Raw genomic sequence first — 128,881 nt, forward strand, 5'->3', positions numbered from 1 at the left:
CTTTAATAAATAAAATCATAATTCTGTAATATACTTCGTTGTCAACAAAGGTCAAAGGTCGATTTTCATTTTGTTTCAATTCAACAATAAATACATGTCACGATAGGCCTAATCACGGATTAGTTAGTAAGTGTATCCTTGTTTCATTTTATTTCATTGTAATTGTTTTATTATCTGCTTTTGTTTTTTGCTTCTGTAATTGTTTTATTATTTGATTTGATATCTGCTTTTTACATTTTTACATTTACATGTTGGTGTTTTCCTTTGAGCACGGTCTTACTGAAAAACAACTTTTAGTTGAGTTAAGTATCCGTGATTAAATAAAGCTTATTATTATTATTAACTAAAATATAATTTATAAAAAAAAGTATAGAGAATGCACTTTTAAGTAAGACTTCAAAATCTATATTCTAATCTAGCAAGATGTCTGGACAAATATGGTCCCTTGCGTTACAACTGCATTCCATTATCTTCTGCACCTCTACTTGTTTAGATAGATTTCCGGGGCAGACCAGATCGACGACTTCGGTGCTAAACCGGACCGGTTCGCATAGTGGACATTCTTTCTCAGTACTTGGAACCCCGTCTGTGTAGCCTGTGATTTTGTACGACGACTCGCATTTACCCAGACAAGAGGTTGAGGATGTGTTGCCAATACAGGTACCGTCTCGTACTTCTATCGGGTCAGATTCAATAACAATACATCCAATAGGCTCAACTATGAATATAAAAAAAGTAAATGTAAACGATATGAAATGAATTCCAAAAAAAAAAATATATAAAAAGTTGCTGTTGTGCTTAGGCGCGCCTATTTAAATCCATATTTTTCCATAGAGAGCATCACAGAAAGGAATTCAATTTACCAAAATCACACGCAAAATTAAACAATAAATAAATTTAGAGTTTTAGCTCGGACATTTAAAGATGTTTAAAATACACAGAGTTAAATACAACTTCTGTTGAAAACGTCATCATAAAGGTAAATTGATACATACTACCACTCCCTTCTTGTTGGTCTCGCTTGTAGTTATTTTTTTATACATTATACTATATGGCGCGCCTAGGCTAGCTAGCTAGCTAGGCTTCTTAGATGGTGACCAGGCACCACCTAAAACTAACTGTAAATATCGAAGTCGCATCTGGATATTCGAAATTGTTAACATAATTACATTAACGGTAGCTGATTCATAAATGTTTATGTACACAAATATTAACGAAGGCTTATTATTATTCGAAGGCTCGCACTTGTTTTTTCCGTTGAATTACCGTCGAGGATTGCATGCATTGCGTGGATTGCGTGCCTCCTTGACGCGCACTTTGGCAACACACAACTTGAGGTGTACCGTAGACATACCAAAAGCATAGAAACGTACGCACTCACATGAAAATAAAATCAACTGGTCGAAGACAGTTTTAAACAGCAAAAACGAATTATATCCATCCTTTATTGTTAAAAGTTGATATAAGTAAAGCAAGTACTAATTTAGTAACTATAGGCCTATTGTAGATTGAATAGATTTATATCAATAGTAAGCTAGACGACAGAATTGGAGACAAGCATAGTTGCCATTTCTGGCATTATGATGCTTTTTGGCATTATTTAGAGGCCCACGGCGTCTGGCAAAATGCCGCGGCATTATTTAGCCGTTTTTAGTATAATCTGGCATAATTTTGTATTTTTTGAACAACTAAAAAAATAATATACCACAGAACAAGAATAATATTTTGTTTAATCTTGCAATTTCGTACATATCACCTTACACAATATCATATCGTACAAAACAGGTCTGTCAGTTTTTATCGTACAATAGTGCATCCATCCTTTTGTTTCGGATTCGATCGACTCTAAGGATAGGAAGGCTGCTCACAAACTACCGTGTGTGCGATAGGCAGCACAACGAAACCGACGATTGACCAATTATGTTGCTAAGTATTTCAGAGCTCATGCAGGTTATTGGATCCCCAGATGTAGAGAAAATTAAACGAAAACATTATGAAGGGTTTTGTTTTTTTCATTTCATAATTATAAGCGGCGTAACCGCTACCCCAACCCTTAAAAGGGAAAATTTCCCGTAACTTAGCAGCTCTAATTAAAACTAGATTTGAACTCGTCACTTTGACGAGTTCGGGTTATCCGCGCAAACGCAACATGCACATACGTTAAAATATCAACGCCGACAATTATTATGCCATCCTATGACATGAATTAAATATATTTACAGTGCTGAATTGTACCTATCATGAAATTACGAGACCCACATTTTAATATAATTTTTAACATGTCATGTCATCAAAATGAAGCACGTAGATAGCAATTTTGGAAGGGAATTATCTGAGCAACCGCATATTGACGTGTTGAAGAAATTTGGATACTTAGAATATGGATGCGCTGCGTGCACTTTTAAATGACTATGACGCAAAATATGAAAGTATGACGTTTATAATTCAACTGGCCATATGACGTCACAGCATCCGATGCGCAAAATTTGTACCTGAATTCGTATCTAAAATTCAATAGATTCCAGAAAACGTTTTAATCATGAGTATCACTTTTTATTCTGAGGAGCTATAACATATTGAAATTGATTGGAATGATGAAAATACGTGACCAAAGCTATTCACACTTTTGCACATGATGGCCTCATAGCAATAACAAGGCCAACAGCCATAAGTCGCGTGCTCTCAGAAAAAATGAACTTTCAAAAAGTAATGTACTTTAAAACTTGTCTGTACATCAAAACAGTTCAAAAAGTACAGAAAAGCGATAAAACGCATAGTGATACCGGACCGACAGACAGACCGACCGACCGACATAGTGAACTATTGAGTCGCGTCCACGCGACTAAAAACGGTAAATCATGTGAAAGATAATTGATTGACCTAAACAATATCAAAATATGGGGTGGGGGGGGGGGGGGGGGAATGGAATACGGATAAGTCGAGATGCGCTCTATCAAATGTGATGAGCTATGACGAAAGAGACAAAAATCTACTAGAGAATTTTCTTTCCATATTTCAAATTCTGTTTTGCATCGTTTAGCAGTCCTATTTTTAGTCTTTTCTTATTCTTTCCACGAATTTTGTTGCGCGTGTATCTCTAAATCTTCTCAACATAACATTGTACAACTATATTTTCGGTGCTGTCCAAGTTGCGCAGTTGAGCACGCGACTGCAGCCATGTATGGCCTTGTTCCAAATGTTCTTATCTCAGCCCCAGTGACCATGGTGGGCCGAGGTCCTAGAGACTCTTATATTTCCGGCCATCGAGCAGCTCTATTTTTCCAAATTTTCTTACCTCAGCCCCAACCATGGTGGGGCAGAGGTCCTGGAGACACTAATATACATTTTTATTTCCTATTTTAAATTATAAGTGCCATTTTCGGACCATGGTTTGCTAAGATCCTGAAGGCACTAATAAATATATTTTAATTTCATATTTGAAAATAAGTGCCATTTCCGGCCAACGAGCAGCTCTATTTTTTCAAAATTTTCCAATTTTCCAACCATGGTGGGCTGGGGTCTTGAAGACATTTAATATATTTTTATGATATTTCCAAACTTATTTCAGCTAAACAATTTAAAGTTTCCGTAGCTGTAGCAGGTTTTAAATTTGGTGGCGGGCTGGTGGTGTTTGATGACATTGGCAATTACCATTTTCGCACCCCAGATATTGGGAATTATATTAGTTATTACACACAAAACTAAAAATATAAATTTGTAACGACATGGGATAAAATGTTTGGCCCACTTTGTGTCAGTTGGGGTTTTACAGACGTTTTTTAAACATGCAACCGTTGGTGGCTCTAATTAGGGCCACATTTTGGGGATTTGGCATTATTTTTCCCAATCTGGCATTATTTGAGACAGGCTACGGCATAATTTAAATTTTATCGCTGGCAACGCTGGAGACACGTCTCCTGGAGAGGCCACATAGCAACATTAACATTAAGGCTAGTGCTGGCGGTTTCCCGCTTACATAATCACAAATAAAAAAGTCTTATACATCTTTAAAAGTACAACACATTCCCTTTGCGGTTTTTGAATTATTAAAGAAAATACTGATGAGAAGAATGAGTAATCCTTAATTTTCACATAGCCTATACAGACAGCCGATGGGATGTAGATGGGGAAATGACAAGAAAAGACCATGCTGGTACGCATGGTTGAACATTTCTAGGCCGTTAAAGTACCGTAAATAAAGTATGGTGGTAATATATTTCTTTTCAGAAGTAAATGTGCATTAGATATTTAATCTAAGATAAATACGTTTATATGATTGCCAATAAATATGAACATTATGATAGTAAAGTATACGGCTACGTTTTTGTACCTCTTGCTAAGCCAACGTGGCTATTATGTTTTTTCGGGCCTCTTTACAAGAAAGGAGGAGCGAATGATTTGCGTATTTTTGCAAAGCATAGCGCCCTCAATTTGCGTATTTGGGCATGATTTGTGTATTTTGGCAAAGTAGATTTGCGTATTTTGGCATGATTTGTGTATTTTGGCAAAGCATAGCACCCTCAATTTGCGTATTGGCAAAGCAGATTTGTGTATTTTGGCATGATTTGCGTATTTTGGCAAATCATAGCGCCCTCAATTTGCGTATTTTGCATGATTTGCGTATTTTGGCAAGCGGCAGATTTGTGTATTTTGGCATGATTTGCGTATTTTGGCAAATCATAGCACCCTCAATTTGCGTATTTTGCATGATTTGCGTATTTTGGCAAAGCAGATTTGTGCTTTCCGGCATGATTTGTGTATTTTGGCAAAGCATAGCGCCCTCAAATTGCGTATTTTGGCATGATTTGCGTATTTTTGCAAAGCAGATTTGCGTATTTTGGCATGATTTGTGTATTTTGGCAAAGCATAGCGCCCTCAGTTTGCGTATTTTGGCATTATTTGCGTATTTTGGCATGATTTGCATATTTTTGCAAAGCAGATTTGTGTATTTTGGCAAAGCATAGCGCCCTCAATTTGCGTATTTTGGCATGATTTGCGTATTTTGGCAAAGCAGATTTGCGTATTTTGGCAAAGCATAGCGCCCTCAATTTGCGTATTTTGGCATGATTTGCGTATTTTGGCAAAGCGAGTTTGTGTATTTTGGCAAAGCATAGCGCCCTCAATTTGCGTATTTTTGCATAATTTGCGTATTTGGGCAAGGCTGATTTGCGTATTTTGGCATGATTTGTGTATTTTGGCAAAGCATAGCGCCCTCAATTTGCGTATTTTGGCATGATTTGTGTATTTTGGCAAAGCATAGCGCCCTCAATTTGCGTATTTTGGCAAAATTCTTGCGTATTTTGGCAGGGTACTCACCAACCCTAATGCGTCTGTGTAAAGTGGCTTTTAAGGCACATGGTGGTGGTGTATTTAAAAAAGCAGAAACGCTCGGGAAAATTGTTTCACTGATCATTTGATATTACAACGTTTGGCTGTGTAATTATTCAAATAATGCTTACCTTCAGGACAAGGATTTGTTGTTGGTGGTGGTGTTGTTGGTGGTGGAGTAACTGAACATATATAACGGTTATAATTAGACATTATAGTTCATAGTTCATTATGTTCATTATTTTGTTAATTCTACATCGAATTGAATATTAATTAGAGTAATCCAGACACAATCACAATCTTAGTGTTATTATGCTGTTTAGTATTATTTGACTGGTCTGTGAACAATGAGTACCCAGCTTACTACGTAATTTATATCGTTATGCATTACGTAATAATTCTAGAAATTATTCATGCATAACGGATAGTAACTAGCGTCATCACATCGTTTGTTAGAACAGTAGATAAATATGCAAAATAATACCTTCACAGGGAATACAGGTCATATTACTTGGATGAGTTCCATCGGGAACGGTACCTTCAGGACAAAAACAGCCAGCTACCGGATCAAGAGGACAGTCAAATTCTTCCCAGGATGAGCAGCTATCGACCTCAGGTATTGGACAGTTGCATTGACGGTACACTAGGCCATCTGGACATGTTTCAGCTAAAAAGGAAAAGACCATATAAATTAAATAATGTTCTGTTGAAGAATGACTGTAGGAAATGTACATATGCAAGGGAAAAGAATTAGAAGTCGTTTCCTATAATGTTTATCAAGTAGAAGATAAATCAACTTACGACAAAAATCGTCTGATCGCCAAGGAATACACACTTTCAACCCACTACATTCCTCAGCATAACTTTCAAAGGCCCAGCAATTTCCTGGAAATCCTTCTGCGCAATTGTCTCTAATACAGGTCTTGAAGTATTCTCGTGGATCCACGTATGGATGACATGATTGGAACACGGTTGAATTCATGTTACCACACCAATCGATAATCTCCTGGCTGGGGATACATTGAGTTGGTTTCACTTGTGGAATGCAGTGGGCTTCATCACCGTTTACAGGCTCAAGCCATTCGTAACCGAACTCAAACGGATCAGAAATCACTTTGCCTTCACGTGAGATGAAATCATCCTCTGTTTTATTATTACATAGACCTGATAAAGAATATTATTTATTTAGAATAATTCATATTATAAACAGAAAATACAGTAGGTGACATAGAAAAAGAATAGAGATAGAATAGACTCAGTCGATAAAGGACATGATTAATGTTCCATCATCACAATACCCAAACACCAGGATCAGGAAACCAAGATCCCGGAGAAGATTCGCCAGACATCTGCTGTTGGGCTTCATTTAAGATTAAGAAACACAATAAAATAATGAATAATTATTATTTTATTGTTGAAAATGTAAGCACTTTTTTTCCAAGTGTGGAAAGAAACAAGTTAGGGTGTAGGACGTGGACAAGGACTGCAGCCTACACCGGAAAACCGTAGGGGACAGAAGTAAGTGCCCTATTCTTTAAATTGAGGGCAGAAGGAATTGATGTATTTCTTACCGCATAATCCTTCTGTGTTATTCCAAAACAATTGAGCAGAAACAACTACACGAAAATATCGAGGAGACGGTGGTTCAAATCGAACCTCTAAACCAATTGCAGCAACAATTACCATCATTTTGAGACCATTTTGACGCAACTCAATTCCATCGAAATATGCAGGAGCATACACTACATTTCCACTAACGTTAAACTAACAGAAGTATAAAAATGATGATTAAGAGAATGTGTTGCAGTTTTTGCTAAATTGTAATATTGGTTATCCCTTCCATTCCCAGACTTATCTGAAATGCATTTTATTACCTGTAGAGCAATTGTCTTGTCTAAAAAAGACATTTTTATAGATTGTTTAAAGATTTTTAATGATCGGTTGCGGCTTTCATTTAGTTAACCGTTTGAAATCTGCTCGTATATTTTTTGTTTGTTTTGAGACCAAATAAATTAAGTGAAATTAGGAAAAACATATAGTTTTATCTTTGCTTGCTGTGATAGGTCTGTACTGCGAGCCAAAATAATAATTAAAAAAAAAAGGAAAATTACCTCTAAGTTATGTTGCATAACAATCGTATAATTTTTGTAAAGAACTGTCATCGATTCGGGACAAGTGGTACCTGGGAAATTTGCGCACTCTTCGTTGTGAATGTATACAGTGTACTGGTGTTCTGGTGACGCATCACGTGAAAGGATATATGTGCAGTTGCCCTGGTGATCATATGATTTACCATCGAAAGTAAAGTAATGCGGGTCACCATATCCATTGCATTCACCTTTAAAGACATTTAATGAATTTATAAAACTTTGACAGTTTTCTTACTATTGTAATTTGTGTAGCCTAGGCCATATTATGGGGCTATTGGTTTCGATCGACAGTCAAAAGAAAAAATTATAATTTAAGTTTGACTTACAGGTCCTATCTGGTATTGGTAATGACGTCACTATGGGCTGAGTTGTCACAACGGTAGTAGTGGTTGGTTCGGTTGTAAGATGAGTTGTACTTGATTCAGTTGTTGGTTGAACAACTGTCGTTGATTCTGGGGTTGTTGGTTCTTCAGATGTTTCATGAGGTGTCGTTTGTTTCCTTGTTGTTACTGTAGGTGTCGTTGATTCTGGGGTTGTTGGTTCTTCAGATGTTTCGTGCGGTGTTGTTTTTCGAGGAGTTGTGGGAGTTGTAGTTGGTGTGTTTGTTGTTGATTCGATAGTGGTTGGTTCTAATGTTGTTGATTCAACGGCAGTACTTGAATCGTACGTTACAACAACTGTTCCTGTTGTTGACCTTTCTGTTGATGATTCAGCTGTGGTGTGATCAGCTTCAGTGGTTGACTCACGTGGTGGTGTAAATACGCGAACGGTAGTAGTACGATCATCATGTTTTACATCGGTTGTACGTCCCTTTTCTGTTGTGGATTCAGCTGTTGTTTGAACAGTTGTACTTTCTTTTGTTGTTTTTGGAGCTGTTGTTGACTCTGGGGTTGTTGGCTCTTCAGAAGTCTCGTGAGGCGTAGTTTGTTTTCTTGTTGTTACTGAAGGTGTCGTTGATTCTGGGGTTGTTGGTTCTTCAGTTGTTTCGTGTGGTGTTGTTGTCTTTCGGGGAGTTGTGGGAGGTTCAGTTGGTGAATTTGTGGTTGATTCAAGCGTGGTTGGTTCTAATGTTGTTGTTGACTCAGCGGCTGTACTTGACTCGTACGTTACAACAACTGTTCCCGTTGTTGACTCTTCTGTTGTGGATTCAGCTGTTGTTTGTTCCAATTCAGTCGTTGGTTGAACGGTTGTACTTTCTTTTGTAGTTTTTGGAGCAGTTGTTGACTCTGGGGTTGTTGGTTCTTCTGAAGTCTCGTGTGGTGTTGTTGTCTTTCGAGGAGTTGTGGGAGGTGTATTTGTTGTTGATTCAAGCGTGGTTGGTTTTAATGTGGTTGTTGACTCTTCTGTTGACGATTCAGCTGTTGTTTGTTCCAATTCAGTCGTTGGTTGAACGGTTGTACTTTCTTTTGTAGTTTTTGGAGCAGTTGTTGACTCTGGGGTTGTCGGTTCTTCAGAAGTCTCATGAGGTGTTGTTTGTTTACTTGTTGTTACTGAAGGTGTCGTCGATTCTGGGGTTGTTGGCTCTTCAGTTGTTTCGTGTGGTGTTGTTGTTTGTCGAGGGGTTGTGGGAGTTGTAGTTGGTGTATTTGTGGTTGATTCAAGCGTGGTTGGTTCTAATGTTGTTGTTGACTCAGCGGCTGTACTTGACTCGTACGTTACAACAACTGTTCCCGTTGTTGACTCTTCTGTTGTAGATTCAGCTGTTGTTTGTTTCAATTCAGTCGTTGGTTGAACGGTTGTACTTTCTTTTGTAGTTTTTGGAGCAGTTGTGGGAGGTGTATTTGTTGTTGATTCAAGCGTGGTTGGTTTTAATGTGGTTGTTGACTCTTCTGTTGACGATTCAGCTGTTGTTTGTTCCAATTCAGTCGTTGGTTGAACGGTTGTACTTTCTTTTGTAGTTTTTGGAGCAGTTGTTGACTCTGGGGTTGTCGGTTCTTCAGAAGTCTCATGAGGTGTTGTTTGTTTACTTGTTGTTACTGAAGGTGTCGTCGATTCTGGGGTTGTTGGCTCTTCAGTTGTTTCGTGTGGTGTTGTTGTTTTTCGAGGAGTTGTGGGAGGTTCAGTTGGTGTATTTGTGGTTGATTCAAGCGTGGTTGGTTCTAATGTTGTTGTTGACTCAGCGGCTGTACTTGACTCGTACGTTACAACAACTGTTCCCGTTGTTGACTCTTCTGTTGTAGATTCAGCTGTTGTTTGTTTCAATTCAGTCGTTGGTTGAACGGTTGTACTTTCTTTTGTAGTTTTTGGAGCAGTTGTGGGAGGTGTATTTGTTGTTGATTTAAGCGTGGTTGGTTTTAATGTGGTTGTTGACTCTTCTGTTGACGATTCAGCTGTTGTTTGTTCCAATTCAGTCGTTGGTTGAACGGTTGTACTTTCTTTTGTAGTTTTTGGAGCAGTTGTTGACTCTGGGGTTGTCGGTTCTTCAGAAGTCTCATGAGGTGTTGTTTGTTTACTTGTTGTTACTGAAGGTGTCGTCGATTCTGGGGTTGTTGGTTCTTCAGAAGTCTCGTGAGGTGTAGTTTGTTTACTTGTTGTTACTTTAAGCGTAGTTGACTCTGGGGTTGTTGGTTCTTCAGTTGTTTCGTGTGGTGTTGTTGTTTGTCGAGGGGTTGTGGGAGTTGTAGTTGGTGTATTTGTTGTTGATTCAAGCGTGGTTAGTTCTAATGTTGTGGTTGACTCAGCGGCTGTACTTGACTCGTACGTTACAACAACTGTTCCTGTTGTTGACCTTTCTGTTGATGACTCAGCTGTTGTGTGATCAACTTCAGTGGTTGATTCACGTGGTGGTGTAAATACGCGAACGGTAGTAGTACGATCATCATGTTTTACATCGGTTGTTGTTATTTTTTGTGTCGTTGAACTTACAGTTGTAGGGTTTTCAGTTGTAGGGTTTTCAGTTGTAGGGTTTTCAGTAGTTGGCGTTGCTGTTGTTGAACATATTGGGAATGGTTGGTCTTCACATTCACATCTAACCCTTATTTCATAATCATAGCAAGGTCCATCTGAAGAATGATAACATGTTAGCCCAGTTTCTAAAGTACATTCGACTTCCTGTCCCGTGCGGTAATAAGGCCAGTACGGATCTGATGCAAGGCGACATTCTATAGCAGAAGGATTGTCACAGAATTGATAATCGTTATGAAGTTCATCAAGAAGCTCAAATTCTCCAAGAGCAGAGTCCGGTACTTTATTGCCATTTTCATCGTTCATCCAGTCGGACCAGCATTCTGTAACAAATCAGAATATATGTTCAATTCAATTCAATTCAATTTATTTTCATAAGATACATCATTGTAAAATAATATTACAGTGTGTTTTTTCTTTTAAATTAGAATGCACTTATTCTGGAGAAACATAAATAAGCCCAGAGGGCTTTAAGGCTAGTTCCACCTGAAAAAAATAATTCAAAAAGTATATATAACTAGAGGGTACTCCGAGAGTACAAACCTCCGCCTACTGTAAAATTCCCCTACATAAAATTCCCCCCGAAAATGTTTTTTGACATTTTTTATTAGTTCTAAGTGCAAATAGGCTAACTGCACACTACAAAGTTGTGGATGAGAGTTTGGTGTAATGGTTATGTATCCAGCCTCTCACAGTTGAGATCGCTGGTTCAAGTCCCACTGAGGTTTTTTTTTTTTTTTATTTATTTATTTATTTTTGTTTTGTTTTTTGTGGACCTTGATCTTTGACCCTGACCACAATTATATGATGAGTCATTGATAATTGTGGCTAAGTTTGGTGAGAATGGGATAAAAACTGTGGTCTCTAGGCAGTAATATAGTATAGTTGTGACCTTGACCTATGACCTTTCCCCCTCAAATTCGAACTCCTCCGAGCTTTTGAGGCATAGATCATTGTGTCTAAATTTGGTTAGAATCGGATAAAAACTGTGGCCTCCAGGCTGTTCACAGACACACACACACACAAACACACAAACTCACAAACACACAAACATACAGGGGTGAAAATATAACCTCCTTGGCGGAGGTAATAAATGTTTCAAAAGTAGTCAATAAATAAATAAATGAAAATAAAATATGAATAAATAAATAACAAGAATAAAGAAAAAATAATAAAAAATTTAAGCTACATACACAAGCACAACAAGACACAGGACAAAAACACGTGACAGAACGAGGACAGAAGGGACGAAGACGCTGGACAAGAGTTAAAAAAACTGGGTTAGAGGATAACGACTGAATTCTTAGGGGAGATCGATTGAATACTTTGATACCAACGATGATTTGTAGCTAAAGTTGAAGGATTCGAAAGAGCGGTTAGTTAGGGAGGTGTGAAAAGAATTCCATAAAATAGGGCCAGTGGATTTAATTGAGTTTCTTGCTGTGGAATGGTTATTGATTGGGATATATTTATTAGAGTTGCGGGTGTTATAATTGTGAACTTCGTTGTTTTTTGTAAAGAATCGGTTAAATGTGATAGGAAGTTTCTGATTACTAAATTTGTGCATGAACAAAGCAGTCTGTAAATTATTTATGTCAAAGATGTTAAGAGTTTTTACTTTGTAGAAAAGGGGTTTGGAATGAGTGAGATGTTGGGAATGGGTACAGATGCGGATCGCCTTTTTTTGTAGTTTAAAAATTTTGTCAAGTCTTCTGCTGGGTGGGTCTAACTCACCTTCGTTGTTGATGTTAGTGACAGGCTTAGTAGAATCACTCACGTTTTGGTTTATTTGCCGACGATCTGGTAGTAGTAGACATGTTGTCTTGGACGATTAATTGTTTATTTTTTTGCCAGTGGTTAAGCTGATTATATGCAAATATTGAGTTTATTCAGCGAAACTTTTATGCACGTCAGCTCATTGTCGTACCCGGACTATTATGTAATAACAGCACTAACCCAAAACGTATTATACCTACACTAAACCGCATGTCCAAAACACACCGTTTGAGATGGGTCATCTTTTAATTTATTTTTTTTAATGTATTCTTTAGACCAATTTCACTATCAAATAACAGAGAGGTCATCATGAATTTAGATGGTGCCAATCCATTGGACGGGAAACCTCTGATTAAGAAGCTCTCTATTCCATGTATATACACACTCAAGATATGCACACTCAAGGAATGTCATATCGCCCACATTTTATTTCAGTTTTTAGAAAGAAAAATAACAGACGACCTACCGATTGGTGTTTCAATACACTGTGTTGTGTGCTCCTTTGTTGTCGGAACGATTGTCGTTGGTACAGACGTTGTCGGTTCCGTCACAGTGGAATGGTCTGGTTCGCATATAGGTGGCTGATCGGGGCACGGACAAGAAAAACGTACTCGATAATCGTAACACACTTGAATCGGAAAATCATTCAAGCACGTTAATCCAAGATCAGCTCTGCATTCTACAACTTGACCCGAATCTGATGACGGGAAGTAAGGCTCGTATGCAAACGTACATTCGATGTCGGCTGGGTTTTCACAGATTGGGTATACCTTACGCAAGTCGGCAAGAAGCTCAAATTCCCCTTCATCGAATGGTGTAATTTTATCTCCTGGTCCCTCATCATTAAACCAATCAGTCCAACACACTAAATATTTAATTGAACACAATACAGGTTATGTCAATAGTCACAATAAAAATATAATCTTTACCAAACTGAAACACAACATGGATGAATATTGCATGCATTAGAGTAGGACGTATAAGTTACCATAAAATACCATAAAACAAAATAATTAAACCTACTCTTTGTTGGCTGCGGAACACATTTTGTGGTTACTGTGGTTGTCTCCGTTGTAGTCGGTTTAGTCGTAACAGTGGTAGTTGACTCGGCTGTTGTCACCGATGTCGTTGGTTCAGCCGTTGTCACCGATGTCGTTGGCTTAGCCGTTGTCACTGATGTTGTTGGCTCAGCCGTTGTCGTTGGCTCAGCCGTTGTCGTTGATTCAGTCGTTGTCACCGACGTCGTTGGTTTGGTTGTTGTCGATTCTGCAGTGGTCGGTGGCTCAGAAGTTGTGACTTTAGCAGTAGTCGGCTCTAAGGTCGTACTATGTCGGGGAGGAGGCTTAGATGAAGTAGTTGAGGCCTCTGTCGAGACATCCGGGTAAGTAACAGTGACAAATCCTGTTGTTGATTCAGTGGTTGTCGAAATCACAGTACTTGGTGGTTCTGCAGTTGTTGATCTTGTGGTTGTTTGATCTACGATTGTCGATTGTGTAGTTGTTGGTTCTGCAGTTGTTGGTTGCGTGGTTGTTGGTTCCATGGTGGTCGATTCTTTTGTGGTCGATTCTTTTGTAGTCGTTGGTATGGTGGTGGTGGTTATCGTTGTTGTTGGCAAAGTAGTAGGCTCTGGACAAGTCTTCACACATTCCCCATCATCAAAGTATTCGCCATCTGGGCATTTACAACCCTCTACACATGTGTCTTCACAATGGCCATCTCTATCAAGGTTATCGGTATATCCACAACTATCACAAATTGACACACATGGGTCATAGGTGAAACAACCTTCACATTGAATTGCTGTAGAGAGAAATGTACAGGTTGTTATACAGATAGCATAGTAAGCTCAGTATTTAAATGTGATGTTCTAAAACACCAGAAACACGATGTGCAATAAAGTGACATTTTGTGACTATTTGATTCCGAATCTGTCAATAACATACAATAAAAATACTCACGACATAGTTCTTGGGAGCGCCATTTTATTGGTACATCCTGCTCGTTACAAGCCTGTGCATAGGCCGCAATGGCGATACAAAGACACTCACAGTCACCGCCACTATCACATCCACATGCGTCGTACATACACTTTGTGTAATATTCTTCGTACGGTACAAGGTTGTGACATTCTTTAAATGTATTTGATTTAATAATGCTACATTTGCGCTGAGACCATGGTTTACGGTGAGGATTATCTTCGCAGGGGTCGCCGACATCTGGAGCGTCACCACAAGATTCGGATGTCTGTATAAAACAAAAAAGGCGGGAAAATTGTATTTCAAGTAAAATCGAAACCAGGCAATTCCACTATTCAATAGCAAGCTAGCAATTATCTTGTGTCAGGACAGCAAAGCGCACAAGTGGAAGTAGTTGCATTACATTAACCATGGTTTAAATGAAAACTGTAAATACATTGGTGGATACAACATGTAAAACAATCAACCTCAACGTAATGCTCGTAAGCAATTTCATATTGAGAACAAACGTTGCTATATGATCCCAACAGTTTAGTAATAGTATCCTAGCTTTTGTAAATAGAATCGTCTAAAAATAAAACCAATGTTTCATAAGTTAACCAAAGCACAATATAAGGTAGTAGGCCTATATGCCAAAGTCTAGGCTAGTAATAGAATAATAAAACAAATACACTCATGATAACTAACCTTCCAGCTGTTTGCAAACTCCTTTGCAGACACCACGGGGAAACCACCATTGGATTTTGTAAAGTCATCCTCTTGGTTGCCATTGTATGTTCCACATAATCCGCCAAGCTACAAGTAAGATATATGTAATCTATATATTTCGTCACATCATTTTATAAGGATATAATGTAATTTATTTTATTTATTTTTTATATGTTTAGGCAAAGTGCCAAGGAAAAACATAAGCGAATTCATTCACTATCCTTCGTAATGGTGGTAATCCTGTTCAAAAGACAAACAAATACACAAGATGCTTTACATAAACACAGTCTAATTACAAGTCTTTAGGAGTGGGGTTGTAATTTGTCATTAGACAAAATCCTGACATATGACAGGACTTGAACCTAGGACCATTGGATTTGTAGTAAAGCATCATAACCACCAAGTCACAAACTCCACTTCATTCTCAACATGGCGATGTTTACAGCACACTTTTTCAATTATATAAAAAATAATGTGCGAAATCAGTAATGATCTTACCGTGTTTTTATGAAAAGGTTCGACTTTGATGTCAATTCTTGTTTTTTTATCCCATACCAACGTCACACCAATGTCGGTATGAACAAAAACAGATAAGCCTACTTCGGTGACGTCGAACGTTTTACTTGAGGCGGGAACTTCTGAATATCGATCTAGTACTATCGTCTGTTTATTCCGACCCGATCCTTCAATAAAAACACAATTGCATTTTAATATATAATTTCTATATACAGTATATAAATATATTAGCATACTCTACAAACATGACGGAATCGCTTAACATTTTCTCAACTCAATGAAATACACAAGAGGTGACTAAAAGTGAACTCAAATTAATAATATCTATCATTTATAACGCTCTCTTTACTCACAGCGCAACATGAAAAGTATAACGATTGAAATATGTGTTTTTTTAGGAGAGATTTGAATTAAAATGGGGATGGAGTGTAACGGATGGAAGTTCATATCGCTGGTTCCTGAGCAAAGAAGCCCTTAAGCACGGATTTAAGGTTGGTTCTAGGTGGTGTTAACATAGAGGATTGGTTTCTGAACCTTTGCGTAGTCGGACATGGTTTAATAAGTTTGTTAAGATAATGTGGAGCAGTGCCATAAAGACAAAGAGGAAAAGGTTGCAATTTTTTACTTTATACGCTCGTTAACAGGCAACCAGTGAAGGTGTGAAAGCAAAGGAGAGATGGACATGATCAAAATTGACACAAGCTTTTAGTGAGGTCTGAACAACCAGCAACTAAAACTAAAACAACTAAATTAAATGAAAACTTACCAACAGTGAGAGTGACTACTTTTGTGCATGTGGCTTGTGACGTTCCACACGGCTCGTTGGCTGCGGTGATTTGAAAGTCCGAGTTGGAGTGTGTGTACAGGTAATTGGTCACCAATATATATTCACAAGCTCCTTGGAAACCGTACTTCTTACCATCGAATGTTTCATAATGTGGGTCTCCCCAGGCGACACAGGTAACTGTAAATAAAACAACATATGGTAGAAACGTTCACATTACAAAATATCTGCACATAAGGCTCGGTTCTTACTAGAGCCGCAACGTAAGGAAATAGACGCAACGCAAGCGAGTTGACCAATGACAAGCGACTATTCGAATAATCCATTGTTGGTCAATCACTTCCGTTGCGTTACGTCCTTGTGTTGTGTCTCTAGTGGGAAATAAGCTTTAAAAACGTAACTTTATCCCGCATTGTACGACCACACTCGAATGGATCTATCTGGACGAGGTGTGAACGTAGGTTTAGTAGTCATCTTTCTAAAGTTGTCTCTACACGTCACGTACTACTGTATCCGATTCTCACCAATCACGAGACGTCTCGGAACAATACAGCCATCATAATATTTCTCATCGCACATTGGCATTGCAGCAAAGAGCATTTATATATTTCTTTACCTGTAGTTAACATTTTCTGTTGATTTTGGATGTGTAAAGTTACATAAATATTTCGTTGAATACGAGGAAATTTCTAAATCATGTATTTACCTGGACAGTCATGGTCGGTTAGAGGAAGCCAGGACGTTCCGTTACATTGTCTATAAGGAAGAAGAGTTACATTGGAAATAAAGTGGAAAAAAAAGATATTTTTTAAGTCGTGAGGTAATTTCCCGCATGATCGTAATCAAAACGATAATGGGTTTGGTCTACTAGCGTTCCTGCTCCCAACTAGTCATCCATTCATAGAAGCGTTGATGAAGAAAGCCTACCTGGTGATGACTATAGAATGGTCCCGAGATAACGACTTCGGCTTTAGTTGATAGAAGATTGAAATGTTTTCGCAACTTCCAAAATGAGGTAATAATGACGTCAGGAAATCACGAAGTAGAAGCGTGGCAAGTTTTGTGTCACTATAGCAAAATGTTAATGTCCCACAAAATGCCTAATCTACAGAACCTAATCGCACTGAGTATATTCGCACTATATTCTATTAGATAACTGTTTACATTGTAAGATATTGCTGAAAACATACACCCGGTCAAATAATAAAGTTATAAATATATCAAAATATTAATATCGTTTTCATCAGAATTTTAATGCGATCGGTACAAAAAAAATCAAATCGTAGGTCAGCAGTTAGTCTGAGTTCCAGACGGAGTTTTGACTTAATATTAGTAAAAAGATAAATATTTTGGCACAAATGGCGTTTCATACGTATACAACTTGAACTTGTAAACTACAGACTTGGGGCAAGTCTATTCAGCAGTTTAACACTAAGAAAGAAGTATACAACTAATTTAATTTCATTAACGATATTTTGGTTTAAATTGATGAAACCGTATTCCAGAGAAAGATCAAGATATTCCAGAAAACAAAACTTCCAGAACTTAGATATTTTGAATACACTATAGATATTTTCACATCAGTTTACGTTTAATTAAATAACATTATTGTAAATTAAAATATTATTTAGGTTGAGCTAAACATATTGAACCGTTGTTTATGGCCTTGATTATATTGGCGGTTCTTGATAGATTAGAATGGTGCTTAATGACCATTTATCTCATCACAATCAACACATAAATCGACTGATAAAACAAATAGTTGTGTCTGCTTAGGTCTTTCAACAAACACTACAAACGCCTACCTAAGCTAACAAAACCTTAACGTACGAATAACAACATAATTTAGACTCCGAGATAATCTCACAACCTCACAGAGTAAAGCGTGGTTCCCACTAGAACGTAACGCAGTGACGTATCGACGCCAAGTGTTGTATTGCGTAATCACAATTGGGAACCGACGACGCAATAGTGCTGCAAATTGGTTTGATTTCACGCGGGAGGCGGGGGCAAACACAATTATTGGAAGGGTATTTTCTTACGTTGCGTAGCTTGCGTTACGTCGCGTCGCTAGTGGGAACAAATCTTGACATTTTATTTTTGGGAGCAGGAACGCTAGTAGACCAAAACCAGTACCGGTTTGATTTCGATCATTCGGTAAATGTCCTTATGACATTCTAAGCTAAACCAGCATTTTATTCTTACTTTCATTGTAAAAATAGAGATATGAGAGTTAAAAGATATATTGTCCCCTAAAAAATAATTTTTTTTTAATATGCCATTTTAATGTCACGTAATAGTTATTCACCAAAAACTGGATCGAAAAAAAAGTTATTTTCCTGAAAAATGTAATTTAAAGCAAAATATACTTAATTATCTGTCAGACAATGGTTTTTGGTTAAAATTAACCGTTTCTTTTGTCTCTTTATAACTGAACTAATTATTTTTGTTGATTTTTTTTCTACAGAAGAGAACTTTATTAAAACTGCAAAATGGCCTATTTAAAATCTGATTTTATCAATTTTTATTTGTCATGTTTTTGGGAGACAATACATCTTTAATTAATATTTGTAATATGGATCGTGTAATTTTTGACAAACAGTTTCTACGTAAATATGGAGATTTGATATAATACTGAGTTACTTACAATTTATTACATTCAATCTTGATGACGTCATTAGGCATGTAGCTTTTCCCTGCATGATGACATGGACATTGGCTGGGTAGAATACACATGGAGCCATCCCAGACGTAGCCATCCTTACATTTACAACCCTCCAGACATTGCGCCGATGAACAGTCTTCAAACTCGTGCATGTTGCCACATGTTTTGACACACTCAGGTACGCATTGAGTTGTTTCTTCGTTGTCGCCACAAGAAAGAGGGCATTGTATGTCTGAGCACACGAACGAACCTCCAAAACAAGTGCTGAAATCAGATTATTATTTGGAACATTGTCAGTGTCACTAATCTTCTTTTATTGAAATAAAACCAAAGATACATAACTAATTAAAAAATAGAAATGTTATTTTTTTACTTTTGTGTTGAACCAAACGTTTCGTCGAATACCTTCTTCTTAAAAGTACTGTATTTTAAACAATTGTGTTACTTTTGTTCAACAAAAACGTAAAAAAATAACATTGTTTGAATAAAATGAATTTATACTGGCAAAGTACTACTGCGTTTACGTTTTGTGCAATATACATTCCTGACATTTTGCCTTCTATTGACCAAACGTCCTAAAGATTTAATGATTTCGCAGTATTTAAATTCCAAGAATTGAAACAACCATATTAGCACATGCGTTTTATTTCTTGGGCAATTAAACGCCAACTCCGACTTCCTCCAACAAATCGTCGCCACGGAGATCAGTCCTTTCATGTTGCTGGCCCCGTATGTGAAACATGTTTCCACAGCGTCATCGTGAGGTATCAAATATCATTAGGTTAAAGCATACTCCTAACATCACACTTTTCTCATAACATTGCTTAACATAACATTTAGTTTTAATATCTGTAATACGCATGGCAATTGTTTGATAAGGCGCAATATATTACATATCACTTTATAGTCAAAATGTAAAATAATAATAATAATAATGACATTGCTCAACTTATTTGACAAAAAGACCAAATAAAACGTTTCGCTTGTCTGGATTTGGCCTTGTAAATGAAATATACAGTAATTATTTAAATAGTCTATGTATGTAAATTAAGATTAAAATTACCATTCTCCACATCCTTTCTTGACAACATCACCAGTTTGATACACGGATCCATCCATCTGACAGCTACACAACTCTGGAGTGACGCATTTCCTATTTCTGTCAAGAACCATTCCGTCAGGACAGGAGCAGCCCTGTACGCATTGTTCGGTGCAGTTGAAAGTACTTTCTAATGAAGCACAGGATGAATAGCAAGAAGCTCCACACTCTCGGTAAACCAACTCTTCATTCGAACACTCAATTTCTATTGGTTTTAAGGAAATTGTGGGAAATTAATGATTTTAAGTAAGTTTTCAACAGAGGCCAAAAAAATATTACTAACTATTAAGTCTTGTTTACACTATCAAACTTTATGTGACAAAAAATGTGATATGCCCATATATGGAAATGTCACATATAGTGATGTCCTATCACTACCATATTTGGGCACATCACACTTTTTTTTAGTTACTTCTTCTACATTGATTCAGGTGGTTCGCTTAATTTTCTATTTCATTTTCATTTTCAGAGCATCGTAACTAAAATATTGAAAGGTAGGTAGAAATAGAAATAAAAGACGATAATTATTATTTCTTACTGCATTCGTCTATTTGATCTCTCCAGTTTAAGACGACACCTTTGTGTGCGCAGTCAAGAGAGTACTGCGCAAACACGTCACATTCACATAATCCTCCTGATTTACAATTGCATACGTCATACAAACAGTTATCGTAATATGGAGCCGGATCAACGACATCATGACACGCTGTGAGCAGACAATAGTAAACATAATAAGTCACATTTATAATGTTTAACCAAACAAAGACAAAAAAAATATCAGCTAATTGTAATGATATCATCTATATCCTGAAACTTGTCATTTAATATCACACGTAGGCGCGCATGGAGCCGGGTCAATGACATCATGACACGCTGTGAGCAGACAATAGTAAACATAATAAGTCACATTTATAATGTTTAACCAAACAAAAAGACAGTCAAAATATCAGCTAAGTGTAATTATATCATCTATATCCTGAAACTTGTCTTTTAATATCACACGTAAGGCGCGCATATACAATCTCACAATCTTCTTCATTATTTACTAGCAAATATACATTACAATTTATTATTTACGAATATTAATTGATGGGTCAAAAATAAAAATCAATTGTAATTATACTATCTAGATCCGGGAACTTGTCGTTTAATATCACACTAGGCGCGCATATACAAACAATAAACTTCACAATCTTCTTCATTATTTACTAGCAAATATACATTATACTAAAAAATATAGGATGTAACTTTACAATTGATTATTTACGAATATTAATTAAGGCGGCAGCGAGATTCATAGGTGATGGGGAATTGATGGGCCAGAAAAAAAAATCAATTAAAACTAAAACTAAAATATTTATAAAGACCAAATTGGAAGTGTGTGCTTAGAGAAATTGAAATGGTAACTTTCTTTGAATAAATATTTTTAGGTACCTTTAAAAGCGTCATCTTTCTTTAACTTTTGACATTGTATTGTGGCTGCTGGTGCCCTTTGAGAAAACAGATCACAGGGATGAACTGGAGGAGTTATAGGCAGGTCTGGACATGTCCCATACACTTTCCACTTGTTTCCAAATGAGATTGGATTCGTCTCAATATCACCTGAAATATAATATACACCATTAAGCTCTGTATACACTATAAAACTTTATGTGACAAAAAAATGATAAGTGACCATATATGGACATGATGATGACATATCACTACCATATTTGGGCATATCACTACCATATTTGGGCATATCACTACCATATTTGGGAATATAACATTTTTTGTCAAACTAGTTTAATGGTGTAGACTTTAGAATAATCTATATTATATAAGTATTTTTATTATGTAAGACTTAAAATAAAATGATTTATCTCACCAGCTCGTGTGTAGAAATCATCGTTCTGTTTGTTGGTGTACGTTCCACATAATCCACACGTCTTGTTGTACTGTTCAGCAGGTACAGATACCTCAACACGTTTCATGCCATCCCAAAATACTTCGATGTTGTTTTCCAACGTTACCTATAGTATGAAATGAACATGTTTGAAGATATCCATTTTACTTTTCAAAAGAAAAATGAACGGACCAAAATACTAAAACTCTGTCTACACTATCAAACTTAATGTGACAAAAAAATTGCAAATAATGGACATGATGATGTCATATCACTACCATTTTAAGCATATCACTACCACATTTGGGAACATCACATCTTTTGTCACATAAAGTTTGATAGTGTAGACGGAGCTTTAGAATTGTGAGCGGTCTTGTGAGCGGTGCAGCTCTTACTGTATCAGTACTTTTACAGTATAACTTTTCTTTTTTCACGAATTCTACATTCTATTTATATATTAATTTTAAATGCTTTTAATACCTTTACTTTAACTTTCAGTTAGATAGAAGAATATGCCTATATGTATGATTTTACGATACCTTGATCATTTCCTCTGAAGGCATCTCTACGTACAAATGGTGGTTGCCAAACGGTAGGCTATCACCTGGCTTCCCGTCAAATGTCCAAGCAAAATCTTGCTCAAGAACAACTTCAGAACCTCCCATCTTGATGGTTATCGATTTAGTACAGGTGATTCCAGGGGCTCTACATGGTACGTTTTCAGTGTGGATGGCGTAATCATTAGAGTAATCCCAGCAGTCCTGTACCATGACGTAAGAACAGGCCCCTTGGAAGTCATAGCGCTTATTGTCAAACGTACGGTAATGAGGATCTCCAGAAGCCCAGCATTTTGCTGTAAATTGATAAGAGATTATAATAATTATATAGATAAAAGACTTGGCTGGTTAGCCTTACTCCTCAAATAGAACAAGCTGTATAGGCCTAGGTATGCTATCACCTGACTTCCCGTCAAATGTCCAAGCATGCAAAATCAACTTCAGAACCTCAGAAGACTTGGCTGGTTAGCCTTACTCCTCAAATAGAACAAGTTGTATAGGCCTAGGTATGCTATCACCTGACTTCCCGTCAAATGTCCAAGCATGCAAAATCAACTTCAGAACCTCAGAAGACTTGGCTGGTTAGCCTTACTTCTCAAATAGAACAGGCTGCATAGGCCTACTTAAAAGATGTGATGCCTATGCTATATATCCATCCATCTCCATCTCCAAAAAAACAAACTTACCTCCACATATGTTATCCGTGCAGTCAGTCCACAAACCACCTTTACAAGTACTGAAATATAGTAAAGTAAAACAAATATAAGCTTACTTTTTCCCAAAAACATTGAATGCTCAGAAATTGAGTGAAAAACTTAGTACAGTACAGACAGAGGGCGTGCTATTTAGTATTTCGACGTATTGAAGATACAGATAACTCGAGATTGTAATTTTGATGCCATTAGCAATATTTTGACAATCAATTGTCATGGCCGCCCTGTTTGTGGTACATGACTATATTTTTATTACGATAATATAAACATTGTTGACGTTATTGTGCAAAGAAACAAATTTTCATATGTTTACGGCCTTCCTAATTACACAAGGAGCCACGTACATATATTTCTGAGCATGCGCAGAATTACATTTTTTACAAGACAGCTGCGTAGTGAAGTGGCGCCTCATGAAAAATAAGGATCTCGAATCGTGGTCAAGTACGGTTGCGAAAAGCTATATAGCATTGTGAAATGTATTGCCAAAGGTCAAGTCATGTTTGGAAAACTTTTGTTAAAGTGACGTCACAAATATTTTGTCACATACCAAGAGTTGCATCCTTGACGTAGAACATGGCCGGATGGATATTCCTTATTGTTATATTCACATGGACATCCAGTTGAATCGATGCACTGACCATTCTCGAGCAGCTGGCCTTCTGGACAGTGACATCCATCCAAACAGTAATCTTTGGAACATGTTCTTTGACGATTTTCACAAGTAGCCGGACAAGAACCACCACATGAGTCATACACTGTTCCGTTTGTACAAACGAGAGCTAGAGGAGAAGATTTACAATATATACAACAGAGCATTAAAAATACATACAATTATACATTCTGAACATACAAATACGACATACTAAAACCAGAGCCCCTTGGGTACGGATGTTCACATGCTTTCCTTTTTCTAGATCAACACAGCAGAACAGCATACATTTACAAACATGTTGAATATTAATCCTTTAACTAGAAATGAAACCTATTTTCAATTTGTTGGTACAAAAAGGCATGGGGTGTAGGCTACTTACGACAAAGGTCGTCACTTCTCCACGATAATACTACGCCATTTCTGGAACATTCCAGAGCATATGCTTCAAATTGACCACACGGACAGTCGTCTCTGTTAGGGCTACACGAGCAAAGATCTTCTTCACAAGCGTATACGTAAGGATTAACATCAACAACCTGTAGAATATGATTGAATAGGGGTAAAGAATCAGCCTTTATCCAAGTTGTCTTTTGAACTTTACCTACATAACTTGCTTTAGAGAATTTCGGTGATTAAGCAGAAAGAAAAAATATAAAAGGGAATCTTACCGAGTGGCAGGAGTTAAATGACGCGCTCATTAACTGGTTGCAGGTTACCCTCGCAAAGTTAGCCGTGTCAATCAAGTGTTTATAGGCCGGATTGTCGTAAAAATATGACGGAAACTGGGCCTCAGTACACCTGGCTGCAGGCGGTGGCGGTGCAACGGTACAGGCACCTAAAAACGAACGAACTTTTGTAAACTCTATTTCCAGTGTAACATTTTTATGATATTAAATAGATTGATGATAAGATTTTGACTAGAGCTCTATGACATGAAATTGATGGTACTTCTATAGTAGTCAGATATATTGTAGAATGTGTAGTGATTTGTTTAGGAGCAGCAATTAAACACACCAAATAATGCTTTAGAAATTGTTTAAGCTGTTCCGTTAAAGCATAATACTTACTAGAAAACCCACAGAATCTAAATATTCCAATACTATTTGTAGCCGTACTGTATCCAAGATACCGAATACTTAACGGATTATCATCTGTCCAAAACATAAATGGGTATTTGTCATCTCCAACTGATATTCGTCCGTTCTCAAATTTTATCCAGAATTTCGTAAAAGTTTGCATGTTGACAAATCCATTCGACCTGGCAGATACTGCCAACGCCGGACATTGTTTACAGCGTTTGATCTCAGAGCGCGTGTCGTTGGTTCCACCTATCACAATCTCATACATAGGATCAACATCACTTTTTGCAGACGAAAGTGAGATGTATACGTCACTGTACGCGCGCACTTCAAACTCCAGTAAAGTGACGTCACTTTGAATCTCGGGAAGGTTATAACGATATCGGTATGTTGTGTCGGTTGTGTCGGTGAAGCAATCTATTTAAAGCGATATAATTCTAATGTTTTTATACTATTCTAAAAGTTAGTTTAGAGAATCTTTGTTATAAAACCAACAATTGATTTAGTCACTATCAACGTACAAGAACGTCTTCAAATATAATTTGTAAATAATTGTATTTTTGTTTTGATTTACACACCATTTCGGTTTGGTGATGAGTTGCTTTTTGTAACTAATGGTTTCATAACAAAGTTTCTTTTTTGTGCATAATGAATCTAGTGTGCAAGTAATACGTCTATAATCTAATTTTAGATCATGTTGATTATCAACTGTGGCATTAAAAGACTACCAAACAATCATTGGACGCAGCGTGCGCCCCATGCTTGATATGACAATCTGCGCGCGTTCTGATACACATACAGAATGGGGCATAACACATATAAGCGGTGTGCAAGCATGCGCAGTGATTGCTTATATGACCTATTTAGGCTTATTCTATACCCGGATAAATGATGAGCTGATTTGGCTAATGAACCCAACTTATCTGGATAACTATTAGTCTGTGATGCCACGTCGTTCAACCGAATTGTTATAGATTAATGTTTGTTTAAACAATTAGTAATATTAATCAGAATGTATGAGATACTATTATTTAGTAAGTCTATATGATGGGAAATGATTAATAATTAATGATTACCTGGTTCCGTGTTTTGCCAAGACTGTCCAAAGTCGTACGGGTCGTCTTTTACCTCACCCAATGGAGTTGAGAAATCGTCCGTTGGATCGTCATTGTATATACCACAAAGACCGCACGTGTTATCTTTCAAACTTGAGGACGTAACGTGGACATCGATGTACTCGGCTCCATCCCAAACAAGATTAAATCCAAGACCGCTTCTAACCACAATATACGAGGCTATTTCTTCTACTATCATTCCATCAATTGATGCTGGTAAAGTTAGTTCTATCCCTTTGTAGGTAACCAGCGAACCACCATCCCTGGGTGATAGCTCAAGTAGGCTAGATGGAGCGCCGTTTTCGATTGTCACCCACCGTCTACACGGCGCGATACCTGTGCATACGCCGGCTGCTTCATTACGCACGTAAATGTGGAAAGAGAAGTCCAGACAATCGGAAACTAGGATGTATTCGCAGTAACCGGGAAACGTGTATATTTGCCCGTCGAACGTATTGTAATGCGATTGACCCCACGTTGAACATGTGCCTGTTGCTGCAACGGCTGAAATAAAATACAATCGATTTAGTTGCTGGTGTTTCGCCACCTGTTATGTTATGCAAATGAAGCACTCTATGCTACTCACACGTCTTATAGAACAGTGTGTAGTTATGGCTTTAAACATCGGGAGTCATTGGATAGTTATTTTGCCGAGTCTTCTAAGTTTAATATGTATATGTATACACTCATATATTATATGAGTGTTTTGTACAAATAAAACATATCTGAAGGAAGTTACGGTGAAATTGTTTAGATGATGTACTTACGTGGTGAGCCGGTTGCGGGAAGCGGAGGCAGCCTCGGAATCGGTTGGGCAGCACGTTTCTGAATATGAAGATCTGAAAACCAATTATAATCAAGAATATAATTTCATTGTTTTTTCCATTCTTGTTAATCCTTCCTCATTGCATTCTGAATGACAGATAATTGTAGCCTAATATAGTTTTTAATTTATTTTACAATTTCTACATTTTTAATTCATGCTTTTTTCTCTCTCTCTCTCTCTAATCTCTAATATATTAAAACATTATTTTTTCTGACAGTATAATAATAATAATATTATAATTTCAATTTGTATAGCACCAGAATCAACTAAACCGAAGTAAAAATCAAAGGCGCTTATATTTTAAAAAGATGCGTTTTAAGTTCTTTTTTAAAAACAGCAATAGAAGTTGATTTAGTAAAATGACGAGGGAGAGAATTCCAAAGAGAAGCGGCAGAGAACATAAAAGACCTTTGTCCATAAGATTTGGTGTTAATTCTAGGAACAAGTAGTAGGTTTTGATCAGCCGAACGAAGACAAGCAAGAGGGGTGTAGGAGGGAAGAAGATCAAGGAGATAAGTAGGTGGTTTAAGAAGTAGCGCTTTAAATGTTAGTAAAAGGATCTTATATTTTATACGGGAGTCAATAGGTAGCCAATGGAGGTTATATATAACAATGGAGTTTGTACACTTTTATTGGCCTTTCCCATTAATATTACAATGTCTACATTCTTAATCCACGCTTTTTTCTCTCTATAATCTCTAATAGGTTAAAACATTATCCTTTCTGATATTATACAGCCTAATACTGTATTCGTTTTTATTTTCTTTCTACTTTCTTACGGAGTAAAATAATGTTAATATTTAATAGAAATAAATAAACATTGAATAGGCCTACAAAGGTAGGTCTGATCCTACATCATAATGAGTCTTATATATAACACAACTTTTTTTTAAAGATAAACAAAACGCTAGACTATGAAACGCCAATTGAGAATGAAACCTGTCAGGTTTCGAAACGTTCTGTAAGTTCGCTTATAATTTGTTGGTTTTTACAAAAAGAAAATTTTGTTATACCTATTGTGAAACCAGATAAAATATTTCCAAACATCAGAGTCTTATATAAACTGACTAAGATATATCGGACTAAAATAATAATAAGTAATTGGCTCAAATAGCAGTTTTAGGTCTAATTATGTGCGTAAAAACCTAATATTATTCATCTAGAAATTATCAATAAAAATATTCTAAAGTTTGGAAATCGATGAACAGGGTCAAGCAAGATGTGTGTGTGTGTTTACTCTGTAGCTTTACAGTATCTAAACGTAGGCGTAAGTATCTATTTTGACAACCCACGTATTCATCCGCACCGATCATAAAACGTACGATTCGGCACGACCATTTTGTTCTATTTTGGAAGGACTTGTTATCAATTATCGCAGCAGACCCTCCACACCCTTCCCCCATAATTATTATGACAGTTATAAATAAGGACATATTTGCGTCATAGTTCCAGTATAATTGACATCTACACAATACCTGTTTTCAAAATGTTTTCAGTTAATGTATGATGAGACAAGCACCATTATTTCCACTTGTTTGTGGACGAAATAAATTTATCTTATTTTATCTTAAAAAGACACAATGGTAGTAGGTCTAAACTACTAGTTTCTTACTTTCACTCGAGTCATTATTTTTTTTTTAATAGGCATAATCTAATTTGTATTATAGTTTTCATCACAAAGACACAATAGATCGGATTTAACAGTAATTTTAAAATGACGCTATTTTGTTTTTAAAATTATTTTTGGGTCCTGTTAAACTTCATTTTGACAATGTTGCCATTGATTTCCATAAACCAATTATTGTACAGTAACGTTTTCGTGTTTCCCTAATTAAATTATTTGTTATTTATAACTTTTAATCTTTCATAATACATTACAAGAACTAAATGGAAACAACCGAAAAACAACTATTAAAAACAAAAGTTCTCGAGTCATTATCATTAGTTGTAACCTACATAGGATTTGTCATGTTGAAACAAAACATATTGTAATGAGTATATTAATTGGCACTGTATTAGTTATCAACGTTTTCTATATACGATACTTGCTTCATTCATAAACGAATTGTTAGAAAATGTTCATACAACAAAAAATCCTTCTATTTGGAATGTTAAATAACAAACCCAAGAGATGAATAAGTAGCGCTAAACGTACAGATTTATCTGTAACCTAATGAATTACATATTATATATGCAACCTTAATATTTGGAATGTTAAATGACATTACAAGACCCCAACTGATAAAAACATACTAATCAAATACAACGTTATCATATAATGTGTTATTTGTCAACCATGGTCTTATCAAAGTTTTATTAACCACAAACGACAATCTGATATTATTAGAAATCACAATAGGCACTGAGACCGTGGGTGGAATAGGGTATCTTCGGTTTGACGTCATCACGCCAACGTCCTGTTTGTCTCTTAACTTTATGCAAACATTTAAGGTAAACATTTTGCAACGAAATTATTTTAATTGTATCTTTTTTTACATCATTTATTCCCCATTTCGATTACGACATTAAGAGTAAAACTTAAAGCATTACACAATTACAGATTGGCTCTAATGTACTCTATTTTTTAGTGAAAGAACAAAAAATTTTTTAAAAAAAACACACAACACACACGTAAATGTTCTTTAACAAAATAAGACTGTATTAAAAAAAGAAAATATCATCTTTAACAAAATAAGACTGTATTAAGAAAACAAACAAAAAAAGAAAACATCATCATGTAAAATATCATTTAAGCTGGCTGCATCTACCATTAGTTTCATATTATTATAACCAGGAATAAGCAAGACTAGATAGCCTTGGAAAGACTGAGAGTACTCTCATTCTTTCCAAGTAAAAACTGAGTGAGAAAGACAACGCTTTACAGTATCTTAAAATATAGTAGACTTATCTATTTGTGCTATGCCTATTTATGTAAATATTCTATACCTTTTCTGATGACAGATTATTATTGCAGAAAGCAGGTATCGTAACAGGTATCGTTACAATAAAATATGTGTTATTACCAAGAAAATGTGTGTATCCTAAATGTAACATTGCTATTATTAGGTCTATCAAGCTCATTCAATTCAAAATTGTGAAACTTTGTCATGTACATCAAATAGTCTAGTAAGGCGTGGCAGCTCCAACGTTGTACCAATTCCAATCCGACAGTGTGCAATTTTGATGTCTTTTAAGACTCACTGAAATGTTTTTCTTTTTCAGCAAGTTTTCCATTTATCTAGACCCTAACAATTGTTCCCTTTCCTATGTTTTACTTCAATGTACAGCGCTTTGAGAGCCTGCTTATACGCTATTTATATCATTACTATTATGTATTATTTGGCCTAGGCCTGATAAGTTAAGCCACTAATAAAGATGTGAAAACAAAGAAAATGAAAATGAATCTTACCATTGAAATCTCGGTAAGCATTTAAAGACTGATCGGCACTGTATTTTCCTACATATCTATAAAAACAAAAAATTATTTCATAGGATTTCAGTTTAGCAATAGTAAAACAAATTATCGTTGAGGTAAATCAAGTAAACACCTTGATAAGAAACTCAACCAGAAGTAACTACAGTATCATGCTAATTACTTCCTCATTTACATACAACATGTCCTATATAAATACTCTCCTGTATATAAGTACTCTAGGCGTTGTTTTCTGTTCTGATGATGAGAATATAGTTTCTCGAAACATGTCAAGATATTTTAAGCAGTTTGAATATTTATTAAATGCCTCACAATTGTGATTTTAATTCGAAAGTTTGGTGGAATCATACACAGTAACAACTGTCATTAGGATCTACAGTACTTCGTAGAATGATTTTACTACAGCTGCTCAGTGAAGAGGTGGAACCACTCTATGCTACTTGACTGGTTTCAGACATGAATTCACACGATTCCCAGTGCTGTATCTCAGATTAACATTATTTTGAATATGTACACTAACATGTATTAATTTAAAGTATATACGTTCAGATTAAGTTGCCTAATTCCACAGAAAAATGATATGTACTGTACTAGTATTTATTGTAGAAAAAGTGGAAATCGTGTTGATAAAATTACTCAAATTTCATTTCAGTAAGGTAGAAATAAAATTATCTTTAGTATTTTTTTTATAACATAAAAAAAGATGCCGCTTAAGAAAATCTGACTTTTAAAAATATGACTAAAAAGTATTATTATGGACGGAAATAATAATTTTTAAATAAAAAAAACAGCATAAATTTTCTACAATTCAGAATTCGATACAAAGTCAAAAAACATGAAAGTATGGATCTAACGTGTCAGGAATATTCAATTAAAGCAACAATGAATATTGATAATAATTAAAATACCCGACAATAGATAAATAATCTTTTAGATACTACTATTCCTTAAGAGAGTAACCAAAATAATTCTTGAAAGTTTAAATTGAAAATAAATTATATTTCATACCTTGAAGTTTCACCAATGGACGCGCAATAAATAATGGCGAAGATGAATGTGACTGATTTGATGATGGAGGCCATTATGGCTCTAGAACCCTAAGCTCAACACCGGATCTTCTCTTTCACAAGTTTTCCACTCTGTACAAGTACTCATATATACACTGTATATCACGCAAAACTGAGTACGTTCCTGTCTCTCGTCTAGTTTTACAATGTGGAAAATCGGGATTACACCTTTTAGTGTATACGACGGGTAACACAAGGGTCAACTACATATCCTCCCCATAAATCAGAAAAGATTACGATTATCTTGTTCATACAGACATTGGTTTGTTTGATGTGAGATAATGACAGACTAGAGGTACATGCCTAACCTGAACCTCTCCATACAATACAAACAACTCAACGTATCGACCCAATATCAGACGTTTCCATGTTAAAATATCACAAGCTTCCATAGTATCAAGGCCCAGAGAAACATTTCTGAAAAAGCAACACTAGATAGCAGGCATTGGATCTAAGAATTTTTAAAGCAAAGATGTAGAAATGCGAAGCTTTCTAGAAAAACTCTATTGTATGCCTGCTGCTGTATTATTTTGTTATTTAACATTAATGAGTAGTTTGGAAGAATATTAAAATTACGTCAGAAGTAAGGTGTAGACTTTTTCTGATTTGCTAACCCCAAACATTTTTTGTTCTGGAAACTATGAAACTTAAAATATAAGTAAAATACCACTTTCTTTAAGATGACATTTGATTCTTATTGACAGATGCTGCAGTCCTATAAAGCCATCATCCTTCATTAAAAATTTCAAATTCATTTCAATTCGCTTTAACTGTATTCTGTGTCTTGTATGTGTAAACTGACTTTGGGTCAACCGGCTCCACTACAGTGATTATTAAATGAAATGATGAATTCACAATTTGACTAAAATGGATTTCTATAAAAGTAACATATTAAACCTTGCTGAAATTCGCCAATCTTGGTTAAATTGGTGTTAAAAATATTGTTAAATTAAGACATATAATATGCCTACTAATGTCAAAATGTAGTTAATTTCTAAAAGTTAACATTCGATAGTGATGTTTGGTTGACGTTTCTTTTAGGCTGTGTTCTTTGAAACTTTTGGAATCAAAGAAACCTGAAAAATATGCGCAATTGCAAAACAACAAGCTTATCGGTTGTTACTAAGCCAACAATCAAAACACGGAAAGTAAACATACACCGCAATTAATTAGGTTTTTAGAGCCGGTGATGATATCAGAGACCCAACCCACACACTATTCTAGCTCTTATAAGCTCAATATAACTGAAAGTTCTATCAACCACAAACAGTATATTAAACATTGTGAAAACGAACAAGTTTAGTTCAACTTCTGAATCTGATAAATCTATTATCCATGATCTTGTTTTTTTAATAAATGTAATGAAACTAAGAAAACAACCATTAAAAAACAAAACAGTTTTTAAAAAGGTTCCACATTTATTTTAACTTAATAAAACACACAATTATTATTGGACTTTTTTTTTAGTAAATCAACACACATTATCTCATTATCAATCTTATAATTGAACCTATGATTTAACAGAGGAGACAAACATTTTAGAAACGTCAGTAAGCAATATTTAACAGCAAAAACAGCGTGCTTAATAACTAGTATGCCTATGTTCACATAATCATAACGTTAGACATTGTCTCAATCTTGTACAGCCTCAATAAATAATAGCCAAACTTTCGTTTTTGTTGTTAAACTTTGGGTTCACTTTCTCAATATCAGTTAACTTTAATGTATGCCCTATGATGGCGAAATAGGAAAAAATGAGAAATAAGAGAGCAGTGTTTTTATGTAACAAATTATTTCTTCATCATAAATCATTTAAAATGATATATACACAGAAAACAAACATAACAGACAATTTTTGTAATTATAGCACATTTAAAAATAAAATTACAAAACATTGCCAAATTCAGATCCCTTCGGGAATCTATGGTTTCTATCTAAAATAATTGCTGAAGTTGATTAATTATTTCTGAGTTTTTAATCTTGAAATGAACAATCCCGGTTTTGTTCACAAACACAACTATCGAACACTTCAACATTGATTTCCTTGACAGCACCACTAGCGTCGCATTGAACAGGAATCATTTTTCTAACGGGTTCAAACGGTCTACAACATCCGCATGTTTGTGAACGCGATGCCATCATGTTTTCGACCATTCCATTTGTTGCTGATCGTGACGCGCATTTACCGCTGCATTCATCAACAGAAAATGTTGCATTGCACACTGATCCATCATCAAACTGTACGTTGTGTACTTTCTCAACTCGACGGTGGCGACAATTTCCTGAAAAAAGGATTAAATATCTGGTAAACGTAGGCCTACATTACAAAGATTAAATTACATTATTAAGATGAACAGAAGTTTGTTTTCATGTGTAATAATTGAATATCCTTGGTTGAGATGTTAAAAAAGGCATTATACATTGCAATACTATTGAATGATGTACTATTGAATGTAATATTACATGGTGTAATATTACATGATGCACTATTGCATCATGCACTATTGCATCATGTACTATTGCATCATGTACTATTTGATGATGTACTATTGGATGATGTACTAGAAAGAATCTAGCACCAGCTTAATACAAAAACTAACCTGCGGTTGATGCTGGTACAACATTCATGCTACCATCATAATGTTCTGCAAAATGCAAAAGAAATACACAACATGACAATGTTTGCATAATGCATTGAGTGTACTTCGAGGGTGTACTTTAATATTGATGTTTTGATTACACAATATGGTACATATATTTGCAAATGCATACAATAACTGGACTGTTTTTGGGATTCTATCTGTCAACATTGTATACTGTTATGAGAGATATATGCAGTATGACATATGGTATGAAGGTTTGCTGTCAAAAGACAGGATACTGCATGCTGTTTATTTTGATTTGACTTGGGTGTCCAGACAATTGTAGTTAGTCTACTTATGAGATGTTTTTAGAATTAGCTTTAAAAGAATTTATTGTATGTTGTATGTTGCAAAGATACCTAAGACAAGAATTCAGGAATTTCTGTAGATATTAAACCAAGCATTGTTTACTGCAAGAAAGTAAAATAGAGCTTACCACAAGATTCACATGCACCGTTTTTGAAATAGAATCCTTTGCCGCACCCACATCCGGAGCGTCTCTGCCATGGTTCACACACGTCACTAACACTACACACAGAGTTGACGCATCCACATTCCTTGAATTCAAGACCAGCGGAGCAAGATGTATCTAGAAAACACAGTGAACAAATTTAATTAATTTAAAGATAAATTGGTTTAAAGATGTATTGTCCCTCAAAAATATGAAAAATGAAGATTAATTAAATCAAACTTTGAATAGGTTATTTTGTAGTTTTAATAAAGTGAAAACAGAAAAAAATAATGTTTCACTTATAAAATAACATGATAAATGGTTAAATTCAACCAAAAATCCATTGGCTGGCAGCCAATTTGACCATTTTTTGCTTTAAATTCCAGTTTTTTCAGGTAAATAAATTTTTTTCGATCCAATTTTTGGTCAAAGTCAATAATTATTATGTGACATTAAAATGGCATATTCAACAACAAAAATTTAAAAAAATTATTTTTCAGGGGGACAATACATCTTAAAAAATGGTTACTCTAAAATGATTTTACACAGATTCACTATATATACAGTACTATGAAATCCAGAATGACAAACAATTACGAACAATAAGTACAAGATATCTTATAATAGCGCCATTACAGAATAATTATAAAACTTCAAGAAAACATAAATAATTACTTACCGCATCCTACTTCTTTCCTCCAACTCAAACATCTAGATGATTTTTGTTCATATTCTGTTACCATGGCACTAATGACGGAGCAGGCGAAAAACTGATTGCACGCATTACCTGCCATACACATGACGTAGTATTTAGAGACATCTACGACATCACGGGTAACATCAAAGACTGGCATACTCAATGCATCACACAAACTTGTTGTACAAGAAACTGTATTAAAAAACAAACAAATGGATACAATCATGTATTGTTCCTCACCAAGTACAATATTCATCACAATAAAAAGAGAAAGAGCAAAACACTAACCTGCTACTAAAACTGTGCCTGCAGTTGGCAATGTTTCAGGACCACTAATTCCACCGGTAGTACCGGATGCTCCAGAGTCTGTACCATCAGAACCACCAGATACAACTGTACCACTCATACCTCCACTGGTGTGTGATCCTCCAGTAGCACCTGATGCTCCAGAATCTGTACCATCAGTACCACCAGATACAACTGTTCCACTCATTCCTCCACTGGTTTGTGATCCTCCAGTAGCACCGGATGCTCCAGAATCTGTACCATCAGTACCACCAGATACAACTGTTCCATTCATGCCTCCACTGGTGTGTGATCCTCCAGTTGTTGAACCAGAATCGATTCCACCTTGTCCTCCCATGGAGCCTGAATCTGTAACTCCTCCTTGGCTGCACAATTCTGGGCAAACAAGTCTAATCATGTAATTTGCACAAGGCTTTCCTTCACTATTAGTACACCTTAAACCAAATGCTACATCACACTGGACTGACTGATCGTAAACACCATTGTTTGTTTGACACTGGACTCCCTTGGGGTTTTTACAACTTAATGTTGGATATCGTGCAAAGATGTCGTCAATAGACTCAATTTCATATTGAGCAGATGGATCAACATTGCCACCATTTTCATCGTCGAACCACTGTGTCCAACAGAAACCTGTAAAATAAAAAATAAGTTTAAAATATAAGAATCATGTAAAAGAATGTTGTAATTTTACAACAAATATTGGACGTATTTAAATTATAGTGTAGCTTCATTTCAAAAGCTTTTCTAATATTAATAGTATTTTGTTTATGCCAAAAAATCTTAAAGTACCTGTCACAATGCAGATATCTGTGAAATGAAAAATAATGTTAAGAGTATAAACAATTTTGTAATTTCAAAACAACCATTTTAAACATTTTCTTACAATATAGTGTTGCATTATTTTAAAATGGATTTGTAATAGTATTTTGTTTATGGTAATAAACCTTAAAGTACCTGTAACACTGGGTATCTTTACTCCTGTACCACCAGACACAACTGTTCCACTGGTTTGTGATCCTCCAGTAGCACCTGATGCTCCAGAGTCTGTACCATCAGTACCACCAGATACAACTGTTCCACTCATTCCTCCACTGGTTTGTGATCCTCCAGTAGCACCGGATGCTCCAGAGTCTGTACCATCAGTACCACCAGATACAACTGTACCACTTATTCCTCCACTGGTTTGTGATCCTCCAGTAGCACCGGATGCTCCAGAGTCTGTACCATCAGTACCGCCAGAAACAACTGTTCCGCTGATTCCTCCAGTAGTTTGTGATCCTCCTGTAGCACCGGATGCTCCAGAATCTGTACCACCAGATACAACTGTTCCACTCATGCCTCCACTGGTGTGTGATCCTCCAGTTGTTGAACCAGAATCTATTCCACCTTGTCCTCCCATGGAGCCTGAATCTGTAACTCCTCCTTGGCTGCACAATTCTGGGCAAACAAATCGGATCATGTAATTTGCACAAGTCTTTCCTTCACTATTAGTACACCTTAAACCAAATGCTACATCACACTGGACTGACTGATCGTAAACACCATTGTTTGTTTGACACTGGACTCCCTTAGGGTTTTTACAACTTAATGTTGGATATTGTGCAAAGATGTCGTCAATAGACTCAATTTCATATTGAGCAGATGGATCAACATTGCCACCATTTTCATCGTCGAACCACTGTGTCCAACAGAAACCTGTCAAATAAAAAATTATGTTTAAAATATAAGCATCATGTAAAAGAATGTTGTAATTTTCTAATAACAATTTAAATTGTATAAATTGTACATTTTCATACAATACTGTATAAATGAAGTTTCGTTTAAATTGGTTTTGTAATAGTTTTTTGATTACGGTAATAAATCTTAAAGTACCTGTCACACTGGGTATCTTTACTCCTGTACCACCAGACACAACTGTTCCACTGGTTTGTGATCCTCCAGTAGCACCTGATGCTCCAGAGTCTGTACCATCAGTACCACCAGATACAACTGTACCACTCATGCCTCCACTGGTTTGTGATCCTCCAGTAGCACCGGATGCTCCAGAGTCTGTGCCATCAGTACCACCAGATACAACTGTACCACTAATCCCTCCACTGGTTTGTGATCCTCCAGTAGCACCTGATGCTCCAGAGTCTGTACCATCAGTACCACCAGATACAACTGTTCCACTGATTCCTCCAGTTGTTTGTGATCCTCCTGTAGCACCAGATGCTCCAGAATCTGTACCATCAGTACCACCAGATACAACTGTTCCACTCATGCCTCCACTGGTGTGTGATCCTCCAGTTGTTGAACCAGAATCTATTCCACCTTGTCCTCCCATGGAGCCTGAATCTGTAACTCCTCCTTGGCTGCACAATTCTGGGCAAACAAATCGGATCATGTAATTTGCACAAGTCTTTCCTTCACTATTAGTACACCTTAAACCAAATGCTACATCACACTGGACTGACTGATCGTAAACACCATTGTTTGTTTGACATTGGACTCCCTTAGGGTTTTTACAACTTAATGTTGGATATTGTGCAAAGATGTCGTCAATAGACTCAATTTCGTATTGAGCAGATGGATCAACATTGCCACCATTTTCATCGTCGAACCACTGTGTCCAACAGAAACCTGTTAAATAAAAAATAATGTTTAAAATATAAGCATGATGTAAAAGAATGTTGTAATTTTCTAATAACAATTTAAATTGTATAAATTTTACATTTTCATACAATACTGTATAATGTAGTTTCATTTAAATTGGTTTTGTAATAGTATTTTGATTATGGTAATAAATCTTAAAGTACCTGTCACACTGGGTATCTTTACTCCTGTACCACCAGACACAACTGTTCCACTGGTTTGTGATCCTCCAGTAGCACCTGATGCTCCAGAGTCTGTACCATCAGTACCACCAGATACAACTGTACCACTCATGCCTCCACTGGTTTGTGATCCTCCAGTAGCACCGGATGCTCCAGAGTCTGTGCCATCAGTACCACCAGATACAACTGTACCACTAATCCCTCCACTGGTTTGTGATCCTCCAGTAGCACCTGATGCTCCAGAGTCTGTACCATCAGTACCACCAGATACAACTGTTCCACTGATTCCTCCAGTTGTTTGTGATCCTCCTGTAGCACCAGATGCTCCAGAATCTGTACCATCAGTACCACCAGATACAACTGTTCCACTCATGCCTCCACTGGTGTGTGATCCTCCAGTTGTTGAACCAGAATCTATTCCACCTTGTCCTCCCATGGAGCCTGAATCTGTAACTCCTCCTTGGCTGCACAATTCTGGGCAAACAAATCGGATCATGTAATTTGCACAAGTCTTTCCTTCACTATTAGTACACCTTAAACCAAATGCTACATCACACTGGACTGACTGATCGTAAACACCATTGTTTGTTTGACATTGGACTCCCTTAGGGTTTTTACAACTTAATGTTGGATATTGTGCAAAGATGTCGTCAATAGACTCAATTTCGTATTGAGCAGATGGATCAACATTGCCACCATTTTCATCGTCGAACCACTGTGTCCAACAGAAACCTGTTAAATAAAAAATAATGTTTAAAATATAAGCATGATGTAAAAGAATGTTGTAATTTTCTAATAACAATTTAAATTGTATAAATTTTACATTTTCATACAATACTGTATAATGTAGTTTCATTTAAATTGGTTTTGTAATAGTATTTTGATTATGGTAATAAATCTTAAAGTACCTGTCACACTGGGTATCTTTACTCCTGTACCACCAGACACAACTGTTCCACTGGTTTGTGATCCTCCAGTAGCACCTGATGCTCCAGAGTCTGTACCATCAGTACCACCAGATACAACTGTACCACTCATGCCTCCACTGGTGTGTGATCCTCCAGTAGCACCTGATGCTTCAGAGTCTGTACCATCAGTACCGCCAGATACGACTGTTCCACTGGTTTGTGATCCTCCAGTAGCACCTGATGCTCCAGAGTCTGTACCATCAGTACCACCTGATACAACTGTACCACTCATGCCTCCACTGGTTTGTGATCCTCCAGTAGCACCTGATGCTCCAGAGTCTGTACCATCAGTACCACCAGATACAACTGTTCCGCTGATTCCTCCAGTTGTTTGTGATCCTCCTGTAGCACCGGATGCTCCAGAATCAGTACCACCAGATACAACTGTTCCACTCATGCCTCCACTGGTGTGTGATCCTCCAGTTGTTGAACCAGAATCTATTCCACCTTGTCCTCCCATGGAGCCTGAATCTGTAACTCCTCCTTGGCTGCACAATTCTGGGCAAACAAATCGGATCATGTAATTTGCACAAGTCTTTCCTTCACTATTAGTACACCTTAAACCAAATGCTACATCACATTGGACTGACTGATCGTAAACACCATTGTTTGTTTGACATTGGACTCCCTTAGGGTTTTTACAACTTAATGTTGGATATTGTGCAAAGATGTCGTCAATAGACTCAATTTCGTATTGAGCAGATGGATCAACATTGCCACCATTTTCATCGTCGAACCACTGTGTCCAACAGAAACCTTTAAAATAAAAAATTATGTTTAAAATATAAGCATCATGTAAAAGAATGTTGTAATTTTCTAATAACAATTTAAATTGTATAAATTGTACATTTTCATACAATACTGTATAAATGAAGTTTCGTTTAAATTGGTTTTGTAATAGTTTTTTGATTACGGTAATAAATCTTAAAGTACCTGTCACACTGGGTATCTTTACTCCTGTACCACCAGACACAACTGTTCCACTGGTTTGTGATCCTCCAGTAGCACCTGATGCTCCAGAGTCTGTACCATCAGTACCACCTGATACAACTGTTCCACTCATGCCTCCACTGGTTTGTGATCCTCCAGTAGCACCGGATGCTCCAGAGTCTGTGCCATCAGTACCACCAGATACAACTGTACCACTAATCCCTCCACTGGTTTGTGATCCTCCAGTAGCACCTGATGCTCCAGAGTCTGTACCATCAGTACCACCAGATACAACTGTTCCACTGATTCCTCCAGTTGTTTGTGATCCTCCTGTAGCACCAGATGCTCCAGAATCTGTACCATCAGTACCACCAGATACAACTGTTCCACTCATGCCTCCACTGGTGTGTGATCCTCCAGTTGTTGAACCAGAATCTATTCCACCTTGTCCTCCCATGGAGCCTGAATCTGTAACTCCTCCTTGGCTGCACAATTCTGGGCAAACAAATCGGATCATGTAATTTGCACAAGTCTTTCCTTCACTATTAGTACACCTTAAACCAAATGCTACATCACACTGGACTGACTGATCGTAAACACCATTGTTTGTTTGACACTGGACTCCCTTAGGGTTTTTACAACTTAATGTTGGATATTGTGCAAAGATGTCGTCAATAGACTCAATTTCATATTGAGCAGATGGATCAACATTGCCACCATTTTCATCGTCGAACCACTGTGTCCAACAGAAACCTGTAAAATAAAAAATAATGTTTAAAATATAAGCATCATGTAAAAGAATGTTGTAATTTTCTAATAACAATTTAAATTGTATAAATATTTTACATTTTCATACAATACTGTATAAATGAAGTTTCATTTAAATTGGTTTTGTAATAGTATTTTGATTACGGTAATAAATCTTAAAGTACCTGTCACACTGGGTATCTTTTCTCCTGTACCACCAGACACAACTGTTCCACTTGTTTGTGATCCTCCAGCAGCACCTGATGCTCCAGAGTCTGTACCATCAGTACCACCAGATACAACTGTTCCACTCATGCCTCCACTGGTGTGTGATCCTCCAGTAGCACCGGATGCTCCAGAATCTGTACCATCAGTACCGCCAGATACAACTGTTCCACTCATGCCTCCACTGGTTTGTGATCCTCCAGTAGCACCTGATGCTCCAGAGTCTGTACCATCAGTACCACCAGACACAACTGTTCCACTTATTCCTCCACTGGTTTCTGATCCTCCAGTAGCACCTGATGATCCAGAGTCTGTACCATCAGTACCACCAGATACAACTGTTCCACTCATGCCTCCACTGGTTTCTGATCCTCCAGTAGCACCTGATGCTCCAGAGTCTGTACCATCAGTACCACCAGAAACAACTGTTCCGCTGATTCCTCCAGTAGTTTGTGATCCTCCTGTAGCACCGGATGCTCCAGAATCTGTACCACCAGATACAACTGTTCCACTCATGCCTCCACTGGTGTGTGATCCTCCAGTTGTTGAACCAGAATCTATTCCACCTTGTCCTCCCATGGAGCCTGAATCTGTAACTCCTCCTTGGCTGCACAATTCTGGGCAAACAAATCGGATCATGTAATTTGCACAAGTCTTTCCTTCACTATTAGTACACCTTAAACCAAATGCTACATCACACTGGACTGACTGATCGTAAACACCATTGTTTGTTTGACATTGGACTCCCTTAGGGTTTTTACAACTTAATGTTGGATATTGTGCAAAGATGTCGTCAATAGACTCAATTTCGTATTGAGCAGATGGATCAACATTGCCACCATTTTCATCGTCGAACCACTGTGTCCAACAGAAACCTGTCAAATAAAAAATAATGTTTAAAATATAAGCATGATGTAAAAGAATGTTGTAATTTTCTAATAACAATTTAAATTGTATAAATTTTACATTTTCATACAATACTGTATAATGTAGTTTCATTTAAATTGGTTTTGTAATAGTATTTTGATTATGGTAATAAATCTTAAAGTACCTGTCACACTGGGTATCTTTACTCCTGTACCACCAGACACAACTGTTCCACTGGTTTGTGATCCTCCAGTAGCACCTGATGCTCCAGTGTCTGTACCATCAGTACCACCAGATACAACTGTACCACTCATGCCTCCACTGGTTTGTGATCCTCCAGTAGCACCTGATGCTCCAGAGTCTGTACCATCAGTACCGCCAGATACAACTGTTCCACTGGTTTGTGATCCTCCAGTAGCACCGGATGCTCCAGAATCTGTACCATCAGTACCACCAGATACAACTGTTCCACTCATGCCTCCACTGGTGTGTGATCCTCCAGTAGCACCTGATGCTTCAGAATCTGTACCATCAGTACCACCAGATACAACTGTTCCACTCATGCCTCCACTGGTGTGTGATCCTCCAGTTGTTGAACCAGAATCGATTCCACCTTGTCCTCCCATAGAGCCTGAATCTGTAACTCCTCCTTGGCTGCACAATTCTGGGCAAACAAATCGGATCATGTAATTTGCACAAGTCTTTCCTTCACTATTAGTACACCTTAAACCAAATGCTACATCACACTGGACTGACTGATCGTAAACACCATTGTTTGTTTGACACTGGACTCCCTTAGGGTTTTTGCAACTTAATGTTGGATATCGTGCAAAGATGTCGTCAATAGACTCAATTTCATATTGAGCAGATGGATCAACATTGCCACCATTTTCATCGTCGAACCACTGTGTCCAACAGAAACCTGTCAAATAAAAAATAATGTTTAAAATATAAGCATGATGTAAATAAATGTTGTAATTTTCTAATAAAAATTTAAATTGTATAAATGTTACATTTTCATACAATACTGTATAATGTAGTTTCATTTAAATTGGTTTTGTAATAGTGTTTTGATTATGGTAATAAATCTTAAAGTACCTGTAACACTGGGTATCTTTACTCCTGTACCACCAGACACAACTGTTCCACTGGTTTGTGATCCTCCAGTAGCACCTGATGCTCCAGAGTCTGTACCATCAGTACCACCAGATACAACTGTTCCACTCATGCCTCCACTGGTGTGTGATCCTCCAGTAGCACCTGATGATCCAGAGTCTGTACCATCAGTACCACCAGATACAACTGTTCCACTCATGCCTCCACTGGTTTGTGATCCTCCAGTAGCACCTGATGCTCCAGAGTCTGTACCATCAGTACCACCAGATACAACTGTTCCACTCATGCCTCCACTGGTGTGTGATCCTCCAGTAGCACCTGATGATCCAGAGTCTGTACCATCAGTACCACCAGATACAACTGTTCCACTCATGCCTCCACTGGTGTGTGATCCTCCAGTAGCACCTGATGATCCAGAGTCTGTACCATCAGTACCACCAGATACAACTGTTCCACTTATTCCTCCACTGGTTTGTGATCCTCCAGTAGCACCTGATGCTCCAGAGTCTGTACCATCAGTACCACCAGATACAACTGTACCACTCATGCCTCCACTGGTTTGTGATCCTCCAGTAGCACCTGATGCTCCAGAATCTGTACCATCAGTACCACCAGATACAACTGTTCCACTCATGCCTCCACTGGTGTGTGATCCTCCAGTGGCACCGGATGCTCCAGAATCTGTACCATCAGTACCACCTGATACAACTGTTCCACTCATTCCTCCACTGGCTTCTGATTCTCCAGTAGCACCTGATGCTCCAGAGTCTGTACCATCAGTACCGCCAGATACAACTGTTCCGCTGATTCCTCCAGTTGTTTGTGATTCTCCTGTAGCACCGGATGCTCCAGAATCTGTACCATCAGTACCACCAGATACAACTGTTCCACTCATGCCTCCACTGGTGTGTGATCCTCCAGTTGTTGAACCAGAATCGATTCCACCTTGTCCTCCCATGGAGCCTGAATCTGTAACTCCTCCTTGGCTGCACAATTCTGGGCAAACAAATCGGATCATGTAATTTGCACAAGTCTTTCCTTCACTATTAGTACACCTTAAACCAAATGCTACATCACACTGGACTGACTGATCATAAACACCATTGTTTGTTTGACACTGGACTCCCTTAGGGTTTTTGCAACTTAATGTTGGATATCGTGCAAAGATGTCGTCAATAGACTCAATTTCATATTGAGCAGATGGATCAACATTGCCACCATTTTCATCGTCGAACCACTGTGTCCAACAGAAACCTGTTAAATAAGAAATAATGTTTAAAATATAAGCATGATGTAAAAGAATGTTGTAATTTTCTAATAAAAATTTAAATTGTATACATTTTACATTTTCATACAATACTGTATAATGTAGTTTCATTTAAATTGATTTTGTAATAGTATTTTGAATATTGTAATAAATCTTAAAGTACCTGTAACACTGGGTATCTTTACTCCTGTACCACCAGACACAACTGTTCCACTGGTTTGTGATCCTCCAGTAGCACCTGATGCTCCAGAGTCTGTACCATCAGTACCACCAGAAACAACTGTTCCGCTAATTCCTCCAGTTGTTTGTGATCCTCCTGTAGCACTGGATGCTCCAGAATCTGTACCATCAGTACCACCAGATACAACTGTTCCACTCATTCCTCCACTCGTGTGTGATCCTCCAGTAGCACCTGATGCTCCAGAGTCTGTACCATCAGTACCACCAGAAACAACTGTTCCGCTGATTCCTCCAGTTGTTTGTGATCCTCCTGTAGCGCCGGATGCTCCAGAATCTGTACCATCAGTACCACCAGATACAACTGTTCCACTCATGCCTCCACTGGTGTGTGATCCTCCAGTAGCACCGGATGCTCCAGAATCTGTACCATCAGTACCACCTGATACAACTGTTCCACTCATTCCTCCACTGGCTTCTGATCCTCCAGTAGCACCTGATGCTCCAGAGTCTGTACCATCAGTACCACCAGATACAACTGTTCCGCTGATTCCTCCAGTTGTTTGTGATCCTCCTGTAGCACCGGATGATCCAGAATCTGTACCATCAGTACCACCAGATACAACTGTTCCACTCATACCTCCACTGGTGTGTGATCCTCCAGTTGTTGAACCAGAATCGATTCCACCTTGTCCTCCCATGGAGCCTGAATCTGTGACTCCTCCTTGGCTGCACAATTCTGGGCAAACAAATCGGATCATGTAATTTGCACAAGTCTTTCCTTCACTATTAGTACACCTTAAACCAAATTCTACATCACACTGGACTGACTGATCGTAAACACCATTGTTTGTTTGACACTGGACTCCCTTAGGGTTTTTGCAACTTAATGTTGGATATCGTGCAAAGATGTCGTCAATAGACTCAATTTCATATTGAGCAGATGGATCAACATTGCCACCATTTTCATCGTCGAACCACTGTGTCCAACAGAAACCTGTTAAATAAGAAATAATGTTTAAAATATAAGCATGATGTAAAAGAATGTTGTAATTTTCTAATAAAAATTTAAATTGTATAAATGTTACATTTTCATACAATACTGTATAATGTAGTTTCATTTAAATTGGTTTTGTAATAGTGTTTTGATTATGGTAATAAATCTTAAAGTACCTGTAACACTGGGTATCTTTACTCCTGTACCACCAGACACAACTGTTCCACTTGTTTCTGATCCTCCAGTAGCACCTGATGCTCCAGAGTCTGTACCATCAGTACCACCAGATACAACTGTTCCACTCATGCCTCCACTGGTTTGTGATCCTCCAGTAGCACCTGATGCTCCAGAATCTGTACCATCAGTACCACCAGATACAACTGTTCCACTCATGCCTCCACTGGTGTGTGATCCTCCAGTAGCACCTGATGATCCAGAGTCTGTACCATCAGTACCACCAGATACAACTGTTCCACTCATGCCTCCACTGGTTTGTGATCCTCCAGTAGCACCTGATGCTCCAGAATCTGTACCATCAGTACCACCAGATACAACTGTTCCACTCATGCCTCCACTGGTGTGTGATCCTCCAGTGGCACCGGATGCTCCAGAATCTGTACCATCAGTACCACCTGATACAACTGTTCCACTCATTCCTCCACTGGCTTCTGATTCTCCAGTAGCACCTGATGCTCCAGAGTCTGTACCATCAGTACCGCCAGATACAACTGTTCCGCTGATTCCTCCAGTTGTTTGTGATTCTCCTGTAGCACCGGATGCTCCAGAATCTGTACCATCAGTACCACCAGATACAACTGTTCCACTCATGCCTCCACTGGTGTGTGATCCTCCAGTTGTTGAACCAGAATCGATTCCACCTTGTCCTCCCATGGAGCCTGAATCTGTAACTCCTCCTTGGCTGCACAATTCTGGGCAAACAAATCGGATCATGTAATTTGCACAAGTCTTTCCTTCACTATTAGTACACCTTAAACCAAATGCTACATCACACTGGACTGACTGATCATAAACACCATTGTTTGTTTGACACTGGACTCCCTTAGGGTTTTTGCAACTTAATGTTGGATATCGTGCAAAGATGTCGTCAATAGACTCAATTTCATATTGAGCAGATGGATCAACATTGCCACCATTTTCATCGTCGAACCACTGTGTCCAACAGAAACCTGTTAAATAAGAAATAATGTTTAAAATATAAGCATGATGTAAAAGAATGTTGTAATTTTCTAATAAAAATTTAAATTGTATAAATTTTACATTTTCATACAATACTGTATAATGTAGTTTCATTTAAATTGATTTTGTAATAGTATTTTGAATATTGTAATAAATCTTAAAGTACCTGTAACACTGGGTATCTTTACTCCTGTACCACCAGACACAACTGTTCCACTGGTTTGTGATCCTCCAGTAGCACCTGATGCTCCAGAGTCTGTACCATCAGTACCACCAGAAACAACTGTTCCGCTAATTCCTCCAGTTGTTTGTGATCCTCCTGTAGCACTGGATGCTCCAGAATCTGTACCATCAGTACCACCAGATACAACTGTTCCACTCATTCCTCCACTCGTGTGTGATCCTCCAGTAGCACCTGATGCTCCAGAGTCTGTACCATCAGTACCACCAGAAACAACTGTTCCGCTGATTCCTCCAGTTGTTTGTGATCCTCCTGTAGCGCCGGATGCTCCAGAATCTGTACCATCAGTACCACCAGATACAACTGTTCCACTCATGCCTCCACTGGTGTGTGATCCTCCAGTAGCACCGGATGCTCCAGAATCTGTACCATCAGTACCACCTGATACAACTGTTCCACTCATTCCTCCACTGGCTTCTGATCCTCCAGTAGCACCTGATGCTCCAGAGTCTGTACCATCAGTACCACCAGATACAACTGTTCCGCTGATTCCTCCAGTTGTTTGTGATCCTCCTGTAGCACCGGATGATCCAGAATCTGTACCATCAGTACCACCAGATACAACTGTTCCACTCATGCCTCCACTGGTGTGTGATCCTCCAGTTGTTGAACCAGAATCGATTCCACCTTGTCCTCCCACGGAGCCTGAATCTGTAACTCCTCCTTGGCTGCACAATTCTGGGCAAACAAATCGGATCATGTAATTTGCACAAGTCTTTCCTTCACTATTAGTACACCTTAAACCAAATTCTACATCACACTGGACTGACTGATCGTAAACACCATTGTTTGTTTGACACTGGACTCCCTTAGGGTTTTTGCAACTTAATGTTGGATATCGTGCAAAGATGTCGTCAATAGACTCAATTTCATATTGAGCAGATGGATCAACATTGCCACCATTTTCATCGTCGAACCACTGTGTCCAACAGAAACCTGTTAAATAAGAAATAATGTTTAAAATATAAGCATGATGTAAAAGAATCTTTTAATTTTCTAATAACAATTTAAATTGTATAAATTTTACATTTTCATACAATACTGTATAATGTAGTTTCATTTAAATTGGTTTTGTAATAGTGTTTTGATTATGGTAATAAATCTTAAAGTACCTGTAACACTGGGTATCTTTACTCCTGTACCACCAGACACAACTGTTCCACTGGTTTGTGATCCTCCAGTAGCACCTGATGCTCCAGAGTCTGTACCATCAGTACCACCAGATACAACTGTTCCACTCATTCCTCCACTCGTGTGTGATCCTCCAGTAGCACCTGATGCTCCAGAGTCTGTACCATCAGTACCACCAGAAACAACTGTTCCGCTGATTCCTCCAGTTGTTTGTGATCCTCCTGTAGCGCCGGATGCTCCAGAATCTGTACCATCAGTACCACCAGATACAACTGTTCCACTCATGCCTCCACTGGTGTGTGATCCTCCAGTAGCACCGGATGCTCCAGAATCTGTACCATCAGTACCACCTGATACAACTGTTCCACTCATTCCTCCACTGGCTTCTGATCCTCCAGTAGCACCTGATGCTCCAGAGTCTGTACCATCAGTACCACCAGATACAACTGTTCCGCTGATTCCTCCAGTTGTTTGTGATCCTCCTGTAGCACCGGATGATCCAGAATCTGTACCATCAGTACCACCAGATACAACTGTTCCACTCATGCCTCCACTGGTGTGTGATCCTCCAGTTGTTGAACCAGAATCGATTCCACCTTGTCCTCCCATGGAGCCTGAATCTGTAACTCCTCCTTGGCTGCACAATTCTGGGCAAACAAATCGGATCATGTAATTTGCACAAGTCTTTCCTTCACTATTAGTACACCTTAAACCAAATTCTACATCACACTGGACTGACTGATCGTAAACACCATTGTTTGTTTGACACTGGACTCCCTTAGGGTTTTTGCAACTTAATGTTGGATATCGTGCAAAGATGTCGTCAATAGACTCAATTTCATATTGAGCAGATGGATCAACATTGCCACCATTTTCATCGTCGAACCACTGTGTCCAACAGAAACCTGTTAAATAAGAAATGTTTAAAATATAAGCATGATGTAAAAGAATGTTGTAATTTTCTAATAAAAATTTAAATTGTATAAATTTTACATTTTCATACAATACTGTATAATGTAGTTTCATTTAAATTGGTTTTGTAATAGTGTTTTGATTATGGTAATAAATCTTAAAGTACCTGTAACACTGGGTATCTTTACTCCTGTACCACCAGACACAACTGTTCCACTGGTTTGTGATCCTCCAGTAGCACCTGATGCTCCAGAGTCTGTACCATCAGTACCACCAGATACAACTGTTCCACTCATGCCTCCACTGGTTTGTGATCCTCCTGTAGCACCGGATGATCCAGAATCTGTACCATCAGTACCACCAGATACAACTGTTCCACTCATGCCTCCACTGGTTTCTGATCCTCCTGTAGCACCTGATGCTCCAGAGTCTGTACCATCAGTACCACCAGATACAACTGTTCCACTCATGCCTCCACTGGTGTGTGATCCTCCAGTAGCACCTGATGCTCCAGAGTCTGTACCATCAGTACCACCAGATACAACTGTACCACTCATTCCTCCACTGGTTTGTGATCCTTCAGTAGCACCTGATGCTCCAGAGTCTGTGCCATCAGTACCACCAGATACAACTGTTCCACTCATTCCTCCACTGGTTTGTGATCCTCCAGTAGCACCGGATGCTCCAGAGTCTGTACCATCACTACCACCAGAAATAACTGTTCCACTCATTCCTCCACTGGTGTGTGATCCTCCAGTTGTTGAACCAGAATCTATGCCACCTTCTCCTGCAGTAGTAGAGCCTGAATCTGTAGCTCCCTGTTGACTACATAATTCTGGGCAGATGAGTCGAATTCTGTAATTGATACATGTTTTTTCTTTGGTGTTAGTACACCTTAAGCCAAAGACTGTATCACATTGAACATTGTGATCATACTTTCCACTGGGAGCATGACATTGGATTCCTTTAGGGTTCTTGCAACTCAAAGTTGGATATCTTGCATAGATGTCATCAATCGATTCAATCTCATATTTGTTAAAAGGAGAAACATTACCACCATTTTCATCATCAAACCATTGTGTCCAACAGTAGTCTAAAAATGCAGAAAGTTACATTAAATTGATTTAACAATTTTAGCATTCCTGTAAAGATAATTTGACAGTTTTAAATAAAATTATTCCAAAATTTCGAAACAACTAATATCTAAATTCAATATATTTTTGAATAATCAAATATTAATTTACCTGATATACTGGGGAGTGATCCTACTGAAGCACCATTTGTTCCAGTAGTTACTTCGGTTACTGTTTTACTATTTTCTTCACTTATACCAGTACCAGATGTTCCCGAGTCTGTGCCAGAACCTGTGCCAGAATCTGTGCCACTGGTGCTGTCAGATCCTGTTCCACTCGCTCCGCCACCTGGTTGCGATCCATCAGCATCTGTTATCAATTCTGGTACTCCTTCCTGACTACATAACTCAGCACAAACAAGGCGAATCTTATAGTTTAAACATGTTTCGCCTTGGTTGTTCACACACTTCAAACCAAATCTGGCGTCACATTGCACGTTTTGAGAGGTTTGGTCGTAAGAAATACCATCAATTGTTTGACATTGAATCCCTGTAGGATATCTACAGCTCTTTGTTGGATACATTGCGAAAATGTCTGTGATAAATTCACTTTCAAATTGGGCTGATGGAGATACCTCACCACCATTCTCGTCATCAAACCATTGTGTCCAGCAATAACCTACCAAAAGTAATAAGTTAAGAATTATTATTACATTAAAGATGTATTGTCCCCCCGAAAAAATAATTCTTAACCAAATTTTTGTTGAATATGCCATTTTAATGTAACATAATAGTTATCCACTTTGACCAAAAATTGGATAAAAAAAAATGGATTTACCTGAAAAAACTGTAATTTAAATCAAAAAAATGGCCAATGGGTTTTTGGTTGAATTTAACCATTTATTTTGTCAATTTATAGTGGAAAAAATTATTTTTCTTTCATTTTTTTTCTATGGAAGTTATTACCTTTATTAAAACTACAAAATAACATATTTAAAGTCTGATTTAATTAATCTTCATTTTTCATGTTTTTGTGGGCCATCTTTAATGGTTGCATTGTTTTACAGTTGTAACAATTGTAATTCATTGTATAGATGTAAACAAAATTTATACATTTTGGAGTGAATAATTAAAATAAAATTATATTACAAAATTATGCAATACAATATATATTAATAAAATAACAATCATCTACCTTCAGCATCAAGATATAGACCACTTGGTTGAGCCGCACCAGTTGAAATTTCAGCACCCATGCCGCCACTAGCTGGTGTTGCACCTGCAGCAGCACCACCAGTTCCAGAATCTGGAGCATCAGTATCAACTTCACCAGATGGCTCTTCATCTTCACCAGAATCTTTTGGTTCAGTATCTTTACCATCTTGTCCTGATACAATTTCAGCACCCATGCCGCCACTAGCTGGTGTTTCACCTGCAGCACCATCGGTTCCTGAATCTGGAGCATCAGTATCAACTTCACCAGATGGCTCTTCATCTTCACCAGAATCTTTTGGTTCAGTATCTTTACCATCTTGTCCTGATACAATTTCAGCACCCATGCCGCCACTAGCTGGTGTTGCACCTGCAGCAGCACCACCAGTTCCAGAATCTGGAGCATCAGTATCAACTTCACCAGATGGCTCTTCATCTTCACCAGAATCTTTTGGTTCAGTATCTTTACCATCTTGTCCTGATACAATTTCAGCACCCATGCCGCCACTAGCTGGTGTTGCACCTGCAGCAGCACCACCAGTTCCAGAATCTGGAGCATCAGTATCAACTTCACCAGATGGCTCTTCATCTTCACCAGAATCTTTTGGTTCAGTATCTTTACCATCTTGTCCTGATACAATTTCAGCACCCATGCCGCCACTAGTTGGTGTTTCACCTGCAGCACCATCGGTTCCTGAATCTGGAGCATCAGTATCAACTTCACCAGATGGCTCTTCATCTTCACCAGAATCTTTTGGTTCAGTATCTTTACCATCTTGTCCTGATACAATTTCAGCACCCATGCCACCACTAGCTGGTGTTTCACCTGCAGCACCATCGGTTCCTGAATCTGGAGCATCAGTATCAACTTCACCAGATGGCTCTTCATCTTCACCAGAATCTTTTGGTTCAGTATCTTTACCATCTTGTCCTGATACAATTTCAGCACCTGTGCCGCCACTAGCTGGTGTTTCACCTGCAGCACCATCGGTTCCTGAATCTGGAGCATCAGTATCAACTTCACCAGATGGCTCTTCATCTTCACCAGAATCTTTTGGTTCAGTATCTTTACCATCTTGTCCTGATACAATTTCAGCACCCATGCCGCCACTAGCTGGTGTTTCACCTGCAGCACCATTGGTTCCTGAATCTGGAGCATCAGTATCAACTTCACCAGATGGCTCTTCATCTTCACCAGAATCTTTTGGTTCAGTATCTTTACCATCTTGTCCTGATACAATTTCAGCACCCATGCCGCCACTAGCTGGTGTTTCACCTGCAGCACCATCGGTTCCTGAATCTGGAGCATCAGTATCAACTTCACCAGATGGCTCTTCATCTTCACCAGAATCTTTTGGTTCAGTATCTTTACCATCTTGTCCCGATACAATTTCAGCACCCATGCCGCCACTAGCTGGTGTTTCACCTGCAGCACCATCAGTTCCAGAATCTGGAGCATCAGTATCAACTTCACCAGATGGCTCTTCATCTTCACCAGAATCTTTTGGCTCAGTATCTTTACCATCTTGCCCTGAAACAATCTCAGCACCCATGCCACCACTAGCTGGTGTTTCACCAGCAGCAGTGCCACTGGTTCCTGTGCCCATGCCTCCACTAGCTGGTGTTTCACCTGCAGCAGTGCCACTGGTTCCTGTGCCCATGCCTCCACTTGTTTCTGAATCTCCTTCACCAACATTTCCTGCACCACCCATACTTCCAGTTTGTGTTCCAACTGATACAGTGCCACCAGTAGCAGTGCCACCTCCACCAGTTTGAGAGCCACCAGAAACGTGTGATCCTGTACTTCCACCAGATACATATGTGCCACCTGTAGAGCTAGAACCTCCAATCAATCCATACTCGCGAATTATATATTGACTGCACAAATCTGAGCAAATAAATCTGATTTTATAGTTGTAACATGTGTTTCCTGGACTGTTTGTACATCTTAAACCATAGCTTGGATCACACTGTACATTCTGTGAAGTTTGATCATATCCAACTCCATCAGTGGTCTGGCATTGGATTGCCGTTGGATTTCTACAGCTCAAAGATGGATACCGAGCATAAATGTCATCGATTGATTCAACCTCATAGTTTGCAGATGGGGAGACATTTCCACCATTTTCATCATCAAACCACTGAGTCCAGCAATATGCTAAATGAAGTACATACATTATTGAAATTTAAATTTAAAATCTATATATCATATTACTTTTTAATTCGCGCTGATTACTAGCTGCATTATGGGAGTATGTTTCCATACATGTTTGATCCCAAAAAATGACTGGGGTAATAATGTTCAGCGCTTAGAGGTTTCACAACATTAGGCTCTATATAAATCCAGGATATTATTATTATTAATTCACTTGCAGCAGCTGTGTTGATACAGCTATTACAGCTATAAAATAATGATGAATAAATTGATGTAAGAGTTCTATAATTTGCTGAAAACTTACAATTTCCTAGGTATGTCCAAGTGATTTTGTATCCCTCGGTAATGGTCCAAAAGAATTGGTAATAACGATAACTGTATGTAATACCTACAAAAACAATGTTATTTTTTTAACAATAACTGTATGTATTTAGAAAACCAATATATTTCTAAACGATAAGTCTATCTTAAATACACTTCTTTGTTGTCTGACATAGCAACATTTACAAGTGAACCTGGGAAATTGAACACAGATCTCAAACAATACCATTACCTTATGTCCAAAAAAAAAGGATAATTTTGTTGTAGTTTTTTTTTAGTGTTGTAACTATACATATACAGTTTTCAAACATTAGGGAGTTTTCGCAACCTTACGAATACGATAACGAAAACGGATACGTCACACATTTGTGAAACTTTTGAGCTGATCCCCATTTCATATTCGTAAGACGTATTCGTGTTGACGAATATCACCAGTCATATTCGTAACTACAAAACGATAGTTTTTGATCTATTTTGCACATTTTGCATTTAAATCAGGAATGATTCATGATTATAATATAATTATACTTTTATTGAAAGTAATTTACTAAAGTAATTTACTAAAATGCCAGGTCAATTTTGATAAATAGCAGTTTTTAAAGTCCTCAATCGCTTTGATGTTACGCTAGGCCTAGGCAGCCAAGCACCAAGCAACACGTACCTGCGCTTCGCTCAAATTTACCGCAGTCATATTTTGGACGGCGCCCTCAATATTTCGTTGCCATGCAAAACAGATTTTTACTGGCTTACGAAAAACCAATACGTGTGCGTGACGTACCCGTTTTCGTTATCGTATTCATAAGATTGCGAAAACTCCCTAATAACTGTAACTGTATCTACTATCGTTGTTACTTCTTCGTTTAGTGTTGTCACTATATTGAAGATGACCTTACCATAGGTTGCAATTTGATAGCCAGTACCACAACTTGGACATTCATCATCTGGTTCGATACAAACACCGTTGTACATAATTGCATTCTTTGGACAGCATCCTTCAATACAGGTTCCACCACATACATCGACACAAGGACTGTACTGCAAGCATTCAGGACCGCTGCTAGCACCACCGTTAGCACACTGCATTGCTGCAATTTAAAACATTAAAAGAATTATTTACACAATTTAATAGACATAAGCTTAATTATGTTTGTACAGTATTTAGTACAGTCTTGTCTACACTATCAAACTTTATGTGACAAAAAAATGCGATGTGCCCATATTTGGACATGATGATGTCATACCACTACCATATTTGACTATATCACTACCATATTTGGTAGTTTGATAGTGTAGACAGAACTTTAACGATAACAAAGATGGGTTGCAAATGTCGGCAAAGTTACTGTTACAGATGAGAAATTAGGGGTCATTCAATTTGCAATGACCTAGGGACCAATTACCAGTACCAGTTGTGTCTTGGTCACGGACACCTTCTACCCTAGATATAACAATACACTACATTACATAGCTAGTTTAACATTGCTACGTCGCTAATGACATATATGTGTCAACTGATTATTTTGACAGTTCTTTTTAATAGAGTAGAGCTCTGTATATACTATCAAACTATGTGATGTCATATTTCAATGACATCATATCACTACCATATTTGGGCACACTTACGACAAAGATTATCGGTCCTCCATGAAACATGTACTCCGTGTTCATTACACTCCTGGGCATACGCCGCAATAGCGGTACACATACATTCACAGTCAGCACCAAAATCACAGGCACAGGTATCAGATACACACTTATCATAGAACGGTTTTGGTGATACAAGACCGTGACACGCTCTGAACTTTGACCCTGTGATGACACTGCACTTCTTCTGTGCCCACAGCTCCAGATGAGGAGAAGATGCACAAGGCTCCACTACGATTGGGCTGGTATCTGGGCATGTTCTATGCACCTTTAAAAAAAGTTGATAATGACTTTAAATGAAAATTATATTGGATTTTGCACAAAAAAAATCCCCAATTCAGCTTGGCTGCAAAGGCTCCATGGTTTTACAGTACATGGTGTATCTCCAACTTTGTAACAAAATAATATTGATTTTTATCATGCAAATCTTAAAAACAGAGATATATATTGTTGAGTATTTGAAACCGATTTTCTTTTGAGCACAAGTTTTATTTTACAGACACAAGACAAGATAGAGTAATACCTTCCAACTATTTCCAAAGTCCACCACTGACATTACTTCATTGCTGTCTCTTGATTGAAAATCATTGGTTTTATTGCCGTCAAAATTACCACATAGACCATTAACCTACACAAAATAACATTTAAAACATTTAAATTATTTTGCTATTAATCACAGATAATAACATCTCCACGTAGTGGACCCAGGTACATTGGATTGGTAGCCAAGCATCACTACCAATCCAAGGTTTCTGGGTTCAAGTCCTGCGATGTCAGGATTTTTTCTAATTACAAATTACAACTCCACTCCCAAAAGACTTGTAATAAGACTTTGTTTATGTAGAGCATCTTGTGTATATGTTTGTCCTGTGAACGGAATTGCCACCTTTAAAGGCCAGGTGCGGGAAAAAAATTTATATTTATCATACATTCCAACAATTATCGATCTATAGTTTCCCCTATGTTTCATATTTTTTGGGATTTTATTTGTGTTACAAGAGCTTGTTGAAAATAAGCACTTTCTTATCAGTGGGGGGATAGTTCAAATTACATAGTAAAATCTCTATTCTTTTGTACACACATTTTGTAAAAAGAGAGGCATTTTAAAAAGCTATGAAAAATAAACGGTGTGGTAAAAAATTTTATCAGATGACTAAATATAGGTAATATAACTTGAATATTACATTTCTGGTATTTTTATCCAACTTCAAATTTTTATTTTCATGCTATAGCAAAAATTATCCACCGTATATCCACCATATTTTTTCACCTTCTAGGGAGTCACCAGACACGTTATTACATTAGGTTAACTACCTAACTACTGAAAAAAAGTCTTTCTGGTTTTTATGGAAGAATTTTGCCAAATTTTGTATTTGACCATATTAAGGGAAATTCATGTTTTTTCGTCTTGATTTCTGTTACAAATATTTGATTTATGTACAATTAACCAAATATTATATTTAAAATTCATGCCTGTACCTGAGCTTTAAGAAGGATAGTGAATGAATTTATCTAAATATAAGAAAGATAGAGAAAGAGAATAATGCCTAAATCATAGTAAACAGGCATACATAATTGTTGCCGAATTTACCTTATTTCTTAAGAAAGGTTGAACTTTGACTTGCAACCATGTTCCTCTGTTCCACAAGATTGTATAGCCAAGACAAGAATCAACAATGATGTATTGACCACGCTCTCTTAAACTGAGACCTGCACCCCGTGGGGCAACTACTGGAGCACCTTGTACAAGTTTTAAAGTGTCCCATTGGCCCACAACTGGTAAAAACAAAAATATTATAATAATAATTAAGTTGCCTGTATTCCTTTGTGGATACTAATAACTGTAATAGTAATTGTAACCACTTTTTGTGCAATAATGTATGTGTTTTGTATATTTTATTTTTTTTGTTTACTATATATTCTATATATATACAGGCCTGTATATATATTTTTTTTTTATCGTACTAATATTTGCCAATCTTTAAGAAGAATTTCTATTGTTATTTTATCATGATAATGGACATAAGAAAGTTTTTTTTCAGTATACTCATTACCGTTGGTTTATCATTGGCGGTAAATCTATGTTATTCTCTATTGAAACTACCAACACCATTAATATAGTAAAAATATTATTTATTTGACAAGTTTATAGAAAGTACATAATTTGCCAGTAGAAAGTAACAGCCATGGCCAGAGTAATTACTCTTATTCCACCATTTTCAACTTTTTTTAAAATCATTATCTGTCCTAAATATGATAACATCAAAATGACAAAAAAGTAATACCTTGATCAAACTGTTTGATTATAACAGCTTTGATACATGTTAGTCCTGATGTACTGCAAACTTCATTGCGAATTCCAATGTTGAATCTCATATTATTTGCAACATCGTTCACGCTTACCAAATCATATTGGCAGTTACCGGAGAAGTCAAACATTTGACCATCAAAAGAGGTGAAATGGGATTCACCCCATGCCATACATGAGCCTACAAGAAGTTGAAATTAGAATGGTTCTATCACAGATAATATACATAATAATAATAATAATATATTACTTAAGAGCAAATTTCAGCAAATTGCGGCTCAGTCTTGAGTCTTTACTCAATAGTATAGAAAGTTGGCACATACTTCGGGACTGATTTTATTTTTATTTTTTTTTTAACATATTTATTGAGGGTGGTCCATCCAGCAACTGCTGATCATTAGGGACCCTCAGAGGTTCACAAGACAAACATATACACAAGATGCTCTACATAAACAAAGACTTATTACAAGTCTTTGGGAGTGGAGTTGTAATTTTACCACCTAATTTAATCCAGCCAGTTTACTAATAGAGTTGAGTTAAATAATTAGTTAATGAATTAATTATATACAATTAAAATGACTTTAGGTACAACCAGTTGCTCCGAATCGAAATGCTTTTAGAATGTGGTACACACTGTCTTTGGGTGTCAATGTTGAAACATACCAATAATACAAGCATGCTTTTTAAATTAAATTTAAACAGGAAATATAAATGTAAGATTATCATACCTTGACATTTGTCAGTATTGCATGTCCATTCTCCACCAGAACAAGAACTGTAAAAAAAAATATAAAATTACTGTAATGGCAAAATATTGGAATTAAACATCGACTAAACAACAGAATTATGCATAATAATTATTTATTTGTTTTATTCACAATCCGAAGAAGGATATACAGTAATACTATAAATACATAGTAGAAGTGTGGGGGGCACGATTGGGGGGCCATCCATCCGTCAATAAAAAAAACATTTGAAGACTTGACTTAAAAAGGGAGAACAAAACGGTAGAAAGGTCTGCACCATAATTGTTTTTAGAAATGAAAAAAACAAAAACAAATTTTCCCATCAAATTATCAATTAAATTCTACATACCAACTCTTGCAACCAATGTTCGCCTCAGATCCAGAGGCGTACGCCACTCCACCATGATAGCATGAACAATCAGACGGCAAAACACATTTGCGAGACACTTCGTCCAAGACATATCCAGATGAACATTGACATCCTGGGAAGCATGTAGTGTCAGAACAGACTGCCTCACTCTTTAAAGTTGCACATGTCTTTTGGCATTCATTTGGTAGCTTGCAATCAGTTAGTTCAGCATTTTCGCCACAATAACAACCAGTTGATATACAGTTCCATGACCCCTTTTCACATGAACTATGAACAAAATCATTTTATTAACTAATTAACTTAAGGCCAATTCAGACAGCATAAGACAATTCCCGAAAAGACTTTTCGGTGCTGATTGAGGTGAATCCCGTCTTGAGACAAAGTTGCATGGTTTTAGGTCACCGGGGAACATGAAACATGTTCAATTTTCGCCCGACAATACAACTCATTGGGTCTCGTCTTACGACGCTGTCTGAGTGAAGAATGTAATTTTATGTATGTATGTATTTATAAATTTTCATGTGAAAAAACTAAAATTTAAATTAAGTAACGTATCTATATTTTGTAATTATAGTTATGTTTTAAATCATATTTGAAATGTAAAAGATAAAGTAATGCTTACCATTTACTGCATTCGAGGCTTAGTATGTCTGTAGAACCGAACGATCTTCCAAACGCCTGACATTCGCAGCTGTCTTCAGGAATACAGTAGCCGTTTGTATCGAAGACCATCCCCGGAGGACATGAGCAACCTGATACACACGTGTCATGACATTTGACCTCAGATAGTTGGGCTCCACAAGATGATTTGCACGTGTTGTGGCATTCACTGTATTGAGTGCCAACAGGACAAATGAGAGCTATGAAGTATTATTTAAGTCATAATTATTAACCATAAAAAATGTATAATCAAATGTATTGAGGTTATTTCTTAATTAATAAAGCTCTGTCTACACTATCAAACTAGTTTGACAAAAAAAGTGTAATGTGCCCAAATATGGCAGTGATATGAAATCATTGTGTCCATCACATTTTTTTGTCACATAAAGTTTGATAGTGTAGACAGAGCTTTAGGTACAGTACTATGGATAGATGCACTATATTGCTATTGTTCCACCATATTTTGTTTAAAGCCGTAATGTCAAGTATTCTTGGGTCACTTAAAAAAATTAATATAAATTAGTATTTTGGTAATTAGCGAAGTCTTAAGTTTGGTTCCCAATTGGATACAAGGACGTAAGCAAAAGGAAATTAATCTGACCAATCACAAGCAATTGATTATCCAAACTGTCGCTTGTCATTGGCCAACTAGTTTACATCCTTGCATTATGTCCTAGTGCGAACCAAGCTTTAAGAAATAGCCATATGCTAAGTTGAGTGCTTATATACAAATTACAATAATTTAATAATAATAATAAATGAGTAGTATCTGAAAATAATAATTTATAAGATTAAAAAAATTTAAATGTGTACTCACAGCATCCTTGAGTTGTTGGTCGCCAGGAAACGGTCACCATATTTGCACTACAATCAGCTGCGTATTGCGAATAAATATTACAATGACAGTTGGCGCCCTCAACGCAGCTACATACGTCGGACTGACAAGCTGCATAGTAGGGGTCAGGGTTCACCTTACTGTGACAGGCTATTTAAAAAAAAAAGTTATCATGCTTGTTATTTTATGTGTGACGAAAGGTTTAAAGATGTATTGTCCCCCAAAAAACATAAAAAATTAAGATTAATAAATCAGACTTTGAATAGGCCATTTTGCAGTTTTAATAAAGTTATTCACTTCTGTGAAAAAAAAATTATTTCACTTTTAAAAAGACAAAAGAAACTGTTAATTTTAACCAAAAACGATTGTCTGACAGATAAATTATGTATTTTTTGCTTTAAATTACATTTTTTTCAGGAAAATAATTTGGTCAAAGTGAATAACTATTATGTGACATTAAATGTCATGTTATGTTGTTCGATTTATATAGCGTTTATACAATCAAAAGATTGTCCCAAAGCGCTGAGAGAAAAAACAGAAACAAATTACAAAGAAAAAAGATGGGTTTTTAATAGTGTTTTTAAAACTATGAGAGAGGATGCATTTTTAATAGGATCAGGAAGATTGTTCCACATATTCAACAACAAATTTGAAAAAAAAATTGTTTTGGGGACAATCTATCTTATATAACTGCAAATGTGAACTTCTTTCAGAAAGTTTTGCGCATAATTATGAATATGCAAATGTATCACTTTGGAAACTCTTTATTGTGTAAAATATATCAATTGGTAAACCAGGGGAAATGAACAAATTCCTGGGCCTTGTTGAAATGGATTAAGATGAATTAGTACCCTGCCAAGCACTCTAATGTCACACCCTTGACCGTGTCAAAGGTCGAAGTGGAATTAGTAGGAAAAGAGCGGGATATCTGAGTAGGATGACAAGGATTTGAAGCGGATTGACTGGGATAGTGAAAGATAATTTAGCCTTGTGCTGACCTTCTTAAGGCTTACCTTCTTAAGGCTTACCTCCTTAAGGCTTACCTCCTTAAGGCTTATCTAAAAATAGACCATGGGAAAACAACAGATCAAGATCGGAAAGATGGTTGTGGTCACTAAATCGCCAAAATTTGGATGCAATGTACTGTGTAGTCACAGTATATCATGGCCTGTTTATGTTTCATCAAGTATATTGTAAAATAAAGGTCTGTCTACACTATCAAACTAGTTTGACAAAAAAGTGTGATGTCCCCAAATATGGTAGTGATATGACATCATCATGTCCATACAAGTGCACATCACAATTTTTTGTCACATAAAGTTTGATAGTGTTGACAGCGCTTGCAAAAAAAAACAAGGACAAAGGAAATAGATGACATGGTTCTTGTCATCCCTGCATTTTTGTTTTTTTTTAAGAAAAAGAACATGAGTTGCCAACTGGAAGTCCTGCCTTATTTTCCTTCTTTTAATATATTTTTACAATTTGTTGGCATAGAGTTAGCATAACTGGGTATATACCTAGTTTGGTTGCCACTGCATTTACAACTTATCCAGCTGCATTTGCGCATGCAATTAAAATCTTGTGATGAGAGTTTACCTAAATAGCGCTTCAAAATGAGAACGAGCCAATGAGAAGCATAACATTTCTCACGGCCTAATTATAGATACAATTATCTGTGTATGGTGAAAGTTTTAGTATACTAGATGAATCATGTCACAAATGTCTTACCTGAAAATGGACCAAGACTATGGACCAAATCTGCACAGAGATCATCTGCTAGCGGCTGCATTGTTTCGTAAGCAACGCAAGCTGCAACCACTGGAGTAAAGCTTGGACTACACCAAAGATCTACCAGCCAATTAAACCAGAACAAATCTAGATCTGTTTCAACCACACCTAGAAGACAAAAATATAAGGAGTAAATCTTAATGGTTAAGATGTTTGGCTATTGATCTCCGGAGTCATTGGTTCAAATCCTGTCAGATGTCAAACAACTTCACTCTTAATCACCTTAGTTTAGAATAAAACAAAAAACCTAATATGGCAAATAAACTTTGGTTCCCACTAGGATGCAACGCAAGGACATAGTGTAAAGCTCTGTCTACACTATCAAAATAGTGTAATGTGCCCAAAATAGTACAGTGATATGCCCAAATATGGTAGTGATATGACATCATCATGTCCATATATGGGCACATCATATTTTTTGTCACATAATGTTTGATAGTGTAGACAGATTTTAATGCAAGTGATTTGACCAATGTTTGGTATTCCATCGCTTGCTTTTGGTCAAATACGTTCTTGCATTGCGCTTAATTTACATTCTTACATTGCGTCTTAGCTTAGTTTAAAGAGTTGTTTAAATGTGTTTGGTCTTTTTACCTGAGGGAGTAAGAAACTCGTCATCGATGTTGTTGTTGAACGTTCCACACAAACCACACGTGGCGTCAATGAGATCATTGTTGGCGAAGACTTGAACACGTGTTTGCTCATCAAAAAGTATTTCAATCCCAATATCCAAAGTGACCTATGAACAAAATAAATGATGGACCTTTACACATTTATATTTACTGTATATATAATAAATAGTGTAATATAGTTATACTATTTTAACCATGTTTTTATCAAATAATCTAAGAAAGTGATTAAGTTACTAAAGCTCTGTCTACACTATCAAACTTTATGTGACAAAACGTGATGTGCCCATATATGGACATGATGATGTCATATCACTACCATATTTGAGCATATCACTACCATATTCGGGCACTTCACACTTTTTTTTTGTCAAACTAGTTTGATAGTGCAGACAGAGTTTAAGTAGGCATGTAATACATTTCTGGGGAAATAAGAGTTTTTAAACCAAAGGAAACAGTTTAAATAATGAATACAATTTTAGTTACTTAAAAAATGTATGATTAACTAAATATTTTATATACATGTAAACACATACCTTGGTTGTATGAAACACTGGTTTTTCAATGAAGATACCAGGCTCAGACCATGGGAAAACGGCAATTTCTTCGCCATCAACCATGACTTCACTGGCATAACCCACGCGAACATTACTCCCTTTGTATCGGATGTTGATGGACTTTCTACACAGGTTGTCTTTACCAGAGGCCTGAGCGTAGCAGTTCTCGGTTTTCAATCTGATCTCGTATTTCGTACCTTGAGGTTGGCAGTTCTTTGCAAGGTAGTGTTCGCAGTTACCTTCATGTTCGTAGTACTTGTTGTCAAATGTTTTGAAAGAGCCAAGACCGGCAGTCCAACAGGTGGCTAAGAGAAAGAAGGCATACAAAATAATTATCATTGGCGCTATATTATCATTGAAAATATTAATAAATAAAGCTTATTTTATATTGCATACTAGTAGAAAGAACATGCAAATGTGTTAGAAATTGGAAAAAAGCATAGGATAAAGCAAAAAATATATATAAACTAGGCCTAGTCATACCTCCACATTTATTATCAGTACACTCCCATTGGTCACCATTGCAAGTACTGTAAACAAAATAAAAATAAAGTTGCAATGTTCAATCAGTTTGCAAAACTTAGCTAGGCCTAGGCCTGAACAGTGAGATTAAAGCATGGTGCCATGGCCTTGCTTTATCAATTCTGTCTGACTGAGCCTCACATCCAGCAGGGAAACCGTCTGCTGGCGGTAGGCTGCACACCCGCTGCTTCCTCTAGCTAGGCGGCTATGCTTTTAGGCTAGGCCTAGCTAGGCTACACCGACCGGGCTAAGTCCTAGCTTAATTAGCTAGTCAGCCTAGCTATTAACCCACCCAGACTACCTTGAATATGTGTTAGTATTGGTTTCTTGTTAATGTCTTTAAAATACGTCAATTAACGTTCCAGACAACAATATTTCAAAAAAACAGCAGCATCCTACATGACATGACAGCCTTCAGAAATCCAGGCACTAACTTTCCGAATAAAGTAGAGGGCGCTAATCTCTGTATAAGCAAACTCTTCCAACAATCAAGTTAAATTAAAGGGGAGCTCCGGTTAAAATTTATTGTTTATTATAAAAATAAATATAAACCTTCACATCAATATTAATAATAATAAACATTTTTGTGAACGTGGTTAAACAGAACAAATGTTGTGAAATAAGCCCCTAACATCCAAAAAGGTCCTGTATCACTGAGTGATTGTCAATGTTGGTACATGTTAGGTCATATATTTTTTTAAAAATATAATATATATTTTAAACCCAGGGCTACACTAGACACGCGTATACACTAGACACGCGTGCGAAAATGACGACTACTAATATTTATGCAATATATTGATGATGTGATTATAATGTGCTCTGGAAGGAAGGATACCCTGGTAAATAACATGAGATGTTCTCACCAATTATTGCAGTCAACATTAATGACGTCTCCAGTATTCATCAATTTGCCATCGTATTCGCATCGGCATTCACCTAACGGTATACAACGGTTACCTTGACGTACTAGACCGTCTTTGCACCTGCAATACCCTATACATTCTGGTCCATCAGTAGGACACTGGGCATAGGGATTGGTACAAGTCGCCTGACAAGGCCCTCCGCACTCTATAAATTCCATGTCCGACGGACATTCTATAACTGAAATACAACAAGAATAATCATGACAAATGTTTGCTTACCTGCCTTACTTAAGTTCTGTCTACCTATCAAACTAGTTTGACAAAAAAGTGTGATGTGCCCAAATATGGTAGTGATATACACAAATAAGGTAGTGATGACATCATCATGTCCATATATGGGCACTTTTTTTGACACGTTTGATAGTGTAGTGGACAGAGCTTAACTTAACTTTTTTTTTCAAACCGACTTGACAATTGTATTTAGGCTACGCTACTATACTACATCGTGTGATTGAGGAGAGTATGACATTCCACTAATTAATAGCTAACACCGAACAACCTTCTCATGTTTTGGCTATTATTGAGTAGGCATACCAGTGTTTGTGTAATTTCATCAGGTGAATTTTATATTTAAATATATTATTTTAATTAGACTAATAATACAATGCGTCTTTTTGGTTGGCTACACATGTTTTTGAAGAACATGTCTAAACATAGTTGTCCAAGAGACTAGACTGTAGGCTACAGTGGTACGGTTCCAGAATTACATTTATTAAGTTCAACTAAGGCAATCTATTGGGTTCAACAGTGTTATTACAATTGATGTTTAAAATTTAGTAAACGATGAAGAAATGATACAATTATCCTGATTATACAAACATTATTATTCAAAGTGAGTTATTCTGGCACCGTATTCCAGGCAGCAACCACGGAACACCATTCGCAATTCGCGCCATAATTGGTGTAAATATTCGTGGGTGGTCTTTTTGATGTTGGTGGCTTAGCATTTTGTAAATAGACCAAGAAACTCATTTGAACTTGGAACATTAATGTACAGTATGTGTCATGTTAGCCTACATACCAATAGTACTATTACCTAGTACATAAAGGAATGGATAATAACGCCAGTCTATTATTTCCTGGCTAGCATACATACGCTGTATTATTGACACAGATTTGATAAGGTGTTGGTGATACACCACCTATAATGACCTGAATTGCTTCCTGAGAGGTGGCAGATCACGAACCTATGAATCTACACCGCAAAGGCAGACGAAGTGATGTTTTCGGATTGATTGGAATATAAACATACTAAGGAAATGTTCAATAAGGTAGGACAGACAAACTTGGACAAAGGTCGTGTTTTTTATGTTTGCGCTGATTTAGGATGAAAAGTGTAGGTATTGGTTTAAGAAACCAAAGTTGAGATATATTAACATATATTAAAATACATAGTACAAATTAGGTGCAAAAACTACTTTTGCACATAATAATGTATAGACTTTTGTTTCATATTTTTACTGTAAAACACATTTTAAAATAAGTTGGCCTACACGAACCTTCTTCGGCATGTGCCCTGACCCCAAATACGTCCTCACTGTCTTTATCGGCATCAGTTTCTTTCTGTGACGTAAAAAGAGTATAATTATTTGGTTGTTTTAAAATTATTAGTAATGTATGTGTTGGATTTATATATTAAAGATTGGTTCCCACTAGGAACGCAACGCAAAGACGTAACCACAACGCCGCAAGCATCGGACCAGTCACGCGATGGGTTATCTGAACTGTCGCTTGTGATTGGTCAACTCACTTGCTTTGTTGTGTCACGTTGTTCCAAGTGGAAACCAAGGTAAAACTTGGTTCCACTAAGACGCAACGCAAAAGGGCGTACATGCAGCTGCTCAAGTATTGTTACCAATCATCATCCGTCGGCGGTTATGATGATTATGTCCTTGCGTTCTAGCGTTTGGGTTCTAGTGTTTGCGTTTGCATTCTAGTGTTTGCGTTTGCGTTCATGGGAACAAAGCCGCCTAAAAGTGCCTAGTTATACACACTGATTACAAGCAACACCAAGAAATACATTACAAGTTAGAACTTAAGATCAGTTGTTTAGAAGTTTGATTTGCAATGTTGTGTAATATTTAATAAGCTTATACTTAAACCAAGCTTCAATAATCCTTGTTCAAATTTAATATGCTACTTAAAGCTTTGTCTACACTATTAAACTTTATGCGACAAATAAAAGTGATGTGCCCAAATATGGCAGTGATATGCTTAAATTATTAATTATTAGTAATTTTCGATAGTGATTGTAAATATAATTTTCATATTTAATTTAAAATAGTTCCTAATAAATTGAATCTAATATCCAATAGAAATAAGAAAGAATTTTTGTTGTTGCTTTTCTAAATAATATATGCAATTGTGTCAATTGTTTAAAGATGTATCACACAGAACATTAAAAAAATCCAACATTGAATAGACCATTTTGTATACCGTGGTTTTACTAAAGTTAATTATTCACATTGTTTAAACAAAATAAAAATAGCAAAATCTAAAATTAATGTTAACAAATTTAACCAGAAACTCATTGAATTCCGATTAACTATATCCTTCTTTAAATTACGATTTTATCACATAATTAGGGCCTACATTTTTTTCAATCTAACTTTTGGTAAAAATGAACTATTATATGAAAAATTACCGTCTATTTATTCAACAACAACACCAATTCTGGGAGATAATTAATTCTTTGATACTTTAGATAAATTATATATAATTATAATTAAAAAAACAAAATATTTGTTTGCTGGAAAAACTCACATGATTTTAATATCAAAAAGTTAAACTATAGGCCTATGTAAAAACTTTTTTTTTTAAAGAGAAGGAAATATAAATTAAGTGAGTAAGCGTGTAATCGAATTGAATTAAAATACAGTAAAGTAAAAACTACAAAATTAAAATGAATTTATAAATAAGTTTGTTTTTTTCATTGATTTGTGTTGGTATCTACCTCGGTCAATTTGAAACAATAATTAATATTAACTAAGTCAGTTGCCTATTATAGCTGCTATAATATAGCGTTATTAAAAGACAAACGAATTCTCCTCAGTATTAGTGTTTTCAAAATGATATCAAAGTAAATTTTAAGTAATATTTTACATAGAATCTAAAACAAAGGCGAAGTCTCTCTAGCCATCTTCTTGTATTCAAGACAATGGATTTTTAAAACATACCGTATTCTAATAAATTTAACAATGGAATAGAAAACAACATTGAAAAATATTAAAATGTACAATAATCTGATTAAATTAAAGCAAAATATGTTCAGAAATAATTTGCTTTTTTTATCGAGATACGATAAGCTCATTTTGTTTCAAAATCAATCAAACTAATGTTAAAATAATTTAAAACTTACATTGTTTCCGAACCAATTTAAAATAAAAGCCGATGACGTCATACAAATAGCCAATAGTAAGAAAGCTTGAAGCAAGCATCGTTGGGACATCTTGACGGATCTAGGATCCACAGACGTTGTGCTCTAACTTGTCATCTACATCACCTTTTATAAGTTTCACGAAGGACATCTTTGTAGGCTCTGGACCCTGGAAAGTCAATCCAGGTTTCCTGATTTCGTGCATTTTGTTCTTATCCTTGGTTTGCTGTTAATAAGTCCTTGTTCGGGTTTCAGCAATCGTTTAAAAGAAAAAAGATAAGTGTACAGTCATAATATTAATGACTTTACACTATACTGGTGTTTTTTTTAAGTTAGTACCACTGTGTTGTAAGAACAAGAAATGTGTAATTGTGTTTTAATCCTAATTTTTTTTAACATTTTAAAAAAGGACTATAAATGTGGTCTTATCTAAACATCAAGATGAATAGTGTTTTTAAAAACTTTTATTTTCTCTTATGGTGTCATCACATTAATTAAGCCTAATTTTATTTATTTATTTTTTTTTATGTTTGATAGTTTAACGAAGAAAGTTTATATCTTTATGGAAACTATTGGAAATGTTAATTTTAAAAATTTTTTGTCAAAACTAGTCCATCGATGTATTTGAGGTATAAAAAAGTTCATAATTGGTAAAAATTAATTTCAAAAATATTAATATTATATATACTTTTTTAAGAAAAAAAAAGAAAATTTAAATTAAAAAAAAAACATTATCCTATGTTTATCGGAGACTTCTAATTAATTAAATTTATTTTAAATTTGATCCCTTAAAAAAGTATATATTGTTGTTCATGGACTTTACTGTTTAAAAAAATTAAATGCTGAATGAAATATTACATATGTCTGTCATTTTTGCACCATTTTATTGTAATTTGGGTATCCCTATTTAAAAATCCAGGATCCTTCACTGAATTATTCGATGTTCGCATAATTAAGGTGACTACAAAAAATTAGAACTTCACAAAATAGTTCAGACGATAGATTTTATCAATTATTCTTTACAAGATATTTACGCAGAAATGTAAAAACGTGATCTACTAAGTACGTTCGCACCCAGCACAAGAGTTTCTTTTGACCATCAATACATAGTCACAGTTCGTAGAACGATTTGATTTCTTGATTTAGGCCTACAGGAAATAAAAATTAGAATTCTCTCGGGATTTTGTGTGACCATTTGTACAGTACAGTAACGTATGATGTTTCAGTGTTTTCTTATATACAGACAAACCAATTGGGTTAATCGCGCAAATAAGGTCGCGCGTGCTTTCGCTTATTCTTGTTTTTGAGTTGATAAAATCATCCCCAGCCTTGACTTATTATCCGTTGATCAGTTGACAATCATTGAAATCATGCATTAGGTTAAGTTGTGGTTCATTATTCCATTAGTTTTCCACTTTCTACAAACACCCTGTATTTCCCAAGAGTGTGTGTGGTATTGTAGCCTTTATATACATATAATTATTTGTTTTTTATTTTTTGCAATGTAAGCAAATTTATAATTTTTGTCATGACTTTTTTATTTTATTTAATAATTATATACAAATGTATTTTTTTCTTTTGTTTATGGGTCTTGCGTGACAAGTATTCTCTTCTTGCAAGATCCTATATTAATGGTATTTTTTGTATTTTCTCATTATAAATTATCATTCTATTTTATTGTATTGTTATACCATTGATAGAAACTAATAAATGTTGAATTATTATTATTATTATAATGATAAGTTGTATGCCGGTGTTTACACGTGTCTTTTACATGTGGTGTAATTCTAGGTTCAAGTCGCTTAACTCAGTAAAATGAGACTCGGCTTACAAAAAAAATGTCTAGACTCTCATTCAGCTAGTGGGTCACTTCGCTGTTTGTGCTAATTGTTTATAATTGTTTAAATTTTTTTTTCAATTATCTAAAGTAGGCCTAAACAAAATTAAATTAATCGGTCGAATAGAGTGAATAACAAATTCCAGAAAATTAGAGGTTGTTGAAATTCTGTCTCTTATTTTTAATCATCCCGTTTTGTCAAAATTTAATTCTGCTAAAAAAACATTTCATTAGATCATCTGGAGATGATCATGCTTGATTTATTATCCCATCCTCACCCCTCCCCCCGGTTAAAAAAACCACCTGACATTTTCTAGCAACCATCCCCTTTAAAATGTCATGTAGATATGTATTCAACAATAAATGTAATGTTATGGATTTCCCTTAAGAGGTATAGATAGGAGAATGTTTAAACAAAAGTGTATGTGTTTCCCTTGGCCTTGTGAATGGTTAATGTGCCCACTGGATCCGCCACAATTGATCTTTTTTTACGCACGTGTAAACTTCTATGTTTTTTTTATAATTTCTTAATATATGACTATATACAAGAAGTGAACAGTTAATTTATTCCACGCACTGGGCGCCCTTTGGGCATGTAGAGAGAAGCGCGTGCATTGAGCGTACATAAGTTGATCGACGACGCGTGAAAAGTGTCTTTTTCATGTCGAATAGTTGTATTAATCATAAAAACCGACGTAATATTGATATCAATCAACTAGAATAGACATGCGTATTTAAATAATTGTATATAAAGACAATCACACGATGCACCATGTGGCACTCTATTAATCTTATATAGTCTTTGTGATTTTAGAGAAGTTGATTTCTTTGTTATAGTTTCTTCTTTGTCCATTCTGTCTGTCCATCGAAGAAAGAAGGGAAAAGCGATTTCCACGTCATTGACAATGAATTTGATCTTTATAAAGCCGCTATTTCCTGAACGTTTGGCAAAACAATGTAATGCGTTAGTTATTGCTACGTCTAACGGCAATGTCCTTTTTACCAAGAACTGGGCCTACTGGAATTACTCATACGATTCATTCATTTATTTCATCAACATTTATTTGAAACAGTCAGGAAAAAGGGACATTTATTTGAAACAGTCAGGAAAAAGGAAAAAAAAAGCATATATTTACGTTAAGTTAAATAGTAACAATAGGAACTGTTTCAGGGATCGGAAATAGAATTAAAAGAACTTGTCTTATACCAAAACATAAACAGTTGCACGACATATCCTTTGCTAATGTTTAGATATAATAAACCATTATTTAAATAAAAATTAATAAATGTTTAACTTCTCGGTACTGTATCTAGATTGGCCCAGTATCATAGAATACAACATCACATCACAGTTCACACTAGCCTATCGTAATAACATTAACCAAGCAACCTTACTGGGCAAATATTGTAGTATGAGAATCTGGTAGATTGCATTACAAACTGCAATATAACGAATAACAAATTCTTTAATTAAAAGCTGTAATCGGAAATTGGCTCAATAGTTAATTTTAATACCGTGATCAGGCTGATCAGCGGCAAACAAAATGTAGTGGAAGCTGCAGCTTGTTGGTTAAAGTGCTTGTCCCAATCCTAAAGCTACATTATCAAACTTCATTTGAAAAAAAAGTGATGTGCCTATATGGCATGATGATGATGTCATATCACTACCATATTTGGGCACGTCACACTTTTTTGTCAAACTAATTGGATAGTGTACAGAACTTTACCAATCCTAAGGTCCGATCCTGTTCAAAAGCGTTTAACTCCTGAAACTACAAAAAGAAATTATTTTAATCATTGTGAAAAATATAGATCGGCTGAATTATGTAAATTATGTGAATATAATTTAAGCTTTGTTATTTATCCGTAGTTTCATGGCACAATTACGCTAACTTTAGTGGATATGAACCATTTTACCCGGATAAATAGCCACAGTAATCCTGAACAAATGAAATAAAAGTGAGATGAAAACATAAGAACACTCATCACCGAGACGCAGAAAAAAATTATTTTTTTTCAAAATTAGAATATATATTTCGAATTGGAGGTACACCTGTACAAATTTAGACTTCATGGCTTTACCATTACAAATATTGCTTAATCCTCAGTAAATCTAAAGGTAAAAATAAATATGAGTGTAAGCCGTTTCGTTGTTAGTTAATCCCCGTGCTACTGAGGACTTACATGACCTTGGAAATGCATGAATATTTCTCACAAAAAAATAGTAATCATTTTTCGGTGTTTGAAACTTTAAAAGAGTAAATTAATTTCTTTTTTTGTTTTTTTTTGTTTTAATACACATTCATTATTATACATTCTTTCAACATTATAATTCATTTTATAATTTCGGTTCTTGCTCAGACAATGGTACGTAAAAGTGGTGATCAAAATGGAATTTTTTTAAACAGTGTACAGTTTTAGTTTTTTTTAAACATATTTATCGGCGATATTTTTTACATTTCTATCATCGACATGTTTTTCTATTAAATATAAATTGCTGGTTTTGTGTCTTCTTTGTTTCCATTTTAAAAACAAATAAATCGATAGATTGATTTCTTCAATCTTCTTATTTTAATATTATCAAACAATATGGTAGTGATATGCTCAGATATGGTAGAGATATGACATCATCTTTTCCATACATGGGCACATCACATTTTGTTTGTAACACAAAGTTTGATAGTGTAAACAGAGCTTTTTAAAATACTAAGTATTTTAATATTTTAAAACAATGACCCCTGTTTTCTATTTATATATAAATTGATGGGTTTGTTTCTTTCTTTCTTGCCATTTTAGAAACGAATAAATCTATAGAATGAGTCAAAGTTTTCTTTAATCTTACCTAAAGTATTTTAATATTATAAAACAATATGGTAGTGATATGACATCATCGTGTCCATAAATGGACACAAAGTTTGATAGTGTAGACAGAGCTTTAAGTATTTTAATATTATAAAACAATGACCCCTAGTTATTTAGTTGTTTTAGAAGGGTGGTGATTATCAGTTTTTGCTTTTCAACCTTCATTAATTATTTCAAAATCCAATTTTATCCCACAGGCTTAGAAAAAGCTTACGTACCTGAAAAATACATGATCCCCCACCCGTTGATAGTATCCCATGTGTACTATTTTTATTACACCTAACGGTCTGTCACTCATTGTATGGATAAAGGAAAGTCTAAAAACATGACATCTTGAGCAGAAGGATTAAGCCGCACACCACAGTCAAGGCTCTCTCCGCGATAAACTTGCGGTTTAAAAATTGATATTTTCAACAAACATAATAATAGGTATTCTTATCTTTATTGGCAAATACAGCGTTTCACATGATTGCAAAAAAAACATACTTAGCTCCACAGGGAATATAAGTACAAGGTTATACACTATTAAATTAAAATGTACTTTAGCCACCTGGGTTTTTTTGGGTAACTCTTTTCCCGTTTTTTTTGTACAAACGCAATTGTGAAATAAAAATTTATCATCAAAACCAGGAAAGAGTGTCCCTGATCAAAACAATGCAATATCATGTGTTATCTACTTTTGTAATTTATTATTTTATTATAACAGGCCTATGACATGTAGTACATGTACATAATACAGTAATAGAGAGATAAATATATTTGTTTCTTTTGCATCAATAAAGATCAGATATTTATCAGATGGCAGTATACCTTTAATAACAATAAGAAGAAGAAATAATCGACCTTAAATGATAATCAAGGTTTACAAAATAGACATCTTTATCAATGTCAATTTCCTTTAGGAACGCCGCATATACAAGGTACAATCTATCGGTAAAGTTGAGTACAAGGACTTACCGTACTCTCATAGTTCGATCGAAACGTAATTCAGGTGTTAAACTCATAATTACTACGTTGCTATCTGTCTAGACACTCCTCTTGTAATGTTTATTATCGATTACCAAAAAATATACATTTTATTTCTGTTCATTCCATGGGCCATTAAGTTATTATTATCATTATCTTATTATTATTATTATCTTGTATGACTTAGATTTATTATACTTTAGGGCTATATACTTTCAATTTGTTTTGTTAAATATGTATTGTCCCCCAAAACATGAAAAAAAAATGAAGATTAATTAAATCAGACTTTGAATAGGTTATTTTGTAGTTTTAATAAAGTTAATCACTTCCGTAGAAAAAAAAAACGAAAAAAATAATGTTTTCACTTATAAAATAACATAATAAATGGTTAAATTCAACCAAATATCCATTGGCTGGCAGCCAATTTGACCATTTTTTTGCTTTAAATTACAGTTTTTCAGGTAAATAAATTTTGTTTAGATATTCAACAAAAAAGTGTAAAAAATGATTTTTCAGGGGGACAATACATCTTTAATTTTAAGGTGATAAAAAAGATATTATATATTTGGAAGTAGGATGGCACTAACTTCATTACAGTTACCAAATCAATATTACTAAACTCGTGTTACAATATACTGTAGGGCCATGCTGAACGATTTTCGCATGTTAAGATAATTACAGATTTCCCAAAATATTCGCTTCCGACCTTGAGTTCGTTGATTATGATAATAGTAATGTCAATCATAATAATTCAGATGATTAAAAAGACTTTCGGTTTAAAATCACATCATTACTACATTCACGACTAGCATAAAATACTGAATTGCCAAATATTTCGACTCCCCGGGGCGTTGTTTGTTCTGCATCGCATTTGGCACTCTCCTTTTCGGAGGGGAAATTCAAGACACTATATAGGAAGATCTTTGCCCAAGGCCGCAATCAATTGACCAGACGAAGTTCAAGAACTCGTTCTAATTCTAATTATCCGCTAATGTTCTGTATTTTATTTTCCTGTGTGCCGGCCAGGATCAACCTGGATTTATACCTGTTTCTCACGTTCCAATGTGCGTTCAATTTGCGTTCAATGTGCGTTCAATGTGCGCAGAAGGTAATCTGTATAGGATAAGCTACGATTTTTTAAAGTTTTAAGTGTGATTCGAGTATTGCTGTTTTATGCAAACATGGGTACCTAGTTCAAATGATAACCAAGCTACCACTTAAGATGATAATGATCGACGATAAATGGATAAACATGCATTTTTCATACATAAAACAAAACAATTTGAACAGTTTCCATTCTAGAACTATAGGATGACCATTTAATAATATTTCTAAAAATCCAATCAAATGATGTCATGATCAATATAGTATTGTTCTTACTAATCATGACGTCATGTGTTTGGACGAGTGAAAATATTATTTTCATCTACGTCAGCATAGATGGTTATCTTATAGTTCTTTTAGATTTTGTTTGTTATAATGTAGTAGGGAAATACTATTGTAGGCTGACGTCACATAATGTGCTAGAACGTTGAAAAAAAAGAATCTATTAAATCTGTTCCTCATCATACATACAGATTGTATAGACATACTTAAATGTTCACGTGAACTATATTTTAGTGACCTTTTAAATCGCATGATAATATTGCCAATAATTTAAGTACGATTTAAGCGTCCTTCAATCTACAATCCTACTACTGTGGTAATAAACAGAACAGAGTATTACAATATTGCTCAACTTTTAATTTCTACAAAAGAGTGGGTGATAATCGCAAAACCATTCCACCGGGAGTCGCAGACAAACATTGCTCTGTTTAATTGATAATAATAAGCCATGGGTGATTGGGCCTAAGTGCAATAAATAGTTTTGTGATTGCAATTGCTTAAACAGAACTTTAAAATCTATTGATAAAAAAGATGAGGTGTTTTTTATTTTTATGAAGGCCGTGAACCGTTTTACCTAATACCATGCTCACACTAATCTTCGATGTCATGTTACACTAATTGTTGAACTTCCCTGCTAAACTCATGTTTGAACTTTGTATAGCACAGGGGTTTTGTATTTGTTTTGTTATACAGACCAATGAAATATCTTGAATTAGTTTATCTGAATGGTTTATCTTATCGTTAATTAGTCAACTATTGATATCAATGCTAAAACTTCCATTTATCATCACACTGACGATTTACATAGCTTAACATGGCTTCCCATAATTTCTCCCCTGGCATGGGTTACAAAGCGTCTTGTTCCTACCTGTATTCAAACCAAGCGGACGCACTCCACTTTGAAGCCGGTCAGCTGATCGAAGGCCTTCACATCTCAGAAGATGGGAACTGGATTTACGGAGAAATTGGCAACAAGCGAGGGTGGTTTCCGTCCGAAAAAGCTGCTAGAATGGATTTGGCGGTAAGCTACACCCACGTTTTTTCAGGAAAAAGTCAGTAATCTAGTGGCCTCCTTTTAAAGGCCGCTGAGCGGTTATTACCTTTGTTTATTATGTCTAAGTTAATGCGCCAGATAATCATAAGAATAGATTATATACCGTATATAGGAAGATGGCTATATTGTTATTATTATTCTTTATTGACAATGACAACTAGGGATAACAGTGTCCAACATGGCACACAAATAGTAGGCGATACAAGCATGAACATAGCAAACTTGGATAATATTTTCACTAACTTTAAGAACTTCGAAAACAAATTTTGACAGTAATAAAGGTTCAATAGAAAATAAAAACACAAGGCATATCAACCATTTTCCAAAATCCTCTAGTATCTTTAATATATGTTTTTAATATTCTTTAATATGTTTGATTATATATTATTCTTTTTATTATTATATCTGATGATATTTAGGCTAATTGTGTAGTGGTAATTCTGACGAATCAAGAATGTTTGGAACCGTAGCAAAAAAATACAATCTTATTGATTGATCGATTGATGTTTGATCAATTATTTCAGTTATCTGCTAAGTTAATAGCTATAGATAACTATCATAAGTTTGCATAATACAAACACGATGAAATAACTATGTATGTTTTATTAATAACTTGTCATTGAGGGATAAGCTTGTTTGCTTTGTCTATAAGGCGAGATGTCAACTACTGGAAGTGGGTACATTGTTAAATAGATATTTTTCCAATATCCACCATAAACGATGTATAGTATGTAATAATCTAAATGACACAGTATCGCATGTTATGAATGGTTGTATGCCTTTTAGAAACATATATGTTGCTCGGCACAACAGAGTGGTGAACATAATCCATAAAGAAATAATGATTTTACCTCCTAATATCAGTTCTTTTAAGGACAAGTTAATTAATTGTAGAATGTTTCCTAATAGTGACACCGATTTCAGTATAATATAATATCGAAGACCTGATCTGCTATTGATCGACAATCAGTCAAAAAAAGCCTTTATTGTTGAAATTTCAACTCCATTTAGAAACAGAGCAAATCGATCGCAAAATATACGAGTATAAGCGCATGCATTGGTTCGAATTTGTATGGCAAAAACGAGTAAAGTACTAATTATAACATCTCGCATTCACTAATTTGGTGCACATTATTTGTAACTACAAAAACCGCACTTTATGATTACTATCTGTATATTGTAATAGGTGGAATGTTACTAATGAAAGTTTAAAGTATGTAGTATGCATGTATGTAGTATGTATGTTGTATGTACTTCATACAACAACAGTGCAGCATAATATCACATTTCAAATATTTTGTTTTCATACAGCAAACACCCAATTTGCCTCCTAGAAACCAACGGTTTTTAAACGAAGGTGATGTTTACATGGTACCAACGGGAGTACCAAGACCAAAGTTGAACCTTCCCATAGAGTCTGTGCATGAACCCAGGCCATTGGTTCGATCTGGTTCTACATTGTCCCGTTTATCAAACATTTCTGATATATCAGGTAGTTATTTTTTTTTAAAGATGTATTTTCCTCAAAAAACACAAACAATGAAGAATAATAAAAGACGTCGAATAGGCCATTTCGCAGTTTTAATAAAGTTAATCACTTCCGTAGAAGTAGAAAAATGTTTTCACTTTTAAAAATACAAAACAAACTGTTTAAATTCAACCAAAAACCCATTAATTTCCAGTCAATGTAACTTTTTTTTTTTTAAAGGGTAAATAATTCTTTTTCTATCTAATTTTTGGTCAAAGTAAATAACTAATGGACATTTTAATCTAATTTATTCAACAAACAATTTTCAGGGGGACAATATATTCTTAATTTTTTAACAATTATTTTGAGGATTATTTTGGTTTTTAGTCATTTTAGTCAATGTCAATAAGCATATCAAATATTTATGATATATCAGGTAATTTTATTGAATCATTTGAAGAGAATTTGGGGTGTTTTGGTCATTTTTTTTTACATGAACGTAAATTTGACATAATTTAAAGATGTGATTTTCTAAACAAAACCTTGATATGCAACCATTTCTGCTGTTTAGTTGACTCATCCATATCTATGCCAAGAACAGCGACAGATTATGCTGATGCTCTTGATGGCGCACTCAAACAACTACAAACACAAGTAAGTAGAATAGGATCTTTTGACAAGTATGGAACGCCAACTATCCCGATTGTATATTATGATTCAATAATCTAGTCTTTGCTACTGTATAACTATCATTCGTAAATACTTTAAAAATCATATAAAGTTCTATACCGTAATTACACCTATAAGGACTAAGCTACAGTACTAGCCTAGCACAGCCTACAGTCTACTGAATAAACCAAGCATGTTACCCCGGAATATGCAAAATACAGTACTCTTTCACGAAAATGTTTTCCGATTTTATAGTTTTTTCTTACTAACTTAGTTTTAATTTTTGTATTTTAAGGGCAACTTCGAGAATTCTGGTAAGTCCAATTAAAGATACATTTAAAAAAATATTAAATAAAACAATATTAGCATTATATTCTATTATTAATAATTTTCTAAAATATTCCAGAATCTTCATATGTTGAAATTACTTCCAGTCAGCAAAGATTAGTTGACCCATCACCTGGTAAGTAGAATTAGTAGCGATGTAGCGTAAAGCTCTGTCTGCACAATCAAACTATTTTGACAAAAAAAAGTGTGATCTGCCCAAATATGGTCGTGATATGCTTAAATATGGTAGTGATATGACATCATCATGTCCATATATGGGCACATCACATTTTATTGTCATAATAAAGTTTAGACGATAGTGTAGACAGAGCTTAACAGTAACATGTTGATGCACAAGCCTCTATTTATGTATGTCTTGCTCTAACGGTTCTGCCCTAAATGTAGTAAAGGTTACTTCAGTTAAGCATGATTATATGAATGAATTTTGATGAGATAATTAATATAATTACAGTGTATGACGAATGTAATTACATGGTAATGAAAAGTACTGAGAGCAGAAATGACAGACATTCACGCAACGAAAAATCATATAATAAATTGGTAAGTCTTGACTGTTATAACAAAGCTGTTAGTTCAAACAGGTTATTGTAATTTAACTCTTCCTTGGTTCAAACTTGGATGCAACACAATTGACGTATTATAACCATACCGAAAGTAATTTGACCAAACACGACGCGATTATGAGCATCCAAACTGCCGCTTGTGATTGGATAAACTCACTTGCGTCGCGCGTACGTCGTTGCGTTGCGCGTATGTCGTTGCGTTGCGCGTATGTCGTTGCGTTGAGCGTACGTCATTGCGTTGCGCGTATGTATTTGCGTTGCGCGTGTGTCGTTGCGTTGCGCGTATGTCGTTGCGTGGGAACCAAGCGTTGGTGAATTGATTGCTACATGCACTATTTCTTATTTTATTAATTGCTTTTTTAATAGATCAACTGTGTAACATTCCCTCGTACAGAAAGAGGGTATCAACCAAAGACGTTGCGAGATATAGATGAATACAGCTACTGTGACCATTTTTGGGTAATTAACGCAAAATCATTACTGATGAAGATTATTGATTATTTGTATCTACAAATTCAAACAGTTTTGGAAATTGATAATTTTCAGCAGCAATACCTCTCTATTCACTATTGCATAGTTTTCATTGCTGTGGATACTATAAATTGTTGTTTGAACCTTTCTATGAAAAAAAAACTCTAACATACTGAAATTGATTTAAACTCAACATTAAAAACTATTATTTTTAGTCCGACAAGGACACAAGTAAGACCGGATTTGATGTCCTTCTTGATAAACAGCAGCGTGGTCGTGATTTGTTTCAACAGATGTCAAAGATAATCAGAGAAAGGTAAGTTAAATCAATGAAAATCTTCTCCACCACCTCCTTTACCACATTCATAATCCATGTAGATTTTTGCACACCACGCTTCAAGAAAAAAGTCACATTTCGGTTGCAAACTTGCCAATTATGGGTTAAAATCTTGGTTGTGAGTCAGCAGACTGAGCATTTACCCTGACCGAAATAATACGCGCGCGCCTCAAAAAGAAAATGCAAAAATATACGCTGAACGTGAATATGTATAGGCTTACCACCATAACTAAAATATACGGCTGAGCAAAAACATGCGCCATGAATTTAATAATATACACTCAAAATGATCATACACCAAGTTTAATAATACAATGGAGGAATAAGCTTATTTTTCCAGTAGTTTCCAATCCTGTAATTGGCATGTTTTGTTCGACGTTTGAATAGTTGCCAGAAAATTACTATAATTGTGTCATCCTTAGAGCATCTGCTGAGGACGCATACGCCAAATCGCTGTTGAGGATTTCAAAAAGTAATCTTGGCATGGACGAGCCTGGGTGAGTAGATGATGAATATCTAAAGTAGTTTGTTACTTGAAATAGTATGTTTTTAGTGTATAATCTCTTTATTCCCTTTTTATGTGCAAGTGCGTCTATGGTTTTAGAATAAGAGTTTTGAATAGTGAAAATGATCTTGTTAGGTGTACTACGAACTGTTGTTACGATCTTTAAATGTCTTTACTAAATGGCAGAAAATCCTATTCTAGTGTGATTTTCCGTTTTGAATTGTTTATTGTATATATGGAATTTTTATTCTGAAATAAAGTGATCAATGTCAATCAATAAAATAGTCCTCTTCTCTGCTTTAATAGTACAATTATTTGTGCAGTAATAATTGTTGTTATCTGAATGTAAAAGGAAATACTGAAAGATAAAATCACTTGTACAAATATACATGTTTGAACTGTCATATTTACCAGATAATATATTACCACGTTAGTTATGTTTTATGATTATATTTTATTGTTAATTATTTCCTTATAAGCATTGTTTTTTGGTTAGATTTTTTGCCCTACTCTGACGTAATTTGTACTTTATACGAATACATTGAGAATACGTAAAAAATACGCAAGTATTTCTCGGGTGGGACTCGAACCCACGACCTTCCTGGCGTTCATACCTCTAGACCACCGGGCATTGTTTTTACCTCCTACTTTTAGAACATTGGGTGCTGTATGGAGGGATATCGTACGGTCAATAGAAGACGAGGCAGAGGTGCATCGCTTGTGGGCGATAAGCTTAGTAGAGAAGGGAAGGAAAGAATTGATGGCTTACGTACAGAAAGTCCGAGACGGAACAAGAAAGGTTAGTTGGAATAATGATGGAAACTCAAAACAACAATGTTCAACCTGTTAGTGGCGGTTTCATCGCTGTTGGTTGTCAACTGAATAAATAAAATAAGTAAAATAAATTTATATATAATTATATGAATATTCTCCTAAAAACGTACGGTGATCGTGCGTTTTGTGTCTGCACTCCATCTATATGGAACACTCTTCCGATTAACATCAGGAAATCAACATCTACAGACTTGTTTAAAAGGCATCTGAAATCATATTTATTTCAACAAATTTACGAGTGCTAGTGCTTCTGGCGTTGCGCCTTAGAACTTATCTCTTTGGAAAGAATTCGGCGCATTATAAATATGAATTGAATTGAATTGAATATTCACGGTTATTTTGTGACGTTTCATGAGGGGGTCCCCAACGTGTGTACGAAAAGAAATATCGCTTCCAGGTGACGACACGAAACATAATGTAAGGTCCTGGTAGTCGCAATTTAAAAGCTTATTCTTTATCTTAGGCCACTGAACGTGTAACAAAAAAGAGAAAACTACTTCAGGCGAAATACAATGCAATCGAGAGAGCGATGAAAAAAGTAGCAGATAAGGAAGAAAAACTTGGATCTTGTAGAACAAATGTAAGTATTGAATTATTTACTTTTTTAACTTCTGTGGTAAACTAGCATTTCATTCAATTATGACAATTTGACAACAAGCGTCATTGACCAATATACAATGATAGTTTTTTACTCCAATTTCATCCATCTGAGTTTGTTAAAAGTGTCTATAAATATATGGTTTCTGTCGGTCAATTGTCTGTCGGCGAAATGGTTTTCGACGAAATGTCCTGCCAGAGAAATGGCCTGTAGGCAAAATGTCTGTCGACGAAATGGTATTCGGCAAAACGTCCGAGTACCAAATATAAAAAAAATGTTGCATTTCATGATGAGTTGATATTTATACGTACCTGTAGTCAGGTGTCAATGACTATTTAATTTATTAATTATGTTCATTATTATTATGTATTATGTTTATACACATTTCAGGCGGGAAAGCATCGAGCAAGAAATGAACTCGATCAATGCGGTAAGGTTCCTACAGCTTTAAAACAAAATTAAAGCTCTGTCTACACTATCAAACTTTATGTGACAACAATGTGATGTGCCCATAATATGGACACGATGCTGTCATATTACTGCCATATTTGAGCATATCACTACTATATATGGGCATATCACACTTTTTTCGTCAAAATAGTTTGATAGTGTAGACAGAGCTTAACGAAGACATTCGAGCGAATCAAAATGTTGTTATAAATATTATATGAATGCAAATACAAATACGTTTCTTCATCAAATCACAATAAAAATAATGATAATGTACAATGTTTCACAAAAATTTAATGAAATAGAGTCTCAGGAAAGGTTTGTATGTAAAAGATCCCAGATTAAATTTTTTTTAAATATATAATTAAGATTGCGCATTATTAGTCCCGCCATTATTCACACGTTCGAATAAATTCTAATGCAGTAAATATAATCATTTTACAGAGGAGGAACTGAAGTTAACAATAAAGAGTTACAACGAAGCTCAACGCGCATGGATTGCAGAGATGGTGACGTCATCATTGGTTAGAATTTCCATTTTCAATATAGAGTCCTATAATATCTATTCTGTTTATTCTTCTAAACTCTCTCCCCGCCTCTCTCTCCCCCTAAAGCGTGGTTCCCACTAACGACGGAACGCAAGGACGTACGCGCAACGCAAGGAAGCGAGTTGATCAATGACAACAAGCCACTGTTCGAATAATCCATCGCTTGTGATTGGTCAAATCACTTACCGTACGTTGTGTTACGTCCTTGCCTTGCGCCGCTAGTGGGAACCAAGCTTTAACTCCACCAGCCTGCACCCTGTTGATAGTGATTCTAAAGCCTTGTCTACACTATCAAACTTTATGTGTCAAAAAAATGTGATGTGCCCATATATGGACATGATGATGTCATATCACTACCATATTTAAGCATAGCACTACCATATATGGTGGTGGTGTTCGAAAAGAAAGTTATTACAATAATAAATCAATTATTAATCATTATCATCAACAAATTCCAAAAAATGTCTTACAAATATTATTATTACATTTTTATTGGTACTCAGTTTGCTTGATCTGTTTTTCGTAGGAATTGGAACGTTTTGAGGAGCAGAGGGTAGAATTAATGAAAACAAGTTTTGGTATATATATTCACGATAGAATACAGGTTGCAGAACAGCTTGATAAAGTAAGATTAAAATTATATTTTAATAATTCATTCGCCAAATTTGATATAATGATAAAATACTCAAAAGGACTGAGGTAAATTAAGAAGAATACGTCTATAAGGAAGTTAAGATCAGAAGATGTGCTAAAAGCTGTGTCTACACTATCAAACTAGTCTGACAAAAAGGTGTGATGCCCAAATATGGTAGCGATATGACATCATGATGTCCATATATGGGCACATCACATTTTTTGTCACATAAAGTTTGATCCATCGCTTGTGATTGTTCAAATCACTTACGTTGCGTTACGTCCTTGCGTTGCATGGCTAGTGGGAACGAAAACTACGCAGAGTACGGAGTGCGTATTGATGAAGAAGGAAAGGAAATTTTGGTTGGAAATCAAAGCCAAACGAGTTAACCGAAACAGAGAGAGCTTGAAAGATTCCATTGCAATCTTATGGGTCAAAGAGCCTGAAGAGGATGGCTTATTCCATTTATCTGATAATTTCCGTTATTTCTTTGAAATACTATAAATCGCTAGATGATATATTATATATATATGGTAATGAAGTAGGACAAAGTTTGGTAGATTTCAAATTGACTCGTGTTAAATTATTAAATATTATGTTGTCGAAAAGTGTTTTATGATATTTATTTCCATTCATTTTACAGAATACAGCGTGGCTAGAGGAACGTATACAGACTATAGATCCTAGATTGGACAGGAAGGAATTTGTACAAGCCTGTGGTACAGGATCATTAAGACCAACGAATTTTGTATTAGATATTTGAATATGTTGCCGCCACTTTGGATAGATCAGAAAATTGTAAATAGAAAGAAATTATTTACATAATTTCTTTGATCTATATATAGATATTTTTGTTATGTTAAAACATAGACCTATCTATTTACAGTTTCAAGAACACTTTTAAATGAAAATTTAAAAAAAAATATTTTTATAGTTTTGTTATGTATAAAAGTAAAAAAAAAACTGTTCTCAGTGAGGACTCGATCCACGATCCAGAAATTAAATCATAAAATTATTGATTAAAAATATATTATCCCCCTGAATAAAAAAATAATTTTTAAAAATGTTTTTGTTGAATATGCCATTTTAATTTCAAATAATGGTTATTCACTTTGGCCAAAAATTGGATCGAAATAAATAAAAAAAAAAATTGTCAAATTTACTGGAAGTCAACGGGTTTTTGGTTGATTCAACCGTTTATTTTGTCTTTTTATTTAGTGAAAACATCATTTTTTTTATAGTTTTTCTTCTACGGAAGTGATTAATTTCATTAAAACTGCGAAATGGCCTATTCAATGTCTTTTTTTTTTAAATTAATCTTCATTATTCATTTTTTTTGGGGGGACAATACATCTTTAATTGTTCTAATTGTCTAAAAATAGAAATACAAGTAATATAATAAAGTATGTAAATAGTGGTTGTAATTGTATTAAACTACTGTGGAGTAGCTTTGCATCAGGGAGTTGAGTAATTGGTCAGATGTTTTGCCCTACTCTGACGTAATTTGTACTTCATACTAAGTACATTTGAGAATACTTATACTTATATACCTATATTATGTAAATAGTGTTTATGTTCTATCACAATTCTTAATATGACGTCATGGCATAGTTACAACACTTGGATATCATTGTACTTATTTATTTGTCATAAGTAATAATTGTTGATTACTTACCTCGAACTTATGATCAGTAAAAACAATTTGGTTGACCTCAGATGTCAAAGTTTGACCTCAGATGTGAATATTGAACCCATTGTTATTTTGCGTAGTTTTAGTTCGCAGTGACGTATTACAATAGGATTGAGAAGAATAGAATCTGGAACAATGTGTCTAACAATTAGCTGAAAGCTCGTACTCATCTTAAACCGTTGGTAGCAAGTAATTTAGGCTATTTGTTATGTATCAAATGGTGAATAGTTTCACACCTGAATGGATATGTAGTCCACGGCTGGGTTAACATGAAGGCTAGCACTACTGTTTTGCCGGTGTATATAACCAGTGAACAACACTCCGATAAATTTAATTGAATAGTATACAGAGAACAGGTGAATTGACAGTTTGTTGTTTTGAACGGCTTTTAAAACTCACTGGTCTTACGAACATTTCAGGTTGAAAACAGCAAAAAGTGATCGGTTACCGTTTGGGGCGAATAGTAGTAAAGATAGTATATCAATAGTATTTCTCCGGTGGTAACAATACTTCAACTGAATACAACTTAAAATGTCTGTGTTTTTCCAGAAAGTCATGAAACCATTAGGACTAGATGGCATAACGCGAAGAAGCCGTAAAAAGTCAAGCGATTACGCCGTAAACGTAGTACAAGAGAAAAGTCCGTTGATGACCCAGGAACCCACAAATGTCGTACCCTCTTCTGACCCGCCACCTGGTGCACCTGTAATCTCTCCTGGAATCTCTCCTGGAGAACTTAGAAGACAGAAGATATTGGATTTAAGATGGAGTTCAACCGAAGAAAATGACGACAATCATGGCACCTCTTTATTAAGTAGAAAAGAACGCTTAGCAAAATTGCAGGGTTCCATTTCTTGGCTAAGAAAAGAACTGGTAAGTTATACTTATAGATTGATTTCATAACTAATTTCATTTAGTTTTTTTGCTCATAGCATAAAACGTCGAAAAATATTTAAAGTTGCGTATTAAAGTCTGTAAAAATCTTAGTTTGTGACAAACGAGGGACTGCAAATTGTTTTTGGAAATGTCTTGATGACTTCTTATTCAGATAGGCCTCGGCAGTAATCTTATTATATCCGGGAGGATTATTTAACACGCAATTAGTGCCGGGGTTTTGTGTATCATTGACTACCGTAACATTTTTAATAATCATGATATTTTTTACTTATTACAGATTGATATTCCTATAAAATATATAATATCATTGACTACATACAGTAACATTTTTAAAACAATAATCATGATCTTTTTCACTTTAACAGATTGATATGCGCGCTATGGACCAACAACTTATAACACAATTAATGGATATCCGTAAAACGATACACCAGTTAAAAATGGAAGATAGTGACTCCAACATGGACGAATTTGATTCACCATTAACCTACAGTAAATGGAACAACGATCTTGGAGACAATACGGGAAAGACTAAAGCAAACAGGACATTACACTCGAATCGTTATGAAAGTATTGATGAAATAGATGTATCGTTTGAAATTGAAAAAGCTGATTTAACCTTTGACATTAAGCAAATGCTAGACGTCTGTTTATAAATTAAGAAGTAGTGAATATACTTTTAAATGCCAGTTCACACTACAGTAGCTGCCCGCTTATGTATTATCATAGAGATATTATATAATATCTGTATGGTATTATCATGTTTTGTGATCCTGGTTACAATGGTTTAGTGAATTAGACCTACTGATAGGGAAAAATGTTAGGGATCCGCCACAAGGACCTATTTGCTACAAACGCAATACATTTGCCCGAATGCCTATAATAACAAACTTTATACTGTGATTATTTGAAAAACAGATGTTTTAGTTTCATTGTATTATCTACAGTCACAATTAAAGCATACATATTTTTTTCAATAATTCGTTTTGCTATCATGCGTATTATTTATTAGGCTTATTATTATAAACTGTGCTTATCTTGTCAACATTATTGTTATTGTTGTATCAATTGTAAAATTCAATGGAAATATGAGGGCATATTTTGTATGTATTGCAGTTAATATAATCAAGAAGCATAGCTGTTTCAGTTGATGAGTGCATTCCATAAAAGCACAAGACATATCAGTATTTACTTTAATAAATATAAATTAATATTAAAAATTTAACATCAACATACACTATTTTCTCATCCTACTATAGTATACAAATAATGAATGTTTGAGTGTAATGGCACAAATAAATGTGTTATGCTTAGACACTAAATACGCAACACATTTTACTCGGTACCGTTCACTTTATTCATTCGTTGTGCACAACCTCCTGCCCGGAACTCCCTCACGTTACAAATACCTCGTCTATTTAAACCAACCCACAGGTGGAAAATATGCAAATAAGTCATTGCTTCCCTCAAAAGACTATAGATGTCACAACAAATGGCATGAGGTGAATGATGAAATATAACTTTATTTATTTATTTATTTATTTAGGTGTTATATAAATGTTATTATTCTAACTTTCTCTAGATAAACACCACATTCAAAACTCCTATACACACAGCGTGGGTGCACACCATACAAAACGCCGGTGTTTTAAGCCCTGGATGTGAACTTTTTCTAGGCAATGTGAAAAAAGTATTTTAATCCCCATGTTTATCTGAATAGAATGATGTGGGTAGATAATACAAATGATTAACAGTAATACAAGTGAGGTAGTTTTAACCAACGGAAAGTTATTGGTTAGTCTCTATATATCATTGTCTGTACTATACGTTTTCGCGCCCTTTTAGGCAGTTATATTCAAGAGGACGAAGCATTAGGAAATTGTATAACGCGGAAGCTCATACTAATTACTATACGGCTGGATATTATTTTATTAAATAGAATAGCAATTTCAAAAAAGCATCATTTAGTGAAGAAGACTGATACGTCAAAAAGTCGAGCGGTAAGAAATATTTCTTGTTTACATTGAGGTTACAATAAGTTCAGGAATGTTGCTTGCATGGAAGAGTCTATCATGTATTAAAAGTACTCAATACAGTCAGACGTGTATCTAGTAGACATGCAATAGTCTGTTATACTCTATATAATGACGGCTGCCGTAATGGAACACCGGCAGAATTTCTCATTTCGTAAAGTTAAATATCGCCCCTGCTGTTACGTTTCAATGACAACATTAACATTAAAGATGTATTTTCCCCCTGAAACCCTTTTTTTCATTGTTTTTGTTGAATATGCCATTTTAATGTCACATAATAGTTATCCACTTTGACAAAAAAATTGTATCCAAACAAAATTTAATTTTGAAAAACTGTAATTTAAAGCAAAAAATTGTCAAATTGGCTGCCAGCCAATGAATTTTTGGTTAAATTTAACCATTTATTATGTTATTTTATAAGTGAAAACATAATTTGTTTTGTTTTTTTTTATACGGAAGTGAGTAACTTTATTAAAACTACAAAATAACCTATTCAAATTCTGATTTAATTAATCTTAATTTTTCATGTTTTTTGGGGGAAAATACATTTTTTTATGTTTGCTTCCATAATGACCATATAATGTTATAAACATTTCTCGCGTGTAAGGATTGTTGTGGCAATCAAATTTTCTAGATTTATGATAACGTAAGATGTTCCCGTGGAACATTAATCACTTATTGTTCTTCATTCTGTTTACTTTTGCAGAAATGTCGCGTGATAAAGATAAGATTTTACATAGCAACCATCCATCATTAAATACAACGCAAGTTCATCTTATACGGTAAGTGGATATTACATAAGCACAATAGTAATATCATCATTCATAAATAGTTAGTCTATTACAATTACCTCATGTCTATGGCAATTAGAGGCTGATGTTCTTAACTGTCATCAGAAATGTTAGAAACACGAAATTTAAGAATAACTACAGACTTGGGGCAAGTAAGTCTACCTATTCGGTGGTAGGATGCAAGTTATATAAAATTCTTTTCTTGTATTGTTGTTATATTTTTACTTAGTCATATTCAGTTTAGAATGTTATCAATTTACCTGATCAACAACCAAAGTCTTTCATATGCACTTGCTTAACATTGTCTATAATTGCTCTGTATGTTGTTACCGATTTATAGTAACTTAATTCTGAACACGTGTTGAATAACTTATAGTTATCTTTATTTGTTCTGATATTGTTTACGAGAAGCTAGTGGAACTTATTAAATTATGATTATGATATGGTTATGTTACAGAAACGGAACTAACACTGGTTGGTTGGTCAAGATTTAGTTCGCCATGGCAATAAAACAAACACATTAAAAATAATCTTTTGTTAACAAATAAAACACATCCGGTATTTTACTTTATCAATTTCCGATAGAGCAATGAACTTCACCTGTATATGGTTATTAGAACCCAATTTATTTTTAGAAAAACAATTGTCTTGAAAATTGTAATCTTTTCAAATACAATACAAATTAATTATATCAGGGAAGATTATTTGTAGTCAAATCTATTTATAAAAACTTGATACCTTGATCGTCAAGAGTCCGCACTAGAGTGTTATGTATTTGAGTAGGACTATTCAGAATATAATTATGTCGTAAGTGTTGGTATCAGATCTTTCCTTACCCTGACGTGAAACACGTCTTTTAGTGTGTGAACCAAGCTCTAGGCTCCAAAATCAACCCAATGACACTTTACAGCACACTGGGTAAAGCTCTGTCCACACTATCAAGCTAGTTTCGCAAAAAAAGTGTGATGTGCACAAATATGGTAGTGATATACCTAAATATGGTAGTGATATGACATCATCATGTCCATATATGGGCACATCACATTTTTTGTCACATAACGTTTGATAGTGTAGACAGAACTTTAGTGTTCTTTAGATTGTGGGTATCGCCAGTAATATATATTTTTAAAATAGCACAGTAATTCAATGAATTCTATTTATATTTTCAACAACTGCTGTACTTTATTCATCTTTCGTGCCAATGCGACACATTATCTCTTAGTTATTCGCACTAATGAGTTTCTAATTAACAACGGCTTCCCAACAGTAAATATGAACCTAAACTATTAGGAATCAGCTCGAACTAGTAAGTGCATTGGAACTCGAACCAAGGCAATTAAAAACACTCGAACGTAATTACAAAGTAGGCTCTGTTTACGTCGTAAAAGTCAAACCGAATAGATCTTAATACTACTTTGCTGGCAGCAATTTCACAGCCGAATAGCAGGTGCTGAAATCAGACGTTTTAAGGATTTTATTATCGATTGTAAGAGATAAAAAGACATCCTTATTTTGAAGCTATTGCAATTCACCAAATGATACTGAATCGTCAGGAGCATCAAGACATTTTCGTAAAGCAACTGAAACTATACAACCTCACTTTAATTGGTAAGTAGGCCTAGACCTATCTCATTTATTAACTACATGTATTCTTAAAAGAGGCCTAGCTTACGACCAGGTAAGAGTAGGCGAAGTGTCACTCTTTCCTGGCTTGATAGGTAGATCTCATTTATTAACTATTCTCAAAAGAGGCCTAACTACCAGGAAAAAGTAGGCTAAGTCTCACTCTTTCCTGGTTTGGTAAGTAGGTCTATATCATTTATTAACTATTCTCAAAAGAGGCCTAACTACCAGGAAAAAGTAGGCTAAGTCTCACTCTTTCCTGGTTTGGTAAGTAGACCTATCTCATTTATTAACTATTCTCAAAAGAGGCCTAACTTACAAGGTGGCTTGGTAAACATAATTTTATTGTTTCATATCTAAAAATGAGAAATCTTTGCGACATCGGCATGACACTAATATCAGTCAAATAGAAGACTGATATTTTCATGTTTGTTTTTTTCTCTCTTCTGATTCGAGTTAGGCCTTACTTAAGTCGATAGAATATGTTTACGACTTTAAATGTATTCTATTAATATCCAAGTACTCTTTACTCTTTGATTAGAGAGAGATTCTTGATATTGAGAGATGTTACGTTTTCAATTAGGTAAATAATTATTATATTATAAATCGACTAAAGCCCTGTCTACACTATCAAACTAGTTTGACAAGAAAATGTGCCTAAATATGGTAGCGATATGCACAAATATGGTAGTGATATGACATCATCATGCTCATGGTCACATCACATTTGTTGTCACATAAAGTTTGATAGTGTAGACAGAGCTTAATCCGACGTTGTCTGTGATGTCGGTTCAAATCATCTAAGTAGATTTTTTTTTAAAGCCTTGATGTCAAAACACTATTCACTGTACAAATACAAGTCTGTTAAAATTTAGCCCAAATTTATGGGGCTTATAAACCAACATGGAGTTCATATTGGTGGCGCTGTTAAAATTACAATATTAAGCTCTGTCTACGCATTCTAGACAATAAAGTGTGTTGTGCCCAAATATGGCAGTGATATGTCCATATATAGGCACATCATTATTTGTCACATAAAGTTTGATAGTGTAGACAGAGCTTCTAGATGTGGGTTATGTAAGATTCAGATTCTATTTAGTTTTTATAAAAGGTCATAATATTAAATAATACATGAAGAAGAAGCCACTGAATGTTGACAACGGCAATTAGACCTACATCGGCATTAACGTCATTGTGCAACAGGCTTCTCTGAAGCCGTAGAATAGGCCTACAATATCGGTTGATTAATAGAGTGAGCATCTAAACGGAAAGGAGGCCTATGAACAATTTCATATTGTAGTTGGTGATCAAACTTGTTGTAATAGCCGCGGTCCTAAAGCTCTGTCTAAACTTTATGTGACAAACAAATGTGATGTGCCCAAATATGGACATGATGATGTCATATTACTATCACATTTGAGCATTTCACTACCATATTTGGGCACATCACACTATTTTTGTCAAACTATTTTGATAATGTAGACAGGGCTTTCGAAATAAATGCAATTTTAGACAAAATGGAAAATAACGTCCAAAAAATTCGCATAAAGCAAACTACCGCCCTCACAATCAAACCTCATTCTTATTTAGTCAACTTAAAACTCGAAAAATCAACTTTTTAAAGCATTGTGTATTTATAGGAAACATTTCTAATGTACTATGAATGTTAATATCTGAATTAACATACATTATTAATGAATAAATTATGATTTTCTTGATAAATTATTCAGTTTAATTATTGTTGCCATTCAGAAAACAATGAAATATGCAACATACCAAAATAACACTAAGATCCGGGTCATACACTTTTATTTGAATCGATTCATTAGGGCTTTGAAAATGCGTCAATAACTCGACAGTTGACGCAAAAGTTGACGCACGCGCTTGTTTTTTGACGCATTCATTACTTATCTTCGCGGTAAGTCGGAATAGGGCCGATAACCTTGTGTAAACTATATTACATTATATTAAATAAGTTCTTTCTTTTGATCACTAATGCTTGGTTCCCACTAGAGACGCAACACAAGGACGCAACGCAACGTAAGTGAGTTGACCAATCACAAGCGATGGATTATTCGAACTGTCGCTTGTCATTGGTCAACACGCTTGCGTTGCGTTTACGTCCTTGCGTTGCATCCTAGTGGCAACCAAGCATTAACTTCCAAACATTTGCTTAAATTGCAATAATGGTTTCTACAAAATACAAGATTGTGGTTGTAGCAATGCGTTTGAAATATGGACCTACTACCTATAACAAAATATCATTTTGATAAATTTAAAGAATTATTAATAATCCCCATCTTAGATTGTTGTTTCATGTGACGTAAATCAAGACAAATCTTAACACCTTAGCAACAGCAAGAAACCATACATTTGCATTCATAAAGGATAATTACTAATAATTGTTTTTAATTGCAGATACGAAACCAGAAGAACCAAAGGTTGAAAACATATTTTGAGACAGCCTTATTATTATTTCAATCAGTGTTAGTGTTGGCATTAAGAGTATACCAGTACGGAAGAATATTCCAGACAAGCGTTAATCAGCCTATTATTAATTATAATTTTGAAAGCGACGCGAGACATTTATTTAATTGTAGAGAAGTTACCATCATTTTTTTCAAAGCTGAATGCTTTCGTGCCTTTTTACTGATACCTATACGTTTGCCATTATCATGACAACTTTGTAACATTTCTATCGCTAAGTCATCATAATGACAACGCCCGGTGGAGTCGTTCCAACGACTTGTATTGTCACACTTACAAGTGAAGCGTCGTCACGTGGTCCACTAACAAATGATGATGATTTATTTTTGAGTGGGAATAGTCACAACGAATGCGTAGCTATAGCTAAAACGTCGGGAGTTGAGTCATTAGATGAGAAGTCGTCACATTCAGACGACAACGCAAGCGATCCCACAGCAGCCACCGGATTCAACCAACGCGCGCCAAGTAGCCCAAACGAGAACAATAAAGCAATTGAGCGTACGATACCAAACTCGGATACTTTAACGTTGAAAAGTACAGACGATGTTGATAGGACACCTGTAGATAAAATAAAATGTGGAAGTACGGCGGCAAGTCCGGGTCTGTTGGATGTTCGTCTGCGCTCAAGAGGCGCTTCGCTTTGGGAAGAAGCGTTATACAGATTACGATTTAATAACGAAAATTCGTTTTACGCACCAAGTTTTACGGACGAGAATACCTCGTCGTGTAAAGACCACCAAGTGAATACCCTTCGAAAAAGAGATAATAAAGTCCATCCAGTTGGAAATACAATGGCGGCTTTTTTGCGGAACCGACCATCGGGTCTGTCAGTGTCCAGTCGATTGGAGGACGCATGTAGGTCGTGCGGAACGTCGGCAAAAGGAATAATACTACCGACTATGAAATGTGATTTTAGATCTAGCCATCTTGAGAATCTTTACCAACGTTACTTTTTGAAACAGAGACAGCGATCATTAATGGTCTTACATGTAATTGAAATGCTAGCAAAAGCTCTTTTAATCGTTGTTTTCTTTAAAAAGAAATTTCATGGACTTTCCGTGGCCTCAGGAGTGTTGACTATGTGTAATCTCGTTCTATTTATATTTCTTCTACTATATCAAAAACTTTCTCTAAAGAAACTTCGCTTGCTTGGTATTCTAACTTGGATATTATTAGCGATTGAGATGAACATGTCCGTCATCATCTACCAGTGCTTTTTGTATAATTTTTTCTTAGATTTTGAATGGTGTGTAATCTTTATAATATTTTCTTGTTACACAATGCTCCCATTTTCAGTTCCGACGTTACTGGCAATAACTTCGTTGATTTCCGTTATGAGATTTACATTACAGTGTGGATTCACGTTAGCGTCCCAAAAGAATGAAGTTTGTGATCCGTTACGTGAGGTTAGTACTAGTTAGTTTTTGGGGTGTGTACGCACGTATTTTCGCGTTTATGTATGTGTATTTATTATGCAAAAGCATGATATACCATTGGCGCAAATTGGTAACTTTACTATACTGTGCGTTTGAGTTGTACATATGTAACGAATCCACATAATATACGTTTGACACGTAGTACGTTAAGTGAGTTTATGCATTACGTCGTATCAGATGAATTTTCTACTACGTACGTTAGTACTATAAAGCGTAGTTCTCAATAGTGACGCAACGTAACGCAACCTACGCAACGTAAGAAAATGCCCTTCCGATAATTATGTTTGCCCCCGCCTGCGTGAAATAAAATCTGCGATGTTTGCAGCACTGTTGCGTCGTCGGTTCCCACTTGTGATTACGCAATACAGCACTTTGCGTCAAAACGTAGCTGCGTTGCGTCGCTAGTGGGAACCACGCTTCAGAGCCATATATAGAGAGAGTTACGTCATTGAATGGATTAGAAGCCGTGTTTGTGTCCAACTATTCCTATGTAGCGTATGGAGTTGAGTCTTTTGTTTTGAAAATGTATAACGTTCAAAAGGCTTTAATTATCGAATTTAATATCAAAACAATCAATTTGATTAAAGGTTTTTGTTAAAATAAAAAAATTATAAAGTTACTGCGAACATGATTTAAAACAACAAAAATAGGAAGATTAAACGAGACTTACCTGTAAGTTGAAGTTTGATCACTATTTTATGAATATGTGAGTGAGGTGTAAACTGAGATCCCGACGCGCACGCGCACCCTCATACTTTAAATCAAACATGTCCAGAGTAATAATTTGCAGCGATAAGTATATATATGATAACCTGCATTGTTCTATAATAATAATTGTTTTACTTGGGGTGGGTTGAGGCGGGCAGTTTACACCTCACTCACATATTCATAAAATAGTGATCAAACTTCAACTTACAGGTAAGTCTCGTTTAATCTTCCTATTTTATTTCATATACGTTCGCTGTAAACTGAGATGTTTAAAGCCAACTCTGGAAACATGTTTGAACTGTAAACCAAATAATTGACGGAAATGTTAGTTTCAATAAAACAACTTTATTTCCAAAAGTCTACATTCATTCATAAGGATGTTTGCCTAACGGGCAACTTAAATATGACAACTATCGTGTTGTATTAATAATAAAGCATTTATTTTGCTTATAATCAATAGTCCAACGTTTTAAAACCATCAATTAGAAAACTAAACAACAATATTAAACTGGTTCAAAATGCAAACAGGGGCTATTTGTAGTAGCCAACAACAAACACAACCAATATTAATGAGTTGATGAATCAACTTTTCTCAACAGTGCCTGTTGAAATGACGGATTTTCTACAAATTTTATAGGCTTATTATAATATCTGTTTAGTGTATGTTCGTTTCTCCACCCAGCTGTTTTCATTATTAAGTCAACCGGGACATTCCTTAATTTTGCTGATGAAGATGCAGCCGCTCGGACCGAATGGGCTTTAAATTTTGTTGTATCTACTCCTGCTTCTGATAAACCTGTCCTTATCCATCGAGCAATTGTGTCTTTTGATGCCTCGGCATACGGTTTCTTATGACATATAAAAAATCTGTCCTTATTTTCCCTTAAATTACTAGTTTTTTCCCTGTACTTTAGAATTGTTCTGACCGGACATAGGGCAGGGTCTTCACTTTTGTGGAAAACCACCAGTTGACCTGTATTGTTTGGTCTGCTAGTTTTTAGTAATGTACAAATGTAAAAGGTGATTGCTTCATTCTCGATATTCATATTTGAAAATTTGAAATTATATAAGGTTTGAAGCCTACTTGAGGAGAATAATGCTAATAACAATGCTACTTTTATGGTAAATTCTTTAAGCGATAATGTATCGTCGTTAATTGTTCGCCTCAGATAGTCTGTAACTAAGCGAACATCCCAAATTTGTGCATATTTTGGAGTCGGTGGGTTAAAATTGAATAACCCTTTCATAAATCTTTTCAGTTCAATAGACTCCTTCATGTTTATATCTAAGATTTCGAGAAAGTTTACAATTGCGCTTTTCGCCATACTGATAGTACTATAGCCTAAGCCCTCGTCCTTCAGCTTTATCAAGAAATCGAGGACGTGACCGGTGTTTAGCTGTTGCCATGTGATTTCACAAAAGTCTATAAATTTTGTTAGCTGTGAGTTATATTGCTTCCACGTTGACCGTCTCCAGGATTGCAGAATGACGTCTGCTGCAGTATTGCTTATTCCTTTGTTGTAGAGTTCCGCCCTGATAGCCTGCAGGCAAAAAGGTTAAGTCTGTTATAAAGGGGATGACAATCATCTGAACCATGTAATGTTAAGGCATGTTTGGTATTCTTAAACCTCAGTGGTTCCCCAACCATCATTGATAGTAATTTAGGATACCAATACTGTGTTGGCCAGTTTGGGACCACCATGATAACTATGGCATTATCTGTCAATATTTTTTGCAAACATCTACCTATAAGGCAGAACGGCGGGAAAGCATAGAGCTTGGCAGAGGACCAATTTTGTAGAAATGCATCGATACCAATTGAATCTGGGTCCGGTTTCCATGATATATATTTCGGAAGCTGTGCATTGTGCCTAGAAGCGAATAGGTCTATATCCAGTTCGCCGAATGTTTTAGTGATTTTTATAAACAATTCTTTGTTAAGCATCCATTCTGTCTCATCTTTAAACTGACGAGACTTTGCATCAGCTATTATATTATCTCTACCTGGGATGTATTCTGCACTTATCCAAAAATTGTTCTCAATGCACCAAGACCAGATGGCTTTTGAAATTTTATTGCACGCAATTGATTTTGCGCCGCCCATGTTGTTTATGTAAGCTACTGCCGTGGTATTATCAACCTTCAACCTTATGTGCTTAGCTTTTCTCTCACGGGACAATGCTTTAAGGCCGAAAAAAGCAGCCAGCAATTCTAAGTAATTAATATTTAGTGCCCCTGTAGCATATGCAATGTCTAGGTCTTTGTTTATCCACCTTCCCCCTGTGTGGGTATGTCCATCAGTGGCACCCCAGCCTAGACTACTAGCGTCTGTCAAAGAATATCGTCCCGTCCATTGACGGAAATACTAATAGGCCTATCGTAATGGCCTTTATTTATTTTTAGAGCTAGTATTTTCTCCTTCTCTAGTGCCCTATAATGAAGCTTTCCATACTCTACAGCAGGTAGTGTTGCTATAATTTTGCCTAAAAATTGCGCAACTTTCCTAATGGTAGTATGACTTAATGTAAGTATGTGTTTACTTTGAACTCTAATTTCCTCCTTCTTGTGATATGGAAGGGAAACCGTCATACTTATAGAATTTATTTCAAATCCCAAGAAGGTTATGATCTGCGTAGGATTCATTACTGATTTTTCTCTATTAATGATAAAACCCAATGAGGCTAGAAGTTCACTAGTTTCCCTGGCGGTACCGCCGGCCAAGTCTTCTGACTGGTTTATACACAAAATGTCATCAATGTAAACCAACAGAATATGCCCTCTGCTGCGCAAAAACGCAATTGGGGGCTTCAATAATTTCGTGAAAAGTCTAGGCCCTGAGCTAAGCCCATTAGGCAATGCGACAAACTTATACAGGTTGTCTTTCCAAACAAATTTTAAATATTTAGTGTCCGACTCTGCTATGGGTACAGTAAAATATGCATCTTTGAGGTCGACTGACGTCATATATACACCTGGTGAAATTAGTGTCAATGCATTTCCAAACATTTCCATTTTGAAATGTTTGTATGTCACATATTCATTTAATTTAGAGAGGTCTAATATCATTCTGAACCCTCCATCTTTCTTTGGCCTTGTAAAAATATTTGATACAAACTGGTCATGTTCATACATGGCTGGTTTGACCACCCCTTTTGATATCAATTTAACTATTTGATCATCAATAGCCTCCATATCCATGTTGCTGAGTTTGTATGGATGAGGTATTTTTCCTTTTAGGTGGTAGGGTATGGCTTTATCAAACTCTATTTTATATCCTGAAACCGCATTTAGGATGTATGGATCCGAAGTATATTTTTTCCACCTATGTATATATGACCTGAGTCGACCTCCTACTATGTCAAGGTTATTATGTTTGTTAACCTTATTGTTAGGAGAAATACTTATATTATCAATCGACTCATACCTCTTCGGCTGTTGTTTTAGGTCCTTTTTCCCCTGATAAAATTTGGTCTGGTTGTAGTTGTTTGTTGACCATTTGTGTCGCCGGGTTTGACCTAAAAAAGGTTTGCCATTTCTATTGTATGGCTGGTATCTGTAGTTGTTGGACCTGGTCTTTGGTTGGTACGACTTAAAATTAAATAAGCCTGCCGTAGCCTTCCTTTCCTCATCCAGTTTTTTAACTGTAGTACTCAGGTCACCAAATAAATACTCTGTAGGCTTAATGCTGGGTTTACATAAATGAGTATATCTGGCATTTATTTCCGGTTTCAACATCTCCTTACGAAGTGCAAGTAACTCGAAGTTCGCATTGGCAAGTAGGCCGATTGTGTCCTGTGCTATCTCCGATGACTCATTTCCATCAACTAATTTAGCAAGGGCGGTAATTCCCTTTATCAAAGGTTTTTGTACCTTTTGAAATTTTAGATCGTTAGACCGTGCCCTTGGTGTAATGGAATCCCAAATAGTTGGATTGACCTTTGGCACCATTAGGGCCTCTAGATTTTCCGGTATAGGATAGCTTTTGATCAGCTCGGTCATTACACTCTCACTCATATGCGAGTGCAATAAGTATGTTAGCGTGTCAGCCAACTCTTGGCTGACTGCTGGTGCCAATTCGTTAGAAACAGCAAATCTTGCTGCAAAACCCGGAGGAAGTGGGCCTTTGACCTTACTATTACTATTAGTGGCTGGCCGCTCAGGATTTTCATCCTTCTTGGATTGTTGTGTACCTGTTACTTCCCCCTCCTCCAGGTCAGACACATCACGTTCGTACTGATGATGCCTATCGTAAATGTTACTCGTGAGGCTAACCACCGAGCTACTGTCATCATATTCATTGTTGTGACATTGTGATGACATTTGTGTCATCAACTGAGATAAAAGGTCGTGCGTTGACTCATTTATTTGTTGAGCAGCCTTCGTCTCTTTAACCTGCTGCTCAACCAACCGCTCAAGGTTTTCAACCCTAGCCTCATAGTTCAGGCCTACTCCGACCTGTTGATTAGGCTGCAGCACGTTAGTGCATGATGGCCCGGCGATAGCAACGGCATCGCTGTTGCTATGCGTATTACCTTCTTTAGGAGGCCTAGTAATAGTACAGCTAGACCCCGCCTTCCTGGCCTTTTTGGTGGGCTTAGCCACCGTATGCTGTACAAGTGGAGTTGTAGCTGCAAATGTTACATTTCCAGCAGAAATCTCCAGCACATCTTCTTGTATTGCAAGTGATTTTTGTTCCATGATCGTTCGGGTGCACGCCGTCTCCAAACGATGGCGCCGATATGAGGGTGCGCGTGCGCGTCGGGATCTCAGTTTACAGCGAACGTATATGAAATAAAATAGAAATTTCGGAACGGCTCTGGTTGTGCGCTCCATGCACGCTCTACGCGTGCGCGTTTAGTTTGTACAGCGATTCTCTATAGTAATGCATTGTTTTTACATTTTGTTGTTTAAAATCATGTTCGCAGTAACTTTATGATTTCGTTATTATCTTAACAAAAACCTTTAAACAAATTGATTGTTTTGATATTAAATTCGATATTTAAAGCCTTGTGAATGTTATACAATTTTTAAGCAAATGACTCGACTCCATACACATACACTCGACTACATAGGCATAGTTGGACACAAACATGGCCGGCGTGCACACCACGTGACTTTCTAAAATCCGTGAACGCAAAGTCGTAACTCTCTCTAGGCCTATATATGGCTCTGCCACGCTTTTTGTACAGTCATCTGCGCGCGTTTGTAATTCTCTTGTCTTTAACTTGCGTTTAAAGTGGTGGCACTGACAACATTCAATAGGCCTACTAAGTAGCAATAGATTGACCAATAGATTGACCAATAGATTGACCAATATCATTATGCATTTAGGCCTACTCATAGAAGTTCTTATTAATAAAACACATATCATTGTTGCAATGTATTTAGCTAAAATAGGTAAGTTGTAAGTGAATGCATATCCATATTTGGTTCTTTATTTGAAAGATTTCCGTGTTCATTATGTCTTATACGTAAGTTTGGTTCCCACTAGGACGCAACGCAAAGACGTAAGCGCAACGTAAGCGAGTTGACCAATCACAAGCGAAGATTCGGATAATCCATCGCTTGTGATTGGTTAAATTGCTTACGTCGCGTTTACGTCGTTGCGTTACGTCCTAGTGGGAATCAAGCTTAAACATAGAATAGTGATGCTATACATAGACTATACAATATATAAATTAACGTATTATCTAAAAGGTTTACCTTTTACGTAATTGGATGTTGATGATCTACACGTGTGGCTGATCAAGTCTTTGTTTAGATGAGCTATTGTTTGGCAGAAATATCTCGAGTAATCAATTTGTATTGTTCAGATAGCTCTACAATTCTGAATCTCGTTATAGGCAATTAAACACATTGAATAATATACGTCTATAATTATATAAATCCAAAGGCAAATTACTGAAAAAAATGACAATGCTGTGGGTATCAGTGGCTGGATCTCAATGGAGATACAAATAAAAAAGCGAAAAGCTAAATCAAAACGATAAAGTAAACAGCCAGAAAAGTTAGCAGAGCTTTCGGGCAACACTAGCCCTTCATCAGTGCAAGTGAGGGAATTTGGATAAAGTCATAGCATATGAGTTGGCAAGTGCTGCCTGGGTGGACAGGAATAAAAGAAATATAACAATAGAAACAGCGTGTCTATAATTATAAATCTACATACCCTCTATATATGAGAGCAATAAGTCCATAGACGAACGTGTTTACCTAGATACTTTATACAACTATGAAAAAAAATTACTTACTGTGTTAAGCTCTATCTGCACTATCAAAATAGTTTGACAAAAAAAGTGTAATGTGCCCAATTATGGTAGTGATATGCCCAAATATGGTAGTGATATGCCTAAATATGGTAGTGATATGACATCATCATGTCCATATATGAGCACATTTTTTTGTTACATAAAGTTTGATAGTGTAGACAGAGCTTTACATTTAATTATAGTCAATATAAACTTTCTGAAGTATAACCCGTAAAGATCAAATTAGCCAAATTGGTAAAGTTGCACCAACAAGATACAAACTCGGATACAATTAGACCACCGAGTCTCATTTTAGTAATGTGTTATATTTCGGAATACTTACGTCCGTACGTGCCTGCCTACTAAAATGATTTCACTTTGACATGATGATTCTTTTTTATAAAACACATTATATAATTATGTAACATTTTTTGTTTTGTCTGTATTGAACATTTAACTCCGACAACGAAAATGTAAAATGTATTACGGATCAAAAATAAAATAGATTTACTGCAGTAACTGCAGTAAAAAAAGTTGACATGGTTCGACCCTTAAGCTCTGTCTACACTATTAAACTTTATGTGACAAAAATGTGCTATGCCCATATATGGACATGATGATGTCATATCACTACAATATGGGCACATCACGCTTTTTGTCAAACTAGTTTGTAGACAGAGTTTTAAAGAGCACAATCTGAAAGCATCGAAAGATCAATTCGATCGATTTCAAACCAATTAGCATGTGCGTCTTAGAAAGGAAATGTCAAACAATAAAAAATAAAATTTACAGAGCTCAAAAGCTTAAAATAAAAATCGGCGTTATATTTACCCATTGTTATTCGTTTGTGTCGTTAGTACAGCGTTTGAAATCTCTGAATAATTAGGACATTACAACTTACAACAGCTAACCTGTAAAGCTCTGTCTACACTGTCGAACTTTGTGTAACAGATGTGATGTGCCCATATATGTGTCACTACCATATTTAGGTATATCACGATCATATTTGGATACATCACACTAGCTTTAGGGAATCAGAATTATTAATATCAACGGTTTATTGTAAGTAACTGAGGAATTTGTTGAACTAGAATTTTATGCAAAATGGAGATTGTGTTTGTTGCGAATTAAGGCTGTCTACGGATATTTTACTCAGGTCAAATCAGGTCAAACTTCTAATTATCTAACTATTTTAAAACTGTTAAATTACAATAATGAAATGTTCTTTTTAGGGAAGTTTATTTTCTTAAAAATATGTTTTTTTCGTGCAAGATTGCTTTATTTAATTTATGTAACAATAATCCTCATTCAAATCAACACAACATGTCCTACATCTTGTTAAATCAAGAAGCTATCAACTCACAATATTCGTATTTACATTCATCATAATGTCTATCAGATGACGTTTTAATGTTATGGATATCGTATTTATGAGTATTAGCTCTTTATGTAGAGTGTATATTACTTAAAAAGTATTATGTTCCACGTGGTTACTACATTAAGTATCATGTCACAGACACAGTGTTCGAAATCCTCTTCCCAATGTAATTTAATCTCGGCTGTAAGTATCATCTATTAAATTAGATATCCCGTGTAATGACAAAATTCATTACAACCCGCCTCTTTTTTTAAAACGTAAACAGAAAAATATACATTGCTCTTCTCAGTGGTTGGTTCTAAAAGCACCCAGTGATACTCTGCACACACAGACGAAGTTGACGAGAGCAGCTAGGCCTATCATCAACGTGTCCGCGCGCATTAATGTTTTCATCTGTCGCGTACAAAATGTGTATAAGCCACTAACACGGCAGTTAGTTAAAACAGGGACGTATAGGCCTAAGCCTACCATCCGCCTGAATTACAAATTGATTGTCTGGTATCTTAATTATTCCGAGGCAGTGGTGCAATTTTATTTTGTGATGAAAGTAGAGACGAACCTCGGATAATAGTCTGGGTTCCAGACGGAGCTTTGACTTAATATTAGTTAAAAGATAAATATTTGGGCACATATGGCGTTTCATACGTGTACTACTTGAGCTTGTATTTCAGACAAACATCGAAAAGCCTCGAAATAACTACAGACTTGGGGCAAGTCTAGTCGGATACGATAAAATACCCATACCATCAAAGATATTAAAATAATAATACTCGATTGCTTTTGAGGGAAAGTTCTCAAAACTTTGGTTCTCGTAAATGTAACTGCATAATTCTTACACATTGTGTTTGATTTACTTTGCTTACAGTGGGCGATATAATAAGTCAGTGTTGTGTAAACACATTCTATGCCATAATGTGTTTGTTCAAACTATTACTTTTCCGTGCATTGTATTGCATCCGCTATTAACATAATTACTTTATTTTTATTTATTTGTTGACCCATTCACCTTTGGATCGGTGGCACTCACAACATGCGGTGCAGCGGTCCAAAAACAAAACATAACAATTTGAAGAAAGAAAAAAAAAGAAGGAAAACATAATGAGAGAAAAAAAGAAAAAAAAATTAAAGAAAATTAAACTATATACAAGCAACAATACAACCATTACTATATTAGGCTTAACCATTATTACATTAGACATTTTACAATAGACTACCGACGTAGGCCTATTTATACGATAATGATAAAAACTTGATAATAATAATGCCCTGTCTATCTACACTATCAAACTAGTTTGACAACAAAATGTGATGTGCTATATGTACATGATGATGTCATATCACTACCATATTTAGGCATATCACACTACCATATTTGGCCACATTTTCTGTCAAAATAGTTTGATAGTGTAGACAGAGCTTAAAAACGTTATCAAACCTGTTCTTCTGAAAGTTGTGTTGTTTTAGGCGTCTCACTGACATTTTAAATAAAAACACTCCTTTATCTGTTAAGATACATTATGATTTCAAATTTTAAATGTGTCTTCTCTGAATATGTACTCCATTCATCAGTGAATTATTATCTAATTTCAAGTGAGCAGACCGCCGACGATCATGTTCTTCCAATTCATCTTATCAATAGTGTGCCGCGGCACACATAAAAATGAACCTTTAAATTAGTAATTTCTTGGTGTATTATGATATATACAATAATTTGTAAATGCTTAGAAAGAAAATGTTTTACGAAGTAGATAAGGTTTTGAGTTTGATAGGATTTAGTTGCTAGTGGAATATGATATGATAAAGATGTATAAAATACACTTTTGAATAGGATTTTGGCAAACAATTACAAAAATAATGATTTTACTTATTAAAAAAAACAAAATAAACTGTTAGATTTAACCAAAAACCCTTAAGCTCCGTCTACACTATCAAATTAATTTGACAAAAAAATGTGTGGTGTTCCCAAATAGGGTAGTGATATGCCTAAATCTTTCATTTATTTAATTGTTCACACTTCAAATAGTACAAATTCATTCATATATATATATATATTTCTATGTTGTGTAATTATTATCTTATGTTTATTGCCGAAATGAATAAAATAAAATTTTAAAAAATAAAATAAAATTTAGTAAGCATGTATCAAAGAAATAATAAATATTGTTTTGTGATTATTATCTTATGTTTATTGCCGAAATGAATAAAATAAAATTTTAAAAAATAAAATAAAATTTAGTAAGCATGTATCAAAGAAATAATAAATGATAATCAAATTAATTTAAAATAAAATACTTGTACTTGTATGGTAGTGATATGACATCATTATGTCCATATATGGGAACATCACATAAAGTCACATAAAGTTTGATAGTGCTTTTATTCCTGTTTTTTTTGGCAAAATTGTTTGTTATTTTTAGTTTCAAAGTTAGTTTCATGGTATCCACAAGCGCATTGAGCACTTTGTGGATATGTGCGCTTTATAAATCTTAGCTTATAGAGTGTAGACAGAGTTTTACATTACCAAGAAATACATTTACGCGCGCGTCTAAATGTTGTTTATAGATTGCGCAATGATAACAAGGTCTTCTTTTTTCAGTTAATGTCTAGTTTGCTTGTGCTGATTTCTACAAACATCTCCGGTTTTTACACATGTTACTTGTCTGACAGAATACACCGCCAGTCATTCTTAGAAACACACAAATGTGTCCAAACGCGCATCCAGATGCTAAAAGAAAACCAGAAACAGGTTAGTAGTCATCAAGATATAGTTTTTAAAACACATGAAATCTGAAGATTTAACTATTATCAATTTATAATGGCAATTGAATGAAATATGGTAATCCCTATTCTCAGACAGTTATCTTTTAATTGAAGAATATATTAGATTTCGTGATCAAATTTTCATAGCTAATCTAAATTTTATGACAGCCAGTCGATCTTGAAAATACCATGTAGAAATCTCGATAATGCATTTCTCGGTGTGTTTACAGAAAAGTGGAAAGTGAATTCATGTAATACACTGAATGTCTTGCCGCCTAAAAGGTTATTTTGACTTCAATCTGCCCTAAAATTGCGTCATTTTCAAAGAATAGTTTAATTTAACTAATGCATCAGTATCTTGTTTGTCACGCGACCTTTTCCCAGTTGGTCCATTTTCTTGAAATACACAATTTAGTAGTTTTTTTCTTCATATAGTGTGAAGCTCTGTCTACACTATCAAATTTATGTGACAACAAATGTGATGTGCCCATATATGGACATAATGATGTCATATCACTACCATATTTGGGCACATCACACTTTTTTTGTTAAAATATAGTATTGATAGTGGAGACAGCTGAGCTTTACTTCGTAACATACATGCATACATAATTATTTCATTCTGAAACGTCGTGTGAACTAGTAAACCTTCTTACCAACAATGTTCCAATAAATATACCTACTGAAATGACGATTTATTACTGAAGAAAGCTACATTCCCAATTGTTGGGTAGACTCATGTACTCTAAACAAAAGGAATCCCCTTTTCTCGAAGTGTGGTTCTCAACAGAGATGCAACGCCACTTCGTATCAGATTGCAAGTGAGTTGACCAATGATAAGCGACAATTCGGATAATCTATCACTTTTCATTGGTCAGACATACGCTATGATGAAAATAATCAAATTTTAGAAAATTGTTTTAAAGTAAATAATAAAGCTTTTAAATTATTATTAAATTAACAAATATTTATTAATTAATTTCTTTATTATAGGAACGTTTATTACTATCCGTGTTACCATCTTTCGTAGCCAAGGAAATGATGCAGTATCTATCTTACGAAATTGAATGCAATCCCATTCAACAGCCAACCCGCTTTCATAAGATTTACATTCATAGATACGAGAACGTTAGGTGAGGTTGTTAACTCATTTATCCAAATTAGGATAGTATTTGATAGAGCAATAGTCATACATATCGGCTAAATGGGCTAATGCACTGAATGGAAATGCACTTATAGATAAAAAACAAATATGTTTACATAATCCACTTTCTTGCGAGATTTTAGTCAGGATTCAAGATCTAATTTATTTTTGGACAATGATTCCTGCTATTTGTCATAAATCATGTCATAGGTCACGTCATTACAATGTCATAGATCATGTTTAATGTTTGGTTTGGAAATAATGATTTTGTAATTGGTAAATCTCAATGCAAATGGGAAATAAATAGCTCAATATTATGATTGAATTGATAAAATATGATATGAAACCAATTTAAAATATCAATTGTGGAAATCATAAGTACAATTATTTTTTTTAATAATAGCTTATTGTTTGCTGACGTGAAAGGCTTTACGCAAATGGCGGCAAATATGACAGCAAAAGAACTTGTAAAAACATTAAACGAACTCTTTGGAAGATTCGATAGAATTGCACAGGTAAGATTATTGTTCGATTTTTTAAGTTAAGCATGGTTCTCACTACCGATGCAATGTAACGCAACGCAACTACATATTGACGAAAAGTGCTGTATTGCGTAATCACAAGTGGGAAACTTGTTTAATTTCACGCAGGCGAGAGCAAACCAATGATAATTATTATATAGCCGTCTTATTACATCTCTCTTGAGCAAACACAATTATTGGAAAGGCATTTTCTTACGTTGCGTAGATAGCGTTACGTTTCGTCGCTAGTGGGAACCAAGCTTTTTAGTCTCAGTGATGTTTTTATTCAGTTGTCTTTCTAAATTCTAACTTAAATGGTGCCGTGATAAATCTAGGATGACACACGATATTATGTTTACTTAAACATGTAGACGATTTAACCAGTTCTAAGAAGTCATAACATTTCTAATAATACGAAAGAATAAATGTAAAAAAGAACACAAACACACACACACAAAATATGTATTTTCTCAATTGGTAAGAGATCTTTCTCCTGAGTGTAATTTAGTAATATAAATTAGTTGGTTTGTTGAGTCTAAAATAAAGATTCATCTCATATAAAGGTTAACACAAATCTATATAACTGTTTATCATCACTTTAATGTTTTATCCAACAAATACAAATATTACTTACAACATTTTGTGCGTCAGCCTTCTGTCAATTGATATTATTAAACGAGACACAACACGACTTAGAAATACCGAGATAGGAAAGTTATAATATATTTTAACCACGAGCAATATCACTATCGATATTTACCTCGTGTTAATCTTATCATTTTACATAATAGCGAATGGAAGTTCTATTGAAATAGATTTTCTTGATACTACGGATTAGATTGTGGTTTTAATGGAAAATAAACAGACTGAAGTATGCCATGTCTCTTATGATAAATCATGTCATATTGACTTATTACTATTTTTATATTACTATATTAGTTCAATCAAGACAAATGCTCGGGAGAGAATAACTTTGTAGTAAAATAAATATACACCGAAGACATATGTTAAGTGAAGATAATTGAAATTATATTTTAGTGATAAAAAGTGATTCGACAAGAGTGTCCAACCCCTAATTAATCGGTCTCTTCTTAAATGAGAGAAAACGTTTTCAAATGATTTCATTGTCATCACCTTAAAGCTATGTCTACACTACCAAACTAGTTCGACAAAAAAAGTGTGATGTGACCAAATATGATGATGATATGCCTAAATGTGGTAGTGATATGACATCATTTTTTCATTTCATTTTTCATTTCATTCATTTTATTCATAAAAAAAAAACTATGAAACATGTCAAAGACAAAATGCATAAAAGATGAAAAGGATCAACAACAAAAAGCTAAAAGCTTGTACAAGGTTGAAGACCTAAAAAAACTAAACAGTTAAAACTATAAAAGGATATATACAATATAATAATATATAAATATAAAATAATGATCATCATGTCCACATATGGACATTTTTTGTCACATAAAGTTTGATAGTGTAGACAGAGCTTAACAATTTATTTATTTTGCAGGTGATGCCGAGACAAACATTTTGACGCGCGCGCGCGTACACAAAATGAGGACCACCAAGGCAATCTAATCTAGATTACCTTGGTACCACCGCCATCATCAAATTAACATCGTCCTAATAATATAGCCCACGTCAATTCGTGTTTTCTGTGAACTCTTATAGAAAGATTATTATTCTTATTAATTTTATTTTAATTCGCAATCAGCAGCGGGGAGCCCGCCATTTACAGACTGAAATACATAAAAAAAACAAGACAGAATACCATCGACAAGGTCCACAAGAACCAATTATCTTAATTTTAGAGAATGTAGAGCCATTACAGAATTGAAAATAAACATTTTTTCATTCAAAAACACAGAGTAAAATGTAAAATCAATGATAAATGTGTAACATTTTGTAATTTATATTAAAATTCTTGTTATACTTTAGGTAAACTCCTGCTTAAGAATCAAGATTCTTGGAGACTGTTACTACTGCGTATCTGGATTACCAAACGCTGACACTAGGCATGCGCAGAACGCAGTCGAAATGGGTCTTTCGATGATTAAAGCTATCAAGTAAGTTTATATCAATTATGTTGATATTTATTAAAGATACAAATAATTATTAAATCATTTTGTGTTGAATATGTCATTTTAAAAAATAGTTATGCACTTTGACCAAAAATTAGATCGAAAAAATGTATTTTACCTGAAAAACTGTAATTTAAAGCAAAAAATAGTTAAATTTAACCATTTATTTTGTCATTTCATAAGTGAAAACCTTTTTTTTTTGTTTTTTTTTCTACGGAAATGATTAAATTGATTAATAACTACAAAATAACCTATTTAAAGTCTGATTTAATTAATATTCATTTTTCATGTTTTTGTGGGCAATACATCTTTAATGCATGAATATGCTATTGAATAGTTTGTTTAAATGTATTTATATTGATTGGCGTTATTATTTCTAAGGCATTATTCGATAATAATATTAATAATAATTAAATTGTATTCTCTATAGAATCATGTGAAATGTCAGAAATGATTACGATACATGACTAATTACCGTAAATGTCAATATAATATAATATAATATCAGCAGCGAATGAAATAAATTACTTTAAAATCGTACGTATTTCCAACAGCTATGTGACGGCTTTTATGGATTAGGAATAAAACTAAATCTCGATATTTTATGCTAAGATATTAGTCATATATTAGCAATTTGTGCAGCGTTGGCGTGTCATGCATTTAATATTGTCAAAATGATATGATCAACATACATTTCACTTTAATTAATGTATACAATCCGAGACAGTTTAAAGTAAAGCAATGTGTTATGAATATTGCTCCGAAGCCTTTATAGTATAACGATTCCTTTAATAATGTGAAAGGCCTATTGATAACGACTGTCATCTTCATTTTGATGACGACGAAATCTTGTAGAATGTACCAATAGTTAGCGTATAGGGTCGCGTCTGTATAAGTACTGTTTCACACGTTAAGCCGATTTTCCACTAGGCGAATTTGTTCGCGTGAATCGAAAGCGCCAGTTTGTACGCATGCGCATTCATGTTTACTTCATGTTTTCTTCTTCTTTTTCTTCATGTGTTTTAGCTGACGTCTTCGATTCGCGCGAAAAAAATCGCCTCGTGGAAAATCGACTTTAAGCTGATTTTCCACTAAGCGAATTTGTTCGCGCGAATCGAGAGCGTCATCTTATACGCATTCGTATAGAGGGATTTGGAAGATGGAACATGAATACGCATGCGTATGAGCTGGCGCTTTTGATTCGCGCGAAAAAATTCGCCTCGTGGAAAATCGTCTTTAAGCCATTACGATGGTCGCCTATCTACTGTATGTAAATACAATGTATAAGTACCTGTCGGAGTTAACTAGCCATCTGAACTGTCTCTCGTGTATAATGCATAATTTATGACAATAAATTGAGTTGTTATGCATTCTGGAAAAACACAAAGGGGCAATAAGGTTTTCCAACAAGAACTCATCAATAAGAAAATACACGCGCGCTCTTTAACAGTACTATGTTTGTCCTTGGTCAATGACGTTATGAGATGTTCTCGCTGCAGAAAATGTTGATTGTTCTTGGACCAAATTATTTTTGTAAATAACATAGCAGGTATCTTTAAGTACCGGTGAAACGCAACAGTGTGAACTGTTCGAGCTATCGACTTGGGATTTATACTGTAATCACGGTGGAAAATTCTTTCTTCGTCCAGCTTTCAAATCGAGTAGAAAGCCATTTTACGTTATTCGGAATGTATCTTCGAAATGCAAAAATGCAAGAATTTAACCTATTTCTTTAATTTCTTTAATCACGTTTAAACTTCCATAATTCAATAGGACGTTTTGCATCCGGGAGATTCAGCTTGTGGACAGATTTTGAATATCAACCAGACGGATTTTATAATCGTCATGTGACATCGTGATGATGATGATGATGATAAAATAAGTAACAATATATGTAATCCAACATGACGAAATGTATAAAGCTATGTCTACGCTATCAAACTTTATGGAAAAAAAATGTGATGTGCCCATGTATGGACATGATGATGTCATATCACTACCATGTTTGGGCATATCACTACCAAATTTGGGTACATCATACTAGATAGTGTAGACAGAGATTTATGCTGTCTACATTATTGCACAAACATTCTTAGTCGTGATCAATTTTTTATTTAGAATTGTAAATAAGAAAACGGAGGTAAACTTGGACATGCGCATTGGGATCCACTCGGGTGCAGTGTTATGTGGCGTGATGGGTCTCCGTAAATGGCAGTTTGACGTATGGAGTGATGACGTCACTCTTGCTAACCACATGGAATCTGGTGGAGTACCAGGGTAAGTATCTATAGGCCCGTTCACGTTTAGTTATTTACCCGGGTAAATTGAACTTACTCGGGTAGATAATAAGCCTTAGTGAGCCATTTATCTTCGGCTCAACTTCAAAGAAAATGAAATAAATTATTAGAGCATGACATTACCCCTGAATTCTGTTGTACTAAAGGCGTGTGCACATATCGGAAACGACGCTAGGGTACCTTGCTGGTAGCTATGAAGTGGAAGAGGGCGATGGGTCCAGCCGAGATACTTACCTGCGTTCGAAAGAAGTCAAGACGTACCTAATTAAACAACAGGTAGTTCAGTTTTACTAGACTTGACCAAGTCTTTAGTTATTTTGAGGCTTTTTGATGTTTGTAGTATACGTATGGAACGCCATATGTGCAAAAAATATTTATCTTTTTACTAATATTAAGTTAAAACTCCGTCTGGAACCCAGACTACAGTTTTACTTGCCTAGCAATAATATCATAGAAGCATACGAACGAAATTGTTCCTTTTTAAAATAAAATATTATTATGTAGGCAAAAAATATTTTTATTATAATGTCTGAAGTGGAGACCAAGGAAACCTCTCCTTCAAACGTACTTGTAGTGTTTCTGAGTAGAGCTCATTATGACAAAATGTCTTTCCCCAGTTGTGGCACACTTGTGCTTGCCCAAATGAGGCGATGCATTAGTTTTGAAAATCATCTAAGCTTCTTTTCTCTAGAATCTTACGATGACCGTTCCATAACATAAAATAACTGGTTGATAAATAGATAAAGCCTCACTTTTTTACTCTCTAACTATCTTGATTCTTGAAAAGATTGATATGAATGCCATACCCGGTTTTCAGAATGTATTAAAATAGTATTTTAAAAAGCTAGGTATAATTCAAAAGAAAATTGATTATTTCGCAACAACAGCTTATCCAGCTGTCATTTGGGAACTGAATGCTTGTCACTTTGACACTTTGAATTCTAATTGTTTTTGTTAGTTTTTTTTATTTATCTGTTTTTGTATATCTCAGAGCAAGCATTTCTATGTATATTTTATATGCAACTGACAATAAATGGAAATAAAATATTTTCCATTGATGAATGAATGAATGAAACAATAAATGTTTGCGAATTTAGGACGGCGGCACTGTATGCGATACAGACGTTGTAAATGAGCTAGACGACGACGTTTCGGCAACAGACAACGGCGTGGCATCAAACAACAACGGTCACACGGTACACAATTTTGTCCGCAATGAAGATAGTATGCTACCCGTCCCAGCCCTTGAGTTGACGCGGAAGGATTCAATTGGAACTGTGTCAATGACGTCGTGGAGTGCTGAGCTTCCGTTCACACACCTTGGTCCTAATAAACAAAAGGTATATCCCACTAAACCGTGGTTCCCACTGACGTACGCGCAACGCAAGCGAGTTGACCAATGACAATCCACTTTTCGAATGATCCATCGCTTGTAATTACGTTGCCATACGTCTTTGCGTTGCGTCGCTAGTGGGAACCAAGCTTAAGATGCATGCAACGCAATGCACGTAAGCGTAATAGATCCATCGCGCGCGTCGTGAATGGTCAAAGTACTTAAGCTTGGTTCACACTAGGACGCAACGCAAGGACGTAAGCGCAACGCAAGCGAGTTGACCAATGTCAAGCGACAGTTCGAATAATCCGTCGCTTGTAAATGGTTAGCTTGCTTACGTCGCGCTTAAGTTGTTGCGTTACGTCCTAGTGGGAAACAAGCATTAAAGCAATTGGAGGACGCAACGCAAAGTCGTAAGGCGCAAAGTCGTAAGGCGCAAAGTCGTAAGGCGCAAAGTCGTAAGGCGCAAAGTCGTAAGGCCTCCAATTGCTTTAATGCTTGTTTCCCACTAGAGACGCAACACAACGACGTAACCCAACGTAATGGATTTGACCAATCACAAGCGATGAATTTATTCGACTGTTGCTTGTCATTGGTCAACTCATTTGCGTTGCGTCTGCGTCGTTGCGTTGCGTCCCAATGGTAACCAAGCTTTAGAATACGTCATACTTTATACATCTTAACACGAGATACACTCTTTGTACTTTATAGGCATAAAGTACAGTGTTAACTATTCCTCTATTTTAAAAATTTCTGAAGCGTGGTTCCCACTAGAATGCAACGCAGCGACGTATTGACGCAAGGTTCTGTATTGCGTAATCACAAGTGGGAACCGACGACGCAACAGTGCTGCAAAGTCGCAGGTTTGATTTCATGCAGCCAGGCGGGGGCAACCACAATTATCGGAAGGGCATTTTCTTACGTTGCGTAGGTTGCGTTACGTTGCGTCGCTAGTGGGAACCAAGCTGTACTCAGCAGACTGCTTTACGTATAATAAATCTATGTCATCTATGTAAAATAATCAAAATGTTTAAAGCACTTTGTAATTAAAGAATTCAAATCAGCATCCTGTTAGCCGTCCCGGATATATTAAAGAAGCTCGGTTTAATTATCATAATGGAATAATGGAAACATTAACAAATAAATAGATCAATATACATGTACATAAAGACTGCATCCACTTTCAATTAAAAAAACATAAATTTGTGAGTTATACTACATGATTTTACATGATATTAATGTTACGATTTTTTTCCTGATTAGAAATATTCTATATGCAGTGCACTCAATCAGATGCATACGGGTTTACTGGGTTTGAGCGGTCAGAGGTCAAGACGTGAATCAGATATTGAAGTAAATCGTATAATTGCTCAAGGAATGACTCTGAAGTCGTCTGTGTCACTCACGAAACAACACGTCAATCGAGTCACACTCTGTTTTAACGATAGAAGTCACGAAAGAAAGGTATAATACATTTTACTTTGTAGAGAGTAAAGATAACAAGAAATATTTCCTAATGTAAATACGCCGCTCAAATTTTTGACGTAACACTTTTTGTTATTGTTCTTCCTTCATTCAATGATGATTTTTATTGATATTTTATTCAATAATTTAGGACGTAATGATTTATTATCAATTATTTTTGTTTAACAATCAGTAGTAAACATTTTGTGTAACGTAAATAAAGTCTGAATTGAAACAGACTATACTGTCTGTATTCATCTCATAGACTCTTCTCCCAGACATGCTTTGAGGTTTGCGCATGCCCAGTCCTAGTTTCCAAATACCAATTTTTCAGCCGTAGTAAACATGAGCTTCCGCGTGATACAGTTTTCTAATGCCTCTTGAATATAACTGCCTAAAAGTTACTGTTCATCATTGTACGACTTTCAGGACGTGAAAAGTGATAAGCGATGGATTATCCAAACTGTCGATTGTCATTGGTCAATTGCATGCGTTGCGCTTACGTCCATGCGTTGCGCTTTAATGGGAAGCAAGCCTTAACTATGAGCATGCTTTATTTCAAAGAATTCGACGTTTCAATAAAGCTTGGTTCCCACTAGCGACGCAACCTACGCAACGTAAGAAAGTGCCCTTCCAATAATTGTGTTTGCCCCCGCCTGCGTAAAATCAAACCTGCGATGTCTGCAGCTCTGTTGCGTCGGCGGTGATTACGCAATAGGCCTACAGAACTTTGCGTCAATACGTCCTAGTGGGAACCACGCTTAACTGCGCTCGACTCCATAACTCGTAGCAGAAACTATTGGAGATGGTTCCCACTAAAACGCAACGCAGCGACGTATCGACGCAAAGTGCTGTATTGCGTAATCACAAGTGGGAACGACGATACAACAGTACTGTAAACATTGCAGTTTGATTTCACGCAGGCGGGGGAAAATACAATTATTAGAAGGCCATTTGCTTACGTTGCGTAGATTGCGTTACGTGGGAACCAAGCTTTAGTTTGTACACATGGGAGAAATTATTTCGGCCATAGAGTTAAGTACTATCTGTACGGTGATGTACAGGCAGACTACTCAAATGTGTAAAATACGTAAACACTTATTAGGAAATGCAAATTGTACAGTTATATCCTAATATACACAATTAATGTGAAATAGATAGCCCGATAACCACACATATTTACATACCTTGCAGGAAAACAACCTAATGAGCAGATTACTACTTAAAGCGTGGTTCCCACTAGCGACGCAACGTAACGTAACCTACGCAACGTACGAAAATGCCCTTCCAATAATTGTGTTTGCCCCCGCCTACGTGAAATCAAACCTGCGATTTTTGCAGCACTGTTGCGTCGTCGGTTCCCACTTGTGATTACGCAATACATCACTTTGCGTCAATACGTCGCTGCGTTGCATTCTAGTGGGAACTACGCTTTAGACTGAAAACAGGAGCCAACGCAATTTCAAAGAATTCATCAGTTTTTCTTCTTTATATTCGATATTTATAGAATATCAAATTACAAAATATTTCCAGTCGATTTGGCTCGATACATTGAGTAATGTCCCTTGTTAAAAAAACAGCGTGAAAGGGGATCAAACGACTGTCATTACTTAAGGCTTATAAAATTATTGCATAAAAGTAATTGCATAATTATGATTTTCTTACGGCTTGCAATCATTTTAAAAATAGCCTAAACATTAAGTTAAAACTACTTTTATATTTTCTTCATAAATTACCGTGTAGTAAATGGTTATATGTATTTCGTATTATGCTTCCAGGTATTTATACATATAACCTATACGTACGTCGTATAATGTGAATATGAATAACAATATTTGCATTTTCTTGATGTGTACACTTGAACCGCTTGTGGCATTTTAGACATTATCACAGAATTACGTAATGGAGCATAAGTATAGGAATTTAGAATGAGCATCATTGACTTTCTTTTCTATTTCTTATACTAATATTCATGATGGAAAAAACTGACTATGAAAGAAGCACCATTCACACTAGAACAAGGATTGCTTATTTGCAAAGTATCTTAAAGCTCTGTCTACACTATTAAACTAGTTTGACAAAAAAAGTGTGATATGCCCAAATATGGGTAGTGGTATGACATCATCAAGTCCATATATGGGCACATTTTTTGTCACATAAAGTTTGATAGTGTAGACAAGGCTTTTACATTCTATTTCAGTTTTCTTCATTACGAGATGATGCATTTAAGTCAAACACACTGTGCGCATTTATCAACCAGATCTTCATCGTCTCCATCATGCTGACATCATATAAGTTGTAAGTCAGGTTATTATTCTCATTGAACCTTTCACATAATCCAGGGTAGCCATTGAACGTTTAACATATCCAGGGTAGGTCATTGAATCTTTATCCAGAGTAGTCATTGAACATTATCCAGGGTAGCTATCGTATCTTTATCCAGGGTAGTCATGGAACCTTTATCCAGGGTAGTCATTTAACCTTTATCCAGGGTAGCCATTGTATCTTTATCCAGGGTAGTCATTGTACCTTTATCCAGGGTAGTTATTGTACCTTTATCCAGGGTAGTCATTGAACTTTTATCCAGGGTAGTCATTGAACATTTTCCAGGGTAGCCATTGTATCTTTATCTAGAGTACTCATTGAACCTTTATCCAGAGTATAGTTATTGAACATTTATCCAGGGTGGTCATTTAAACTTTAACATTTTTAATGCAACAAAACAAATATTACTGTATACGCACTATTAATTTTTTTTTTTTAGTGAAGCTTAATTGTTTTTGTTTTTTTTTATAGAAATGTTGAGAACTGTTTAATTGGTTTCTTTTCAATAATGTTGTTTGGTTTTGGATTATTCATTACGTTGGCGGAGTCTTTTCCACGGTCACCTAGCTGGATTCGACGACTTTCCGGGTATATAGCTGAAAACAGGCATGTTCGAACACTTCTCGTCATCTACTACGTATCATTGGCTATTCTCACTACCAGTATTACTTTAGTACGTATAGATCACGATTATTGTCAATAAAATTAAATCTTCTCAACTAATCTTCATTAACACCGGTTACCGTTTTCATCATAAAGCCTTGTCTATACACTATATGGACATGATGATGTCATATTACTATCATATTTAAGCATATCACTACCATATTTGGGTACATTACATTTTTGGTCAAACTTGATTGATAGTGTAGACAGAGCTTTACAATCATTATTATTTTGTTATCAGAATAATCACCCGTTAAATAATAAAAAAAAATCATCAATATCATTCTAATTTTTTTTTCTCTATGTTGTTCATTAGTGCCACTTATTAGCCGATGATTGGAATAAACAAACCAATGATACTGTTACTCTATACTGGGACCATAAACGTCGTGCTATATACAATTAAGTGCGTAAAATATAGTTGAAAATATTCCAGTTGGAACGCGAAGCTTGTTTATACGAATCTTTAGCATATTAAGGCATGATTTACACAGAGTCGTTGTGAGGATAGCAATTGAAAGATGCATAATTATAATTACACGTAGCCATTAAATTACGGTAACCGGATGAGTAATATATCAACGTCCGGGATAACCACTTAAATCTAAGATTCTAGATGTTAAGTCTATTTTTATGGACAGGGCTTGAAATATTACAAACGTTGTCGTTGTGTCGAATGTTATTTATGGCCAAAACAATGTGTTCACTTCCTAAATTCCCCTCCTTTTCTCTATTTTACCAATACGTCACTGCTATTCTTTCATAGAGTGCATGTAGTATTTTGTCATCGTTCTATCAATCCGGCATTAACCCAAGTTAAAAGTTTATAATCTTCGTCTTAAATCGTCGTTTTCTCCCTAGCATCATGAATTGAGTAGGCCTAGGCCTATTAGTAGTGTTGTGTCACCGACTCAGTTCGTCCTGACGGCAGTCAGCAGCCGTCATTATCCGTATACCTAGCTTAAACTTCTGTCTACACTATCAAACTAGTTTGAAAAAAAGTGGTGTGCCCAAATATGGTAGTGATATGCCCAAATATGGTAGTAATATGACGTCATCGTGCCCATATTTGGGCACATCTTTGTCACATAACGTTTGATAGAGTAGACGGAGCTTAACAATCAAACCATCAGTTTTAAACCTTTTTTCATATCATTCCTCCTTAGGGAACACTTTATTTATAACGTACATGATAGAATTTCCATAATTATGCACAGTCGATTCACAGTGCTACGCCAGATTTGATTAACAGAAAAGTTGTTTGCTAGCATTAAACAAAAATTTTAATTCACACCCGGATGTTGGCAGTTTTTTTGCACAGTCTTACCTGAGTCTACAGAGAACTCATTGCATAATAATATTGTATTGTCTGAAATGTTATATTTCAGAATTGGTCCATGGTTTAAAATTATTAATTATTATTATTATGCACAGTCGATTCACAGTACTACGCCAGATTTGATTAACACTAAAACAGAAAGGTTGTTTACTACTAGCATTAAAGAAAAACTTTTCATTTACATCCGGATGTAGGCAGTTTTTTGTACAGTCTACAGAGAACTCATTTCATTGTATTGTCTGAAATTTCATATTTCAAAATTTGTCCATGGTTTTAAAATATATATATATTCATAAAGACCACTTTTTCTAAAAAGAATAACTTTTAAATTTAGAATGTGAACACATGTTACTTGGATCCATATGAAGGAACTGATTGGAACAACACTAGCTATTGGAACAACTCACGTGTTATTGATGAATTGAGGGACGTCCAAGAAAGTGAATCCAATAATTTTCAACACATTAAGGTAAGCACCGTGAATGGTACCATTTCATAGTATGGAGAATGATTTGAATAAAGAAGTATGATGATAAGATTATGATAATGCTAAATAATGATGATATATGAAGGATGATGATGATGATGAGGATGATGATTAGGATGATGATGATGACTATGATGACGATAATGATGATGATATATGAAGGGTGATGATAATGATGATGATGACGAGGATGATGATGACGTAATGATGATAACCGCCTGATAACAATGTTATATAGTATTTACATTACTTTCATTCCCTGCAGTGCTATTTCATATTTGGTATTTTGGATATGCAACTGTGTGCTGTTTTTATTCATCTCAATCACCTTGTAAAGGGAGGTGTCTTAACATGTACAGCCGCTCTTTATGCAATGCTTTTAAGATGCTATCACAGTGACGCTGAGTAAGTAACGGCTTCATTTGTATTCTGTCTCACTGCACGTCTTTTAACATTGTGATTATGAATGTATGCGATGTGCATATCAAGCAAAATACTCGAGTAAAGTAGAGTACTCGAGAAAAAAAACAGATTGAAAAAAATGAGCAAGAGATCTGAGTGAAAAACTCGATTAAATAACAGAGCAAATAACTCGAGGAAAAAGGCTAGAGTGAATAACTCGAGCAAAAGGCTAGAGTGAATAACCTGAGCAAAAGGCTAGAGTGAAAAACTCCAGAAAAAAAACAAAGTGATTAACTCGAGCAAAAAGAGCACATTGAAAAATATGAGCATTCTCGGAAAAATGACCAAAGACTCGAAAAAAAAAGTCGAGCAAAAGACTGCGGTATATGATCTACAAATTAATGATTCGAGTCTGCCGGTAGTTGTTCGTTACTCACAATCTAATCTAGCATTTCTAAATTGAAAATAATCATTACAATATCGGATTCCTTTTACACGGTGCTACAAATTAGCATCTTCTTAACTACAGACAATTAATACTGATCTCATGACCGCGTATGAATTGCAAAGTAAATAAACGACAATTTCCAATAATCCGTGTAAACTAATGTACAATAACGCAATAAGGTTTATTGTTATACAACTCACAGAAATTTAAATTATTATAACTCATTAGTTATTTTTAGCCTATATTTAAAGGCCAGGTGCGGGCAAAAAAATTCTATTGATCATACATTCCAATAATTATCGATCTATAGTTTCCCCTATGTTTCATAATTTTTGGGATTTTATTTGTGTTACACGAGCTTGTTGAAAATAAGCACTTCTTATCAGTGGGGGGATAGTTCAAATTACACAGTAAAATCTCTATTCTTTTGTACACAAATTTTGTAAATAGAGAGGCATTTTAAAAATCTATGAAAAATAAACGGTGTGGTAAAAAATGTTATCAGATGACTAAATATATGTAATATAACTTGAATTTTACATTTCTGGTATTTTTATTCAACTTCAGATTTTTATTTTCATGCTATAGCAAAAATTATCCACCGTATATCCACTATCTTTTTTCACCTTCTAGGGAGTCACCAGACATGTTATTACATTAGGTTAAACTACCTAACTAATGAAAAAAAGTCTTCCTGGTTTTTATGGCAGAATTATGCCAAATTTTGTATTTGTCCATATTAAGCGAAATTCATGTTTTTTCGTCTTGATTTCTGTTACAAATATTTGATTTATGTACAATTAACCAGATATTATATTTAAAATTCATGCCTGTACCTGAGCTTTAAAAAATGCAGAGCCAAAAGATGGACCGACCTAAAGCTTGGTTTCTACTAGAGACGCAACGCAAGCGATTTGACCAATCACACGCGACTGTTCGAATAATCCATTGCTTGTGATTGGTCAAATCACTTTGCTTTGCGTTGCGTCCTTGCGTTGCGTCCTAGTTGGAACCAAGCATTAAAGTATTACTGTTTGTAATGTTTAAACTTCAATTAATAGATGGTTTTATTGGCACATTCAGATCAATCTCAAAACAAAATTGCAGAATAATTTGTCGAATATTGCTTTTAAAGACAGGATATTAAAAATAACTAATAAGACAAGGGTAAGGGAATATTTCACCTCAGCATGAATGTAAACAATTCATGTTTGATTTCCCATCCGTCTGTAATTAAACGAGAAGATGTAACTTAGAAGGGGATTCTCTCATATATGTCTCAAATAAAAAATGTCCGAGTGAAATAAAACCGACCAAACAAACGATGAAATAATAATTTTATAACAAATCGTTGTAAGATTATAATGAGACATGCAGTCAGCACGCGCGTACACATATCGTACTGTTATATTATCATCATTTGAACACGTACCGTAGGTCAAATATATCTTGGTAATGTCGCTGACGGAATGCTAAACAAAACAATTAATACATTACAATGTGATACTACTTATAAGATTATTGTTATTCTCTCGTAAAAGCGTCATAAAACTCGCCAGCGATAATCATCAATAAGTGTGCACGCGCGCGTCCACATTACGAGAAAATATAAATTTATAGATGAAAACTGATACGTAATAACACAATGATATGTATGTCTTATCAACAATTAATATTGATTAGACATTGTTTAAAGATGTATTGTCCACCAGAAACTAAAATAAAGATTAATTAAATCAGATTTTGAATTTGTAGTTTTAATAAAGTTAATCACTTCCACAGGAAAAAAATTATGTTTTTATTTGTAAAATGACAAAATAAATGTTTAAATTCAACCAAAAACTCATTGGCTGGCAGTCAATTTGACTATTTTTTGCTTTAAATTACAGTTTTTTCAGGTAAATACATTTTTTGAAATTTAATTTATGGTGAATGTGGATAGCTATTATGTGACATTAAAATGGCATATTCAACAAAAAAAATTGTCAATAATTATTTTTTCAGGGGGATTGGACAATACATCTTTAATAATTCTGAATCGTCTTAATTGTATCTTTACACGATGTTTATTTTATCAAAATAATGACTAATTAATCACGTATTTCATTACCCTTTTACTCTTAGATTTACAGTTCTCACTGATTGGTTTATATTAGTGTTATTTGTGTTAACATGGAGTAAACATGGCCGATCTTTAGAGGTCAATCACCGCCTTGACTGTCTCTGGAAACTACAGGTAATAATTATAATAATATACTGTAATATATTTTGTACGTCAGGTTTTCTACTAATTCAGATTTTCGAAGAAAGTATAACGTATAATACATAATACATATACAGTATTAAAGATATTTGACCTATAAACTCGATATTATGTACAAAAATTAGAATCCAATTCAAATTTTAAATACCGTTAAAATACGGGGTTTTTTTTCAACTTACGAAACAACATTACAGTAAATTTCTGAAACTAAAGTTAAAACGATATTAGATATGGTTTATCGCAAATAGCGTGCGCGACGCATGATGGGAAGGGTTTGGGAGCAAACGTCACGACGCATACGTACATGATTTGTTGTTTGTACGTACGCGTCGTGACGTTTGCTCCCAAACCATTCCCATCATGCATTGTGAAATGACGTTCCTCTCGCGAAATCAAGCTATTTGCGATAAACCTTATTACAGTTTACATATTTAAATTAATTGAAGAATACATGTCTACAAAGCAGTAGTTGTGCTTCTGGCGAAGATCGAGTATGATTTCATTCTCTCTTTAATCTTTTCTCTAGTTAATAATCAACATGATGACTGTGCAAATTTGCGACGATGAAGATGAAGATTTTTTTTTAATCCCATCATTAGTTGTTGTACTTCAATCAATCTAGTATACCATAGTGTTAGTTATCTCCATTTGTAACGTAGCTGATTGATGTCTATTTAAACTTTATCGATTGATATGTTTCCGTGTCTTTAGGCGAAACAGGAACTAGAAGAAATGGAAGACCTACAGGAGCACAATAAACATTTACTTCACAATATTCTTCCACATCACGTGGCCAATCATTTCCTGAAAGCGGATCCGAATGATGATGAATTGTATGCCAGGTCACATGACAATGTTGGGGTCATGTTTGCATCTATCCCAAACTTCTCCGAGTTTTATTCCCAATCAAAGCAAAACAAAGAAGGCATTGAGTGCTTACGTCTGTTGAATGAGATTATTGCTGATTTTGATGAGGTACCGGTAGTATTAATGAAATCATTGCCTTCTGTTATAATATTAACGGTTATATCGGTCGCGTTTGAATTAAATCGGTCGCGTTTTATTTTGATCAACTTCTTGTATTTTGTATGGAGCGCCGTTAGTTAAACGTACTATCCCCCACTCCAAAAATCCGCTGATCTTATGGTGAGTAAAGATCAAAAGTGTATCTAGCGGCGTTCTGTACATCCAAAATACAGGGAACTGATTTCAAAGCGGCCGATTTATCTGTCAACCAACCATTTGCCATTGTTCGCTTTAGTGACACGCGAACATATGCGACAATTGAGAACTAGCTATTGTATATTGCGAAGGCAATAAACCGTACTAGATAATTTTATCCTTCAAATTTCACTCGGTAGGGGCCAACAACGTGGGTTTGATAAGTTGTGAACCATTCTGTCTCTACCATCTGACGCGGCACAAAAAAAAGAGTACTCGCGTTTGTGTGACGATATAGAGGGCGCTATATAATACTTATTCACAGAGCCATATAGAAAGAGTTACGGCATTGCGTTCACGGATTTTAGAAAGTCACGTGGTGTGCACACCGGCCATGTTTGTGTCCAACTATGCCTATGTAGCGTATGGAGTCGAGTCATTTGCTTAAAAAATGTATAACATTCACAAGGCTTTAAATATCGAATTTAATATCAAAACAATCAATTTGTTTAAAGGTTTTTGTTAAGATAATAACGAAATCATAAAGTTACTGCGAACATGATTTTTAAACAACAAAATGTAAAAACAATGCATTACTATAGAGAATCGCTGTACAAACTAAACGCGCACGCGTAGAGCGTGCATGGAGCGCACAACCAGAGCCGTTCCGAAATTGCTATTTTTGTTGTTTTTAATCATGTTCGCAGTAACTTTATAATTTTTTTATTATTTTAACAAAAACCTTTAATCAAATTGATTGTTTTGATATTAAATTCGATAATTAAAGCCTTTTGAACGTTATACATTTTCAAAACAAAAGACTCAACTCCATACGCTACATAGGAATAGTTGGACACAAACATGGCTTCTAATCCATTCGAAGTCGTAACTCTCTCTATATATGGCTCTGCCTATTCAGTAATTTGCGGGCAAAATGTGTCATATCTTGTTTTTAAACGTTATTGTTTACTTTTCGATTCAAACCATCTATGGATCAAATAGATACTGTGCTTTCCTGAAAGTGCTGTCCATATATACACATTTAAACAATATCATTATTTATATTAAAAATTAGGTCGGAAGCCACCGTTTCGTTGAATCATGATAACATACTATGACAATTATTTACCGTAGTGCCTCTCTAGCAATAAATCCTAAAATGTTTCCAATATGAACATTAAACAGCTCCTAACTAATGTTCAACCAAATGTTTTCACGAAGCTACTAAATTAATATAAATTGATTGAATGTGATCGTACGCTAAAGTACACTCGCTGATAATGCAATTGTAAACATTGATAATGTATAAAAAGGAATGAGAGTGTCGATAGATCGTTATTGCCATGCTTTCAAATCATTTCATGATGTTATTTCATCTTCTTTATTACTCGATTGCCCAACAGTAAATCTGAAAAGAGGGTCACACTAAACCATAAACTACGTAACTAGGTGTTGAAAGTACAAAATAGGTTTAATTTTATTTGTGTATATAATTTAATTGATAATTTGCATTACAAACTGTAGGTGCGCGTACAACACATGGTATGCACGCGCCGATGTGTCTCTTTGATAATGTTGGCGTACTGTATGCTAACGTATTTTAGACGTATGCGTACAAACACTGATGAGAATTGTACGCCCGCGTCTACTTAGTGTCTTTTTGTATTGTAGACGTATGCGTACAAACACTGATGAGAATTGTACGCGCGCGTCTATTTCGTGTCTCTTTGTATTATAGACGTATGCGTACAAACACTGATGAGAATTGTACGCGCGCCTCTACTCGGTGTCTCTTTGTATTGTAGACGTATGCGTACAAATACTGATGAGAATTGTACGCGCGTCTACTTAGTGTCTCTTTGTGATGTGATGAAATGACCAATAACATGTGACTTTAATCTTTCGTATAGTTACTAGGAGAGGAACGCTTTCGTTGTATTGAAAAGATAAAGACAATGGGAAGTACATATATGGCTGCATCAGGATTATCAACACCTCATCATAAGGTAACCGCAGTTATTAATTACCACCGCAACCATTTTCCACAAAAGACTACAAAGCAATCATGCGTAACGAACACCATGAACTTGGAGCCTTCACTGAAGCTATCACAACACCAACTTTAACCGGATGTTTGCTATTCTCATTGCTTCGTTAATCTAACCAATAACTGTATCAATAACCAACATAATAACAATTGTAGAATTAATGTAAAATGCATAATTATTGTTTAATTTATTAACTTTGTATACAACAATTGTGTGTTATGCTCATTTGACATACAGATTATGATACACTGATGGATTGATATTCAAAAGCACGAGCACGGATTGTCTTCTTTGACTCAGTCAATTTAATTATCCGATGAGATTTTAAATTGATCCCGACAAAGTTAATGTAAAATTCTCCTGTCGATGATAAGTAACTGTAAATGTTGATATATGGTTCTGTTTATTCCTCCATTCGTAGGCTGGAGATGTGTGGAGGCCGATGTGTTCATTGGCGGATTTTGCGCTGGCGATAATGAGCACGCTAGAGACTATTAATCAACATTCATTCAACACGTTCAAATTGAGAATAGGTATGGACAGCCAAATGTGCCTTATAATATTATATAATGGTTTTAAAATATTTAGAGATGCTTTTTACTTGAATAACATTGCTTTTCCTATATCAATAATTAAACGCGAAACATTCGGACTTGCCGAACAATTGTAGTCATTCTGTTCACTGACGAACTTAAGATTTTAAACTTAACCACACATAAATATTAGCTCACGCTTTTACTGTGGTGAACAAGTAACCTAAGGCTCTTGCTACACTATCAAACTAGTTTAACAAAAAAGTGTGATGGCAGTGATATCCCCAAATATGGTAGTGATATGACATCAACATGTCCATTATGGGCACATCACATTTTGTTGTCACATAAAGTTTGATAGTGTAGACAACGCTTTACTGATGTTAGCGTTACTTGAATTAAATTTTTTTCATCGGGTTTTTTTTCTTGCTAGTTTTATTAGCAGATTTCAATATGGCTTTTCGCAATCCATTTTATAGGTTATAAAATAGATTTGTGTAGGCACGCATCTACTTGCAGAAAAACAAACCGATTTAATTAGCCTATTGAACTGTATTACCATCATTTTATACGCGCACAATTTTCGCGATAAGAACGGACCGCGATACACGGATTATTAATGATTAAGACTGGGCCTGAAGCGCTGTGTGTGAATGCGAATTTCGTAATGTGCATCATATACTCTACATTGTGTTCACACGGTCAAATTTCTATTTCAGGTTTAAATCAAGGCCCAGTGGTTGCCGGCGTTGTTGGTGCAAGGAAACCGCTCTTTGATATCTGGGGTAATACGGTAAATTTAGCAAGTCGTATGGACACGACTGGGGTGCAGAACAGGATACAGGTACCAGAGTCAACTTATAAACTCTTAAATTCAAGAGGCTTTCGTTTTCAACTTCGTGGAGAAGTAAATGTCAAAGGGCTTAGTGAGCCGGTTACGACGTATTTTCTAGTCGAGCGGCATATACCGCCACAAGGCTCGCTAGGCTGCTGTCTTAAGAGACGTCACAGCGAGAGTCAGTCACTGGCTACAATAGTTTTCGGTTTGGTGCGAAGTAAACGTTTTAGTCGTCAGGCCTCCAATCCCCTTCCGGACGAATTACCCGTTAGGCCGTCACCACGAGACCTCAGGAAAGTTTGTAGTTTAGCGGATCAGCCAAAACGAAAGAACTATTCTACTGTTAATTTGTTTTAAACATAATGTTCACCTTATTTAAACGAAAACAAGAAAAACCAATCGAAGGATCGTCGAAAATTAAAAATCTACAGTAAAGTCAACAGGAAGATGCATATTTTTTATGAGTGCATCGAAATGATGATAACAATAACAATACCGTTTCGAACTAGACGCACGCGTGCACTTTGTGTTTGTATTACTAACTAACGAACTTTAAACAAATAATATAAATTCAGTATTAATATAGTATTATAGTATTATACAAAGCACATGCGTAAAGGTGTGCTTATGTCGACACGGAACTCAACTGTGTCGACAGAAGTGCTCAGAGCAACTGAACGCAACTGGACACGGAATACAATACAAACATGTCGACATAAGCTTCATTTCAGTTGCCCATACATAAGCGCACCTCGCACATCTAATTCAGTTTTTCCGTTCAGTTGCTCGATTGTTGACATAAGTGCTCTCGCACAACTACTTCCTTTCCTTTCGTTGAGTTCCGTGTCGACATGAGCTCGCCTTAACGAACAAAACTGAACTTTTCTTTTCCCGTACATTAAGCTTGTTATTTTACGTACTCTTAAACATTCTCATTAACATCAGAATGCACTGCGCTCGCTCTTCGTTTAAAATACGTAAAGCTCTGTCTACACTATCAAACTAGTTTGACAAAAAAGTGTGATGTGCTCAAACATGATAGTGATATTCCCAAATATGGTAGAGATATGACATCAACATATATAAAGTTTGATAGTGTAGACAGAGCTTAAGAAAATAGTGTTTCGAGTTAGCATACATGTATAATTTCATTTAAGTTTTGTTTGCTCGTTATGTAATATGAATTATAATTCTTTGTGGTTATAACCTAACCCTTTACAGTGTTATTAGCATATTGGTAGATGATATACTTTTCAGTATTAAGCTCTGTCTCAGAACTATCAAACTATTTTGACAAAAAAATGTGATTTGCCCAAATATGGTAGTGATATACTCAAATATGTTAGTGATATGACATCATCATGTCCATATATGGGCACATCACATTTTTGTCACATAATGTTCGATAGTGTAGACAGAGCTTTAAAGTGGTTTGTTTATAACGACAAAACTAGCGATAATATTTAAGTCAGTGTTTGTAATCGTTTATATTACAATAGATGCAAATTGGAATACTCGCCTTATAAACAAATTAAATGTTATTTATTTCAAAATTAGGAGTTTTAGAATTTATTATTTATAAAAAGATTACTTAAAATATGTTCTGTCGGATGGCGTCTGTGGATATTTATATTTACTAAGAATACTGTGTGTAATATTGTATATTATAAAAATAAAAACAACGTTTTAATAAATTTATTAAATTCTTGGAATATCAGTTTGTTGCTTCAAACTCAAAATACATCATGTTGTTTCAATTGTCGTATTCGATTGGGAATTTTACCGTTTTTACGTTGAGTATAGTTTTTTTTATAGTATTTTGAGCGTTGAGATTGTTCTTAACGAAAGAGCTTGCGTTGTTAACGTTTTCTATTCGAATGATTTTCTGTTGAGCACA

The 128,881-nt window shown here is 35.5% G+C and overlaps 7 protein-coding genes across 7 annotated transcripts; 4 read left to right on the top strand and 3 right to left on the bottom strand.

Annotated features, from left to right (window-relative positions):
• Nucleotides 1-213: 213 nt before the first annotated feature.
• LOC144841393 (uncharacterized) lies at nt 214-31,248 on the bottom strand. Its single transcript, XM_078697716.1, has 29 exons — nt 31,175-31,248; nt 30,143-30,198; nt 26,675-26,746; nt 25,869-26,411; nt 24,781-25,209; nt 24,382-24,548; nt 24,093-24,249; nt 23,609-23,840; nt 23,035-23,084; nt 22,331-22,644; nt 21,774-21,918; nt 21,341-21,508; nt 20,445-20,687; nt 19,871-20,111; nt 18,790-19,071; nt 16,849-16,898; nt 16,125-16,322; nt 15,341-15,525; nt 14,822-14,929; nt 14,117-14,402; nt 13,182-13,958; nt 12,625-13,023; nt 7,805-10,705; nt 7,440-7,666; nt 6,900-7,092; nt 6,130-6,492; nt 5,813-5,995; nt 5,460-5,510; nt 214-718 (listed from the first exon to the last, which is right to left on the bottom strand). The coding sequence occupies exons 1-29, from the start codon at nt 31,246-31,248 to the stop codon at nt 411-413; spliced, it is 9,402 nt and encodes a 3,133-aa protein (XP_078553842.1). The 3' UTR covers nt 214-410.
• Nucleotides 31,249-32,637: 1,389 nt separating this feature from the next.
• On the bottom strand, nt 32,638-68,125 carry LOC144841395 (uncharacterized). Its single transcript, XM_078697717.1, has 38 exons — nt 68,027-68,125; nt 66,168-66,231; nt 64,609-64,846; nt 63,704-63,750; nt 63,200-63,525; nt 62,629-62,773; nt 61,975-62,142; nt 60,229-60,396; nt 59,374-59,611; nt 58,731-59,018; nt 58,364-58,410; nt 57,613-57,816; nt 56,919-57,103; nt 55,851-55,955; nt 55,307-55,595; nt 54,577-54,768; nt 53,667-53,750; nt 51,191-53,365; nt 50,168-50,674; nt 49,090-50,016; nt 47,993-48,916; nt 46,806-47,816; nt 45,619-46,629; nt 44,432-45,442; nt 43,581-44,255; nt 42,984-43,058; nt 42,070-42,807; nt 40,979-41,893; nt 40,050-40,799; nt 39,057-39,872; nt 38,131-38,880; nt 37,205-37,954; nt 36,287-37,027; nt 35,312-35,962; nt 35,006-35,215; nt 34,312-34,464; nt 33,834-33,878; nt 32,638-33,515 (listed from the first exon to the last, which is right to left on the bottom strand). Exons 1-38 carry the CDS (start codon nt 68,114-68,116, stop codon nt 33,208-33,210), a joined length of 18,021 nt encoding a protein of 6,006 aa, XP_078553843.1. The 5' UTR covers nt 68,117-68,125; the 3' UTR covers nt 32,638-33,207.
• A 7,922-nt stretch (nt 68,126-76,047) lies between these two features.
• LOC144840403 (growth arrest-specific protein 7-like) lies at nt 76,048-84,866 on the top strand. The gene is made up of 15 exons (XM_078696211.1): nt 76,048-76,116; nt 77,461-77,641; nt 78,189-78,271; nt 78,582-78,600; nt 78,693-78,749; nt 79,086-79,174; nt 79,564-79,656; nt 79,884-79,984; nt 80,428-80,502; nt 81,165-81,309; nt 81,808-81,924; nt 82,333-82,372; nt 82,837-82,916; nt 83,467-83,565; nt 84,218-84,866. The coding sequence occupies exons 1-15, from the start codon at nt 76,105-76,107 to the stop codon at nt 84,335-84,337; spliced, it is 1,311 nt and encodes a 436-aa protein (XP_078552337.1). The 5' UTR covers nt 76,048-76,104; the 3' UTR covers nt 84,338-84,866.
• Nucleotides 84,867-85,231: 365 nt separating this feature from the next.
• On the top strand, nt 85,232-87,141 carry LOC144840418 (uncharacterized). The gene is made up of 2 exons (XM_078696230.1): nt 85,232-86,137; nt 86,527-87,141. The coding sequence occupies exons 1-2, from the start codon at nt 85,796-85,798 to the stop codon at nt 86,815-86,817; spliced, it is 633 nt and encodes a 210-aa protein (XP_078552356.1). The 5' UTR covers nt 85,232-85,795; the 3' UTR covers nt 86,818-87,141.
• A 9,524-nt stretch (nt 87,142-96,665) lies between these two features.
• LOC144841397 (uncharacterized) lies at nt 96,666-99,937 on the bottom strand. The gene is made up of 2 exons (XM_078697718.1): nt 98,664-99,937; nt 96,666-96,780 (listed from the first exon to the last, which is right to left on the bottom strand). The coding sequence occupies exons 1-2, from the start codon at nt 99,935-99,937 to the stop codon at nt 96,747-96,749; spliced, it is 1,308 nt and encodes a 435-aa protein (XP_078553844.1). The 3' UTR covers nt 96,666-96,746.
• Nucleotides 99,938-105,584: 5,647 nt separating this feature from the next.
• LOC144841400 (adenylate cyclase type 8-like) lies at nt 105,585-119,303 on the top strand. The gene is made up of 11 exons (XM_078697725.1): nt 105,585-105,608; nt 106,616-106,755; nt 107,170-107,281; nt 109,238-109,365; nt 111,499-111,657; nt 111,824-111,953; nt 112,775-113,017; nt 114,274-114,474; nt 116,675-116,772; nt 117,271-117,472; nt 119,139-119,303. Exons 1-11 carry the CDS (start codon nt 105,585-105,587, stop codon nt 119,301-119,303), a joined length of 1,602 nt encoding a protein of 533 aa, XP_078553851.1.
• Nucleotides 119,304-119,508: 205 nt separating this feature from the next.
• LOC144840407 (adenylate cyclase type 8-like) lies at nt 119,509-128,535 on the top strand. Its single transcript, XM_078696216.1, has 6 exons — nt 119,509-119,696; nt 122,266-122,377; nt 123,116-123,379; nt 125,476-125,571; nt 126,035-126,146; nt 126,866-128,535. The coding sequence occupies exons 1-6, from the start codon at nt 119,584-119,586 to the stop codon at nt 127,339-127,341; spliced, it is 1,173 nt and encodes a 390-aa protein (XP_078552342.1). The 5' UTR covers nt 119,509-119,583; the 3' UTR covers nt 127,342-128,535.
• The last annotated feature ends 346 nt before the right edge of the window (nt 128,536-128,881 follow it).

Source organism: Antedon bifida, chromosome 4 (genome assembly GCF_963402885.1).
Source record: "Antedon bifida chromosome 4, ecAntBifi1.1, whole genome shotgun sequence".
NCBI classification, from domain to species: domain Eukaryota; kingdom Metazoa; phylum Echinodermata; class Crinoidea; order Comatulida; family Antedonidae; genus Antedon; species Antedon bifida.

What these genes read in the sequence shown, in the direction of transcription:
- LOC144841397 (XM_078697718.1), bottom strand. Translation starts at nt 99,937, where the DNA reads ATGGAACAAAAATCACTTGCAATACAAGAAGATGTGCTGGAGATTTCT. An exon ending in CTAAAACAACAGCCGAAGAG is followed by an intron (nt 96,781 to 98,663) that starts GTATGAGTCGAT and finishes TTTTGCCTGCAG; the next exon opens with GCTATCAGGGCGGAACTCTA.
- LOC144840403 (XM_078696211.1), top strand. An exon ending in ATTAGTTGACCCATCACCTG is followed by an intron (nt 78,750 to 79,085) that starts GTAAGTAGAATT and finishes ATATAATTACAG; the next exon opens with TGTATGACGAATGTAATTAC. An exon ending in AGATGGTGACGTCATCATTG is followed by an intron (nt 82,917 to 83,466) that starts GTTAGAATTTCC and finishes TGTTTTTCGTAG; the next exon opens with GAATTGGAACGTTTTGAGGA.
- LOC144841395 (XM_078697717.1), bottom strand. Translation starts at nt 68,116, where the DNA reads ATGTCCCAACGATGCTTGCTTCAAGCTTTCTTACTATTGGCTATTTGT. An exon ending in CAGGGCACATGCCGAAGAAG is followed by an intron (nt 64,847 to 66,167) that starts GTTCGTGTAGGC and finishes GTTGTATTTCAG; the next exon opens with TTATAGAATGTCCGTCGGAC. An exon ending in AGGCACAGTTTTAGTAGCAG is followed by an intron (nt 35,216 to 35,311) that starts GTTAGTGTTTTG and finishes TTTTTAATACAG; the next exon opens with TTTCTTGTACAACAAGTTTG.
- LOC144840407 (XM_078696216.1), top strand. Translation starts at nt 119,584, where the DNA reads ATGCAACTGTGTGCTGTTTTTATTCATCTCAATCACCTTGTAAAGGGA. An exon ending in ACTGTCTCTGGAAACTACAG is followed by an intron (nt 122,378 to 123,115) that starts GTAATAATTATA and finishes CCGTGTCTTTAG; the next exon opens with GCGAAACAGGAACTAGAAGA. An exon ending in CACGTTCAAATTGAGAATAG is followed by an intron (nt 126,147 to 126,865) that starts GTATGGACAGCC and finishes TTTCTATTTCAG; the next exon opens with GTTTAAATCAAGGCCCAGTG.
- LOC144840418 (XM_078696230.1), top strand. Translation starts at nt 85,796, where the DNA reads ATGTCTGTGTTTTTCCAGAAAGTCATGAAACCATTAGGACTAGATGGC. An exon ending in CTTGGCTAAGAAAAGAACTG is followed by an intron (nt 86,138 to 86,526) that starts GTAAGTTATACT and finishes TCACTTTAACAG; the next exon opens with ATTGATATGCGCGCTATGGA.
- LOC144841400 (XM_078697725.1), top strand. Translation starts at nt 105,585, where the DNA reads ATGCTAAAAGAAAACCAGAAACAG. An exon ending in TAAAAGAAAACCAGAAACAG is followed by an intron (nt 105,609 to 106,615) that starts GTTAGTAGTCAT and finishes TCTTTATTATAG; the next exon opens with GAACGTTTATTACTATCCGT. An exon ending in CGTACCTAATTAAACAACAG is followed by an intron (nt 111,954 to 112,774) that starts GTAGTTCAGTTT and finishes TTGCGAATTTAG; the next exon opens with GACGGCGGCACTGTATGCGA.
- LOC144841393 (XM_078697716.1), bottom strand. Translation starts at nt 31,248, where the DNA reads ATGGCCTCCATCATCAAATCAGTCACATTCATCTTCGCCATTATTTAT. An exon ending in TGCTTACCGAGATTTCAATG is followed by an intron (nt 26,747 to 30,142) that starts GTAAGATTCATT and finishes ATTGGTTTTCAG; the next exon opens with ATCTTCATATTCAGAAACGT. An exon ending in GCGATCAGACGATTTTTGTC is followed by an intron (nt 5,996 to 6,129) that starts GTAAGTTGATTT and finishes TTTCCTTTTTAG; the next exon opens with CTGAAACATGTCCAGATGGC.